General features: G+C 40.2%; 1 protein-coding gene across 1 annotated transcript; it reads left to right on the plus strand.

The window, feature by feature from the left end:
- Nucleotides 1-983: 983 nt before the first annotated feature.
- On the plus strand, nt 984-50,236 carry EPSTI1 (epithelial stromal interaction 1). The gene is made up of 12 exons (XM_041467024.1): nt 984-1,227; nt 11,459-11,517; nt 13,509-13,592; nt 17,426-17,499; nt 18,134-18,217; nt 23,797-23,870; nt 34,999-35,092; nt 38,310-38,393; nt 41,131-41,204; nt 43,127-43,224; nt 48,343-48,375; nt 49,642-50,236. The coding sequence occupies exons 1-10, from the start codon at nt 1,031-1,033 to the stop codon at nt 43,212-43,214; spliced, it is 912 nt and encodes a 303-aa protein (XP_041322958.1). The 5' UTR covers nt 984-1,030; the 3' UTR covers nt 43,215-43,224; nt 48,343-48,375; nt 49,642-50,236.
- Nucleotides 50,237-144,179: the final 93,943 nt, after the last annotated feature.

Genomic DNA, 144,179 nt, shown 5'->3' on the forward strand with positions numbered 1-144,179 from the left:
GACACCTAAATCTTTCAGAGAAAAAGAATTTATTGCTCCCTTATCAGAAGAAACGAACTTCTTCCTTGCTCACTCATTAAGAGGAGGAAGTTGACACTGACCAGACAGAATCCTTTGTTTGAATGGAATTTATGCATCATGTATGAGATGCATGAACATGCAACAGGCTGTTGCTTTTAAGAGTTAGTCCTCTGTTAATGTGTCCTTTTTCAGGCTTATTTTGCCCAGAAAAAGGTACCCAGACCCTTCATTTGTATTGTCTCGTATTGTCCTAATCCTAATTGCCTAATTGTCCAAATTTGTATTACTATAATTTTATTACTATTTTTATAACCATTTTATTACTATTAAACTTTTAAAGTTTTAAAAACAAGTGATTGGTGTTTTTCACTATATATATATATATATATATATGCTAACACTGATCATTTGGTATTTTTTCACTCTAATCTGCCCCAAGAGATTTATTAACAAGAACCTGCATTACCTTCACCTTCAGGAGTGGGTAATAACACCCCCAAGAGTTATTCCCTCTGTCATAGGGAAGTGCTGGGTTAAAAAAATCCAGAAAAAGGTACCCAGACCCTTCATTTGTATTGTCTCGTATTGTCCTAATCCTAATTGCCTAATTGTCCAAATTTGTATTACTATAATTTTATTACTATTTTTATAACCATTTTATTACTATTAAACTTTTATATGTCAGAAATATATCAGAAATATATGTCAGACCTCCCCATACTTCTGCACAAACTGTTGTCACCTGGTTTATTAGTGCAGATCAGCTTTGCTGTCACCCTGTGACCCCTGTCTTCCTGGGCTCTGTGATTGAGAAGATGAAACTTGAGCTTCAGCTGGTGGATGCCTCAGAAACCAGTACATGTATCGGCATGCCTGCCAGCCCAAATTTCAGGAAGGGGAGGAGTTTACCAGGAATCAAAACTGATTTCTGGCAACTCTAAAGTTTTGAGTATTCCCCTAGCTGTAGCAGCAATACTGGTTTCTGTCAAGGCAAGATACTTACAAAACCATGTCTGGGGTTGGAGGATGGAAGGAAGGCAGCAGGTACAGGGCAGCTACTGCCTTCAACACTCCTTCTTCCTCTCAGAGTAACCCTTGGCATGGCAACAATGAAACGGAGAAGGATGAAAACACCCAGGAGCTGACAGCATCTGGAGGGAAACAACGAGGCCAAGCATCAGTGCACCAGCAGCAGCAAAAGCAGTAGTAAGTAACAAGGAGCCTGACTGTGATTTACCTGCATTGGGTGCCTGTTCTCCAGCTTACTCGAGGAGTACACCTTTACAGGTGAAAATACTTTACAGAGAGCCTGAAAGTGGCTGAGCGCACAAGCAGCATGTTGTCATCTCCTTGGAGCTTCCTGCATGGGACCTGAGTTGTTCTGACAGGCTTCTTGACAGCATGTGGCCAGGTCTGTACCTTGGATACTGGCATGCCTGATGTCTGGCATCTTTTTTCAAAGTTTCTTGGCATCTTTTTTCAAAGTGAAATTTCAAATCTGGTTCTAGCTCCCTGTTTTCTGTATCTCCTAATATTTCATCCTGGAAAGTCTAAAAATACTTACTTTGGCTTAAGAGATAGATGTAGGCTGCATTCCAACACTGCTCTGAATGCAGTCAAGGACACAGAACAGCTTCCAGGAACTTCATGCTCACAAAACTAAAACCAAAGCTTCAGCATTTGGTGATTTATTGGAATCTATGCTTAGTCCCTCTCTTGCTTTCCAGTGACAGTCCTGAGATAACCTGTACAAGCTGTGTCTTGCAGATACAATATAGAACAGAAATGGAAAGCTCTGTATGTGTGTGTTTGTGTGTGTGTGTTTTATGCATGTGTGTTTAATACAAATATACTTAGATGACCATAGCTAAGTGTTTATTCCTTTTTACCATATGTGATTTTTCTGAGTTCTTATGCATATAATGCTAAGATTATTATTATTGTTATGTGCTGATTTTGCTTAGCTTCCTTTTTTTTCTTCCGTCTTTCAAAGGGCAGCTGGCAAAACCGCAAACTGTTTCAGTTTCCTTTCCCTTCTTTCTGGGTGAAGAAGGTGGAGCCACCTCTGGAGGAGGTGGCAGGCAGCTGATGGTGAGCAGAGATCAGTAGCTTTCCATTGAAACCCAGGAATGCTTGCCTGTTGGGTAGTAATGATAGAGGGACTATTAAAAGCTGAGTCCCTTTAAAATCCATCAGCGCTTTAATGATTGACTTTCAGGAGAGCAAACAACAATTCCTTAGTTACAGTCTGTTTATTTTCTGCCACTTTCAAATATGAAAAATTCTCTCTCTTGCCTGCTCTCACAGTGCCAGGTATCTACAGCAGAGCAAGGACAGCCCCAGTTTGTTTATGTAGCTGTGATGTGTGCATTTTGTTGAAGTTTGGGGTTTTTTTTTTCAGGGGGAGGAGTGGGCAGCAGTGCTAGTGGGAGTTTTCCCATTGGCATGACTGTGTTTACCCAGTTTGTCTGGCATACAAGTCCCCTGGTAAAGGTTAGGTGAATAATCAATCAATTGGTTTGCCAGAGCTCCCTGCAGAATTTAAGGCCAGAGCACATATAATCACATAAATCCCTGTTCCCTCTTTCATCTGACATGATTCTTGCAGACATAAAGCAGTTGTGCATCCACTGTAGTATTTTCAGCTATGTGAAAATATTCTCTCTATGTCTTCATAAAGTTCTAACAAAGAATTAGTTCCTAAATCTTGGATGTACAAATGAAAGTCTGCATTAGTATTCAGTTAATGAGAAGAGGGATGAGGGAAAGGCAGGCTGAAATAGAAACCATGTAATATGAGAGGGAAACTAATACTGTAATAAAAAATGAAGTGAATGAGAGTGGGGTTTGCATCCTTCCCTTTAGAAGGGAGATGCTACCTGACAGTTTGAATGGGATGAAGCCACTTAAACTTCAATTTCGTTAACTAACAAGGAGAAGGAAGCATCTGAAATACTGAAACAGAACAGTGGAGATCTTTATTCTTTTTAAAAAATTGTTTCACTAATTATTTGTTTGTACTTTCTCAAGCTACATTTCAAGAAAGATTTCAGATTAAAATATTTTACCAGTGATAAAGCAGACTCAACCCACCCATTTTAATATGACCTTTAAAATACTGGACACCCTCAGAATGGTCCAGGTTTTCAGGCTCTGGGATAACAAGAGCAATTGGAGAGATGCAGTTACAGGGTGACGGTATGAGAAAAAAAAAAAGCACAGACTAGCATTACTAAAGGATTTCTGGAATATGCATAGCAGAGGTAACATGAGGGGCCCAAACAGGATACCTCTGCGCCAAGTAGTGTCTCTATTCCAGCTTCTGCTTGCTATTTTTTGGAAACAGACAGGGGTATGATTTTGCTGCCAGCAAAGCAGGAGTTGGAGTCTCTTTTGAAGGCTCTGTGTGAATTGTTTCAGTGCAAACTCTCTGTCTCAGGCTGTGAGAGGAATTGGGAGTGGGAAAACATCTCAGGAGCATCTTATGGTCAGATTAGAGGACCTTCTGTTTAGATTGGACACATGAAATATGTGTGGGGTGTAGCATGTTGCAGTCCTGTTCAGTACTTGATATTCAAACTGGACTATTAAAAATGCAAGGTGGGCAGTTGGTATTAGAGTTTAGATAGTTTTGCTTTGGGAAAGCCCTTATATGATGTGTCAAGGGTGATCAAGGGTGATAAAATGGTCCTAATTAAGAAAAATGTTCAAATGCAAAATTGAAGTCACACCTTGCACATCCCCATCCAGTTATAATGTGGTTTCAGGCCATGGAGAAAAAAGTCACCAGCACGACAAGAGCTTGAAACGGCTTATAATAATAATCTTGCATTTAAGTGGCTTCACTTTGTCTGCTAAGTGCCATGAAATTAACTTGTAGAAAGCGAATTCCCAAATTGCCCCCGTTCATACCTATTCAGAAACAAAAGTCTGTACAGAAGAAAGGTGGAGGAAAGTGGGGAAATTAGAGGGTGAACTATAGCTAGTGCCTGAAAAAGAAACTGCTGCCCCCATTCAGCAGTCTGCCTTTAGCGCCTTTAAAGCTGCCAAGAATAATATTGGTTCTGGTAAAATCCATTAAAAACTGAAATTCAAAATAATAAAGCCTGAAGATATATTGCTACACAGCTGGTAACAGTCCCTCATCATTTTGTTTGAAAGGAGAGCAAACTTCTAGATTTCTTGACTCAAGAAATTGTGTTCTTTGACCACTGGAGCCAAATCTATCAGAGCCAAAATATCTATGGTGTTATAAGACCCCTCATCCTATTGCTGACAGACTATACTTAGCAGTTCTGATTTTTTTTTTCTTTCATGAACTAGTGTTTCTTTAAAATAAAAAAAAAAAAAATGTTAGTCTACAAAACTGTAGGTGGATTTTTAGCAAAATACTTGTTCTGCCCACTGCCCAGCCACTGGTGGGGGTGCAAGACAGGTAATTTGAATTATGGAGAATCTGTTCAGAGTTTAGCTCTCCATTTGCTGCACAGGAGAAGTCTCCCAACCCTGTCTTTCAGATTGGTGTACTAATGTTTACAGCCCAGTGGAGTGCTTCAGAGATGCCCAGCTTCACTGTGGTCAGTAGCCAGCATTTTCTCCAGGCACAGGATTGGTGGCAGGGTATATGTAAGACAATAACTATACTGTCAGTCTGGATGGGGGGAATTGCTGTTCCATATAATGCTTGGGGGAGGGAAGGAAGTCCTTCGAAATTCTGTATTAGAAGATATTTTGGAAGAGCTTGCTTTGCACAAGTCCTGACATGTTCTCTTGATGCATAACTTGATGAGGAGCTGTGGCAAGGTAATGAATAAGGAGTGTATGGGAGGATGCTGCTTTTGGGCAGGGGCAATGAAAGGACAAATTCTCTGATGCAAAGGAGGAAATACATTGTTGAAAAGAGAAGAAGCGGGAAGCAGAGATGAACATGCTACTAGCTCAGATCTCAATGTTGGTGTGATACAGCATCTGACCTGCTGAGCTCTTCAGGCACGCTGGCACGCCTGACGTGCAACACATGCACGCCTCTGCAGGGGAGAGCTCTGCTCAGCACTTGGTGCTGCCAAGCCCAGCGCCTGGCCTGCCCACGTATGATGCTCCATGCTCCTCAGGCTAGTGATTACCAGGTGCTCCTGCTGGCTCTTGCATGCTCCCTACATGCCTACATCCCTCTCCCTGCATCCCGGACTCTGAGCTGCACTGAGGGAGCTGAGCTGCTCTAGCACGTGGGGACAGCACGAGCATGGCCATGCCTGACTTTTCTAGACTTTGCTGGGTCTGATGCTGATCTGCAGCCCTGCCACAGTGAGCTCTGCCCCTTTGGTGTAATCTGACCACGAGCACAGGCTGACTAATGGCACATTAGTGTTTTCAGAGGAGAGAAAGCTGTGCTGTGAGCCAAGTTTGGCTGAGGCCTATGTACCCCTTGGCTCCCTGACTTGATCCCTCAGGGTGGCAATTTCCTTGGATCTTCAGAAGTTGGATGAGATTGTCCAAAACAGAGTACTGGATGAAGCACCTGCCCTTCTTTCTGATGTGCTAAGATCACAACAAGCTGCTGAGTCTGAGCCTCATCTAAACTGTTGGAAATTCAGTTCCAAGTTTCAGTTTTAGTCTTTTGACAAAATTTCCACTTCAGGAATTTCTGTATAAGCATGTGGGTAACAGCAGAACCTCAGGTCTATTTCTTTCCTGCAGATTCCGGACTCTTACTTTCTCCTGGGCTGCTCTCTGCTGCCCTCTCCCTTCTCACTCTTCACCCCTGTAAGTTCACTTCTTCAGGATTTAACTCTTTGCTTTAATCCTCACAATGCCAAAAATGTTGTCTGTTCTTAATGAAAGGGACCAGATACAGAAGTGAGTAACCCTGGTTTAATAATCTTTCAGACATCTTTTGAACTGTGTTAATTAAGTGCATTCCTAGCCTGTGGCAAACACAGGACAAAATCCATGGAGGTAGACTTTTGGTGATAAACATTTCCTGCTAATGTAATCCATTTTCTGCCTCTCGTGTTAAGAGCACATGTGCAGTGAGGATAAATCAGACAGTGTGTAATGCTAAGCCCCAGTAAATCACTTTTGTCTCTGAGCTGCAAACTGGTAAGATGATGCCACTGATAAAGATGGAAAGCCAGAGCCTCAGGCTTGCATGTAAGGTTTGTACACTCTCCCAGAGCTCTGCTTATGGCACTGCCGGGACACAGAGCATATTGCTCAGCTGAGGTCTAGAGTTGTGGCTGTCAATTATCATTAGCATCTGGCTGCGTGTGCATTGCAAAATAGGGATACCTACAGGATAGTTATCTGCTTGCTGGGATTTGGCATCTTGTAGCCCTTTAATTTGGCAGCTTCTGTGCTGCTCAGCAGCATGTGGCTGCTCCATCAGGCATGGGAACTTCCGTGAAAACAATACTTTGTGGTGGTGTGGACTTGACAGCTCTTAAAACAATTCCTGATAAATGAATGCAAAGTTCAGCTTAGTGTATCTTTGAAGGAAATTCAAGAGTTTGCTTTGGCAGTTTGATCTCTTTCCTCTTTTAAATTCAGTCTTAACATACTATCTAATGCAGTATCTCACCCACATCTTTCTCTAGGTCCCTCCTCTGACTGAATCTGCCCATGCCTCCTTCCCAAGCTTTAGTCATTTTGTTGCTCTCCAACTTCATTCTCCTTATTTTCTGTCTGTTATGCAGAGTACTCTGCCCAACAGAGCAAGATATTTGGCTTTCAGCTCTGTGACATTCATGTATCAATGCACCCACAGTACAAAACACAGTGGAACTGGAAATAGTTTATAACACCCATTCCTTTTGTAACTCTTTAAACAATTCTCACTTTATTTGAGTATCTCTCCTGTGGTAGATAGATGGCTGGAGTGGACTTGAGGAAAAACTGAAGAGTACAGCTCTGCAAAAACAATTACCGGTGAACAGTAGTCCTCGTGTGTTTTTTCAATTTTAGAAATAAACTATTTTATACCAACTTGAAAGAAAGTAGAACAAAAGTTGCTATTGCCCATGCCTCTAAAGCACTGAAGAGGTGTCCTTGAGAATTGTGTCCTAATTAAGAGAGTACACTTACACATATGATTCAAAATTTAAGTTTTCAGACATGTTGTTCTTAATGTTACTGATCACTCAAAGTGTAAACTATCATTACAGATTATCTGTGACTGTATTGCATGTTTCTCCTGACTGAAATGTTTTATATCTCTGTATGTGCTAGTTTTGGCTGGAGTAGAGCTTATTTTCTTCACAGTAGCTGCTATGGAGCTATAGTTTGGATTTGTGGCTGAAAGTGTGTTGATAACACAGAGATGTTTTGTTATTGCTGAGCAGGGCTGGCACTGAGTCAGGGGCTTTTCTGTCTCTCACGCCATCCCGCCAGAGAGAGGGCAGGGGGTGCGCAGGAAGTTGTGAGAGCTGACCCCATCTGGCAGAGGTGTATCCCATAATATATGGCATCATGCTCAGCCTACATAGCTGGGGGAAGCAGAAGGAGGGGTGAGATGTAAAAAGTGGTGGAGTTTGTCTTCCCGAGTCACCATGATGTGTGGTGGAGCCCTGCCTTCCTGGGGATGGCTGAACACCTGCCTGACCATGGGAAGTGGTGAATCCATTCCTGCTTTGCTTGTGTGTGCAGCTTTTGCTTTACCTGTTAAACTGTCTTTATCTCAATCCATTAATTTTCTCACTTTAACCCTTCTAATTCTCCATCCCATCCCATGAGGGGCAGAGTGAGCGAGCAGCTATGTGGTGCCTGGTTACTGACTGGGGTTAAACCACAAAAATATATTGAAACATAGGCATTTATAATCCCACAACTGTGGTATATTATGTGTATCTGCTTGAAAAATCATAGGAGGTTCATTTTTTTTTTTTTTAAATTTCAATATAGATACATTCTCTTATTGGGTTATAACTTTCTTACTCTCATTAATATCTGTTCAGTCTGTGTAATGAGTCAATACATTCCCATTTTCTACAGAGAAAATAAAACAAAAACACTCAGCAAGATTAATATGATCCATAAAGGCAGAAGATGATTTTTCCTTTTTGAAGAGCTATAACTGGGGTAAGATGTTCTTTCTCCCCCTTCCAGTGACTTCTCTATTTGTATTTATAAAACAACCCTACCTCAAAGGTAGGCTTAAGTCTTATAACAATTAGAGTCATTATTGGGGAAACTGTAAAGTTAAATTCTTTATCATCTTTTCTGTCTGTGGATTTTGAAGCAGTTCATGTATTGGTATAAAGCACAAAATTCTGCACACCACTGATAGCTTCAAATCTTCACATTTCCTTAATTGCTCCCCAGGTAAGTAGGATAATTTGCTCCAGACTTATGGCTACTGTGGCAACCCAGAAACTGACTGGAATATTAAATTGACAGGCTGTAGCAGGTTTTATAGGCTTAAATGGATCAGAGGTTTTGCCTGAACAAAGAAATGACATAAAATACCCTGCAAACTGGATAAAAACACAAGGTGAAAGCTGGTAGTGGGTTTTTGCATTAGCTTTCTTTCCTTCAAAAAAGAGAAGAAAATAAGGAATATTAGGTGCAGATTTTAGAGCTGGTAGGGCAGGTGGAGTTTCTCAGGCAACAGCTCATTTGGCTTCCTCTCCTGTAGGGTTAAAAGGCAAGGAACCAGCTTGGATGCTGACTTTCACCCCTCACACAAGAAATTTACCAAGGCACTTCCCCCTGATCAGAGAATCATGGAATGATTCTTTAAGAGACCTTAAAGGTCATCTAGTTCCAGCACCCCTGCCATGAGCCAGAATCCTCCCACTAGACCAGGCTATTCAGAGCCCCATCCAACCTGGTCTTAAACACTTCCAAGGATGGGAAATTCACAACATCTCTGGGCAACTTGTGCCAGTGCCACATCACCCTGCTAGTAAAGAATTTCTTTCTAGTATCTGACCTAAACATGCCCTCCTTCAGCTTAAGGCCATTCCTAATCCCAGTACCCAAACCCACACTCTGGCATATCTTTCCAGAGACCAAGGTGAATACTATAAAGTTAGATGAACTCAACAATGCTCCCCCCTGCCTTTTTTTTTTTTTTAATTATTATTTCTAATAATATATAAAACAAAGCATTAGATAAAAGTCAAAGAAAAGATGGTGTCCTGTTCTCCCCTTCCCTCCCCTTCTGAAGACTTGGCATCCTCACTTTCTTTGCCTTTATTTCAATAAAATGGAAATTAATTTTGCTTTTAAATAAACACTGTTTTAAACACAACAACTCTTAATCTGCTCTCTGGGAAACAGATGGTAAATGCACTGTCACCTCTACTCTTTGGTAAACTGATTGATCTTTGCTGTATTTCATGTGCAGTCCTTCTGAGGTACTGATGATGAGGCCACGGTCAGGTACCAGAAGAGTGGCCCCCACCTGGCTTCCTGGGGTCTGAGCCTTCCAGCCAAAAAGCAGCAGCAGATAAAGCAAATGGCAAAAGGGCTAGATTTGATACCGTGATTTCTCATACATGTTCACACAAGCTGAGATCTTTTTTTAAAAAATTGATTATAACTTAAAACAAATCAACCAGACAAATGCTGTTTGAAGTCATCAAAGTACATGGTATAAAAACTCTTCTGCCCTCTAGTGCTGTGAAGCAGCGTGATATCTTAGATACACTGATTGATTTTTGGGAGAGGAAGATATGTAGCATTGAAACCCACAATTTCAGCCACTTTTATCACTGCCAAAGGGAAGGGAGGGGAGTTTAAAATGTACTTAATAATTTTTGTGTATGAACTTGAGAGAAATATGATCTTAATATCTGAAACAAAAACAAAAGCTATAAAAAAGTCTTGAGACAGATACATTGTGTAGCAGCTTCTTAAAGGCACTTTGGGATAAATTGGAAATGCTACCACTCAATCAAATAGAGAAAAATCTGAAACAACATCACTGATGTTGTTATGCCATAAGCGAGATGTGTTGTCAAAGCTTCTTTTAAGTAATGTTTGCAGCTGTGTGGTGAATGCCACTGGGGCATTGCTGCACTCTTCACTCCAGCCTTTGAGGGTCTGGGATCTGGTGGAGACGTGCAGAGCAGCCTCACCGTCTCGGGGGCACCAGAGTATGCCGGCAGAAAGGGAAAAGATCATATTAAATGGCACCATTAAAGCTCACGGCTCTATCTTTACTAGTTTAATCTCATAAATTAATCCACAGCCTCCTAGAATAAGTCTTCAAAGAGAAAGAGGTAATTGGATATAAATACTCTCTTACCAAACCCTGAATTACAGTGATACGGCAGCAGGCAGCTTTGGGCACTTTGATCTCTTTGCATGATTTTCATTCCCCTTTTAAGCCTTAGTCTTGGGTCTTATTGTTTCATTACTCTTCCACTGCCAACTTCTCTCTCTGCTTACTGGTTTGTCCTCTAGCCACTCCCTGTGGCCCTTCCTGAAGAGGCTCAGCCTTCACCCCTAATTACTCTTTGCTAGCTGTTCTTCTCCTTGTGCTTTCCCTGCAATGAAGCCAGATGAAATATTTGTGCCCACACATGCATATAAAACCCTGCCAAGGCTCTGATGTGTGGGGCCAACTGCTGCTTAGTGCATTTCTGGTAAACCTGCACCCCCATAGCACAGCTTCTGCTAAGTGGGAGCCGTGTAAACTCCTACTCACACAATACACCATGGAGATAAAACCCTTTGTCTTCTCCAAGTGGAACTGACATGCTTTCATCACTCTTTTGATCACCTCGAGTCTCTTAATACACTCTGAACCCTGGCTTGCCTCTTTGCTGTCACATTAGATTGATAGCTCCTTGAGACAGCAACTGCATTTTGAATTGTCTGGCAAAACAGGCCCCTTGTCCTGATTCAGTGAGTCACACCTTAGGCGTGACAGCAAGATGAATATGTCCAAGGAATTTCTGGTGCCTGAAAATGAAAGGCTGACAAGGAAACTGAGGCTCAGGCTGAGAGTAAGTCATCTGGGTCCATCACAAACAGTGTGACTTTGCACACTCCTTGGACAACTTTTGGGCAGACTGCTTAAGTCCACAAGGTGCTTGGTGCCCACAAGGTAAGGGGTGGGACTGCCAGCACTGGTGCTCTTCCCAGTAGACAGTGGTCTTCCACATGGAACATTTTGATTCAAGGAAGTGATTTGATTTGAAATGTATGAGATTTGAGGTCAGCAGTCTAGAGTAAGACTGGAATAAGAACAGCAAAGACTATGCTAAAAGTTCCTGAAAATATTATGCTTGGTATCTGCTGCCAATTACAAACATAACAAGTATTCCTAGAGTACTTACCAAAAATTCCTAAAGAGCTGAATCAGAATAAATACTAGTTTTTCAATGAAGTTGTTTGCTACAACAACACAAAACTGACTTTGGTGATGAAGGAACACTTTCTAGTTCTGATTTTTTGTGAACAGGGAAAATAAGAGTGTATTCTTTCATTTTAGTGTTGGCCCATATGTCTTGGTAACTCCAAATGAAACCAGAAGAAAACAGTTGCAGCAAAGTAAGTTGAGTTGTCTAATGTCATAATACACTATTTCTACTTGAATAAATTTGGTATTTTAACATTTTATTGCTCTTGCAATTTTTATTCTCATTTTGACAATGCTTTTATGTGTACAGATATGACAGTAATGCCAATGCTATGAGCATTCTCCATGATCATGTAGCTTTTCTTAGGAGTGACTCATCATCTGGCTTCACTTCATGCAGAATAAATCTTGTTTAGAAGGGTTTTGGTAATTTCAGTGCAGGAGTTGTTCAAGATGGCTTCTGCAAGACTATGCTGGAATTAGCTCTATATAACTTATACAGGATTGAATTCATATTGGGGAACTTTGCACAGTCTCAGGGTTAGGAGGAGAAATAACAAAAATATAAATAAGAAATATTTTTGAAAATACTCCCATGTGGAAACAAAAGCAACTGCAGACACTGTTGGTTCTTGAACATGCATTTGAGTGTAGGTAGTGAGTGAGTGAGTGTGGTTCTTCTACTGAAGCTGGTAAAAGTAATTTTAGGTGGAAAGTATTTGTGGATATATGTTGACTTTTTCTTAGCTTTGAGTGTTGCTGGTGAAAGTAGCTAAGCAGGAACACCCTGAACCTCTACCAGAAAGATCAGGCACATGTTGAAATCTTTTATTGGTAAAGTTACAGCCAGAGTCAGGTGTGAAATAAATTCTGTATGCAGATGTGACTGATTGAACACAACAGTCCTACACATCTGGTCATTGATTCATGCAAGACATGAAAGCTGAAGGAATGTGAGTCGGCACTTCTCATGTCTTGAGTCCTTGAGAAAACAGTACAATGAAATCCTTTCTTCTCAAACATTGTGAGTTTGGCTGAAATGCTTTACCAGCAGGCTGGTATGGGTTAGGTTTCCTTTGGTTGCAAGAAAGAAAATTGGCTCATCATGAACCAAACTATAATCTTTTTGAAGGAAGAATAGCAGCAGATCAGCTTAGACCTGACTGTGATGTTAACAGCAAAGGTGCTGCTGCCCTAATAAAGATCTGTTTTCACTTTATGGTCCCAATATGAAAAGTCTGAAGCATGTCAAGTATTTCTGTCTTGGACGCTGGCAGAAATAGGACCTCGCTGGGTGCAGTCTTTACTTAAATGCTTGTTTTAAAGGTGAAATAAAAAGCTATTCTCTGTCTTTTGGGTCTCTTTAGATGCTTACCCAAATACTGGTTTTATCCTCTTAGAGGCAGGCTGGTGTTAGCCTGCAATAGCCATAGCCATTGGGATACACAGTTAGTAAGAGTGAAATAAGCTCCTAGAGCAACTGAAGTGCTAGAGTAAAACACAGCTCCTATTTCCATAGGCTTTGTTGGCCTTGCTATTCAAAGGAATTGTTGTGTTTTCCTCTCTGTCAGTCGACAAAGAGAGAAGTTAAATCAGCCATCCCAGAGCATATGGCTGCACCCCGGCTGTATTGACTTGCACTGACTACACTGGGAGCTTGCTGCCCATCTCACATGTGGGTGCCTGTGTTGAAGTGTCTTAATTTGAAGCTGATTCATGCATTCCTCCTGTTTTTATTTAGGGGGCATGTGGTTGGGAGGGAAAATTGCTTTTCATTTCCCTGCTGGGGAGCATTACACCACAAGGATTTCCCTTTATGCAGCAGTAACATCTTCATCGTAACAATTTCTATTTTACCTGCAGGAGTAAATACTGTGGCACTTACCTGTAGGTTCCCAGGGGTTAAAAAGCAGTCTATTAGCAGTCTCCTAGCTGGTTTTGGCTTTACTTCTGGGGTTGAGTCCTAGGTTTGCTCACCATTACAGTCTCAAATTAGGGAAAATGTTTGCCCTATTAGCTAATTATTGCAGTGACTGCGTAACCTCTTGTGAGGGTTTCTGCATCTCTTGAGAACCAAGTTGGTTCCTGGATGGTCTTCAGGATTACATGCAATTAGCAGTAATGACTGCTTTTTAGTATTCCTCTAACTTCCATATATTTATTTCTTTTTATACCTGCTCAGTTGCTAAGAAAGAACTCGATGACCTGGAGCAGTGGAAGAAAGAACACAGGCCAGGGCCAATTACGTTGGTGCCACAGAGACTGGGTAAGACATGTAAATCAGCAATTGAGAATTGCAAAATTTAATTTTCCAAGACATGAGACATTTTAAACTTTTTCTCACTACTTATTAAAGAGATTCAGTGTCAATAAGGGCTGACATGAGTATATTGTGTGTGCTCTGTGCTTCTTGATGATCATGGTAAGGAAGATGTTTTTGAAACAAAACAGCACAGATTGTCACTGAAGAAATCTGTCAAGGGCAGAGTAGAAAATCTGTACTAACATTTGGGGAAAACAGGTGGATTAACCCTCCTGGTGTTTACACTGTCTGTAGTTGATGTCTCTGAGGGGGCACACACTTGTCATTAGTGTGCAGATGGACAGCATGTTGGAGACTCTCCAGTTACCCATAAGAAAACTCCTCTGTGTCTATGTATGCTTTCCTGGCTTCTGGCTCTTGAAGAGGCAAAAGTGATCCCTGCAGCTTCATCGTTTGCAGGCTATAAGTGCATGAAGCCCTGTATTACCAATTTTTAAAAGATAACAGACAAGTAAATGATAAACAGGGTAAAAAGCTGCAAGAACTTAAGACACCCTGAACATAATTGATGTGTTTGCTAAGATAAGCAAGATGTTTTCTAGATGGGTGAGGGAAAGTGTAGGAGATATCTTGAATTGCAACCACTATAAAGTACTGAATTTAGTGATATTTCAGACTTAGTTTAAAAAAGTTTTAGAAAAGAAGAGCTGCCCTTCCTTACCTTTGCTGTTGTAGGAGAATTTGGGGTGCACAGTGCAGGATGTGGTCTGCTTTGACCTGCAAATTAAGTTCTTTCTCTGCCAGGCTGCACAAGATAAGTTTGCAGTGGTGTACAGTGTATAAAAATAGACAGCAGGTGGGAGACAGAGGAATTTGAACTGACTCCAACCCAGAGCTGATTTTTGGCTCAAGGCGATCCTGGTCCCACATGCTCTGCCCTGCAGGTGAGTCACAGTTGTTTGCAGTGGTGGCAATGCTCTGTATGCCCACCATCATGTGCATTTGTGGCCAGACACAGTCTTTGTGAGTTCATGTGCTTCTTGCTTGTGGATAGTTTCTAGAAGACACTCTTCTGTCACAAGAAGATCATAGAGCTTTTTGCTGAAGAAAGTGAAATCTGGAAAAAGAAATTTGGCATGTTTGGTGTGTGCAGGCTGGCTGTGTGACTGAGGGTGTCCCTTAAAGCTGCAGGGACTGAGTGTCAGGAGTCTTAACTTCTGGCCCCACTGCATTTAAAATCCTTCTGGGCAAAGAAGAAATTTAAGAGGAAAAAAAAAAAAAAGTAAAGGAAGAAAATATTATGTCATTAGTCACTTTCTAGCTGCCACTTAGACTCCTGGAGTCTGAGACACAGGTACTGTGTTCAGTGCCTCTAAAGAACTGAGGTGCAAAGATTATTAGAACATATCATTCCCACAGGAACAAATTTGGAGCTGAAATGGCATCTCTAATTTCACCCCTGTAGGTACTCATTAGGAGAAAAAAGTATCATGTGTTATTTTCTCAGAGTGATTTTAAGGGACTACACATCTACTCCAAATCACTAAATAAAGCTGAAGTTTCTTAAAGTTTCATAACACCTGCAGCTTCCACAGGGAAATAAGTATTCTGGATTTAAACTCTGTAATATCTGACTGGCAAACTTTCAGGTATCATGGAGAGATGAGAGCAATGAAGGATGCAAGTTCTACTCTCCTCCATAAGCAACAAGTGGAGCAACAAATCATGCCTGATAAATGCAACAGTCTCTTTTCTGGTATTATTATATATTATCACAGCACCCTCTGACTTCAGTGAAGTATTCGACATGTTACAGCCAAGGCAACTTGAATGAATTAAGCCTGGCTGAAAGGCTATAGGCAATTTCTAATAATGATCCGAAAAATGATTGTTCCAAGACTATGTCCACCAGTACCAGCAAAAAAAAATACAGTGCACAAAAGAAATTTTGCTACTAAAAGGCTAAAAAAGGAGAAAGATTAGGCATCCAAGAGGTTTCAAAACCTGTTTAGCAGCAGTTTTATTTTCTAGACCTGGGGAAGAGAGACTCTACAATGCCAGCTGTATGCTTATTGCTACTCTCAGCTTATTGCTTGTATACTGTATGGCCATTCTCTCTGGAGAACTTATCTTAGGGATTTATTTGTGTCCATAGAAGTGTTGCCAAGCTTAGGGTATTGATCTCCCATTCACTGAATGTCACAAAAGCTCCTAAAGATTAGTTACCTTCCATTAGTAAATGGAGAGAGCTACCTTTAGACAAGAGTGATCCCTCCTGAAAGACCTAATATTTCTTACATTTCTGAAAGATCTTGCAATTCATAGAATGGTTTGGGTCTGAAGGAAACTTAAATATAACTTAGTTTTAACCTTCCTGCTGTGGGCAGGGACACCTTCCACTAGACCAGGTTGCTCAAGGTGCAATCCAGCCTGGCCTTGAACACTTCCAGCTTCTCTGGGCAATCTGTGCCAGTGCCTCAGCACCTCACAGTGAAACATTTATATTCAATCTAAATCTCTCCTCTTTCAGTTTAAAGTCATTACTCCTTGTCCTACCACTATATGCTCTTGCAAAAATTCCCTCTCCAGATGTCTTATAGGCCCTTTCAGGTACTGAAAGGCTGCTAGGAGGTCTCCCTGGAGCCTTCTCCTCGCCCAGGGGAGCAATCCTGGCTCTCTCAGTCTTTCTTCACTGGAGAGATTCTCCAGCCCTCTGATCATTTTTGGGGCCCTCCTATGGACTCAATCCAGCAGGTCCATGTCATTCTTGTACTGGGGACTCCAGATCTGGATGCAGCACTGCAGGGGGGCTCTCACCAGAGCAGAGCAGAGGGGCAGAATCACATTCCCTCTACTGGCTGCCCATGCTGCTTTTGATACAGCCCAGGATATCAGGCACCTGAGGTAGCACAGATTGGTCCAGCTGCTTCTACAGAATTAGGAGGCATATTGAGGGGAATTTCTCATGAAAACAATAAATTGGGGCAATACAGCCCCCATCCTCAGAATGGAGTGAGGGTTATTGTTATTTTTGGCAACAACTGAAAGGAATAAATTATTTCCTTTCCTACAGCAAGAAAATACTTTGGAAAATAGAGCAGAGTAATAGAATCAAAGTCACTCCCTCAATCCCTTGAGACCTAGTATCACTTTCTTTGTGTGGTTGGTTTTTTTGTTTGTGGAGATTTTGTTTCTTTTTACTGAAGGCTGAACGTTGTGGCCAGAGCTTTAGATGTTCACAAAAGAGAGTCCATGGCTTTGGAAAAGGATGCTTTCTACTACCTGGGTATGAATATGAGGTCTGTGGGAAAGGCTTTTACTTCCATTTCAGAAAGGGGATTCTTCCTTGAGCCCCAAGGCATTACTTAGAAAATATTAAAATTATAGCATCCCATTGGAGCTGGCAGAGTCCAAGATCCTAAATTTGATAAAAGAGAAACTTTTTAGCAATAGAATTTCTGACTGTATGTGTGTGACAAACTGAGCAAAGGTGGAGATAGCTGGATGTGAAAATGAAAACTCAACTGCAAAGCATGACTGGAAATGGAATAGTTCCTCAGTAAAATGATCGTATATTGTAGGGACATATTTTTTGGTAGAGTGGATGATACGGTGGGTGCTCTGTAAATAATAGGCAAGTGCTTTTGATGGATTAAAAAAATGATCAAAAAGGTCTCCTATCTGTTCTCTTTAATGTCAGAGAGTTACTGTAATTATGAAAAATTTCCTGTATATGCATACATCCAGTCTGTTATATTGCTGTATTCTGAAATGACTGGCATTTGGAGTTAAAAAGCTCATACAAAGTGCCATTTATTTTTTTGGGTTTTTTTAAGGTGGAAACGAATCAGAGGCTCAAGTACGACAAAACCAGCAAATGATTCTCATGCAATCTAAATATCAGAAAAAGGTCAGTAAGAATAAATGTACTTGTTTATTTTTAGAACTCAAAAGAAAGCTTTTCCTGTAGTGTTTTGTATGACTATAAAATGAACTCACAGCAGCTTGACAGGAGAAAGTCATGAAACCTGAAGGAAGCAGCAGAAAATCAGAAACTAATGTTCTGCACCAAAGAAAATGAGAAATCTTTCCATAGATATGTAGCAATCTGTATCACAGATGATATCTCAAATAACAACCAGAGCAGTTGTAAAGCCACTTAAATGCCGTGCTGTATCTTCCGGCATGCTGCTTACGCTCGGACTAATTGATCAATGTACCACCCTGTCCTGTGCTTATGTGGAAATGTTGTTCTTGTTACAAGAGGTATAAATGCTTGCAAGTTATCCATCACCTGTGTGAGTCCTTGCATGGATGCCCATTTATCAGTCCTAGATTTTTCAGCCTTCTTAAAGCCAATATTGCAGTAGCTGTTGCACAGCCTGCATTATTCAGTGTCTTATTTTAAGGGGAAAAAAATTACAGAAACTTTTCCCCTAATACATTTTAGGTTTGAAAGGTGTGCACTGTAGGAGTCAAGTTACCTTATGTGTTCCTTGTGTACATAAATATGTAAAATAATTTCCTGTGTTTATGTCACACAGCACAAGAGAGAAGAGTATGTGAAATCAAAAAAGGCAGCTGAAGAAGCTGAAATCCTGAAAAAGAAAGCAATTCAGAGAGAAAAGGTAAATCTGGTTAGTGCAGACTTGAAGCCATATAACAGTTCATGTCCTGATGCTTGATTTTGCTGAACTACCTGAAGCTGGCTAATTACATTAAGTGGTAGCCCTGGATGGTATCAAGGAATTAGGAAATGTAGTCTTCCTTCTCTTTGTATCTGACTGAAGGATGCCTGCCTGGGGGTTTTGGGGGATTGAGTGTTCCTTTGGCTCATCAGAAACTCCAGCCTTTCAGGTGCATCTATCTGGCAGAGTTAGCGGAAAGGGAGAACAAGGAGGTCAGGAGTAAATTGTGTGCAGGTTATATGGTTCACTTTGGCACGAGCTCCCTCTCTAAGATTGGATTGTAGCAGTTGGCACAAAGACCTTCTAGAAATCCATAATGCCTGTGCACATGGGAAGAATACTAGAAAATCCAACCTGTCAGGATGGAAAAGATACCCAGATCAAGGAAAGGTCAGTGTAGTCTACCTACATTGTGCTGAGAGCACCCTGAAATTCAACTGCACCGCCAGCCCTTCTATGGCCGGCACACACAAGTGTCTTGCTAATAGGAGAGATCACACTTCCTTCTAATATTCTCCATATATTGACACCAATGATAGCTCACTCACAAATTTTCCTGTATTATTTTTATTTTTTTTTGCTTTCTCTAGTTATTCTCACAAAGCATCTCCTTCTTTGTGCTGCACAACCCTTTGTAAAAGTTCGTTTGTGTCTCCTTGGTGGCAACCAAGTAGTACTTGCTTGAGAATGCAGTGTGGAATTTAAAGGAAAAATGAAAGAAGAGGGAGCATGATACTGATGTGCTCGTTAACAAGGAGAGAAGGGGAGATTTCAGGTTTGCAAGTTTTGTCTCCACAACAGTAAAAATGATTTTCAGTGCAGAAACTGAATGTTGAGAGTTAATTAAAAAGTTGTCGATACTGGTTGGTATGCAAGGGCATGCATAAACAAAAATAACTGTAATTGCCTCTAGGTGAGGGTTAGTCTGTTCCTGGTCTCTCAGTGGTAGGTATTATGATTTGGGCATAAGCCTATACGCAATAGCTTACAGGGACAATAAATACTATCACCTGAAAATGTCGTTAGCTGTTACCATCTCATGTATAGCTCCAGACACAGTGATGATAGCAGTGGAAGAGAGTAGATTAATTATTTAATATATGTTGTTTGCCCATGGGCATCGAACAAGAAAAATGTTACAAGACTGCTATAATTTCTAGTTACACCTGGAAAATATATTGATGTATCAAGTTTGTTTTCATGCTCTTTAATTTCCTTACCTTCACTCCCACAGATTATAAAATCTTTATAGATGTTGTAGATAGTAAAACTGTAAGTATCCATTTTTGCTGAAGGAGGTGCAACATTGCAGCAAGCATTTTTGCCAAACAGACTAATTTGACTAAATAAACATATACCCACAAAGCAATCACACAAAACAGAGGTGATGAAAGGGAACTCTTAGTTTGAATTTGTTTATTCACATTGTCTTTCACAATAGTGATTGAGCCGATGGAGATTTCTTCTTGGAAGATGATTAGGTATTAAATATTCAACCTTGTGTTTAAGAAGAACATGCTAAAAAGCCACTGGAAAGTGCCAATTTGCCTATCTCACCCTGTCTACAGATGAAAGGCTCTCAAGACCTGAGAATGACACAGATCCTACTGGTGCTGTACAACCAGTGTTGGGCCCTGTTTACCAAAGGAAAGGAGCTTTTTATTTGAAATGATAGATTTGTATTCAACTGCACCTGTAGGGCATTGGCTGAGAGCATGTCTTTCTGCAAGTTCACAGGCCGTCTTTTCTTGCTGGCCAGCCCTTCTTTTGCTCAAGGTTATTATTCATTCAATAAAAACCAAATTGTGTGACAGTCTGAGAGGAGATAATAGCTAGCCAGCTTTATCAGCAGGAGCCCTGGAACTTTCACAGCTGGAAAGCTTCTTTGCCAACAGACATGAATGGTGAAGCCCTACAGACTAATGTGCAATGACTAGAACGGGTGCTGATACTCAGCTCAATTCTTTCTTGATTGTAAGGATGATGTACTGTAAGCCAGTGCTACGTGTGAACTTAGGATCTGTTTATGTTAGTGTTTTAATGCCGATTTTGCAGAGAAAAGCAGCATCCCCTTTCCCATTATCTTTGTGAATAAGCGAAAACTGTGTCTGCCAAAGCAGTACCCAGATATGGAAGGTTTGCCTTACTATCTGTACAAGTCCACCTGCCTGTCTCTGTCATTTTTTAATTAACCATGGGGTTATTGGCTGCTGGAAGGCCAGCTTGGCATCTACCTTGTCTGTCTAGCTTCCAGAGAGAGGAAAGATTCTTCATTCTGTGCTCCACAGGGCCACCTTGTGTGAACAAATACTCAGGGCTGCCTTGCACTTCATGACAGGCAGCTTGTCCTGGGACTGGTGGGGTTTGTTCATGGGGTAACCGAGGGCTGCTGAGTTTGGGTATGTGAAGCTAATGGTGAGTGCTCAGTGAAATAATTCAAAAAGACTTTGTAACATGAGCAGGGAATTCCCTTTTTCTATATTTTTCCCTGATGCTGAGATGTGTGTCTAATCCACTGAAAGTATTTATGTACATGAGAGGTAGGTTTTTTTTATTATTTTCTCCTTAGTAGTAGATGTCTAGAATTGGTATTTTTTGTGGAGCCCTTCACATCACAGTGTTTGACCAGACTGGATCATAATTTCTTATGTGTCTATTGGGTGAAAGGACTGTCAAAGTTCCCCAAAAAAATAATCAAGCAGCTGATAATTGGCTTCTTGTATTTTAAACTTTTCTCATTTGTGTTGCATGTAAAATTGGATGACTTCAGTACAATGGATATTTCTGTTTGCTGTCACTGAATATCTCTTGCTGTTACCTTGCCTTTAGCATTTCCTTTTATAGTTTAGGTCTTGACTGATTATTAGAAGATTCGAACAATTTGAAATGAAAAGACTCAGTGTAATTACACTGCAGGCAACATTTTTTTCTCTTACATTATATAGGAAACAGTCCTGCCATCTTAAGAAACTGTCTTATTTAGGATAAGCTGTAATTTCATTTTATTCTTTATCAAATCATGTGCTCTTTAATTTGACTGTGTTAATCAGCATGAGCAGCCTTTTTTCAGGAATTTGTTAAAATCGGGCATTTTACAGACCTTCTGCTAACATTTTTCAACGTGTTTACCTTCAATATCACAGCTGTTCCACTCTTGGCTTTCTGAACACGGTGCCAAATGTGGAGTGCTTTGGCAATGTCTATTGATAGATTGTCATTAGTTGGAGAATGTGCCCATCCTGTCGCCTGTCACTTGTATGCATCCTTAAGCAGTTGTCCTAGGGTAAACTTACAGAGTGAAAAAATAGTCATGCCAGCCACAAGTGAGTAATTTCAAGATGCTGGAGTTTTCTTCAGGTACCATTCTGGTGGTAGAATACCACCAGATGTAGGATATTCCTTTATTTTTTCATCTAGTGGGAGACAGAGTTGGTACTGAAGGTTTGTATTTATCAAAATTAATATCACTGTTCTCTAGATGTCACTAGCTAGGAGCTAGACCACAACAAGTCCTGTGAGATTTGGATTTTTTTGGAACATTTTGGATTTCTTTTTTTGAACTTTCAGGAGCCTTGCAGTATGGTGGTGGATCCCACATCCAATGCTTTTTCAGAGAGGAAGGCATCAGCTTGTGGTATTGGGCAGTGTTGGGGAAAAGCCTGGGAGCTATGGCTGGTGTCTCAAGGGTATCAGCATCACCTTTGACAATAACACAAGCCATAAGATTTCTTTTCTGTCTCTTTCTTGTCCTGTAAATTGTGAAGCTGCACAAATGAGCGGGAGTTTTTTTGCCTAACACATCACCTGTGTCTAGGTTAGGAGCAAACAATATATCCCCTGAACACTCTAAAATCATCTATACTGTGTAGTGATGTTCCTTACTACAATTTGGTTAAATTTCTCAATTGCATCAGTATGTCATACATTCTATTGCTGTCTCTGCATGTCAAATGGGTGAACAGGACATCTTATTCAGAGAATCTCCTTCCTCTTTTTGTTTATTTCTCACTGCCTTTTTCCAAATAACAACTTCCAAGTCTTTAGCCTTCCAGCAGTTTTTATCATCACACAACATAGTGGCTCTTTTCCTATCTGCAGACATCTGAAAGGATTTTTTTTCTTAATCCTGTGCATGCAAAGGAGGAATTTGTACTTGTTTTGCAAATCTCTTTCAGACAGGCATTCTTTATCCAATTAAAAAATATGTATTCTGAAATTGCCAAAGGCAAAGTAATTGAGTAACTGCCAGCAGAATTGTAATTTTTCTGAAATGTTTTTCATTGCAGGACAGAAAGAAGATTATGGAACTGGGGATTTCAGCCCTGTTCTTAACACCCCTTACCCACTTGCATGTTCCCTCTTCCTTGTTCTCCCTGTCCTTGCACAGTACCTCTGCTCAGGCAGTGTTCTCTCCCTGATTTGGGGCTCTGGCCATAGGGGCCATTTTCACCTACACCTCCCTTCCCATCTCTGTAAGGTATTGTCTGAAATTTCCAGGGCACTTTGTTCAGAGCAATGTCTGGTTGCTGGGTTACCAAGCAATTACCTTTTTTCATTTTGAGGGTGGGCAGTGAGCAGAGTGACAGTCCGAGACTGTATTTTGCTCCACATGAGAGTTGTTGTGATCATTTCTTGGGAGCTCTTCCTGGAGCATCCCCCACCAACTGCAGTGTGGGAGTTCAAAATACAGCGGGCTGAAATCTCAGGCTGGAACTTCTAATTTGTTCTTTTCATACACTGAACTGCCTTCAAACTGCTCTTCCCAATGGACCTAACTGAATCCTGTGAGCCAAAACAAAAATTTGGCTGGCCTCCTTTTCATTGGAATTTAGTTTGAACTGCGTGTTCCTGCTGTTGCAACAAGTTCTCTAGTTTTTGCTTTATTTTACTGTATTATTCTACTTGAATTTGGGATTTGGACAGCTTAGATGATACTTCCACTGGAAATTACGTGCAATTTTATATTAAAGGATTTAATCATCTGTGTGGTATCCAGATTTACAGAGGAGTTTTATGTGTCAAGGATTTGGTTGGCTTTTGCACCAGATACGGTATCTGAGGCAGAAGAATGCTGGTTAAGTACAAATGCCTCCTACTTTCATTCATCTTAGCATGTATTCAGCTGGCCAGTACCTAACGCTCCTGCAGGTCAGCTCTGTGAGCTACATATGTTCACATCGCTGCGCTGTCAGTGCCACAGGACCATCACCTGCTTTGGTGCTGTGGTTTAGGTCTTCTGCCTTTTTGCAAGGACCAAGGTTGCAATAGCTGCACCCTGAGATGTCACCCAGCAGGGCTGTGCCATGATGGGTAGATGGGTACCAGGAGCACCATGTCATTTTCTAATTTAAACAGGTCTCTTGACTAGGAGATGTTTGTTCATGAGTGAATACCTTTAAATTTGAGATTGGGTCACTTCTTTTAAAAACAAAAATATTGAAATATTGGAATTGAAATAATTGATGTTTGGTTTCGGTTTTTGGAAACCTCAAGTATTTTTCCTGGTTTTAATGCTCTAGGCAGAGAGACTTGAAGTTAAAAAAAGACAAGAAGAAATGCAAAGAAGAGAGATGCTTCTTGAAGATCAAAAGTAGTAAGTAAAATTTGAAACCTATTACCTAAAATTGCTTATCTACTTGTCCTTTTTTTTTGTTTCTTTGGGTCTTTAATTAATATTTAATATTATCTTATTTGTTCACATTTTTTCCCTGGTTTGGGGCTCAGGAAGGATTTGTCTTCTGTTGCTAGTTTTTTCAATTTTTGACTTGAAACTTTTGATTTCAAGAAAATGAGCACAAACTGGACCACAGGAGGGTCCTACTGAACACTTTTTTTACTCTGGGAGTGGCTGAACATGAGCATAAGTTACCCAGGCAGGTTGTGGATTCTCCATCCTTGAGCATATTCAAAAGTTCTCCCCAGCTGTCTCAAGGTGGCCCCACTTGAGCAGAAGGTAGGACAAGATGACATCCAGCAACCTCAATGATTTTATGATTCTGTGAAATATTCAAGCCTCCTCCACACTTTATTCTGTGAGAAAATTTGTCCTGTAGACCGCTCTTAGCTTCCTAAAACATACACTTTGAAATGAAAGTTGCAAATTATAAAATTATTTTGTGCTTGTGTTCTCTAACTGAATCAATATGTAATTATTCAATCCAAGACTAATTTTCAAAACAGAATCCAAATTCCATCTCCACCCATTTATTTTGTTGATTAGTAAAGAAGTCTAACCCACATGTAAGTAATGAGGACTTCCTTGATTTAGCATAGTCCTACTTAAATGTGGAGATATGTTGTAAAGACCTATTTCCCAAGAATACCTCTTTAATGTCAGATTTAGATACAGTCTAAGTCCTGATATAATTAATTGCACTAGCAGTGAAGTTCCTGCCTTGCCCATTCACTCCACCCCATTTATTTGTTTTTAACTGATCCAAACTGATTCTATCACATAATTAACACACAATGCTGTTTAGTCACCTTTACCTTTTTTATCTTTGGCTTCTGAAATTACTCACATCTATTCTGAGCCTGATTGATTGCTTTTTCCTCCTCTGCGACCTTTAAAGAAGTCACTACTGTCCAAAGCTGGTGGCTCCAGTTCCTTCATCATTTGCCCAGACTCTGTTCTCTGAGGTACAGATATTTTAGTGCTTTGTCACTGACTCCAGCTTTTCTTTTATTTTTCCTTTTGTTTCTTCTCATTTACCTTTAGGCAGAGCTCTTTCCCCTAATGTGTTTCCAGTATTTGTCTCTAGATATTGGTGTTTGGCTTGCTGTTTATTCTGGAGTGGATGCCTACATATACACACTTTGATTCCTCAGGAATTCTGACGACTGCACAACTTTCGATCTCTGCCTGTTTCTGACAGACTAAACACTTTGATTCTCTTTGAGCCTAAATCAGCAGCAGACACATCAGATCTTTGCAGTGCAAGGTCCTCAGTTATGGGTCTTGCTTTTCCTCAGGGGATTGTCAGGGTTCTTGTCTTCCCATTTAATCTGATTTCTTATCTTAAGGCATATTCAGTTATGAATGACACATATCTCTTCCCTTCCTTCCCCTTCCCTGCCTGTACCTTTTTTTGCTTAGGGTGAAATGAATTCTGCTGTTGAATGCTTTTTTCCATTACAAGTAAAATTGGTGTTGCAAAAGCAGGCCAAAACCCTCTGAAACATAGGAAAACAGGAAACTGCCACAACTGAAAAATTCCTTCACCAAAAGGGTGGCCAAGCATCGGAACATGCAGCTCGGGGAAGTGGTTGAGTCACCATTCATGGTGGTATTTAAAAACATGTACTTAGGGAATGGTTTCTTCAGGAAATGGTTGAGTTGTGGACTTGGCAGTGCTGTGTTAATGGCTGGACTTGATGATCGTAGAGGTCTTTTCCAGCACGAATGATTCTGTGTGGGCAGCCAGGTAGTCCCCAGGTGGTGCAGGAGCTCTAGCTGCCTTCTTGGCAGCTTCCTAGCAGCCACTCTGCCCACTGATTAAGCATTCAGCCGGTGTCATCTCTGATGCACCTGAAAGTGAAGATGGACTAACCACTACAGTGTCTCAAGCTCCATTGCTTGAGTTTAACTATCAGAACATTATTTGTGTGTACTATGTATTGAACATACACCAGGTGGGCCCTGTAGATCCTTCACCTGGAGGAAGTGAGCTGAAAACCAGCTCCAGTGAATGCAATTTTGGTAAAGCAGAGCCCTCGCATGCTGCAGTGACTTAACACTAAGGAAACTTCCTTAACAGTAAGGAAACTTCCCTGTCAGACCATCCAGGAGCCATTCCATCAGTCACTCCACCTGAGCTGGGACTGAGGCCCCTTTGCAGCCACACTCCCCACACTCACACCATCACACTATGTTCAAACCAGGGTTCCCTCTCAGTTCAATCCCAGGTTTCCCACTGCAGACTCTCAGATGTCCAGATACTTGAAATAATTTAATCACGGTGCAATAACTAAATAATAAAATAGCATCTTGAGCTGGTGCTTCCAAGGAAGCTTCCTGAACAAAGGAACGCCTGGGCTTTTATCCCCATGCAGTCTAAGCACAGGGAAGTCTGGGGGTTGTCAGTTCCTGTCATTTTTCCCACTGTCTATTCCCCTGGCCAAGTGACAGGTCCCCAGGCCCTTTGTTATGCAAAGGCTTGGCAGTTCATGGCCCTTTGCCTGGGACTCAGGCTCCAGCCCCCCAGGGCTCATCCTGCAGCTGGACATTGAGCTAGCTGTGCAGAGTGTATTTCTCAGCAGACAGAGTGACACTAGTGCCTTCCCTGGCCTGAAGGAATTCTCTGGTGAGCACAGGAAGAGGAGGGTGTACCACTGGAAGGTGTTGAGGATGCATTGCTAAGAGACATTGGCATTAAGCAGCACAGCATCCAAGAGTAATGAGAAGTTGTGTGACATTTCAGATTTTGTGAAACAGCTCCATTGAAGTACTGCTGGTTATTAGTGACACATTCACTTAGAAGTGCTTGGTATTTAGAGATGTGCTTTTGCCTGCCATGCAAAAATGAGTGACTCATTACTTCCCTCCTCTAAGGCCCTACATTTAGAGGCAAAGAGAACAAATATGAGGTTGTGCCCCTTTCCTCACTGTCTCTGCTAGGATATTTTGATCTCCTCTTCTTGCTGGGAGTGGAGGGAAGGAAGGTCATGTGTTGCATATAAAGCAGTGACCTCTGCAAAGTCGTGGCCTATAGAGCCATTTCAAAAGATAAGCTCCCTTGTTAGTCTGTCCTCTGTAAGATCTGTAGCTGCAACATCACAATTTTCCTGAGGAGATCAATGCCTACCAGCAGTCTCATTAACTGGGAAACCTTTTAAAATTGATCACCACCTCCAGCTGTATCAGCCTCCAAGGGGTACAACCCAATCAGTACCTCTCCTGCATGAAGTGCCGCTTCTATTTGATAAGGAAAGGCACTTAAGATTCTCATGTCATTAACATGCTCTGACAATAAAATATGATGCTGCCCAGAATTCCGTTTTTCTGATTAAATTCCTGTCACTATTAAAAACAAGAACTTCCCACTGAAATCCCCTTTCAAAGGCTCTAATATGAAGTGAGTGCTAAAAAGAAAGATTGCCTGTAACCTTGTGTGCTGTCTACAGAATATAGTTATTTCCCAGCTCTTGATAGCTTCTTTGTGTGCAACAGGTCCTTGAAAGTCAGCTGTACCTGTTACCACGGTTGCTTGAATATGTATTTGTGTCTTGTGAGAGTATAGTCTAGACAGGCATGCAGACTGCCATGAAAAAGTCTCTGCAAGCCCCACAATTTTGGGATCAACCCCTCCTCTGACCCCAGTGGACTTAGACTTTGTCCAGTCACTAAAACAGAAAAAACAAGGTGTCTCCTGAAATAGCTGTGCATTAAAAGTCTTAGGAGCACACAGGTGCAGAATTTGGGGTGGAGAAATTGCTGCATAGCATGATTACTGTAGGTTGTGCTAACAGAAGAGAAGCACATGAGAGATTTGTTGGTGACACTGTTGCTGTGGTTCTGTCCCCGCAGATTCCAGATTTAGAAAATGGGGAGTATGTGTTGACTTTTTACCAGAAACTACTTACACATGAAATGGACTCCTTCCTTCTGAGTCAGGGTATCCTGGATGCATTTTGCATTATTGGCCTGATTGTGTTTCTGTCAGAGTGCATTAGAAGGTAATGGCACCTCGTACTTTGCAATTGCTAATACATGCAAGGGAGAACTGAGTGCACATCTTTCCAAAAGGACACAAGGAACAGAACTTTTCAGGATATTCCCTCTTTAGTTAGTACATCACATTTTTCATTTAAACAGTAATGAGGATTGATATGTAATGACTGGCTGTTTCAGAGGCTTGCTGTGCAGGCTGTGTGGATCTGTGTCTGAACTGTAGGGTGTCTTATCATGCTGTTTTGGCCCAGATCTCTAGTTAGATGCTTTTATTATATTTTTATTCAAACTTTCCAGAAATTGTAGTGTTGGATGGGGTTCACTGTTTTTCTAATAGCCATCTACCTATTTATGTAATGGAAAAAGCAGTCTAAAAAATAGGGTTACTTTCTAATAGTACATGATGACTGTTGTGTCACTTCATCTTTCCCTTTGCTACATATTCATGCCTCTGTTTTTGTGAAGGTTGTATTCCTGTAAAAATTCCTGGCACAGCTGCACTCGGGTATATGTGCGCACTCAATATATTCTGCTCAGAATTTGGAGCTGGAAACAGAATTTGCCAGAGTGTCTCTGAGTGCATATTCCAAACACAATGCAGGAGGTTCACCAAACCAAGCTGATATACACTTGGCTGCCAAAGTAGCGTTCTCAAAAGTCATAAAATGCAGGAGAATAAAACCTGAATCAAAACAGAATTTTTATTTATTTATCAATTTTTACAGGATAAATGCTAGTGTCCTTGCCAGTTTTCAGTCCCCTATGATGTGTGGTTCAAACAGCAGGCTGGCAACAAATTTTCCCCACAGAAGTGCAAGTGTAAACCTGACCAGACTTTTAATACAGGTTGCTAAAGAGAATGAAAGAGGGCTTGCACAAAAAGCATTTGCAGCCTTGAGAATCCTTTGTTTGCTTCTTTTTGCCACAATTGTCTTCGTTTTGTTCATTTGCTCCTGATTATTTTAAGCGTTGTCAATTATTTAGCTAACAGGCAGAAAACTAGGCTTTTATAGACATCCAAAGGGGCTCTCTTGAGTGTAATAATGAAAGCAGTTTATTGAACGCCTGTGAGGTTGCTTTCTAATTGTGCGCATTAATCTGCCCATGCAAGCTGGCTGAAAATATAGAAGCAGATTGCACATGCAGATGGAGCACACAGAATGGAATGCAATAGACTTATACGAAACTGCATTTTCCTTAAAACTGGATTTATGCTTATTACTTCAGATAATAAATGAAGCTTATATCTAAAATAACATCCAGGAATACTGGATGACTTGGTGGGAGGAACGAATAGCTGAGCTGTGTTATTTCATCCAGTCAGGGAAACAAAAAAAAGCAGGTGGGTTGAGACGATAGATTAGTTTTGAGTGTGGGTAGAAAATGATGGAAATAATTCTGCTGAGAAAGTTGCTTTTTATTTTACTTTAAACAACCTATTTTTATACTTTCTTGAAGCCTTATACCTAAGATGAACTAGTGCCACATTTTTTTGTTCTTATCCTCAAACTCAGGAACAGATGCTCAAGAGCTTGCAGACAAGAAATCCTCTTAGCCAAAGATAGCAGTGTTTGATAACTATCATTAGGTTGGTCCAAGTCATCTGTACTATGATCTTGCATTACCGCCAGTGAAGTCTGTGAATACTGTATTAAGCATGGCTACTGAGAGGATTTCTGTTGGAAAACAGGGGACTAAATATCTAGAGAATTGCCTTTCTTCATAGTAAAGGACACTGCAGAAGAGCCATCAACATCATACATGAATTTGATATGTTAACAATTTCATGTACTTTTTACCATATAGCTTCTGACAAAAGGTGAGTCCCCTACCTACACACACTCCAGAAATTAACATTAGTTCACACTGGCAATTTTGGACATGGCTGATGTTTGTTTATTATTCTTACCCAAAATGTGGACTCTGTCCTCACCTCAGGGTAAGAACTGAGGTACAGGAGAACCATGATCCCTGTGGAGTTGAAGGCGTGTTTGTTGCTGACAATCAGAGATGTTTTTACTACCTTGCCCCTTGTCATGGTCCAGCTGTGGGAAACAGGGCAGTTGCTTGTAACCTTCTAAATTTATTTAGGCTGAGTGGTACATCTCTGCAAAGAGGAGAGGATGTGAGAGGAAGCATGTGTAACTGCATACTAACAAAAATCTTTGGTGGGAGTATTTTCACTAACAGTATTATTAGCCCCCCAGCTTCATTCCCACTTTACCAAATTATTTTCAGTAGCAAAAGTCCCAACTACACCTCCCTTTGGAGTCTCTTTCTCCATCTTCCAACCAAGAAAGTGTTGGAGATCTTCTTCTGTTTTAACATTTGATTTTGTTAGACCAGCAGCCTACCTTGTGGGTCACAGCAAATACCTGACCAAGATGCACATGGCAATGCACAAGGCAGAGCCCTGACTGAGGAAGGAACAAGGGCATCAGTGAAATCATACCCACCATGAACCTTACTGAAATGAAGGGCAGCATTTCTTCTGGGTAGGCCTTTGCAGGGTTATGCAACTGATCTTAATTTCTGCAAAATTTGAGGAAGTTGTTATGCTTAACCAATTAAGTATGTTGGAGTGAGAAAAAGTTGTAGATATAATTGCTGGTGCTGCAAAAAATGTTTTGAATTAAATTTGGGGTTGAGTTTTTGTTGTTGGAATGTTTTGGTTTTTTTTTTCCTGAGAGGGTGAGTCCTCCTGTTTTTAAAACTTATCATGAAACTTCTGGGTAGATGTGTGAAACTAACATTATATATGCAGAATGCATGCCTCTTAGTTTTCTGGATTAATTGGAAGAAAATGGTGAAAAGTCACTTCAGCATTGCTTACAGGCAATTAATTTGGAAGCTGATGAGTCAAAGTCATTCAGCACTAAATGCTTCTTCTGTCGTCTTAGTGGCTACTCAAGTTGTCTACTCTTTGCAATGACTATGATGATTTACCTGCTTTGGGGTTCTTTATTTTGATTTTTTTATTACTATTTTTGAATTACTCTTGGCATACTTGTGGATGTTCATTAGAGCAGAATTTTAATGGTGGAGGTCCTGCAGCTTGAGAAAACAAGAAGTTCATGAGCTGTGTTGTTTTAAGTAGTAGTAAGAATTGGCCATTATATTTTACAAATTGTTAAGAGAAATAACTAGATTTATGATACATACAAAATTATTGTGCTGCATTTTTTTTCCCCAAACGTACTGGCATAAAAGCCAGTATATTTTTTGGTATACTGGCATTTCAATATCCATCAATTAAAGCAAAAAATTAACTGCCACTGATTCCATTGGGGAGAACTAATGAAGATTACAAGAAGACTTTTAATTAATGCATTTTTAATGTTAGTCTGTAAAACAGACTAAAAAGCTGAGAACTTTATGTGTAGGCAGAAAAATTATTTTCTCTCTGTCTTTGTTCTGAGATGAATACAGTCTCAAATGAAAAGCTTAGCAAGTCGTGCTGTGTGACTCCTGCATGGAGGAAAATGCTGGGTCCTGAGTCCATATTCTCATTCATGTCCCTAAGGATGAATCCTTTTCAAGACATTTATTATCCTTGTAGATATGACAGTAGTAAAAACCAATTGACACACAAAACTGAAGACCTCACTCTGCACAGGAATTTAGACCTTGGATCTTGCAACGACATCATTGTGGGTCTTCAGGTCTTCTGCAGTTGCATTCTGGAGTCAACTGTGGAGCTCTCTGCTTCTCAGCTGTCAGGGCTGGCGATCCTGTTGGATCATGTGAACTCCTACACAGGCCAGAGGAACTTTGGCCCACTCTGGCTTTTATAACCATCCCCACATCTCACCCCAGTGGGAATGTGGGCAGCATTTAGTCCCAAACAGCAAGAAATGCTTGTGGGCTCACAAGTAGCTTGTGAGTGCAGGCTGCCTGAATTACACCATTCTCAGTGGAACACCTAGCAAATTCATGGTTCTGCACTTTACGCATACTTGTTGAACTTCAAATAAATGGTTTTGCATAGCAGCTTTTTTTTTTTTTTTTTTACAAAGGCCTCTGCCTGAAGAGTAGCTGTGGAATGTAAAGCCATATATCCAAGGACTCACAGAGAGCATCTGCACCATGGACTGATTTCCACTGTCGTGTACCAGCCCCTTCTAGCACATTACTCAATGACCCGGGCAGCAGAGTTAGTATTTTCCCCTGACAGCTCTTAAGAGTTATTCAGACCCCAAATCCAATATTGTGCTTCACTCCCCCACATCTGCATCTGTACTGATAAATTTAACGCTGTCAGTCACTGTCATTCTGAGGCCAACAGGCCTGAGAGTGCACGCTTCCATTGCTAGAAAACTTCTTTACCTCCCAAAATGGTGTGGTAACATCTAAAATGCCTGTTGGAAGCTGCAGTTGATATTCATTCCTGGACAGAAGCCCGGAGTTATTTGTAAAAGTGCTGTTTGGGACAGGTCAAAACTAGTCCAGGAATAGTTACCTCACTATAGATGCTGAGTTGCCATGCTAAGAGTAGTGCTTGGTGCTATTAAGCACACCAGTATGGGAGGAAGCTGTTTTAGTTAGCACAGCAAAAGGCTTTTTCCCAATGTTGTGATGGGAGATGGGGCTACCAAGACAAAAGTCCCTCATAAGATCACTCCAGCTTAACCAGAGTATCAGTGGTTCTCTTCTTTTCAGACTGATGCTTAGTGGTAGTCAGAACTCAGGCTAGCAGCCTATTAGGAGGGTGTTTTCTTGGTTAGTCCAAATCCTGTATCTCCTTTTGCCTAGCTGTGTTTGAAGGATATCAGGATTCTTCTGTATTCAAGTAAATTTCTTTATCTCATGCTCTTCTTTCCTTAATGTAACTAAGTTTAGAGGAACACATTTCAGCATTTTTGATTAGCCCTTGAAGTTTTAGCAAGTGAATGAGATGTTGCTCCAGCTGTCTGACTGTGTACTGATACACTGGTTTCCTTCTGGAGATACTACTTTCCTTTCCAGAGCATTAATTAAACAGTCATCTCCCCAAATTCTCTCTTTTCATGCAGCCTGGTTTAAGCTATGCTCTGCTTTGTTATGACTGCAGGTTTAGTTTTATGAAAAATACCATTCAGACGTTGTCTGGCAACCCTAGGTGCATTGCTAGGTTTCCACAGAGATTACACACAACACATTAACATTTATAAGACCTGACTCAGAAATCTGAGTCCCTTTCTTGTGATAGGAACACTTCATTAATGTATTACTTAATTTGGTGAAGTCAGGTGTTTCTCTATTCAAAGGCAGTGCACAGTCTTGTTGAGGAACTTTATTTGCTTCCATTCTTGTAATCATCTTTTCTGATACTAAAACTGAGTAAGCTTTTCACCTATCAGTGTGCTGATCTGTGAAATTCAATGGCCTCCACCACATTTTTAGGCAAATAATGAGAAGTTCCACATACTCCATTTAGTTCTCTTGCCATTGATAAGGAATTAGGGCAACTAGGTATAGCACCAAGTTACCACATATTTTTTCACAGAGCTTCGACCTTCTCAAATATACTCCAGATTTTCTGTAGGAGTACTCAGTCTTCCTGGTGTAGAAATAAATTGTTATTTGACCAGTTTTAGCATAGGTAGAGAGACACAAAATCTGCAATTTAAATCTTTGCATTCCCAAAATTATTCTGTACAAACTTACCACTTAATAACTCATCTTTTGTGGAAAAAATTTGAGTGCTTAACACTTGTATAAGAAGACTATTAATTTGTTCAGCCTTTATGTATAAGTACTTTGTAGATCAGGGAAAACAGTGTTTCATCTGGTTCTTTCTTTATTGTGCACTGTCTGAGGTTTGTTAACCACCCAGGTAATGGAGGAAAGGAAGTGAACTGGGAATGGTGACTCTAAAAGCCTGACTTGCCAGAATTTGAGCAAGTGCTTTGTACCTGAAGTGGTAACATGGTTTTGTATTGTGTAGAGTAGCAGAGAAGAGCTTGTGGTTTCTTGTTCCTTTTCCCAACTTCTCAATATATCACTCCGCACTGACCAGCAGGACATTTTACCAATAAAGTGTTTACTCACAGTTTTAGATCATGGAGTGAAATATAAAACACACTTGGTAGTCTGTTTCAGTTGTTAATCAAAATCAGTCTTCAGCAGCAAATGCTTTTTCTTGAAGTTTAAGTCTTTGGTAGTGGCATCTTCCCCTACACAGAGCTAGCTGGCTGCCCTGTGAGAAGAGTAAATCTTTGCGTTCAATATATCTTGAAGCACTTTTTCTGCTCTCACTTCAGTGCTTTCATGTTTTCCAAAGCTGTACACAGAAATAAAATTGCCTCTTTACTCTAACTCTGTTCCTTTGAGTGAGGAAAGACTTCAATATACGTGCCTGGGAGTGCAGGTTAAGAAACTGGTTCCTCACCACAGCACACAAACTCCCATCCTTTGTTTTTGTTTGTGACCTAGTTTAATTGTACTTGGTCGAAACTGTGAGCAAAGTGATGCTACTTTTGAAATTCTGGGTTCGTTAGGCATGCAGCTGGAAAAAGAAAATTGCCCTTGCCAGAATAAGAAATGAAAATGTTGCACATTAACTAAAGACAAGCATTTTTTTCTTGTTACAAAATGCTTGAAAGCCTTTCTGCTTGATAAAGTAATCTGTTGTAAGGCTGCATTGTATTAACTCTGAAGGAAAATTTCTGAAAATAATCTTTTAAAGTACTTAGCTGAGATTTATAGATCTCATAGAAAGATTTGCAAAAATTCTGTGAAGCAGTTGGCATCCTCATGAAGTCCAGTGATATGTGAGTCTGTTATATAGGAGCTTTACAATGAGGAAAGCATAGCCACTGTACACCCCAAATATGCAAATGACCATAATTGTTTGCTTAAAAAATCATCCCAGCAAATGTCTTATCCACAGTGTGGGTTCTGTATCCTCTGTCCCATTTGTCTGTTTCCATAACCTATTTTTTTCTACCTGTGATGTTTTTCAGCAGACACATGATAAAATGTCTAGGCTAGATTCCAAGGGTGGAATAAAAAGCTGTGTTTATTTTTATGGAAGCACTAACAATTCTATTTGGATTGAATTTCTTCATAGCAAAACCAATGAATTGCTGAACAGATTGGATGTGGGGTTGCCAAAGAGTGATTCCTGTCAGATTGCTAATCCTGGCCCAGAATCTACAGCATGGGTAAGCAAAACCATAGTGTGTGCTGTATTTTCTATCAGCTTTCCAGGTGCTGTCAATAGTGTAATGTTAGAATAGCCTAATTGAGCTTAATTGCTGAGACGTAACCCAGTGAGTACCAAGGAGCCTTTCTGGGGGAATGAGACTGCCTACCTTGTCTCTTCCACACTGGTAGGGTATTCTACATAGTAGAGGACTTTCTCTATCAGGAAGAGAAAGATCTCTTTCTAATAAATGAGAACCAGATTTATATTCTAAGGTTAGATGAGAATCTTAAGTATGCCCTGTCCCCACTCACTGGTGGTAAGCTTTTATGAAATCTCAATAAATTAAGGTCAGCAGACGCTTTTCTGCATTAAAAATCCAGTCAGAAGAGAAGCTTGTTTCTCACTGCATCCTAAAAGTGATTCTAAGACACTGCTTGGGGTCTTTGTCCCAGTTTGAAGTAGTCTGGTAAGTATCAGTGTAATTAGGAAATAGATAAAGTATTGCTTCAATTTCATTATTCTTATTGACTCTTAGAGGCTTTTTCACATACTATTAGTCTCTTCATGTCTAACCAAGCTTTCCTACTAATGTAGAAAGTTTCAGTGAGGAGTATTAACCCTGAAAGAGAAGTATTTCTCCCATAGGGAGGTTTGTACTTGGGGAAGGACAGAGAACAGGGAGCCAAGCAGACAGAAATTAACATTGGAAGCAACTGAGCAGAAGTATGGAAGTATCTGGTCTGGGCTGCCCTCTGTTGTATATAGCCTTGAGCACCAGCTGCTGGGTAACAGTAAGGGAAGATTTGCCTCCAAATTTCCTCGGGTTACTTAGAAATGGGAAAAAAATCCTCCCTTCATAGAAATTGCTGCCAACAGGATATATGACACGTCTGTCTTGCCTCTAGTATCTCTTCCTGGTTTTCATTGCATGAAAAAGGAAGTTGATATTGAAAATAGGTCCCATTCCCCTTTAATTTTTCAGGATATCTTGTATCTCTGAAAACCCTGAAGACATTTTAGCAAATGTGGGCAGCTATGTAGCTGGAAAGTGCCAATTTTTGCCCAGCACTGCTGGACAGAAGGTCATTTGTGGAAGAGTGGCTTTCAGATTGTATTTTGTAGTCCTGGGTGAACAACCAAGATGAAGGGATATGGAAAGGGAGAAAAGATGTCTTGAAACCACTTCTACCTCCCTCTTGAAGCACCCAACATGTCAAACAATGGGGAGTTTGCTCTTTGGTAAGGAAGCCCTAGCTCTGCAGCTTTCATACTATGTGAGCATTGAACTGTGAAGACAAGTGAGCTCATGTCCCCATGACTGACTTGGATTTCAGCATTTTGGTGTGCTCTCTTCATATCCATACACATGTGGGTGAATTGCTGAAGGAGCACTGAACTATTTCAGTTGTACAGGTCCTACTTTTAGCCTTGGCCTTCTGCTTTGCCTACCTATGTGTGGCTTTCTCATTCCATGTTTTGACAGGTTTCTCAAAAACTTGTGCCAAATTGCATCCCATAGTTCATCTTTCACTCCGCTCGTGTCCAAGCAGATAAAATACATCATTTATCTGTACTGTTCTTTAGTACTAGCTGACATTATACTTGTCTTTTGTGTGGCTGCATTTCTGTAGCTTTGTGAATCAAATAATCACTTGTTTGTAATGCAGCAATGCATGTAGAAAAGTCTTCCCAACCAGCATGGATGAGGGCCCATCTGTAGGCATAGACACAGCTTCTGAGCCAGGAATCCAAAGGATGTAACCAGTGAGTTCTTATCTAAATAAACTTGGCATGGCACCAAAATGCTAAACCAGTAGGAAAACTAGGACTCTAATTTGGATGTTACCTTGAATGTGTCCTTTGTCTGGAGTAATTAAGAGATTCAGAAACAATATATTTGAAATAGTGAAATGTGATAAGCTTAGGATGTGACTAACATGCATGCTAAAAGGGGGAATATACATACATGTATGTGATTTTTTTTAAATTTCAAAAGCTTGTTCTGAAAACAGTCTGGGACAATGTGATGCAGATCAAAGTTTTTACCCCTCACATCATTTCTTGGATAGTGGTATTAATTTAGCACACCTAGCTCAACTATCCTTGCCAAATGTTATTTCATGTCCATGAACAAATTTGACTTATTTTGAGTGACTCTGTCATTGATGACTTTTTGGGCCTGCTTATTTAATCAAGCTCATAATTAATTTTAATCCTGTCTTTCAAAGTGTGACCAATCCTGTGTAGATTTTTATTGTCTTCCAACTTGATTAACATATTTTCCACACAATTCTCCAAGCCATTACAGAGAGTAATGAATAATATCGGACCCAGAATGAGTCTCCCTGGACACATGTAGCAACTTCTCCTAGCTCAAAATTGAGCTATTAATAATTTCTTTCTCTACTCAGTCTTTTTAGCAAATTATGTGCCTGTTGTTTTAATGGTGTCGTTCTGCATGCATATATCAAATTTTGGAAATAGTCTGTAGACCTGTAACAAATTCCTCACTTAAGTCAAACCTGCACAATTCTTGTATTAAATGATACTGGCTCATTTTTAAGTGTGCCACCCTATGTCCCTGCTCAAAGACCTTACAGTAGAAGTTCCAGTGTATAATATCCTAAGGATCCTCTGAGACCCTAATTGTAGGTTGGCTTTTTGCAAACAATTAAAACTTGTGAAAGATCAGGGCTAGTTATTGTAATGAAAACCTACTGCACAGTTATTACATTATTCATGATGTGTAGTTCACATTTTCAATTTTCTCGATGCCTCACAAATAATAGCAGGTTTGATTTCTCCTGTTGTCCTACCTCCATAAAAAATCCTGTGTTCCCCTCTGATACAAGGCCTCCATTCTGCTTTTTCATCTTGGTAATACTTTCATTACTTTTTTTTCTTCCCAGAATATCCCATCTTGCTATCATATATCCTGACAGCGTTTTCTGACTGCTCAGGATATCTGTATGGTTGTCACTGGGATGCAGAATAGCACGTGCTGTGACTACCTGGGTGTGATGCACAGGTGGACATTCAACCGAATGACTGAGAGACTCTAGGCCACTTCTTGTTTAAATTCTAGTCTTGAGAGTAATCTGTTTCTTAAGTAACTGGAATCATTCAACCATTTAGGTTTGTTAATTACCCATATAAAAATTTGAGAATAAGGTTTGGGATTTTGGCCCTGATCTCACCACACTAATATATTTTTATTTTCTGCTGAACAATAGAAAAGAAGCCATGCTTATAAGCAAGCTCTTCGAGAGGATGAAAACAGAAGATTAGAGGAAATGAGGCAAGAACAACGGAGGAAGGTAATTATACATTAACAGTTTACATATTGTATCATTTTTGCATGCTGTGAAACCAATTAAATACACTGATTACTTGTAGCCTACGCACAGAGCTTCTCTTTAGCAAAAGTGATTCAGTCACTGTTTTCAAATATTGTGAGAGAGATGAGTCAAGCTGTAAAATTTGAACAGGGACAGGACAATTATCTTCTGAGTTCAAGGCTTTTTCATCTGGAAAATGAACTCCTTTTCACCTCTTCATTTGAATAATTGTGCAAAAGGTTTTTTGACCATGGCAACTGATTTCATAGGCTAAGGAAACCAGTTTACTCTCTTGCAGGCAGAAGTCGTCTTACTGAGAAATTAAGGATGATCTCTCTGAATTGTCTCTTTCTAGAAAATTGAGGGCCATGGGCCCTGCTTTTTCAAAGAATGCTCAGATTTCCTGTTAATTATAGCATGCCTCTCTGTGCCCTTGCTGACTACCTAACTAAAGAGTTTTGAATTGTCTAAAAAGCAGGCATACCATAAGTGCAACTTTGAACTCCATATTCTGCGTATGCATCATGCATTGCCTGAAATGTGTAGTCCCTCTGGTATAGATTTGGGTACAATATCCACATAAAGTTAATCTGCCAAAGGTGATGGCACTACGCAAAGTTACCTGTCTTGGCTCCAGGTTTGACTGTGAAAGTACAGGGAAGGCAGCACTTGGAAATCTAGCAAATAATTTGAAAATATGTGAGCAAATGCTGAGCCACTTGCTGTGCCTCTGCTGTTGCTAACATCAAAATTAATGTTAAGCTACGTCCCCAGTGGGAGAATTTTAGCACAACAAATTCCATACACTGAGTTTCTTCTAGAACTGGAGAAGTTACTCATTCGCTGTCACTGATATCTTTCTTTACATGCTGGGGATGTGTCCTCATTGGATAGTATTCTAATAACTATAATTCTGGGAAAAAAAAAGGTGGGGCAAAAGGGAGTCTCTTCATTGCTATCCCATCAGGTATATTCTTATTCCCAGAACCTCTACAAAGGAAAAATATTTGAAAGCCAGCCTGGATGGGTATAAGGCTGGTTCCTGTTGTAGTCTGTACATGCATCCTTCCAAAGAGAAAATAACTACAGATGTAAATTAGCACGTCCCTAATTCATGGGTTTCGTTTAAGGCACTTGTGTAAAGCTGTAGACTCTTTAGCAATTTCCATGGGTTGCTAAGGAGGTGTTGGCTGCTTCTAAGGCTGCCCTTGTTTGCTATGTGGTTCCAAGGTCTCCTTGCCTTCACAGTTGCTGCTACCTATTGTGCAGAGTAATGCACTACTTACAAACCTACTGTAAATAATATGGATTTTAAGGGCTCCAATAATTGTCCCTCAGATATATGTTGGCTCGTTTCTACTTCAAACTAATATTTATTAAAGTAATTGTGAATTCTGTCTTGTGTGTACCTCCTAGCACAGTGTAGCTATAAAATGTGTAGGTATTGTCAGTTCCCTTTTTTTCTTCAGAACAGGTTTTAGTATGTATTGCTTGATTTAGAAATTTTCAGTACACTTTGAACACGGCATCATATACACACAATATATTTCAGAACATTACTCCAAGAGAGGAGTCGGCATATTGGAAAGTCAGATACTGAGTTTTAATTTTCAGGTTGAATGGTTATTTAAAATAGTGAAAATTGAGGTTGGCTTTTTTATTTCTTAATCCTGTTTCTTCTTTTAGAGCTAGACAAATATTGATACACAACACATTCTCAGTTATTGATTTTCTCCATACATTTATTGCATAGTTTTTACTTAATGTTCCACTTAAATTGATTTAAAAAAAACCCCAGTCATGTGGTTCCATTCAGTTATTGAAGCTTTTATCTAAGCACATAATTTTATTTTAGTTTCTATTCCTGCTGCTGTGCAGTTGCTATGGAAAATATGAAAGATGGGTCTGTTCCTATGTCTTCCCTCTTGCCCTGCGAGCCCAACTCTCCTTTGTAGAAAGATCTGCAACTTCTTGGGTGGTTGCAGGCAGAAGGAGCTGGACAAACAAGTGCACATACAGACCAGAGTCATACCAACTGTGTTTCCTTCACAGTTTTGGCTAAAATTGCATGAGCAAACTCTCCTCTGAAAAGAATTCCCTTTGGCACTGTTTATACATCTTAATACTGCGTAAGGCTGGTAGTCTGCTGCAATGCTGGGGGTTGGTATATATTCCCACCACACCATTTTCAACAAGCACTGTTTTCCCTCCTCACCCTGAAGGGAGCCCCAGGGAGCTGGAGGTGACACACCACATCACATAGCCCAGGTCTCATCTTCTGCTTGCACTCTGTAGAGGCGGGAGGTGAAGGACATGTCTCCTTCTTGCTCTGTGGGCATGACAGCTGTGGCTGCTCCTCACTTTGGCTTTCGTCGCCCTTTGACCCACTGGGAAATTCAAATCTGTGTTTTGGGACAAGGGGAAGCAGACTGCTGTCTGGCATACCCCCTTAAATGTAGGACTGTAAATGTCTGAATCCTGTAACTTCCCACTTCTTAAGGCACAAACAAAAAATTATCCACATGCTGAACAGAAAAACCAGCTCAGTTTTTAACATAGTGCTGTCATGTAAGGAAAATGCTGCTGAGAGAAGTAGCTGACTTCAACTGAGGTTAACATCACGTGGAATTAATAGGGTTTGCAGCATAAGTATGTTAATTAAAACTAAGTTAGTTTATTTGTTTATTTGTTTGTTTTTCACTTTTATCATTGCCAGGCTGAATTATTGGAATTTAAACAAAAGCAGGAAGAGGAAACCAGGACAAGAGCACTTAAAAATGAACAGAGGAGGTAAGATGCAAAAAATGCAGAATGCACTCTAATTGAATTTCCACCTGGAAAGGGTTTCAAAATTTCAGGCACTCATGCTTCAGAAGACTATTGCAATGAGGATCCCTGACCTTAGCTCTGGTTTAGCTTTGCTTTCAAATGAGATCCTAATATCCATGATTACAACTGCTCACTGCATGCAGTATGACCCATAGTGCATTTCTCACTTTATTTATCCTATCAGCATAGGATACAGCATAGGGTAGAAACTATTAATAGTTTATGGATGGCTACTAGTACAGTAGCTTCAGCTGGGACACACTTGATCTGTGTATCTGTATATGAACCTAGATATCTATATATTTTTATTTTTATATCTATATTTTTATTTCTTTTAGAATGGTCTACTTTGTCCGTGCCACATCTTGTGGTTGACTGTCTCTGAGGTTAGCAGGCAGAGCTAAACCTGGGACTTGGTGTTGATTCAGATGGAACCTGCAGTGCAGCAAGGCCCTGTGCAGCTGCATTTCCTTGTGCCCCAGGCTGTGCCCCACTCTTGTGACCTCTCTGTGCTCAACACTTCTCATCTTCCATTTCTGTCACTTAACTGACTTTTCATTATCCTGAAGCACAGCTTTATTCTCAGCTTTGTGTTCTGCTGGTAAAAAGAAACAATGCTCAGGCTCAAAAGTAAAAACAACATTTGTTTATTTTTTTTTAATCATTATGTAAATATTAAAAAAATTGCCTACTTCTGTAGGCAACCACTCTTCAGACTGCTTTCATTTCTTTTTTTCTCTAGCAAAGACATTGAAATAATTACCCATTGAAATTAATGAAGGATTTTTGATTCAGTCCATCTCATATGCCTAGACAGAAATAACCCAGTATTTTGCTTTTTATCTCATTCTTACCAACACCATTGTAAAACATTAAAACAGCAGTCATGTCTAAGCATGTGTGTCAGTCCTAAGCAGTAATCAAAGGGAAAACGAAACAGTTTTCCAGAGAATTATAGAATGATTTGGGTTGGAAGGGACCTTAAAGCTCCAACCTCCAACCTCCCTGCAATGGACAGGGACACCTTCAACCAGACCAGGTTGCTCAAAGCCCCATCCAACCTGGCCTGGAACACTGCCAGGGATGGGGCATCCACAGCTTCTCTGGGCAACTTGTGCCAGTGCCTCAGCACCCTCATAGTGAAGAATTTTTTCCTAGTATCCAATCTAAATCTACCCCATTTCAGCCTAAAGCCATTCTCCCTTGCCCTTTATCACATGCTCTTGTAAAAAGTCCCTCTCCATCTCTCTTGTAGCCCACTTTAGATACTGAAAGGGCTGCTGTAAGGTCACCCCACAGGCTTCTCTTCTCCATGCTGAACAATCCCAATGTGAAAATATTTAAAACAGATTGAGGAAAACTGCGTATTTGTCCATACTTTCCAGACTGATAGAGTAGTGCGAGAAAATGCTAGAATTTCACAGCTGGATGGAAGAGAAAATTGTCTCTATTAGTAACAAGCTTAAGTGGGTTCTTCCATTTTTTATTAGGAAACCAGTAGTTCCAGAAAATTTCCTTGTGCACTGAAGGCTGAAAGATACCTAAGGTGACTTGTCAAAATATGTAACCTCCCTAAAAAGGTGGGTGGTGGTACACAGGTCATCTTTCTATGGAGAATTTTGGTGCGTTATTGCACAGTAGCCAAGGTGTGCCTTTTAATCCCAACAGCCTGATCCCAGGATAAGGATGCATCTGGTGAATTGAAAATTAAATCCACCTGATCTCATGCCCATGCACAGTTATGCAGCACAGACTTGAAAAATACAGGAAGATGGGCTCTGAACAGATGGGAAGGGAAAGCCACTCATAGAATGTTAAATTTCAATAGTTTGTGAACTTCTCAGCTGCCTTCCATCATTATTAATTTTTTATTGTACTTTAAGGGTAAATAATGCTTTCCTGGACCGACTCCAGAACAAAGGACAGCCTAATAACATCTACAACCCTGGATATAATGGACTACCTCAATAATGGCACCTTGGTAAGTTTTTTGGTACAGAATGGAGAAGCAATGAGATTGTTTAAACATTGAATTTTTCTCCAGACACTATTGTGTGTCTGTGTGTGTTCAGCCTGCTGGACAGAACTTTCAGCCCTGGCTGGCTGTCCTTAATACCTTTCCAGGAGAAATTCTGTCTAAAATAGAAGCTGTTCAAATGGGAGGAGGGAGAAACAGCTGCTCTTGCAGCAGAACTCAGTGGCCTTGTGTGTGAGGTACTCACTGCAAGGAGCCACATCCAAGGTACTTCCTTAAGTTCAGAACAAGGATAGTGAAATCATTAGGGATTTTTTTTTTAAGTCATTAAACGAAAGATGCTTGGATGTGCTGTAAATATTTTAATATGGTATTGAAGTTGTAGGGAAAAAATCCCATCTCCATCTGTCTGTCTGTCTATCTATCTATCTATCTATCTATCTACCTATCTACCTATATCTTTCCAGGTACAGCTGCTCATTGTTTACCTATATAAAATTATGACAAAGAAGGCTCAACTACATTTCATTTAAAAACAGTATTTGTAGGGATTCTTTGAAGAAAAGATATCTTGACTGTAATCTATTAAATATCCATTCATTTTTTTTCAACTGTTCTAATGAGACCTTAATGTGACTGTTGTTTAGAACTGCACTTTTCAGTGTAAAAAAAAAGTAATTATATGTATTCCCCATCATGGAATTTTTCATTAGGCTGAAATTCTATTGATGAGAGGACCCTAGTACAGGAATGGAAGAGTTAGGAAGACTAAGAAGCAAAATGATGAGAGTCTAAGAGAATTTAGTGTGTGTGACAGTGTAGAGAAAGGTGTTTAGTTGATAAAATACAAAAGCTTTTATTGGATCAGTTGGTGAGGATGTGTACGTTAGCCAGTGAATACCAGGAAGGGTTTGGTTCAAGCAACTCCAAAGACAAGGCATGGTTAAAATGCAGATATTCTTGCTACTGGAATTGTCCATGTACTGGAAGTGGGAAAAAGGGTGTCTTCATCACTACAAGCTTTGGGCAAGCCTTGGGCTCAGGAACTTTAGTGCTGGCTCTTGGTCTTGGTGAGAGGAGACAGGATGTGCCAGCTCAACCTCCCGTCAGGTCTGTGAGCAGACATTAGCAGCCTTACTGATCTGAAACACAAACACGTCAGGCAGTCCAGAGGCTGATGGAAGGCAAGTTACAGATGTCCAGGCTAGTTAAAGAGTGTGAGTAAGAGAGCACAGTGTATGGCAGGCCTGAGCCACCTCCTGAAGGACAGCATGTCTGCAGATAGCAGAATTAGAGACTGCAGGCGGGACACAGCCACCTGATACACAGTGAAAGTGCAAAAGGTAAAGTCTGCTGGAGAGTGCCTGGTTAACAAAGGCAATAAAGGCACTTTGTGTCTTTTACCCCCATTTGTGTACCGTTTCCTGATAAACTCCAAGGAAAATGTGTGACACAGCCAAGATGTCCAACATCTTACTTGAGCATCTCCATCAGAGCACCTGCCTTCACCCCTGGAAACCTTGCCATTGTCTGCAGAGGTGGCAGGGGTTTGCCTTTAGCCAGATGCACACACCCTCTTCCACAGGGCAAGTGTTGGTATCACCAAATGAGTGTGCTCAGGCCAGGCACTGTATTAACAACAGATGACTATGTGAAGGGGTTTTTGAATATATAAATTCAAAGAATGCATCAACATAAATGCAATAAAACCCCATGTATGGAAGTGATAAATGTCCTACTCTGTTGTTTACTTAATGGCTCCCAAAGAGCCTGCCTTCTGTTGGATAATGCTAGATCTATTTTTCCTTTATGTTATAACATGAGATTTGAAGACTAAACAGAGAAGGAAAAGATTAAAATATGAAAGAATATGTCATGGATAATGGATAGGAATTAAAAAATTAGTATTGGTAACAAGTACAAGAAAGAAAAATAATCTCTCAAAAGATAGGCTGGAGGCAGCAATCTTAGTATCTTTGATTATACCAAGATTCTTCTCCTTTCCTTTGGGATTTAAAAAAAAAGAGCTGAACTCCAGGCAGGGCTTGCAAGTCATGTAGTCTGCAGCCTGGCATTTTACATTACAAGGGAGCTGACTGAAACAGGTCAGAATATATACTAAGACTAAAAGAAGGTAAAAAATTTCCCAAAGTAAAGACCTGAAGGTAATTTTTGAGCCTATTCCATCTGTGCAGTGGCACCAAAGAAGAAATATTTGTTCTCTTTCCCTATTGTATTTTTTTTCCTGTTTGAACTCTTTACAGTCACAACAACCTCACACTTAACAGAAACTGAATGTTGTGCTCTATTGTTGATGTACCTACTCTATTTTTCATTGTTAGTTCTATTAGCCTGGTTTCCTAAAGAAATGAAGTTTGTACGATCATGCTGTCTGTCTGCATGTAATAAGATTTCCCAGCTGCTGGCCAATCTTAGCCAAATTTGAAAGGGATTATAAGTCTCAGAGATAATTAAATTTCTGTGTGTTTTGTGAAAAGCAGTGACTAGCATAGGAGACAGCCTAAAACAGTGCCCACTCTGAGGGGTGGTGCATTCTCTGCATTGTTTGACTGCAGCCCTCTGGCGGATCAGCGTGGGCACAGCTCCAGAGCAGCTGCAGCTCTGCCCTGATTTCCCGGGGGCTAGGGGATTCAGAAAGAGACATGGATATCACAACAAACATGGAGAAAAGGCAGGGAGGATGAATATATTGTGTATGTCTGGGAAGAGGGCAGGAGAACAGTTACATTGTCCAATTGTCCCCTAAGCAATAGGGAATGAGTTTTCATTAATTCAAATCCCCTCCAGACATTTTGTGTTTTATTAGGAATATTTATAAGCTGTTATATCAAAAAGGATCTTCATGACTGTAATTTTTCCTGCCTTTTGGATTATAAATGCCAGGGCACTCTCTGGGTGGCTATGTAGTTTCCTTTTTTAATGGGAAAACAACATAATGAAGTTCCACTTCTGTCTGTGAGCTACTGCACCCTTGAGAAAGCCCCAAGTCTTGATAGCTGTATGCTATCAAGAAAGTTTTAATGCTCTTTGCACTGCCTTTGACATAAGGATAAACCTTTCAGGATAGGAGGATAAGAAAATTACCGTTGTCTTTTCAATATACAAGTTCAATAAATAAGATCATATCATGGAATCACAGAATGGTTTGGGGTGGAAGGGACCTTAAAGATCATCTAGTTCCAACCTGCCTGCTACAGGCAGGGACACCTTCCATGAGACCAGGTTGCTCAAAGCTCCAGCCAACTTGGCCTTCAGCACTTCCAGGGATGGGGCATCCACAGCTTCTCTGGGCAACCTGCTCCAGTGCTTCACCACCCTCACAGTAAAGAATTTCTTCCTAATTTAATCATTACTCAGCCAGGACTTAGAACTGAGACAGTATTTGTTCACTGTTTTAGCACAAATTATCAGTAAAACACTTCTGTTGTTACAAAAGAATAACTTTAAAACAGTTGCACGTTTTGTTATTCAATGTCTCATGAGATTTGCCGATATCCAAGTATGTAGGGATTTGCAGAGACTAAAAGCTAATGCATGGCAATCTTGTAACTGAGACCCTGTTAATTTTTTGAATGAAAATGTGGCACTGTCAAGTACCCTTATGTTTAATCTGTAAATGGGGATAGGTCACATTGTGAACATATGAAATTTATAGGCCTCCTCTTCTTTAATGTGATACTCGTTGTCTTGCTGAAACTCTCTGAGCCATAGCAAACCCAGAATCCAGCAGGCAAGGGGACATATTACATCTTCCTGTCTCATGTCTTCATTATATCCAGTGTGATGCATAAGAATGAGAAATGCTCCCTCGAGTGCTGACTCTGCTCTTTCAGTGGATGCATAATTCTAGATATTTGCTGTGCAAAGCAACTATGCCCTGAATACACAGGTGTAGTGGGACAGGAAACCCCATTCTCTTCCTTTCCCATGTGCAGAACAGGAACTCAGTAAGATGCTGGATAAATTTGTTTTGAGGAAATATGATTTACAGATGAAACTATTTTGAATAAATATGGTTTGTGGGTTTGCACTTTGTTTAGTTCTTGCAGCATGACCCATGGGAAAGTTTCTTTGGAGTCTCAACCAGCGCTTGATTTATGCTGTTTGTGACCAGTTGAAGAGGGAACAAGTCATGAAGTTTACTGTTGCACAGTAAAAAGAGCCACAGCTCAAAGGTCCCTGAAGTCACAAGGCCAGCATGCATGTCACAGGTTTTTGTAAACAATCCCTCTTTAATATACTTTCAGAAGGATCAAGTTGCACTAAAAATGCTGCTTTCCCAGAACAAAGAAAAGGCTTTTACTTAACATGGGAATATTGAGAAAAGAATATTTGTATAAGAAGGTTCCAGAATGCAATCCCCAATGGTTACATTTGCTTAAAGGAATAATGTGATTTGCTAACTTAGCTTTAACTTGGTTAGTCTATGTGCAATCTGAGTTGAAAAGTTTATTAATTTGTTTCCTAAAACTGGTTGTTTTCTTGGTCGTTGGGTTTTTTCTTTTTACTGAAAGTAACATGCTTGTCTTTCCTGGCAAAAAAATAGAGAAACTACTTAGCAGAAATATCAGCATCAATAAAGGGACCTCAGATGAGGAGGTCCAGGCAGGCTATAGCTCAGTTTAATGATTTAGCTCTGGCAAGGCTGTCAGACATCATATGCAGATGTGTCTCCCCTGCCTTGATCTCGAGCTCAATCATCCTTTGCTTTGAGAATCTCATCCTGAATGAGAATAGGGGCAGTCTGGCAGGAACAGAAGAAACTTCTCACTCTTTCAAATTGTATGAAGTTACGGATTGAAGAATCTGAAGATATTTGAAATACTTCTAGATTTTTTTGTTTTCTCAGCAGAAGCAAGATATGTTTATCCCTTGAGTCAATACATCCTGTTATTTATTTAGAGTTCAAATCAAAGATGTTTCTTGCTAGGACTGGAATCTTGGAGAAGGGTTTGCTTTTTATTTTAAGTGGAGTTTCAAAACTACTTCAAATAATCAAGAAAGCGCCACACAACTAGATAACCATAATTCCTTGCATGAATGTGTGATTGCATTGCACATTGTACATTCTACTGTACTAATGCATTTTTTATTTTTATCCAGGAGTCACACTACTTGGAATAAAGGAGGAGCAAGGTAAGAATAATGAATTTGTTCTTTTTAGGACCAATGTCAGTATTAATTTAGTTTTGAATTTGACATTTCATGATGACAACTTACGTAGTTTAATTTTGAAACAATATGAGAAGGGATCTTAAAATAAATGCAATCCAACTCTGTGTTTGGGGGCCAAGCAATGGCACACACCTAATCTGAAACATGATTACAGTCGTGGACTGTGTTCTTCCAACTACATTTCATGAACAAAAAGGAAGACTACGCATATCAGTGGAGGCTGTCAGTAAAACACCACTACTGAATCAGAGAAATCAGGCCCTCTGCTTTCAAATGTCCTTCTCTTAAGGCTCACTGCATCAGTGTTCCTTTCTGAAAAGGGTCCCCATCTCTAAATCTCAATTCTGATACAATTATGTCTGCAGAGCCTTTACTTCTAGGGTTGGAAACTTTTGAAGCAAGTTCAGGAGCTGGCAAAGATTATTTGTTCCTCAGGAGATGGGTTTGACATAACTTTTTTTTTTTTTTTTTTTTTTTGAGACCTGGCATTTTATAAAAAGGAATTTAAAATAATCAAACTTTTAAAAGCCCCTTGCTTCCAGCTCTTCTCCCACAAATCTAGATATGAGACTTTCTTCATCATTTGCTACTCCAACAGTTATGTTAATATTTTTACAGCAGGGCTTTATTCTGAAGACAATATCTAAATAATATTGTTGGCTTCCCATGAGTTGTCTTTTCAGTTTTATGAGAAGTAAAATTGTCATTAAAAATTTACTCAAATTCACTAAAGAAATGACAATGTGTATATAAAGGCAATTCCCTGGAGGGACAGAAATGGCTATTTTTGCAGTCCACAGTTCTACCAGGTTTTATAACCTGTCGACAGCTGAAGGAGTACAATGCATTGGATCCTTTGTTTTTTTCACCATATTTACAGTACCAATAATGTATTTACATATGAGCTGTACAAGAAATATGGATGGGTGCATTTTTAAGCCTTGTTTTACTGTTGTTCTGAAAACACATTTCAGCCTACTACATTAATATATTGTTCAAAGGGTTATTAATATGTCTGCAGATAATTAGAACATTTTGTGAATTAAATTTACAAAAAGATAGACATCCCTTCATGAAGGCTTTACATAATTAAAAGCTAAAACCTGTTAGAAGAAAGGGAAGACTTTATTTTCTAGTGGACTTAATCCCTGAGAATTTGACTTTGAATTTTGTTTTTGTTGTAAAAGATAAATTTTAAATCTGTTTTCTCCCTCCCTCTTGTTACAGGATATTGCAGAAATATTCACTTTTATCTGGCCTAGGCTAAATGCCCTCATAAAAGCTCCAAGAAACTGCTCTTTATTGTGATTCTTTTCTTACCCTGACTTCAGCTGCACACCGTCTTCATGAGCAATCTGCAGAGACTGGTTTCTAGCTGTCATTATTCATGCATACATATTTGAAACAGCTGATTATGAAAGTCCTATTTAATTTTTAATAAGAATATGTGTAAATTTTTTCATAAATTGTTTTGCCTCACGGAGAATGTAATTATCCCAGTCTTCATGATCTCTGGAAAAGAAGACATAAGTGACTGCAGAAACTGCAGTAATATCTGTGTTTACTTGCTGTTCTTTACCCAGAAAAAAAACCATTTCAGAGATAATCTAAAAAAGCAGGTAGGGAGGTTTTTTGGGGAAGAGAAGGAAAAATGTTGCTGGGGTTTTGTTTGTTTGTTTGTTTTCTGTTTGTTTTTGTGGAAGTCTTGTGAAATTATTTTACTCTTGTACTCAATAGTCACTCAAGACGAAAAATGTACATTGTAGACAATCTTTTAAATAAGTTCTTAGAAAAATACGTAACATGAAAGAAAGAAATAAAGCTTGAAATAACACTGAAATGTATTTGATCTCTTCACATCTTTTGTGATAAGATGTAGTGTCTTTTCTCTTTCTCTGCTTTACCATGGCAACTTCTGTTACAGGAGTGGGGAGCACTACTCCAACATTAGCTTTAGTTTCCTGCTTTTCTTTGTCGCTCTAGTCCAGTGGAATTTAATTTGTGTCTCCCTGTCTCTGAGGCAGATGACAACCTTTCAATGCTTTCTAAAAATCATCATATATGACCAAGGTACTTCTAATGCAAAAGAAGTGTTCACAGTGCACATTTCATAAACCACGCAGAGAAGAAAAAGTGTCTGTCGCATTTGCAAGTATGTCTTAGGCCAAGTTAAAAGTCTCCAGAGCAATTTTTTTCAGCATGCAGGCATACCATGATATTTTTCCATTACCCTTGCAATATGGAAACTTCATAATGAGTCACCTGAAGGTTTTTTTGAGCCACGGATGTTGCAATGTTTGCTGTCTCTTGTGGGACACTCTGTAGCTGTCTTTGGCTCAAAGAATTACTCAAATCTCTCATTCTGCTAGCTAGCTGATGTTCATAGGGAATGCTGGAGATTTGGCAATATTTTCTGGTTTAGCCTTTTCTTAGATAAAAATTCCTGGGAAAACTTTTCCATACCTATGCAGTGGTACTGTATAGCAAGCGGGATTTGGCTGTGTCATTGGACTTCTTCTTTGGAAATTAAATTTACCTCTCCCTCCAAGAAATCCCTCACCTGGCCTCCTTTGGTAGATGTTAGGACTGCGGCTAAAAGTCTGCAAGTGGGCAATATATACATGCATATACATATATTTTAAAGGAAATATCTTTGCTGTAGTCAGACCCTGGTATTGTACTCAAATGGGACTCACACTTGCAGGTGGTCTTTTTGAAGCAGTGAACCCAAAGGTTGAGTGGGAGGGGAAGTCACCATTGTGACAAGTTGAAATTCAGTCTGTGTGGCTCTGTTTTTTTATCCAATGAAAAAACCTTTTTATTAACCTGCTACTTTCACATTCAGGAACAGTGATGGCAGGTCACCTTGAATAACCTCTTCCATTAAGCTTTCTTGCTTTCTTTTGGCTGTCTTCAAAGTGCTTCCCCTTATCCAGCATTTCAATCTCTTTTTTGAAATGCTGTCTACAACCTATTTCAACATTAACTATTCTAGCCCTTTTAATGGAGAAATATCAGAATTTTTCCTCCGCTGTCTTTCTGAACAGAACAAACAAATCTATATTAACAGTGGCCCAGGAAGTGTCTTTGACAGCCATGCCCTGCAATGGAGATGATAAGAAGTTACATCCATCCACAAATTGATGTTAGCAGGATGTCTGGAAAAAGCAGTTCTTATCCTGTTGGAAAGCTTCCAGTATCTCAAAACTACCACCTCCATACACACATACCCTGCCCACACTTTAAGTTTGAGAGCAAAGGGATGTTATGACATCTCTTTAAGGGCATTATAATGAAATAAACTGGTGAAAACAGCTCCAGGTTTGTCAAGAGTTAGGAACTGATAGCTGGGCATCTTTTCTATCTACTTGTTAGAGTAAACATTTGATAAAGGTTTTCAAACTCAAGTAGTTTCTCTAGTTGCAACTTACACAAACAAAATTATCTTTGTGCTGTTGCATAAAGCCAGATTTTATTAGTGCATAACGGTAAAAGGAGGTTTTGGGGTTTTTGTTTTGTTTTTAAATTGTTGTTACAATATAATTTGCACTGATGAGCTCCTTGTTTATATTAAAAAAAAACCTGCCAGCAGGGACTTGCATGCATCTGGAAGTTGAAAGAGGAAACCCCCTTGCTTTTTCTTTGCTGAGTCAAATTCATTTTAACAAACTGACTGAACCATTATGATCAGCTATTCTGAATTCCAATATAACTTGACAGCAAGAGTCCTCTGTTAAGATTTTATGGTCTGCCTAAATCAGAAACTACCTTCCTATGAAGAAATGTAGCATTTATTTAAGGACTTACAAGCCTGATTATCTGTTATGTACCCAAAAATTGTTCAAATGGTTTATCTATTCCTACTTTTAAAAATGTCTTCCTGACTCCTAGTATAAACTTACCAAGTTTCATAAAACTGTTAATGAATTTTCTTAAGCATTTACTTGGTAAATTAGAGTTTTCTGCTCCTGAGACTCTTCTTTTTTTTAATGTGCAGAATTTGGACTGCTTCATTCAATTTACAGGTTTTGTTCGGCTTTTATTTTAAAAATATTCCATATCTGAAGAAAGCCTTTGATGCCATGGGATTTGGTGTAACTGTATCTTCTTTTTGGTATGTGCCCCACTACTCAGACACTAAGGCAGAATATTATAAGCTACTAGAAAGGGAGTTAATCCATAGCTTACATTTTATGGTATTCATCTGTGTTCAGTTTATGCCTCTGCATCAAGAAATTCAAATCCCTGTCTCCTGTCTTGGAGAACATTTTAACCACCAGGTTCTTTAGAGCAGTTCTCAGCACCCAAGCTATGTTGACTCTTGTGCTTTATGCAAAAGAATAGAAATTCATGTGAAATGAGAAGGTAACATGACATGACTTAATCTGTTCCAAGAGCTGGATGTTACTGCTGTGGCCCATGTCATGACTCTGCTCTCCATCACAGTCTTTGGAGCTCTGAGCAACCTGGTCTAATGGAAGATGTCCCTGCCCATGGCAAGTGTTTGGAACTGATGATCTTTTGGGTCTCTTCCAACTCAAACCCTTCCATGGTTCTATGATTCTAGTGGCTCACTCACATTGACTCCTTCACACTCCCAGATAATTGTTTTCTCTATTTTTGCTCCTGGAATACAAACTGTCTGGCAGAAATCTGTTCCACTTCCTCTCTAAATATTACTCCTCATTGCCTTCAGTCTTTCCCCTTTTCTTGTAATCCATGGGTTCTTCCTTTAGTACTCTTGACTGCTTCAATAGCCTCTTTTTCTACTACATCCTCTGGAATTAAAAATTGAAACAATACTATTGCTATTTGCTGCTTCAGTGTAACATTTATTCTTTTGCAATCATTTCTCTTTCCTTTCTGACAGACCAATATGTTTTCTTGACTCCTGTCTATGTCCCCTATTTATCCCATCCTTTTCCATCTTGGCGTGGGGCTGCATTAGGAAGAGCATTGCCAATGGGTCAAAGGATGTGATAATTCCCTTCTGGTCAGCACAGTGAGACACATCAGGAATGTTAGGACCAGTGCTTGGCTCCCCAGTACAAGAAAGACGTGGACACACTGGAGTGAGTCCAGCAAAGGGCCGTGAAGGTGGTGAGGGGACAGGAGCATCTTTGATATGAGTGCAGACTGAGAGAGCTGTGACTGTTCAGCCTGCAGATTATAAGGCTCACAGGGATCTCATACAGGTGAGTAAATATTGAGGTGGGGGGGGTGAAGGACTTTAATTCAGGTGCCCAACAACAGGACAATGGGCATAAGTTAAAATACAGAAAATTCTATTTAAGCACATAACCCTTTTTTTTGGTTTTTTTTTTTTTTTTTTTTTTTTTTTTTTTTAATAGCTTATCAGGCAGTGTCACAGGTTGCCCAGAGACGCTGCTGAGCTCATATCCCTGGATTGTCCTGAGCAACCTGCCATCAATGACCCTGCTCTGAGCAGTAGCAGCCATGGGCAGGCACTCAGCTGGTGCTGACACTTTTAGTAGAGGTGAGAACTTTCACTGTCACTGGGTAGAAATGGAAGCTTGAAATGAGAAAATTCACCTGAGATTCTTCAGTCTCTCATTAAAGACTTTCCAAATTTCAAACCATTCTAGGGATTTCATCTGAACTCTCTCTGATCTGCTCTCATTAAGAAGAGTGGGTTTATTTCTTGCCAGCATTAATTCTTTTTTTTTTTTCCACTTTGAGCCCCCATTCCCTGTTCCTAGCTGTTTGATCTTTGCACTTAGCTTCTTAATTAAAAGAAGGCAAGCCAGCTTTTCCTGCTGCCTGGACCTCTCTCTAGGAGCTATCTTTATCTCTCATTCAGTCAGTGCCAACCACAGTCTTTACCACCAATTTCTCTTTCCTTCCCTCCCAATCCATGAACTCCCTTGAACTATATTTGGGTAAGAAACCCTAGCAGAAATGTTATTTTTGAAAGACGATTCTCATTTAGTATTTTCTTTTAAAGTCTCTCTAGCAAATTCTCTATTTTCTTATCTAGACTTTGAAGTTTGAGTAGTTCTTTATTTTTGTGTGAGAAAGTCATATGGCCTTTTATAACTTTGCTCTTTTAACAAATGCACATTTTGTCAGACTGGAAATCCCACCATAAATGCAACTCCTACCTATTCAAAGTTTAATCTTTCATTAAGCTGTGTTGTCTGGTATTAATTATGCTGTTCACCCTTAATTCTTTATTGAGCACATCCTCTTCTGCTTTCATAAGATTTTGCCCTGGGTAAGCATTAAATTGACAGACCTAAAGTTAGTTTTTCAGCACATTATCCTTCGGAAACACTGAAAAATTTATTTCCTGTCTTCTCTGTTCAATCTTTTGGACAGTCACCATATCTCAGAGGATTTATCCAGTATCCTGCTTTGAAAACAGTGTTTTTACAATCTCATCAGTTGATTCACCTACAGACAGTGGTCCAAGCTCTCTTCTTTGTTGATATTTAGTAACTCACTGCTTTACTAAAAAAATAAAAAATATATATTTCCCTATTCCCATGTGAAATAGTCATCTGTCTGTTTCCCAGAAATAAATATGTGTGTGTATTGCTATCAGAAGTGAGGATTTTGAATTTTAGTCTCTTTCCCTGGCACAGTGATGGCTGTGGAGCTATTCTGTGGGGGTGGCAGAGTTTCTGTGCTGGTGTTCCTTTGATCTCTGCCTGGAGTGGGGTGTTTTCATAAGTCATGGTGCATGACTGGTGGCCACTGGAGGAGCAGGGTATTTCATTATTGTAAAATTTCATCCTCACAGAAGATAAGCTTTCAGTAGCCACCTTCCATGTTTACTCCCCCAAGGAAAGAGTTAAGTCTTGGGTTACAAAGGCAAAAATAAAGTTATGAAAAGAAGAAAGTAACAAATGCAGTCTTGGCATAGCTCTGATAACAAAGGTGTTATCCAACTAACTTCAAAGGTGTGAGTAACACCACAGCTCAGCAGCCAAGAGCAGAACAGCCAGGTTGAATCTTTACAACCAATTTCTTAGCTGGTTGGTTCAATTGAATATGATCAATGAAAAACCTAGGGAAAAAAAAGCCTTTATCACCTTAAGAAGATACAATTTGCTCCCTAGTGTAAACTATCCTATACTATTTCTTACTCTGCTTTTGTGGAGAGACTCCACTGCTATTGACACTCTCTCCCTTCCTTTTTTTTTTTTTTTTTTTTCCTAAGGTGTAAAAAACTTGATGGCATGCTTGATTTGCATTTGGTTTGTTGATCTATATGGCTGAAATGCTTCGTCCATCTTCATGGAGCCTGGTAAACCGATGTTGTGCTGTTTTAGCACATCTTGAAGGTCAGCAATTGCTAGCACAGCAGAGACCAGAGCCTTCAATCCTAGAAATTGGCCTGCTTGTCGTTATTCATGTACCTGATCCAACCATATGTGAATAAAACAAAGACACAATGAACTAATCTGGACCTTTTACTGGAGGTTAATTTAAGTGCAAACTTTGCAAAGGTAAAACCTGTACTACACAAGGAAGTTTCTCAGGTAAATTTCATCCAGTGTGCCCAACTCCTTTTTAACCTGAATAAAATGGAAAACAAATGAATAAGGAAAAAAAATCAGGGAAAAAAACTCCCAAAACCCCAGACTACAAAACCAAATCAATAAAAAAACCCCAACCAAAGTACTTTTTTTTTTTTTTGTTTTTTTTTTTTTTTTTTTTTGTTTTGTTTTGTTTTGTTTTTGGTTTTGGTTTTGGTTTTTTTGGTTTTTTTTCATTTCTTCCAGAGGCAGAAAATGGTTTAGTTTGGCAAGCTAATTTTTTTTTTTATTAACCTTTATTTTACATGGCTTTTCAGAAGTTCTGCTGTACCTTTTCACTCTGAATCAATTCTGATTAATTTTCTGTTCTCTTGAACTTTTTTTTCCTGTGTGTGAGATCAAAACTCAAAGCACCAATTACTTAACTCTTTAAATCAATGACTCTCATGGCTCTCCTTCAAAAAAAAAAAAAGAAAAGAAAAGACTGAAGCAATGATTCATTCTGCTTTCTCTGTTTAATCTGAAAAAATGCATTGCTTGCTCTTTGCACACTAATAATTGTCTACAGCAGAAGGCAATAAAAATATTTTAACTGGAATAGGTTAAACTGATAATAAAAACCCACAGCCATAAAGATAAAATAATTTAATATACAGATTCAATATGATTACTCTCTTACAAGTTTCAGCTCCTTTTGACTTCAAGTAGCATGGCCAGCACTTGGGTATCCTGCAGGTTACCACAAAATGGACCTGAAGAAAGGACATCTTTTAAGACTTAAGAGTGGGTCTGTGGGCTAATGAAAAAGAACTGAAAACAAATGCTACTCTGTTAGCATTTTTCAAAATCTATGATTCATAGAGGATGTCTCTCTCACTGGTTTTATTTCAATTCTAACACAGGTAGCAGTAATCTTTACAGCAGTCTTCTAATGGTGTGAAACAGAATAAAGTGCAAAGGAATGTGGAACACAGATGCAGAGGTGATACAAGTAGACCTTGTATAGGTTTGTAGGAGAAGAGAGCCCAAGTTGCTCCTGAAAGAGTAGTTTATTTTCTCTTCCAAGGAGTGTTTTTATTGAGCAAAGTATTCAGTTTTCTGAACTGTCTGGAGAGCAGATCTGTTAGGGGACCTTTGACACCTAAGATGAATCAGCCTCTGAGAATGTCTGTCTGGCTTTGCTCTCTATGGAAAGAATACAAGTGATCGCCACAGACTGTGTTCCTAATTGTTTTGATTATGTGAATCCTAACTAGAACAGCTAAGAAAAGTTATTTACTTGCAGCATATTCCCATAGTTGCAGCTATGTGTGTAGTCCTGGAGCCTTTCTAAAAAATTGCTTTTACAAATAAGCACAAGGGTTTTCCAGGAGGTTACAGCACTCCACATTTCAATCTGTTATCACAAATTGGTCTTGCAGGCAAGTAAGGGATTCAGAGTTAAAAACTGAGGCCTTGGCTCTAATTGATATCTATTAGCTGAAATCATGTGTTGATATTTGTGGCAGTTTAAGCTTAAGGGCCATCTGAGATTAGAAATCTATTGTGTGAGCACACAGCGTGGTACATGACTGTTTGCTGGACCCAGCAAGGCTCTGTTTAAACAGGCAAGGCAGTGGGCAGGGGAATGGAAAACAGAATACAGTGACACCTGCTCATGTGTGTATATATATATATATATATATATATATATATATATATGTATATGTATATATACACATTAAGTGAATTCTGTGATCCTACATTTGGCACCACTGAGTAGCCCTGGAGTGTAAGAAAGAAGTTCTGACTATGTGGCTAACTGGCATCTTCCCCTTTGTTGCCTTTCTACAGCCTGCAGAGGCATCTCTGCCGCGGATAGGCTTTCATTCACATCCCAACTTGAAGACACCTAGGCAGGATGAGGCCTTGAGAAGATGATGTGTTACAATTTTATGGTTGCTAAAAAACTTTTTCATCCCTGAGCCACCTTGCTTCACTTGCCAGGCATCCATTTGAGGGAGACAACACCTCACATAAATTCTGTGTACCAGTACTGAGGCTTGTGTCACTTGATACACTATTTCATCCTAAAGGCAATATAGGCCACACAGGCATATAAGATACCTTGACTCTGACAGCATTTTAAATAAATATGTATGGTCAGATCATAAAGAGGGATAAATCGGTATAACCTTGCTGAAATTGGGTCCCTTAAGCTGCACCAGTTACATATCTCAGTGCCAGTAACTCTGAGCAGCTGAGTTTCATGCATGCAAGGAGTTACAATTGTCTCCAGGCATGCTGGGGGGATTTGCATACACCCCCTGTGCCAGATTGGGCTGGCACAGGCTTAATAGTGGGAATCCTTTCAGCAACCTACAGCCTATTGCTACCACACCTGCTCACACCTCCTAAACACATCAACTGTGCACACACAGTGGGTGCCAGAGCAGTGGGATCATGCAGAACAGTAAAGGAGATACTGGTGATGCCCACAAGGTCAGTGGTATGCCAAGCCATGGCCTGATCTCAGTTACAGCTAAAGCCCACAAACAACGGCAGAATCAGCCCATGTGTTTAATTGCAAAAAACATCAACTGCAGAGCTGTGAGGCCAAGGATTTGGCTATTATGTTCAACCCTTCCACATGTCAGAGGAAAAGGCCAGTAGTGTTATGTGCTAATAGCTCCCAGAAGTGAGGAGTTAGTCTGTTCCGTGAACACTTCCTTGCTAATGGATCTATGAAGTGTTTTCCTACTTTAATAAGGTACAGTTAGCCTGCCAGAGATGGTCCTCTGTGCCAAAGCCTACTCATGCAGGTTCTACAAATAATTTGTTCCATTTCCCCAAGCTCCCAGCAAATGGTTAATCATTCATTGAATAAAGGTTGCATTTCTCAAGCGTTAAGAGGCCATTAAAAGTCTGCCATAAACTTTTGCAATGAGCTTTTTCACTCAGCATCCAGCAGTGCCACTTTCTCCATTATCTGGCCTTGTGTATGTATTGATCAGACACGGCTGGTTCTGGAGAGACCATGTCTGTTGCTAGGAATAGATCATACTGGAATTTATTAACCCACTTTGCTGAGCTCTGCCACCCCAGCTAGCGCTGCAGCAGAAGTTGTGTTCACTCAGGACTTCCACTCCTTATTGAATGAGGATTACATCTGAGCACCAGGGACTGGTGAGTCATCAAAGGGTATAAATTCTAGGCTCTGTTTAAATGTTAAAAAGGTGGTAAATGGATGATATATGAACAGTTAAAGTCGGCTACAGTTGGGAAAGCAGTGTGCTATAAACACGATTTATTTTTAATATATTAAAAATTTCTTGAGAATTCTGCTGATAAATATCACAAGGGGCTTCATTCTTATTGTACTGTAATTAAAATGAATGTTTCGAAAATGCCTGCCCCAAGGCTGACAGTAATGACAGTGGAAGCAGGTGAAGAAAATAAAAGTTAATGAAACTGGACCAGAGTTAAGAGATGTCACAAAACTGACTTTGTTCCATATGTGCATGTTCCATTTAGAAATATTTAATAGTAAGCATATAACTATTATTACGCTTATAAATTAATCTTTGGTGACAGAAAATAGTTCATTATTGGTTACTCAGATTCAGAGTTTAACACTGAGCACATAGCTTGCCAAAACCTTTCAGCTTAGGGACAATAATCTAAAAAGATGACAGTGACAAATATGCCACACATTTAATCATTTGGACACTTCTCTGCGGTCTTCTGCGGGGCACCTCGACTGCTTTTTGTTGGAAGTGCTGACCTGGGTACCCCACAGGGCTCCCCCCATAGCAGAGGGGACTCTGTGCATTCAAGTGTGCCTATGGCATTGGCACTAAGTCTGTTCCCAGCCCACTCTGCCACTGGGGTGGCTGGAAGGCATCCATATGTCTGGGGACCAAGCAAGTCAGGGAGCACCATATGTTCCCCCCTGCTCTTTAGAAAAAAAAAACAACCAAAATCACCCTCAACAATAAGAAAAAAATGTTGACTCACTCTTTGGGCAAGGATTAGCCTTTGATATTAATTCCTAGTTTGATCATCAGCAAAAGAAAAGGGATGAGTTGTCTTTGTTGTAGGGCTCTGCAAAAAATGCAAGACTGCAGCAGAATGCAGAATACAGAATGCTTCACCTAAGCTGGCACAAGGAGCAATTCTGTCTTAAAATTGTGAATGGGAGTCACTGGATGCATGGCAAAAGAAACCTGTGTCAAAATCATAGTTTTCTTGAAACAAAATGCCAGCTTGGAACAATACCAGATGGGATATGAAAAACTATTTTTAAAAACTTGTAACCAAACATAAAAACTCAATTGCTTAATTACAGTAATCTGAATGTAAAAGCACCTGAAACAATGAAATAAGATTTTTATGTTCTCTGGTCTAAATAAAATGCTTATAAGAAAAAAATGTACTTTTAACCTGATAACATCATAAGAAGTAGATCAGGAAGAAATATATTGAATTTAGGAAGGAAGTCCTGAAAGGAAGCAAAGGACTGAAAGTCATAAGAAATAAAGGAAAGAGAAAGGAGCCAAGGGGAACAGCTAGATAGAGATGGAAATTAAGTGTCAGTCAAGCCTTTAATAGCAAGATGTATGAGCAGGATTTAGGTGTGATGCATGGCTCAGAGCTATTACAAGCCTTTCTTCCACATGCCCGGGAGATAAAACTTCATTCTGAGGCCCATCTTTGAAAGAAGTCTTGTAAAAACAATTGCATTAAAAAGAGGTTGGTCAAAAAGCCTATATACTTTCTTTCACAAGGCCTTTATCCATCTTGTTTTAGTGATCCATAGCACCAACTAGCAAAAGCACAGTTGTTTGCTAAGCACAGTGGTACGGTTTTAAAGTGCCATAGGCAGCTGTACAAACTCTACTGATTTCTGTATGATGTACAGGAGCACAAAAGTCAAAGAATCAAGGAAGAAGGAAATATGTGGAAGAGAGAGACCTAGAATTTATACTGGTTGCAAAGGACTGATATCTAAGTACAGTATGGAAAGCATATCACTAAGCTGGGACAATAAAGCAGAGGGATGTTCCTCTATGGAGAAAACTTAAATGTTCTCATCTAATTTCAGTAGTGTGTCAATTCACAGACCAACTGTATTGCAGAATTATGGGGAGCAAGTGACAGGACATAGCAATTTTAATGAAATGTGATGACATCCACAAATCCCAGTCCACTGACATGAATTATCCTCATTTCTTTACTTCATAATGGGAATAAATGAATAAAAGGAAGGGGATAGAGGTAGTTTCCTATTGCCAAGTAAGGCAGCAGTGCAGGCAAAAGTAAGATCTATAAGATGTGAAACAGATGATATACCACCATGAAAACTGATGACAAATGCCTTATCTTCACCACGAAAGAGAAAAAGGTAAAAGCATTCACGGATATTACATGACTCCAGCAAGGTGAAACTTAGCTTAAGACGATGCTGAGCAGCAGAGCTAGATAAATTTTTTTTCTACAAAAAGCCTGGAGAGTGGAGCTCTTAACTGATAATTTTTTATTGTATGCATATTATTCTGACTGTGGACAATACTTTTATTTCAGTTAAATTCTTCCATGAAACAGCAAATTTTGTCCCTGTTCTGTCCCTTGAGGAAATTTTCATAATTGTGGGCATTTTTATTTTGTTGTGCTGAGACTTCTAATGGCTTCAGTAGAAAATGTAAATATCAATTTTCTACTTCTTAAAAATCTTCATTTTCCATCTCTTTCTAAGCAGTTCACATTTAGGATTCATCTGCATCTAAAACCAAAATTAATAAATCCAACATAGTTACCTTTGAGTCTTTTTTGTGTAGTAAAAAAGGTATCTCTGTTGGGGGACAAATCCTATCCTAAGATGAGTTTTTAATGTCTCATTCAAAATTATTTTTGGAGGCCCATCTCTCTCCATTGGCTACAGAAGGAGCCTCCTGGGAATAGTTCAGCTTTAGATGTCCACTGCTAGATAAGGAAAGCAGGTTGATTGGTTGATTTGGATCCCTTGAAAATAATGAGATCTTCATACTCCTCTGTGGGTTGTGAATCAATGGACCATGATTAAACTGCATCAGAAATCAGTGAGCAACATCTAGGGGTCCAGATTCCTCAAGTTCTATCAGGTCTCTGCTTTGTTCTTAGAGAGCCCAAGCAGATGACTCTAAATTGATATCTGTAAAGATCAGATCAAAGCGCAGGGAACCTGCCTTTGTGAAAACTAAGAATCCTGCCTGGGGCTGGTAACAGAATTGATGGAAAAAAGTTTCTATAGTAAGTAATTATCATGAAGGCTAGCAAGGATGTTGCTTGAGAAATGCTGTGCATTTAAACATGTGCTTATGTTAGGCTGGCTGGAGTGCACCAGCTATGTAGTATTGTAAAGCCGTTTGCTCAGTCAGATCAGATTTGTAGAGCAAAGCTGTTGTTGCTGATGTACCCAGACCCATACTATCCTTATTTTCAGTGGTTTGACTACAGACTAACTGCAGATTTAAGGCCCATTAGTGACTGGAGCACCACAGGAGTCCTTCCAATACTTTAGCTTTGTTGATGAAGAACATGATCCAAGACTATTTTGAAATAAGAATCCAAGTGGGGTGACTGGCACACCAAGGAAATTTGCTTCAAATGTGTGCAGTTGATCTGAATTGAAATACTGATGTAGTCACACAAAAAAATTCAATTCCACTGAATATCTCAAGACTTTGAGGGAAACATTCATGCAGTGTCCATATGAACCAAACGAGCCAAAGCAGTTCCTTCCTTTTTGCCTTTCTAAAGTATTTTCTTTCAGAAACACTGGGAACAATTTTTTCTTCTTATAATGATGTATGAGTTCCCTGTGTCTATGAGATTATAAAAGCAAGGCTTGTCTTCCTACAATGCGCAGAGCGCTCCTTATGAGAGTATGAGAACTCTTAAGGCAGCTTGCCTGGGAATACAGTCAAGATGTCAGACAAGTCTCAGGTGTAAGTTTCATCGTGTGCAATATGTGTGTCCCCATCATGCCCCTCTGAGTTTATTGAATCAGCACTTTTTTGTGTGTGTGTGTGTGTGTGTGTGTGTGTGTTCTGAAAATTCTCAAATTATTTATTGAAGTCAAATGTAAATAAAAAGAACACGGACCAAATGGACTAGATGATTGTCCTGCAAAACAATGACTTGGAGAAGACCTTGGATATCTTATTAGATAAACAACTAATTTTTATCTCACAGCAGTTACTCCCAACTCCTGTGGGGCTGTCTGCTTGTAGGGACACTGATACATTTCTTACATATATGTGTAGGAAGCTTCCCCTTTCTCTAGCACTGGGAAAAAATGTCATGGCTATCTGGTCCAAACTTGCTGTCACTGTTTTTGAAAAAAGAGATATAAAAAAAAGTCAGAGTTTAGATAAAAACATGATTGATATGAAGCCTGGAAAATGCATTTCAGCATGACAGGCTGAAGGTGTTCCATCTTTGGTGTTTGTTGAGAAACTTGTAGACTTACTCAAACTCAGTGAGCTATATTGCAAGGAGAAAGTATAGAAGAGGTGTAGAAAGGAACCAAGGACTGAATGTTAAGTATATGGCATAAAAGTACACTGGAGGCTAACCTCAGGGCCAAGAAAGGGATATCCATCTGGAAAAATGAGAAAGAGGCACCAAATTTTCCAAGTGAAGAAGTTTTTCCCTATTTCTAAGATAAGACCTCCAAGGGGACATGTGTTCTCAGGGAAGTGGTTTCTCTGTGTACTCTTCCTCCAAGGTTTTAGGCATTACACCTCTAAATCACTGTCTCGGAGTGACACCTATTGCAGTAATGCTGAAGAAGCAAATGACCAGACAAAACAGTTACTTCTCCATCGTTTCAAATCATCAAGCAAATCTAGATGACTTTCTAAAAATATGCATTTCTATTCCTACAAATAAGACAAGTTTGACTTAACAGTCAAAAAAAGATTACAGGGCCAATGTTAACAATTTCCTGTTCTCATTGTGACCATCTAATTGTAATTATAACACCACACATTTGAAAATGTAGCCCCTAGTTCAACAACAAATGTGCAATACTGATGCAAGAGCATGCTATTCAATGTAATTCTGTGGTCTTTCCTGGTATATAGGAACTCACATAATCAGTTCTGGGTCCCTTAAAATTAGCTATTATTCCAGTAAACTGTATGGAGAACTGAGCCATGTTTGCCATGTTTCTGAATGAGTGCTAATGTGGAAAAGAGTCACTTATGAATTGGAAAAGGGCGAGTGAACTTAACTATAGCTATTGTTTGATCTATGCTGCTCAGCTTCCAAATCTGCCTTCCTTTAACATAACCATTGAATGGAGATGCTGAAGTGATCTCAAATTCAGGTTATTTTCATGTGTTCCTGAGTATTGGGTTGAGGACTGGGGATACCTCTCCTTTTCTGCTGAAGTTAGCACAGGCATATGCACCATGAACAGTGCAGTAGGAATAATAAACAAAATTAATAAGCTCTGAAGACAGTCAGATATTCTACTGTTCTCAGTCTTGTTAAAAGATATGACATTCCTGCACTGGTACAGTACAACTAAGTAACATTAATGTATGCAATCTGTATCTAAAAATTAATTTGGTCTCAGGTTTGAACTCCCACACTTTCAAATCCCAATACAAGACTAAAACACTTGGCAATGTAATTTTCTTTCTAAGCTTTTTTCTTTTAAATTGAATTAATTTCTCTTCCTTGCTTTGTGTGTGTATAGATCAATCCCACCTGCTCTCCTCATGTCAGTAAATCTATTGACACAATGAGACCACTTTTGAGAGAGAGCACTGCCTGCCCTGGGATAACTGGTTCACAGCAAAGCAAATTTGACACAGTTTCTAGAATTTTATGGCATTACAGCTGCTTTCCTCCATGCTGCTTTTGTGTGCCCACAAGATCATGTCTCCCTTTCTCAATTATCCTTGCTGGAGAGATGACTGCCATCTAGTGATCCCTGAACCTCCTTGTTCCCTATTGTCACTTTACAATATGCTTGTCTTCCAGCTCCAATCTCTTAGTTTATAGCCTGCCCTCCTTCTCTTTTCCCCTAGTGTTATGAGCAATATCAATTATAAAGCTTTGAAACACAGCCTACCAATCCGAGCAAAGGACAGACTAAATGTGATATGAAGTCATAATTTTAGTCCACATAATTTTTTTTTTCTCCATCTGTATTTTATAGAAGGGATATTGGATTTCTGTGTTTCGCTATAACCTTGCTGTCAAATAAAATCCTTCAGCAAGGAGGTGGGTTGTTTAACCCACCAGCAGTGAACCATTGATTATGGCTGAATGTATTTACCATGCTAATATGCCCATCTACCCTGGTACACACTGTCTGTGCTTTTTGGCTGTTCCTATGAGTGACTGGGTGCAGCTGCCTGTGTGTTGAGGGAGAGACAGAGATCAACTGTTTCCAGCACCATGGCAAGAAAACCCACTCAGAACAAACCCTAACGACTCCAGGGTGCAAAAGGGAGCATCCTCGCTGCACAAGTCCTTAAACCTCAGCCATCCCCCAGCAGGTACTTCCTCCTGCAGTGACAAAATGAGACGCTATATATAGAAACACTTTTTCTTGAGTTGTTTAGTCACCTAATCCAAATTAGATACAAACTGTCCTTAATTCATTAACATCTGAGCAAGGCTCAGAGGACGTAAAGCTGTCTCTAACTGCTGATAATTAATTTCCACGTCTAATCCAATTAAAATGAACTTCAAAGGGATTTTAAGCAGGAAATCCAAAATGTAAGGTATTCGAAATATGAAATATTGCACTCTTTTCCCATACAGTCCTAGGTATTTCTACTTTAGCAAGTGAAGGTCTTCCTGCCTATTTGTCTGTGTGTCCATTTGGAAATGGAGAAAGGAGAAGGAAGATAGCAAATTAAATATTTCACAGTGGCAGGCAAACAGCATGCTCTCCAGACTGACATGTAGCCAGTCTGATTTAAAAGGAAAAAAACAACATCCGTGAGGCTAATGTTGAACTGGCAGATTTTTTCCATGCATCAGAATAGCAATCACATTAAAAAGACAGGTGCTCAAAACACTGGAGAAATCAGTGTGATTTATTCAGTGCGTTCAGGGAATCCCAGACACATGTTGATCCTGGGAGAAGGACTAAAGGCTTTGTTTTTCAGCAAGCAGAGAAGGAAGGGGCAATTTATTCGAAGACCATGAGAACCCTAGAAAATGCAATATATCAAAGCATTACAAATACAGTTGCTACAGGCAGGAGAACCACCTACGTCCTAGGACAAACCAGCCAAAAGTTGAAGTGCAATATACCTTGGGTAGCCACACTGATCACTGAGTTTCATAGGTCTAGAGGTGGTGTCAAAAACATAACTAGCTTTGAAAATTACTCAGCTGACATCTGTCATTTCTTTTATCTTAAATCAAATTACTTTCCAGAAGAAATTAAGAAGAAAGCATGCACAGATACTAGAGCAAAGTGCATGCAGGAGGGATTTTACAAATTACCTGGGTCTGTTGTCAGCCTCTACTACTGCCTTCTTTATGAACAAAAGTAGCTGCTACTGTGTCCCTGCCTCAATCTTCCCACCTGGAAAAGGTGATAATTGTGGCAGTCTTTGTCAAGCATCTCACAACCTATAGAGGTAAACACTATTCAGAAACAGTTTTGTGCAACACAGCATACTGCAGGTATGTATATATAAGAAGGTCAGTGCTGGCACTGCAGGTCAAAGTCATGTCTCCAGCCCAGTTTCAGCCTTCAAAACTCCTTCCTAAAAGCCAGGCAAATGGGGTGACCTGTACACCTCCTACTACTGCTAGCAGCACCTGGGCTGATAGTTTGAGGCCAGTTTATCTACAAAAGCTCAAGTCATGGGATATGTTATGGAGAAGGCACCCTTTTGTGCCGGGCATTTGCACTGCTGGCAGAAAGCCTTCACACCTAGCAATCGGCTGCTAAAGTTAGCGGTGAACAGTGGGGATGTTCCAATCTGGCTGTGGTGGCAGGTGGCTTAGCAATAATTAGTCACATTCTTCTCTCCTCACATGCATCAATTGATGTCCACATTATGTCTCTGTGTCTGTCTTATTGATTAGTGGTACATGGCGCAACCCGGGGAAGCCATTCCTGGTCAAACAAAACTCTCAACTAACATGCCGGAAAATATGCTGTGAAAATCATCTACTCAAGCAAAGTGCTCAATAAAAACAGAAAACAAAATCCCCAGGAGATAACCTGTGTTGTCTGTGACCCTATCCACTCATAACATGCTATAGCCAAACTGCAAACCTAAGTGCTGCAGGCATCTTCCCAAGAAAAGCATTTATAGGGAGGTACAAGCTCCGGAAACCCAAAGGATTATGTCCCCATAAACTGGGATCTTTGGCTTGTGAGGCTCAGGCTTCACTGAAAGAGAGATCCTGTCCCAAGGCAGCCTGAAAGGTTGGTGTGTTTCTGCAAAAAACAAGCTGTCCTTGAGAGATGCACCCTGGCTCAGCAGATGCCATTAACAGCATTGACTTCAGCACGAGCAATGCTTCCCCCGGCAGCAAACAGTGCCACAGAGCAGCATCCGCCTCGCAGGCTGGACTAATTAAAGGGCAGCTACTCTGCCAGCTGGACAATCAGCGTCTTTTGTACTCTGATTACGGAAAGTATTCATTTGCTGGATACCTTTATGTGGTAAAATATCTCTCAAGGCCCCTTGATTAAAAAGAGGACAGACACCACCACCTTTGATGGATGCAGAGCGTATTTTCTGTTTTCCTGGGTTCGTACAGCATCAGAATTTGAGGAGTCTTGAAAATGCTGGTTTCCATACTCTCAAAGGAAGGAATTCCTTCCTTCCAAACAATACCCAATATTCCACTAGACTGCTGAGAAAGCACCAGGAATTGAATCGTAACGTTGGTTATTTCATGTTGTTTCCAGTGATAATGGAGGACTTTTTCTTATTATAAAAGAGCATTTTGTAACTCATTCTGTTATTTGGGCTGTAAGAGGTTTGCTTTGAGATGTTTATTATTTACTCAATACTTAATTGCCATGCTAGAATGCATTCACAGAACAGCACATACTGATTTTTATTATCAGTTGGGTGGTTCTGTTTTTCCTTAAGAAGCAAACAAATATTTCCTGTTGTGTTTCAGTTATCCATTGATCCTTAGGCAAAAAGAGCAAAAATTCAGAATAATATGGTTGTGATATAATGCACATACAGTTTTATCGTGGAATTAGTTTTGTCCATTTATGTTTCTGATTGGCTACTTGGAAAGAAGGAAATTAGACCATAAAGAATAAGTTGTTGTACATAATATTTCAATTTTGGAGGAATGGCAGTAGAAATAAGAATGCTGGGGGCCCACATACATTCATCTCTCTTGGTATCCAGAAGTAAAATGAGATGTCACATAGAGCTGCCCTAGCTCTTCACAGCTTTTTTCACTCTAACATTTCAGTAAAAAACAGCATTAAAAGGAAAACCAAATCCTCAACCAATGTAGCTGTAAACAGCTTGAACGTGACCCTTTTTTACTACACAGCGCTTTTCTTTACCTCTCCAGCCATTCCTTTTAAGTCTGTCTGACTATCATAACATTTCACCCAGCACCAAATGGGCAGCAGTGTGGATGTATTCGTTTTGCTTATAAACAGGTCTGAAAGGTTCTCCTTGGCCAGTGTATTTTTGAATGGTTTTTGCATGTCTTTGGGCAGGTGGATAACTAACCACAGCGTGACCATGCTGTAAGAAATCAAATCTGTTCTCCGATCAACACTTTCTTTTACTTAATTTTCCTTTTTTTTCTTTTGGTACCTGAACAACCAATTAGCAAGAGAGAGTAAAAGGAAAATAAGTCACTTAAAATACCCCATCACATTAAAAGTACAGATTTAAAATGCAGTTTGATAAGTAGATAATTTATTCTTTTGCAGACACCTTTGCTTTTTTTCTGCAGTGAAAGAGAACATTTTCTTTCCATGGCCACTGGCATACCAGCAGGGGGTTGACTTCAATGAAAGGTATACCTAGCCATAAATTTGGATATGGTGTCAAGCTGACATGATTAAGGAATTACGTTACGTTAGGTTGTGAAAATTGAACAGAAATATTATAAAGAAAAAATGGCATCACATTACATAGCAAGGCAAAACATACTCATATGTATTGTAGGCAGATACTTCAATCAGTTTTTCTTAAGTATAAATTTTTCTCATGTAATGGCTTCATTTTATAGTTGGTCCATTGCTGGTTTCCTGCACAGGGCCAGCCCAAAGGCTCCTGTAGTATCCAGGACTCCATTGCTTCTCATCAACAGGTTCTGGACAGGAGCTCTCCCATGGTTCCCAAGCCAAGAAATCATCAGAAATGGTGACTGCTGAAGAGCAAAACCTGCTGATAGAAACCACAAAATACATTTTCCCCTCCTCATGTTCATAAAAACAATTTTAAAGAACATTCTTTCCCCCCAGGAGAACACATGTATGTATATAGAAAAACAAATTTAATAAAAAAAATATTTTTTAAAAAAGGGACAAACAATAATCCTGCTTCAAATTTCAGGAGTCTCTTAACTTTTTGTTAATATAGACTTAAAGTTCAAAATAATCTAAATTTTAATGCAGAAAGTCATTGTCTGTCAGAGATATATACTGGATGGCTGAGCAGCAGTATATTAACCCATAAAGTATATGGCTTAATCTTTTGATTGTTTATGATTTGTTATATTGTATCTAGTATATATGTATAGTACATATGGATTTTATATATATATAGTGCATATAGATTATTTTTATGTTCACTATTTCAAATTTGTATATAAAATTTATGTATAAAAATGCTAATATATAATAAACCATGCTAATGTATAATAGAAATTACTATATATATAAATACTTTCAAAGACACCCATGTGTTCAAGTATACATACATAAATGTATCTATATATATTTGAAATTGTATGAGATAAATATATATATATATATATATATAAGGTTTGTTGAAATTTATGGAAAGTGGGTAGGGCTTATCCTACCATGTGTCCTTCATTCTGTCTTGATTATTCTAAATCCAGAATCTGTTTCAGTGTTGTCATTATCCTTACTATTATAATCTCTATTTTACTTTGGGTACCACTGACAGCCCAGCTGCAGTAAGGGCATTTACCATGGGCAGAAAAGCCTTACTTTAGGGAATCATACTCTAGTAATTTCTTGCCAATCAACAACAAAAAAAAAATCCACTAACTTCTCTGGGTATTAATTAAAAGAAGATAAAAACTAGTCTTTTAAACCGTGTAGAAACATCTCTCCCCTCTTCCCCACCACATTGTCACCTACAGCCACAGTCCCTCTAGATGTTCTTGTCCCGGCATGGGTTGCTCACGGCTGCAGTCCCTTAGGCATGTCCCTGCCTCAGCACTGATCATCCACAGCCACATTCCTCATGGATGTCACTACCCATTTTGGCATCAGTTGTCTTCTCACAGAATCATTAAGATTGGAAATTAACTCCATGATCATCAAGTCCAATCCTTAACCCCAAAAGATGGCCACTGATGGTTTCTTTCTTAAATTTTTCTGAGCAAGGGCACTGTGTTTTTCACTGTGACTGGATAATGGTAGAGATTTGTCATGCTGTAGTTTCTCCATCATTGCTTTCACATGTCCTAGGGGCAGTGTGCTGCTGATTTCAGCAGGCACACAGTGGCCTGTGACCCTCTCCAGCATATACCCTTCGATAGGAGACCCTGCAGCATGTGGTGCAGTCTGTCAGGTATGACCATGAAAAACTCCACCCATTGTCCCTTAAAAACAGATATTTGGAGATAATTTTCTGAGTGTTACAACTTAACCTGAACAGTCAAACTGAGCAACAGGCATTGCTCCAGTGCCTCCAGCCCAGGCCGTGTGCCGCTCATGGAGGCTGAGGAACCCTGAGCTGCACTTGGCTGTGAAGACACCTATGCACAGACTGGTCTGTGTGGAGCACATTGAGGCAGTGGCTGAAGTTTTCCTATGGGTTCAAAGTATTTACCCTAAATCTTCAATTACTCAGTAAACTATCAAGCAATGTCCTTTACAAGTCTGGCAGTGAACTTACTGAGTTGGAAGGAGAGCAGTTCTGGCCCAGTACCCATGAGAAGTGGGAAGGGTGTTGGCTATGTCCATGTATAGTAAATGTAGGAAATGCTGCCCCTGGGTCATGGCATACTAGTAACTATGAAGATTTTAGGACAGAAGGCCTTAGCAGGGCCTATTGCAAGCCAGTTCAACTCCTCACCTAACTACAAAACTGAAGGAAATCTGACAAAGCAGAGCACTGGGGACAGGATGGAGATGACCTTTTCATCCACACTGCACACCACATGGAGATATCTTGAGTGAAAGATGACTCAGTGCTTTCAATAGTATACATTGTGCTCCTTCAGATTTTTGTTTCCACAGGCACTAAACCAGAAATGCATGTAGGCTAAGCTCCTATATTGCTTGCCTTGCTGTGACTGCTGCAGATTCTTATTAAAGGTTCCAGTAACTTTGCTCCCTGGCCATAAGAACATTCTGCTTGTGAAACGAATCAAGTGTCTTTCCTGCAAATGCCAGAATCCTGAACTACTCATTCAGCATGAAGCAGATATCATAGAATCATAGAATGGTTCAGGTTGGAAGAGACCTTAAAGGTCATCTAGATCCAAACTCCTGTCATGTGCAGGGACATCTTTCAATAGACCAGGCTGCTCAATGCCCCATCCAACCTGGCCTTTAACACTTGGTATGTTGGGGCATCCACAACTAGGGATAGGAAATTCACAACTATGCGCAGCTCCTTAAGGAAGGAAAATGGAAAAAATAATGTGCTGAGCTGGTATTTTCTGAGGTTTCTAGGTTTTCTGATGACACAGGGTAGGAACCTATGCTGTGTTCAAGCCAGGGTCTCGCTGCAAGTGCCCACCAGAGTAGAAGGTAATGAACTGGACTCTTCAGGGCTTTAGACATCAGGCTGTTTTTAAAGTTTTCCAACTGAAAATGCTCCTTTCTTTTCATAGGTCCTGTCTAAATATGGTCCCAATTGTCTGTGAAAGTCAAGAAGGTTTTCTCATTTGGTGTATGAGTGGAGACTGTATGTAGAGACTGCACTGTGCTTCCGACACTCCTTTCTGTTGTCTGTATACTCCCTGCACTATTTCCTGCCTACTCACAACCAGTAATTTGTGCCATATACTTCTGTCTTCTTTCAGTACCAGTCTATTTCATGACAGCAGGAATAGCTGCCCTAAACAACACTCTTTCTTGCACATACCCAGCCTATCCTTTACCTGGCAATGTCTCCTGTCATTACACCTTTGAAAACTGTCCAGTCCTGGACAGGAATGGTTTCTCTGCCTTCATTCTGCTTCATGTTTCCTTTGGTTGCATGGAGCCATTTGCAAGCAACATACACTTTGAGGAACTTTTCCCCATTTACGGCAAAAGTCCTGGGAAACCTTCAGCCCGTGGCTCACTAATGACACAGCTCTTAAAAGCACTTGGCAATGGCTTCTTCATCATCTTTTTCTGGTGGCTGGTGATCAGACTGTGTATCTATCTCCTGCCTGGAACTGTCATACTGCCATCATTCTTTCCCAAGGAGCAAAGCCATCAATCTCTTTTTTATTTTTTTTTTTTCTGAGGAAATAATTTGCATGTGCCTCCTGGGAGTCTTTTGGCAAATGTGCTTCTCAGTGTTTTTGCATCACTGATGCTTTGCAGTGGAGTTCCAGACTTCAGCTGTAGCTGATCCACAGAACTGTAACACTGAAGAAATGGTGTTGACTTGGAAGTGCCTTTAATCTTACCCAAGCTGCTCCTTTGGTCTTCCCCACTCATTATGTGGTGACTGTATTAATAGCTCTTGGCCTTCTGACACAATGTGCTCATCCATGGATGGCAAATCTTTTAGATATTGGCAGCAAATTTAGCTTAAAAAGCACCCCAACTCTCTTATTACTGATGGTGCCAAGACTAATCTCTGTCAATGTCAAAACTGGTAACAGGGCCAAGGACTTAGCATTGCTTTCCTAATTTGAATTTCAGATCTATTCTCTTCCTTTCAATCCAATCTTGTCTGTTTAGTCCTTTTCCCTTGGTGTTTAACCATATGCTGAGGAATCCAATTCTTTTAATGGCTCTGAATCAAGATGGGGAGACCTATTGTCTCTCTAAATCCTGACGCTAGGTTGGTTAAATTTTTTCTTTTCAAACTGAACCTGATGATGTGAACTTCTCTGCTCTCTATTCCCTGTGGAGAGTGTGCATTTGCTTATGTGCTGCCAAGGATGTGTGGTTACTGCTGCTGTACAGTGGTCGTCATGCATGTGAAGGGAACTATATAGAATTCCAGGAAAATGAGTCTTTGGGTAATACACACTTCTGAACTCCTTTTATTGTAGATAAGTGATTTTCTTCTTTTTGCTCTTTGCTACAGATTTTTTACTGTTATTTCCTGCCTATCTTGCAATAATTATATGAAAATGAATCAGTAAATGTTTACAAAATACTCTAGACATAAAACTGCTAGATAAGTACTAAGTATTATTTTAATTAGAATTAATAGCAATAATAGAACTAGATTGAGAGCCTTTCCAAGACGGTAATACTGGTTTTCAGAGAGAGACCTTAAACTGACCTGATTATTTAGCAAGTTACAGCTACATAGTGTAGATAATTAAAAATAAATTACTATCAGGGTTCTAAAAGTAATTGAAAATCATGTTAATAAATTTATATGGGAGAGAAAAAAGAGCCCAAGGCAAAAAACAAGCCAGCTCATCTAGCCATCCCAGGGGTTTCTGAACAAGTGCAAAGGATTGAAGCCTACAGGATATAGAACAAACCTATAAATCTCTGGACACCACTGGCAATTATTAGTGCTTGCCTAAAGACCTGACCTCTTAAGAAGTGGAGCAGAATCAACATAGCTGAGTGTGTCTTGCAGGGAGCTAGATGTAACCATCCCTTGAGGCAAAACAGAGCGCAGAATATGATGACAACAGTGTGCAGGTAGATCAGGTCATGCTCTGTTTGGATTAAGTGCTGTTGGATGCTGAAAAGGGCCTTGTCTGTCTTATTTATCACAGAATCAAAAACACTCCAGTGGTTGACTGCATCAACTTCCCCATGCAATATGCACAGCCAGTGGCTCTCCAGCTCCAGATAGGACCTTCCCTCTAGAAATGCATTTTAAATCTGCTTGGGTTTAAAATAGACACAGCTGACAAAGTATATGCAGACAAATGGATAGTGCAGACAGACCCAGAGGGCTGTGACCAGGAACATGCACTCCTGCTGGAGGCCAGACAGCAGCAGTGTCCAAGAGACTGGTGCAGAGACAAGTGCTGCTCAACATCTTCATTAAGGACCAGATGATGGGAGAGAGTGCACCCTCAGCAAGTTCACAGATGTTACAAACTTGGAGAACTGGCTGACACAGCAGAGGTTCATGCTTCCGTCCAGAGGGGCCTTGACAGGCCGGAGAAATGGGCTGACAGGAACCTCAGGGAGTTCAACAAGGGAAAATGTCAAGGCAATTGAACAATAAGAAATAATCCCAGGCACCAGTACACACTGGTGACCAGCTGACTGGCAGGCAGCTCTGCAGAGAAGGACTTTGGGGTCTCGGTGGATGGTATGACAGTATGACAACTATGAGCTGTAATGTGCCCTCACAGCGAAGAAAGCCAACAGCCTCCTTGCATGAGCAAAAGCATTGCCAGGAAGTCAAGGGAGGTGACCTCTGCCCCACTGCACAGCCCTGGTGAGGCCACTTCTGTATCCAGTGCTGGGCTCCTCAGTAGAAGAGAGACATGGACATGCCGGGCAACTCCATGAAGAGGCTATGAAGATGGTTAAGCAGCTGGAGCATTTTGAGACAAGGAGAGACTGAGAGAGCTTGGACTGTTAATCCTCTGGAGAAGAGAAGGTTGAGGAGAATCTTATCCAAGTGGGTAAATGCTTGATGGGGAGAGTAAAAAAGATGGAGCCAAGCTTTTTGGGGTTTTTTTTTGAGCAAGGGGACAGAGGTTGTCACAGGGCAACACCTTTCCCCAGACCTGTTCTACACTCATTGTTAGGTAAAGGAGCAGAAGTGCAGTCCCTGAAGAGCTCAGATTCAGTCCACAATTTGCAAGTAAGAGACCAGGAAATTTTCAGGATGAGCATCATGTAGCATTTTGCAATTCAAAAGCCTAGTGGTGCTACTGAGGGAAATCTCTCATAGTCAGCAGGAACCTTATCATTCAGAAAGAAGAAACACAGAACAATAAGAATTCAATCCTATGCACTGTCTTTGGATATTCAGTGGCTTTGTTGGGTCCAATTTCTGCGTTCACATGGTAGAATAGGAAGTAGAAAAGATGATAACTCTATTATCAGCTTAGGCACTTTACCTTATAGAGCCAAGCAGTCATTACACGGTCCCTGGATTAAGATCCCAAGAAAAGCATCTAGATTTTGTTAAAAGAGAAGCTGGGAAAAAGAAAGAATCTTGTAATGAAAAAAAAAAAAAAAAAAAGAGATTAGAGACAAAACTTAGAGTCCCCCAAAAAACCACCTGTGTCAAAAAAAAAAAAAATAAATAGAAGCTAACATGATAGGAAAGTCTGTTACTTTGGACTAGATGCTGAGGGAGAAAAATAAAATAAAAAAAATCACTTTCTGATAAGGCAGAGCTGCCTGTACCTCTGGAGATGTGCATCAGCCACTACAGGGATGAGAAAGAGAATTGCAGTAAGAAGGAGTAAAAGGAGATGTTGCAGATAGCAGTACTCAAGACATCAGTTACTCACTTACAAAGAGTTTTTGACACTTGTGTACATGTGCTGCCACCAGTGCTGCCATAGATTGTTTTTATTCTCTGATTTTAGTATTTGTGAAAATGGCCTCAGCAGTGCATGAGTTAATATTAACAACAACAGTATGGTTGGACTTTGTCTGCATATACTTTGTTATCCAGCTCTTTTCTAATTCCTGCTAGGTTGCTCGCTCCCTAAGCTTGGCAGCCAAGAGCTGCTGCACTAAACGTGAGTGAAATGAGAGTCTTGACTGTTCATGGTTTAATCAATAATAGATTTAGGAGATGAAGTCGCCCATGCTCTTCATTTTTGAATCTCAAGCCCCATCTGCTGCTCACTCACTGATTTGGTCTCATCCTGCGAATGCCTCTCTGATGATCTTGTTTACTACAAGTAAAATACTTGCCACTCAAGAGTTCAGTCAAGTACACACTTTTGCAGTCTTACCAATTATGGAAAATATTGGTATTGTCAAAATACAGTCTCTTTTGCATCATAAATGCTGCCTGATACCACATGAATGTTTATTTTTGAGCATTTTTTCACCTGAAAAAATCTCTATAGAAACTGCAATATCAGACAGAGAAGCTCTGGATGAGGACATCCTTCCTCCATCTTGAGTTCAACTTCCTGCTGATGAATAAGATATAAACTAATCTGTACTTCCAGAAAGCACATTTGCATAACAGGTCCACATGCATTTTGTTCACTCTCTTTAGCTACTTCAGTGCCACAGTTGCACATACAGAGCAGGTATGAATATGTAAGGCAACTCTCATGGATTTTCTTAGGAACAGTTGGCAGCAGGCTATTAATATGGATGCTCCAGTGCTGACAATTAGGAATTGGGAAGGACACACACTGGTTGCACTAAGCACCCCATCAGCAGAACATCTGCCTCCTGCCTCTCTCCAAGGCCAGCTATAACTGGCCCAGCAGCACCAGTTGCTCTCTGCTGACTGCTCTTCATGTAAACAAGCCTCAAACCTTCCACACGCAGAGTATTTCCACACGCACAATATCCTAGGAACTGGGCAAGCAAAAGTGGGAGCACTCTGTTCCTACATACCACTTCCTGGTGTCCACTGACCTGTGGTTTCTGCTCAAGTGGTGCATCCCAGCAGATCCAAATGACAAAATAAACTGCTATGGGCAAGGCAGGAAGATTTGAGGAATTTGGTCCCAGGAGTTTTACCACAACCTTCCAGTAATGTTTCAGTGTTACTATCTTCAGGACACAGTAGACAGAATCTGCAAAATCTGTTGCTGAATCAATAAACTCTCTCTCCTCCAAAATCAGATCAGTAAACAGAGAAAATTTCCTACCAGACTTGAATTCAGAAAATAACTTTAGCTCAGCTGTAATGTAATTGGGTGCAAATCCCTCAAAGTGTGTGAAATTTCACCCTTTTACACAAAGATTAAGTGCTTCTTAGAACAACCAACTCTTTTCTACAAGGCCACTCCCGCTGAAATACTGAAAATCTCCATGGGAAGTGGGGGTGGGTCACCTGCATTCTATAGACTTAGCATGCGCTGTCACTTCATGTCACTCACGACAGGTATGGGTGCATCATTTGATTTCTAATGGCATTCATGTGAGATGACAGACAAAATAGGTTGATTTGTGGCTCACGAATAACTGTGAAAAAGCACAGTATTTCAATCACCAGAGAAAGACACAAACATTTCCATGTGTAGCTATAGAGAACGTAGGTAATAGAGTAACTAGAGAATGATATTTTTAAAGCAAATTATAGTGGTTCAGCTTCTAATACATAGGACAACCTATTACCTCTAAAGCTGCCCGTTTCAGCTATGTTCATCCTGGAGAAGGTTTGTTTTGCTTAAGCAATATCAGTCCTCTCAAGAGAAAACAACATCTGCCTGTGTACTTGAAAATTTAACTCCGTATCCTAATTGAAATTGATGCACTCACGAGAAGAACTGCTTGTTGCACTTGTGAAGGGAAGTTTTCTGCAGAAGTGTCTGCAGTTTTTCCTCCCTCAATACTGTGTATCACTACTTAGTCATGTCTCTAATTGCAGCATATTGGCATGAATATTGGATGATGATTTGGAGATGCTTAGTACCTCAGGAAAAATAATTGCAGCACGACCTCAGGTTTAACCCATCACCTTATTCTTATGCACAGCAGCTACTTCACTCTGTATTTTTAATAGGGATAAATCCTAATTTTCTGCATCTTATTTATTGGAGACTGCTTTATGAATGAGATTTGGGCATTTTTTTCCCCAAAGCTAAGTAGATTGCTCCTCCATCTCTTTAAAAACTCATGTCCTCCTTTTAAAGCATTTTAGATTCCACCAAACTTGATTATCTGGGGAAAGTGTTAAGGAAGCTTTGCTCCCGTTAACAGGTTTAAGTTTCCTGTGACAAGATAGACAATGAATTGACACTCCCTTCTACTGCATCTGAATTTTACAGTTCCTGCTGGTGTAAGAGAAGAGTGGGAGTCAGGCCCTCAGCTTTGCATTCCCCAGTACGTCTTTTCAGCTTGCAGAATCACAGACACAGCAGCTGCTGGGTGTGTGCAGAATTACACACTATCACTTTTCTTTTGGTCTGTCTTGTCATGTTGTCAGACACTCGACACAGCATGGATGTTCAAAAAGTAACAGAAGTGCAAAACAGCACAGTACAGCAATGGCACAAGAACAGAAAAGTACAGAGCACAAAAACATAAACAGCCATTTGCCATTGGCTGGTATGTGCCCCCACCACACAAAAGGTGAAGTAGAAGCATTTGAACTAAATTTGAGTATAATATAAACTTCTAGTATAATTTTCTGTGAGAGGTCTGCCCTTATTTCTTTTATGTTTTCTTTTACGTATTAGATGCATTGTAAATTGAAAGCAAACACAACTTTATTTATAATGCAAACCTGAAATAGAAGATGTGATTAGAATGAGATGTATTTTTTCATTTGCATCATTTATTTACTAAGGAAAAACATGATTTGCACTGGCGATACTTGGATTTTTTTGGCAAAATGCACAAAGATTTGCAGATGAAAACAGATTTTGTGTGTGTGTGCAATGAAATTCCAATATATTATTTTTTAATACTGGAACAATCAAAATATTTCAACATTTGGAAGCACGGAGTATGCTATATATAATTTACATAGTATTCTTCTAATGGTATTTCAAGACTAACTTTAGCTACATTTTATTTTTTAAAGAATGACGGAAATGCACAGAAATGCATTTTCCTCATTATATTTTTGTTTTAGTTGTAGATTAAATCATACTCAATCCACAGCATTATTGGAACGGGCTGGCACATAGAGACAGGATGCTTTATAAGATATATTGTCAAATACAAGTGAAACACCAGAGAGAGGAAAGCTGCCTTAGCACAGATATGCCACTGGGAAGACGGACTTTGTGTCACTCTTGAAAGCACCTCTTACCTACTAGAAAGCAATGCATACACATTCTGTAACTCACAGAATGGACTTACAGAATGGAGAAAACCATCTGCGCTGCAATCAGCCAAGTTGATGAGAAGAAAAGGAGGTAGACAGAGGATTCTAATAGCAATCCCCATGCTGGCACAAAGGAGAGAGTCAGATTAAATACGTGATGGGTTCCAGGACCACCAAGATACCTGTCAGTAATTTCACACAAAATGAGAAGGGTCCCCAGATCCCTGAGCTCTGTGTCTGGTCCCTATGAGATAAGGTGGAGGCTGAAGGAGGTGGTAGCAGTGACAAAACAGAGAAAACAAGATGCTATAGTAATTTTAGCCTGCCATCCCCTTGGTAGGTATTGGACATGACAGTAGCAGAAGTCTGCAGCAGAATATTGACCTCCTTCTGATTGCAAGTCCTTATTGCAGCATTTCCAGGAAAATACTAGGAAACTCTAATGACTGTTCTACACATGGTTATCATTTTGTGACAGGTTACCAAGCAAGCTGCAATGTCCACTGCTGCTGTTATGGTAAAGGGAGAAAAAATGAAGGAAATTATTTAAGACCTCATTATCAGATTTGGCCTGGGTACAAGGATCCAAAAGATTTATGCTGCAGAAAGATGCAGAGACTAGGGTTTGGGGTTTTTTTCATGATACTTCCACTCTATTTGCACAATATCCTTCTAGTGTTTTCAACGAAATAGTTAACCTACAGAGATTACCTAAAGGATGTTCCTGAAGCACAGCAGAACAGTACCATGGGTGGATATGTGATTTCCAGACTAATCAGTTCACCTTTCTGTATGGTTAGCTTCCTTCTTATTTGTTGATGCTTTGGCCAGTGCAGGCAGGTAATACATAGACTTTACAGTTCACTGAAGATGAGTGATATATCATTTAAAGTATTCCTTTGCTAGGCAAGAACTACATACAGATTCTGTGCTGTCAGCCCTTAAATCTCCAAGACTACAGCAGCAGTCCCCTTGGATCTAGATAATGGCACACATATTTGTTTGAATGCTCTTCTCTAAATTGTGGAGATCACACACTGTAGATTTGCAGGCCCTGGAGAGTTTGGTGCTGCTCCTCTGACATAACAACTGACCAGGCCCAGAGTTTACACCCATACCATACTCCAGTTCTCTATAACCACGGTATGCTTTTTTTCTTGCTTTTTTCCTGTTATTTTTTGCTTGTCTTTTTTTTTTTTTTTTTTTTTTTAAACAGTTGTGGACTCCTTAAAATCCTTTTTCAAATAAATTGGAAAACAAAGCCATACATTTCTTAAAGAAAAAACAGACAGCCATTTCTGAGTACTGCTTCCAATTATCTTCTCCATTTGCTACTGATAATTTCTTGGAAAGCCAATTCTGGCCAGGGTCTGAATGTCACCTGCTATTTCTCTCTCCTTCTTTCAGCTCCATGCCTGACCTTACATGACATCAGTCTGCCCAAAAGGTGGCACTGCATCTTTGAGCATTTTGTGGACTGGTGCAGAAGAGGTCTTCTGTGTAAATAAGTAGAGCTTCTTTGCAGATGTGCTAAATATTTTCCACTAACTTTCCAACCATGGATCCTTCCTAAAGTGTGTCCTTAAAGTTTTTAATATTTTAAATCTTAGATAAAAACAAAAGCTTGTCCTTGAATTTTCTGACTTCTAATTTTAATGCTGTGGCTAAAAGCAAGCTGTCCAGCTGAGCACACCAGGGTAAGAAATAGCTCCTTTTTGTGAGGCTGTTTCAGGAGAGTTGTGATTCTGAGCTTCCAGAAAAGCCCAACATCTTCCACTGGTACAGGGAAATTGTTGTACTTTTTGATCACTTGCTCCCTCCCCCTCAAAATTTTTGTCATGCAAAAAGTATAGTTTTAATATAAACAGTAAGAACTCTTAATTAAGACATCTCTTTCTCCTCAAATCAGCAGGCACAAGTGACAGTCACAGTTTTTCAGGCCCTGGATTATCTTAGGAGTATACAGTTTGGTAAAGGAAACTGTTCTTTCCACAACACTCCCTACAAAACAACTGGATTCACATCATGATGGTATGTCCCAATGTAGCTCCTCTGCTGGGCTGCTGTCTCTTTCTCACCGTTGTCTGGTACCACAGAGACATTAGGACCACCATTAATCCATCTACCTGATTTTTGCCAGGTTTCCCACAAAGACTTTTTTGAGCCCTCCTTCCTTGCCTCTTGTGTTTCTGGGTCTTGCTGAGCCCTGGCTCAAGGCACCTGTTTGCTGATCCTCAAAGCTGCTGCAGAGGTGCCAGACTCCCACTCTTACTGTCTTCTCTTCTCAAGTCTATCTCTACTCACATTTTTATCTTTCCTGTCTTTGGAAATCCAATTACTTGCCCCTTTTCTATCTTCTGGTGAGCTGGACTTCTTTTTTCCTGGATTCCCCCTCCCCTCCTTCATTTCCCTTCTTTAGGAGATCAGACTTCAGTTTTCATTTTGACAGTCAGCCTGTCTCTAGTCTTTCACTCCTTGAATTAAAATTCCTGGATTGCTGGCAGCTTTCAACTTTCCTGTTGCTACAGTTGCTCACTACAGTTTCTATTCAGCCTTTTCATACCATTTCACTTCCTGCTTTTCTTCCCTATAATCTAGTCTTTCCTGTGTTTTACAAGCCCTCTGGTGAGTTTCAGTCTCCTAGCACATCCTTTAACCTGTCTTTTCCTCTCCCAAACAGCATTCAACTCGCTTCCCCTGATTCCTTTCCTGTGATGTTTTCCATCGATTTACGTCAGACTGTAGTCAGCAGGCATCCTTCAAATTTTTTTATTTCTCTTTTCTGGTCTTGCTTCTATAGTTGCATTGCCCTGATTTACACTCAGAGCCCAGTAGAGCAAGGAACCCCATGCAGGGCCAGTTCAGTTGCAGGAAGCTGACTCTGCAATTGGGAAGGAAAAGAAGCACCCAGAAAGCTTGAAGAAGCTCTGTTTTGGTGTCTGAGGCTGATCAATGCCACACAACCTTAATGAGAATTTACCATCAAACTCTTGCCTAACTTTTAAAAACTGCACACCATTATATAGTGCTGGTGTGTAAGATGTACTTCAATAGCAATTATGAGCTATAGGACAGATGTTGTAGCTATCCATGGCTTTATGAATGTTTTGTAATGATCTCATGCTCCTTTCAGAATGGCCAAACGAATAATGCAAAGTGCCACAATGATGAGAACTGACTAACTACTTACATAGATGTGGGAGCTATCCATGGGGTAATTAGCAGGCATTAACAATAGAAGCTTAATTCTTAAGAATCTATTGTAGCCAGAAAGTCTTTTATCAAATTTTTTTTCTCATTAATCCAATCATCTTCATGTTTAATTCACTTGTACTCCAGTGAGAGCTAACAGTACTGCATAAAAATATCTTTTGCAGTAAAATGCATCTTTAACAACTTGGACTGGATACAAAACCAGATTCCCACCAGAAATGATTTTTTATCTCCAAGCATATTGCAGCCAGTTTCCTTCCTAATTAATACCATATCCACCCCCAAATTCCATTTCAGTTCCCAAATGAAAACTGATGAGGCAGTCAACCGCAAATAAGCACAATGTACCATCAATAGTTCAGTCAACACCATTTCCAGCATAGCATGTTGCTAAAGCACAACCAGCTTTTATGGTTTCATGTCCCTTGGACTTTCCCTGCATCTACCATGCCTCTATGATAGCCTCAAGTTATACTTTCAGAGGTTTTTTTAACATGAAGTTTGATCAAATGGTCAGCTGTGTCACAATGAAACAGGATGGGTGAAGCTCCTCTTTTCTGAGGAGCAAAGGCAGGGCCTGAGTGGCAGCTCTCTTCAATGGGAGACAACAGGGTTTGGAGCAAAGCAGGGGTGCATGGACCACATAAGGTCCACTGAACAGTTTGCAGTACCATTCCCATGGCATGGTATGCAACTGCAGGGCAACAAAGCTGCAAACAGCCCTGCAGAAGAGTTAAAATTACTTTTCTCAAGGTGAATGGTGTCCTTTATCAGCTGTGGTATGGATTTATCTCACCCCAGCGCTCCCAGTCAGTGCAATCAATGCTGATGATGGTGCCAGTGTTTCTAATGTGTTCAGCTTCCTTGAGAACAAAATAATGGCTTGTTCTTGCTGGCCTCCTTGTCAGAATGTTCTTGGAAACTGACATCAGGAATGAAATGAAAATCAATGACTAAATGTGATCGCTATGATCTTCCACAATAAATAAAAAGCTTAAATGTCTACAGTGCAATCATTCTCCTTCCTCAGCAAAACCTATGTGAAATTCCCTACTGCCTTCCAGGAAAGCAAGGGTGTTTAGCAAAGGAACTCACACCACCAAAGTCTTTGAGTTTTGAATAAGAGGACACTCCACATTCATACAAATGAAAAAGTTTCTGGTTTAGAGAGCCCCATATTTGCTCACCTTGCCTCTGTACAGAAAATCAGGGAGGAAATCCTGAAGGGTTTGTTTTGCAGTTCAGAGGATATTTACAAAAGAAATAATTTTATTTTGAAGTTCCAAAGCACTGAGAAGAAAGCGGCAAAGCTAGGTATTGGCAATAGCCTTTTAAAATAGTTGCAACAGCTATGGACATTTTCTTCTGCTGGGGCTTATCCATGAAGCACAGCTGTTGGTTGTTAAAAAAAAAAAAAAAAAGTAATCTTTTGATGTGGATAAAAATGCTCTGACTCTAATGTTTCTAAATCTATTTACCTAGGTCTAGTAAAGGTTATTTTAAAGGGCAATTTTTTTCTTTAGGAATTTCTCAGTAAATAGCATATTATGCATACCTCACTGAAGGTATTCTCAAAGCTGCTGCAAAAACTACTTTGAGGTAATGCTCCAGAAATTGGAGGAGTCCCAGCCAGGGGAACTATACAACAGAAAAACTGCCTTAAACATTAACTCTACCTGTAGCCAAACAGATTAATGGAATAACCAAACAGATTAATAATAACAGTAATAGGGGCAATTAGTGTGATAGAGCTAGAAGACCCCATACTCCCCACAGATCTCCTTTTTCTATACCCAAATGATAACAACTCCCTTGAAAAGGGGCAGTCAGTTAATTTGTTATAACAATTTGTTATTATAAATACTACTGCAACTATGGCTGCTTCTGTTACAACTACTGCTGCTACTGTTGCTACACCACAAATAAATGTGGCGCTTGTAATGGACACGACCTAAAACTCTCTGGCCTTACGGGCCATGCACAGCACATGGCAGGTTTTATCCTCCTCAGCAGCCTTAATCCTGACCCAGAGGAAAGAGAGTACCAGTACCCTCTATCCCCTTCCAGCCCTTTGTACACTTCAGGCTCTCCACAGAGCAGGAAGCGAATGCCAATAGTGGTCTTTCTTTCTCATCATTAATATTACTAATGCCATCTGTCAGAGGGCACTGCCCAGGGACACCAGCCAAACCAGGGTAACAATGTGCTGAACAAGCATGTAGTAGCAGATGTATTATCACCCTGAAGGAAATAAAACTCCAGAAATATGAATTAGCTGTCTTTTTTGTAGGGCTGGGAAGTTACACTGAATGCCTTGCTCTAAAGAAAGCTTTGAGCCACATTCTTCCCAGATTCTTCCCTAAAATATAGCTAAAATTGAAATTCAGCTAACCATTTACAGCAGGTGGCTGCTATACATGGAACAAAACCATCACCAACTTCAGCAAGAGCTGGATACAACCCATGGATTGTGAAAGAGCAACCTCATTTCATTGCATTTTCTCTTTATTTTCATTCAAATGGAAAGCAACTTTCATAAAGTTTGCAAGGTTGCTCAGGCCATCTGTCATTCGTGTAATGATGTCTGGTCCTGTAGTGTTTCTACTGATTGACTATTCCTCTTTTAGTGATGAAGTTTCCAAATAATAAGAATTTACCCTACGGACTGTACACATTTGTGAAACTCTAGTTAAAAAACAAAAACAAAAACAAAAAAAAAAAAACAAAAACAAAAACAAAAAAAAACCAACCAAACAACAACAACAACAAAAAAAAAAACAAAACAGTTTAATAGGTAAATCAACCACTACATAAAGATGTACTGCTTCTGTGTGTTATCTAGAAATCAGCATTCATTCTTGTCCCTGCATTTCTATTTTTGTTCATTCTGGTTTACAGAACCAAAACTTTGCCTGATGGAAAACCACTGTTTTCCAGATACTTAGGGGACGTGTCCTATTTTCATGGAATGGAGGAATTTCCAGCCCCTCATACATTGTGAGTAGATGAGTCATGCCACAGCTACAGGCTCTCAATGTATTTTCCCTGGGGAGCAAATAAACTGCTCAGACCATTACAGTTGCTGGAGTTTATCCTCTAGGGGCAAGCCAAATCTTTGCCTTCAGCAGAAGTTAATTTCATTTGGGTTTCAACGTATGGATCACAGAGTTAAACTGGAGAGTCCTGGAGGCCAGGAGTCACAGTTTCTCCATCTCTCCAGTTCTTTGTATTCAGGCTCCACTAACACCTGCAGCTTCACAATTTATTTCACTGTGTATAAAAAATTAACAGCACTGACAATATAAAACTTGTCTGTATGTTCTCCTTGCCTATAGAGCTTTTTGGCTGCTAAAAAAAAATGAACATTTTAGCTTGAGAAAGCTAAATTCTCCATGTTATTGCCACCACACTGTCTAGACTGCCTAAAAAGAAATTGTTTTGGAATGGCCTCATATTGTTTTTAACACTGACTATTTGTTTCAGTGACTACTTTGTTGGTAGATTTTGCCAGTGTTATGTTTGTTTCAGATTTGGGGGATTTCTGGAGGAGTGAAAAAGAATGAGGGCTTCCTTTCTGGAAGAATTGCTTTATAAATATTAGTCTTCTCTGTTCAGTAAAACCCAGAGTATGAAAGAGTTTTGAATAGTTTCTGCCTAAACAAAATATTACAGCAGCTCTAAGCAGCAACATCAGGAATGACAAGTGATTATTTAATATTCAGGGCTTGACCTTGTTAGTCCTCCATATACACAAGTCAGTGTGAATTCCATGCATGGAGGCTTTAAAGAATCAGGTTTGGAGTTTGTAGAGCACAAAAAAGCCAGTGCTCATTTTTGAAATGTCACTGCACATCTAGTCATCAACAGAGTAATACAGCACTGCTTAGGCCGTTGTGTTTCTCTTGACTTAGTGCTAAATGTCATGCTTTTCCTGAAGAGCAACTACTCTCTGATGTGTGTGAAGTCTGGCATTCCTTCTGCAAGGGGCAAAGTCCTCTGCGCTTCTAAGCATCTGCTCAAACCCATGTCCTCCTGCAGCAGGCTTCAGAAAAGGCATCCTTTTATTGCCAATTGTACCATACTAGAGAGGAAGGTGGGACCATGGAGATCCACAGTAACCCACAATTCCCCCTTGGAGTATGCAGGTACACTGGATTTGTACATAAAGGTTATGATATTCAGTACCAGATTAATCCAGATAGTATCCTGTTCTACACAAGGACTGCAGTCAGGGGGCATGTGCTTGTTTTATTTGCCCTGAGGATATGCCACTGTAACTGGTGATTACAGTTACCTCCACTTTTTTTACTCTCTCCTGTCCTTATGTTCTTCTATTGAAGGCACTTGACAGAAGCACAGCAGCTTGAGAACAGCATATGGAAATTCCAGTCTTCACCACAATCTTCTCAACACATCCTCAAAAGGCCCAAATAAACATGCAACACATTTTCCAAGGCACCCAAAATTCTGTTTTTGCATGTGGTCTGCACTTCCATGATCTCTCCTAGCTGAGCACAACCACATTTATTTGACATCATGACCTGAAGAGAAGGAAAACATCTCTTCCATCCCATAGCAGTTGCAAGAGGGTGGGACCTCCACAGAAGTCAGATGTGCAAGATGGATTCCTAGGGACGATTTTACCTTAACAGCTTCAGACTGTAACCTGGGAAAACATCCTAAGCTGTTCTGTGACAAAAAACCATTCTGCCCTTCACTGCTTGAAACAAGGACATTTGGGAAAAATAACATTCCACTAAGTCAGGAGGAGTGAGCACAGACTCATAGAAAAAATTGATTGGGAAGGATATTTAGAAGCTGGCTTAGTCTGTCCATGTAGCCTAAGGAAGGGTCATTTATCCCTCCTCCTTGTCTAATTCCTTCTGGTCCTCCTTGATAGAGACTGCCATATCTCCACAGGCAATCTGTGCAAGTGCCTCCCTATGCATAGATTTAGGAGATTTTCCTGTTATTCTTGTTTGTGCTATCCATTATGGGAAGAAGAAAAAGATTATTTTATGCTCTTTAAAAATGTCTGTGGTCTGGTGTCATGTCCTCAGTCAGTTTTTAAGTTAAACAATCTCAAGTCCTTTAATCTTTCCCATAAGGCCATACTTTCAATAACACTTTCCTCTAGACTGTCTCTGGTTTCTCTTTTTGATACCCAGAACTGAACAGACAGCTTCAGCTGAGTTCTTACAAAAAGTGGAACAAAACAGTATGCCTTGGAAGCTGTTCCTCTGCATGTAAAACCTGATCTGATGGCTCCCATTTTTTAATGGAAACTATGTTTCAGTTTATGATGCCCAGCAGTATACATGTACAGTAGTATTTTGCTTGCTACAGGAATACTTTTGAAGTGGTTGACTATCCCCACATAACATGTTTTATTTTCTATTACAGTCTTGAGGTGCATGACCTGCTTTCCTTTGGGATGAAACCAAACCAGAAGATGCTCCTCAAGAATGCAGTTATTGAGTATTTTCTGCTAATGGATAGTCAAGTGTAGGATGGACAGTCATGTAGATTTTTAATGAGAAAGTTATATGAGACAGTGTTCAGATAAAAATATGTTGAATTAACTGCTTCAACTGTAAGATGTTGGTATAGACAGAAGCTAAATTGGTATGGTGCAGTCTGGTTGTGATGAATCCCAGTGGAACTATTATCTTCTTGTTACCCTTCAGGTCCTTATACATAGTGCAGTCATTTATTTGTTCTGGATTTTTTACAGGAACTGGCGTTGATGGATCTTTTCCCTGTTTAAGAAGAATAACTACAATTGCCTTTTTTTCCTGTCTTCTGATACTTTGCTTGACCTCTATGATTCTCAAAGGCTTCATTTTGCTCTACCAAATAAAACAGGCTGAGGAACACACTCTGGTCCTGAGGCCAAATGGGCAGCACAATTCATCTCCACATGGCAAACCTTTCCCCCCGCTTGTCACAAAGGCATGCACACATTCCAGCTGTCCCTCACCCCATGAGGGTCCAGAAAATATCTGGGAAAATAGTAGAACAAAAAGACAAAAATATGCCAAAGAGATTTTAGCAATAGACAGTTTTTGTGGTCCTAGGACAGCAGGTTAGCCTATAACCTGTTTCTGCTCTATTTGTCATTGCAGGGGTAGTCAGAACATGATCACTAAACCATTTGAGATCTCCTAAACCAGTTTCATTGTCATGACAATGGCAACGATGCTCAGCTCAGTGCTTATGATGCAAGGTCCTTTTATGCCCCTAAGAACTGCAGTAACAGCATGGGAAATGGGAGAAGCCTTTTCAACCCTGCAGAGAGAGGAAATTGCTTGTATGTGACAATTTAGTTTAGGAATCTAACTTATTCCTTGCTCTGCACCCACCCCATAATGAATGTTTCCTTTCTTTTCATTATATCTAATTTTCTTTCCTTTAGTTGCTTACTTATTTGTTCTCATTTTCAAATGACCTTGTTATTGTGATTCTGTAATATTGTCTGCTTCCCATTTCAACCCAGGGCTCCTTTTCAGTTGTCATATAGTTACATTATGCAAGAATCATTATTTGGTCCTGTCTTAAAGAAAGAAGCCCTAGCTGCTACATAATGCATGTACAGATTCAATGCATTTCTAATGCTGAGAATTTCTCTTCTTTCCCATTGTTCATACAACCAGAAATATTCTGTGGAAAAACTAAAAATAAATCTTCACCCAATAGAATATGGTTTGCAATGTCTCTTGATATGGGCATTATCTCAGATTTAGCTCAGCTTATTTTGTATGGGAGATAGAGTGAGATTCAGCTCTAATTTAATATCTCTGAGATTGATCTGAGCTGTTTGCAGTCTCAGTCACACATAATAAGGTGAAGGTACAGTGTCTGGCTGTCTGACTGAACTTTTATGCTGCGCTTATCATAGTAATGTATCTAAGCTGCTTTAGAAAAAAAAGGAACTCTGAAAAGACAGCAAAAATTAATAATGACCTTCCAATATCATTAACCTAACCTGATTCTTTTGTGCTTGACACCATTCATTTTCATTTCTTTAATGGTGTGCCTCCCCATTCTGCAATCTTGAAAATGGCTGAAGTAAGCTCTTTTCCAAGGTTGATTGGGAAGTTGTGTCAGATGCGCTCTGAGTCATGCCTCCTGATGGAGACTGGAGCTTGGAGGGGTTGTAAGGCTCATGTGGCTGCACTATAGGATTTGGGGCTAGAAGGGAAAACACCACAGGAGGCATTGCTGAAAGAAGTAGGAGGGAGAGATGGATGGAACCTACAACTTCAGCACTAAATCTCTCCCTTGGAAGTTCTTATCAAAGATAATTCAAATTGAGTAACTTCTGAAATATCTAGGCTACACAATACAGCCTAATGCTGTGGTCCCTGAATTAGCTCCAGAGGAGCTAATATAATTACATTCCCCTGTCAGTCAGCCCAAGCTCCTTATTCTTCTTCAGAGGCAGATCTAATTACTCTGGGCCCAGCACCAGCAAAATGCAGCCACAGCTCTGCTGGGACTGAGCCAGGACGTGTGCTGACGCCGTGCTGGACTGGTCACTCTGACCAAGCCTGCTCAGTGGTGGCTCAGAATTGTCCGACCAAGCCCTTGTGACACATTTCAGGTGTGTCTTATAGCCAGTCTGTCAAAGTAGACCCCAAACACAGCTGAACTATATGGCTGGGTTAAGGAAGCCATAACCAGGGAATATGTGGTTTCTCCTTCATATCCTTCCTGCAGAGCAAGGAACAGCATCAGGTGTCAGACTACACATGACATACAGCCATAGAGCCATAGAATTGTGTGGGTTGGAAGGGACCCCCTGTGCAATGAGCAGGGACATCCTCAACTAAACCAGGTTACACAGACCCTCATCCAACCTGAGCCTGAGAGAATTTCAGAGGCAAGAAAGCAGCCCTGAGAGACTAAAAACTAATTTCCTACATTATTAATGGACGTATCCTAATCTAGCTTTTACTTAAATACTGCTTTTTCTTGCTGCAAACCAGCATGAGACAAACATTGTAGATGAGGCGAACAGAATGCCAGCCTCATTTTTAGAACGTCTCCCAGAATAATCTTCTGTATTGAGAGAAGGACTGTCCGTTTTTTTCTGTGAGTTATTTTGAAATTCAAGCTTGTTACCTCTGCTTCTTTTCATTGTAACTTAATCAGTACTGTTTGGATCAGTAACTTAATCAAAACTGTTTGGATTCCCAGATTCACATTATGAAACTTTTATTTCTAATGAAGAAGGCCACTGGGCCTGTCAGCACTGTTTGTGATTATAAGCTGATGTGACGCAAGTTTTGCCTCAATTAAGTGAGGTACTGTGGGTGACTTTCAGTATCATCAGACCCTGCAGGCTAACCCAGTGAACAGAGTAGACATTTTTCATGACTTCAAGCAGCCACTGAATCAGGCTGATAAATGATACACAGTACCCTGACTTATAGTGACTTTTTTCCATGAGTGGTATAAGAGGTTGGACCCTGGCAGCTGTGGGCTGGAGGCAGCCGGAATTGCACACCCTGCTTTTGTTGACCCTCACAGTGTGAGACAGAATAAACACTAACTAAACTTTGCACTATACCATGGCTGTACCAACAACACTCTTTTAGAGAGTTGCCTACCCAGCAAGACCAGCCTGGATATCCTGCAATTGCTTGCGTGCTCAGCAGTATCAGCAATATCACCAGGGACACTGGTGCTGACTTTCAGCAGCATGGTTTGGATCTATTACACCTTTATTTCACCAGGAGCCTCAAAGAAATCAAGAGGATCAAGGGTGAAGAAATCATTCCAGCATGAACATCTAAGAATCGAATTTGTCCTGAACAAGTTCTAAATTCTAGATTAAGTATCTCATCCCTTCCTTAGATTCTGTTCAGGCTTACTCTTTAAAGCATGGTAAAAACCTGAAGGTAGCCTCATGATGTCTTCAGGACACGGCCTGTTTGTTCATTTCTATTTGTACAATGTTTGGCACAACAGGACTCTTACTCCAAGACTTTGGGGCACCTGGGAGTGCAGAAGACTTACAGCAGTTAAGAGATGGAATGCTTGAAGCCAGGGGATAGTTAGCCACGGAATCCAATCCACAGTTCTTCACTCTCCATCAAATTTGGTAAGTCCTGCTGAACTCAGTGGAAAGTCCTCTTGGGGAATCTTGACTCATTTGAGTGACTGTGGTGTTCTCCATCAAGCCATGACATGTTTATGGGCTAAACGAACTTCACTGCAGCAGTCATGCTGCATTTTCCATTCCATAAAACACACTGTGCAATTTACTGTTCTCTCTTCTCCTTTCCAATTTTTCTAATCTAGAAGAACAGTAAGCACATATATTGCTTTTATGAGGGAAAGTTCTGAGAACCTGGCGACTTGCCTCACCTCCTCATTTCTTTGTCTTGGACAACAGGCAGGATATTTTGTTGCAGCAAAAGACTGAGTAGAGTTCTGTCCCTCTAAAATCAGCTGCAGAAGAGTACAGGGCAGAGCCAGCATGTTGAGGTCTTTGGGAGAGACAGGGGATAATAAATCACCTCATTACTTCTTGTTTCTCATTACAGCCAGTATCAGGAAGAATGTGTCTAAACTGTGTGGCACGGCTTTGGTGTGGATGAGAGAAGGGTAAATAAGGTTTAGAGCCCATTCTGTCAGCTCTACTCTCAATATCTCCGACCTAGAACAGATTCTGACATTCTTGTGGTGCTGGGGTGAGAGTGTGGATTCTGGATGAATTTCAAAGGAGCAAAGAATAGAAATCATGCCTCACAATTTGGGGGTTGGTCCATGTATGTCTGACAAAAGACACCCTGGGACTGCCTAATTAGGCACAAAATTATTTTGGATATCTGCTAGAGCTCTGCATGTCTTGGTCATTCTTCTAATACCAGCTTATCTAGTCTCCCCCTTGACACAGGAGGCTCTGTGACTGGATTTTAGTGAAAGGAATGATTATTTTTGATTTACGTGTGCGTCTCCATCCTCAGCTCTCCCAGACAAGCCCTTCTAACTCTCAACCACATTCTAGTGCTCCTTTCAGTGTGGTTCCTGCACTCAGTGTAAACAGACAAGAGCATACTAAGGACCTTTCCTCGGTGCATGATGTACCACTGCTATCCATACAGGGAGAAGATCTGAAAGAGTCCAAGTGCTTATGGGCAGAGTGGTCATAATACCTGGGAAGGACTCCTGTTTACGTGCTTGTTTACAGTATGTGGTAGAATTAGGGATTTCCTTCTCACACAGGCGAACTATTCCTTGAGTAGACGCACTGGAAGTGTTTGCATCAACATTTCAATTTCTTTATAAAAAAGGAGTTCTCTGTCTGCTTCTTACTTGAGGACTGGTGGAGCTGCCTGTATTAGACATTCAGGGCTGGACTGGGGCTAGATCTACATGACTGTCACGGAAGGAGAGCCTGTGCAATGCTGCTTTCAAGTCTAATAGCATCAGCCTCTATATCCTCACTGTCTTGTACCCTATTCTCCAAAGCAGGTAGAGGTGGATATGGTTTGAGAAAGGGATGTGACTTCTCTGCCAATTCACAGTTATTACTACAGGAGAATTTTCCTCTTCTTCAGACTAGGAGATGGACCACTTCCATGTTGGATGAAGATTCAGCAGATGGGAAGTGTTGGTGGAACTGTTACAGTTTCCCTGCAGATATACCCACAGTGGCCTGGCCTTCAATGATGTCCAGCATAAAGCCATGAACAATATTCAGATTAAATAATTGAAGTGCCAGTAATATTGTAGCTGTGACACCATGGAGCCAACTCTCTACTTCACCCCTCCTCTGTTAAATAATTCTGATAACTAAAAAAGGAAAGAATATATTTCCTGCTTCACACACTCAAGAAACAGATGTTGCCATTGATGAGCTTAACAAAATTGCAGCCACCAAAGCCTCTGAGTCATCTGGTTCACCCCTTTAGCTCAGAATTAGTTATAAGAGTGCCTTCATTAGCTCTTTTGCAGTATAGCAGACATAGCCTCCTATAAAAGGGAGCAGGTGGAATTTTAATAAGTATCTGTCCATCAGCACAAAAAAGTAGAAGTCTGCAAGGCAAGGTCATGGTTTTCTGTAAGGCTTGAGAGATGACTTTCCTAATGTAAGTGCTAGTGAAACTATCTTGACTGAGTGGGAATCTCTCAATATTTATAGAGGTGTTAATAAATACCGTAAGCTGTTAGAATGCAGACTTTGACCTTCTCAGGTAGATCTGACTTTTCCTCCTCTTTTTCCTACAGGGAATATTACATCAGTCTGTGGGCTGTGTTGCATAACTGATTAGATTTTATGTGTCTGTGTTATCAGGGAACAAGGTCAAACATCATATCTTCAATCATCAAAATGACTCATGAGATGATTTGTCTCAGCCAGCTCTCTCCCAAACAAGGCTGTTCTATAGGGCCCTGTGCAAGGCACTGTGGATATTGTCCACACTATTTGGCTTGTGGTACAGCAGCTGGGCACCTGAACCTTTTCTTTTTTAGCAGCACAGATATGGACCATGTTCAGACCACTTGCCTTTGTACCAAAGCCAGATTGAGGTGATGGCTCATCCTTCATTGTCAGGAGAACAATGAATGACTTACAGAGGTAGCAGACAAGGCTGCCAGACCCTTTGCAACCAGCAGAGGTATGAACTCGGTGGATGTGAGAAAGGATGTCACAATCTGGCCATTATGCCCACAGTTAGCCACAGGCAGTCCCAGTCTGTAGCTTGCTCCATTGACTACAGAGGTAGCCAGAGTCCAACAGCTGGTTGCAAGTTGGACACAGTGACTCCTAACTTGAAGATCTGAATGTCTTTTAGCATGCTTATCCTGCATGTCTGTCATTACAACATGGCCAGCACCAGGCCCTAAGCCTGACAGAGGTGGCTGTGCAGCCTCAAGCCTGTGGTCAAGATGGATGATGTGCAGACATGATTTGCCAGACGTGGTAGGAGACCACTGCTGTAGGACAGGCTGTGCATCCAGCCTGGCACAAAGTCTGCATGTAGCCTTTCATGTAACACTCACTGTTGAAACCATAGATCACCCTGGACCCCTCAGCACTATTTCTGGTCTTAAAGTAATGCCCAGATCAAATATCCAAGTCTCTGATGTATCAATTTGATCTGAATGTTTCAGAATTACCTCCTCTTGTTTTTGCTAAATTCAAAAATCTGCAGGTAAAGTTTGTGATATATTAATGTGTTGCACCTCAGCAAATTGAGTGATAACTGCTTTAATGTAGCTTTTGTCCCTGCTTTTTATTCTACCACATTTTCTTAGTCTTCTAAATTATCCCTTTTATCATCAGACTCCCTGCTTGCTTTGGTAACTTCAAGGAAGCCAAGTTTATAGGTTCTATAACTTTAATCATCCATTTTCTCATTTTCTGAGTTCTGACTAAAGAGTTCCCTTTACATTTACTCAAATTGTTATGAGTTTAAAAAATGTTTTTAATAGAAAGAGTTTTCTAAAATAAAACTGAATTATTTCCTGCTGCTTCTGCTGAATTGAAACAGTTGTTTTGTTGAAACATTGTTCTGTTAAATTCCTTAGTTCCAATGTATGTTATTGGTTTTCATACAAATATGATGTATCTGGTTTATTGCTGAAATAGTGATGTCAGAGAGGTGTAACTGACTATTACACAGCAGGGAGTAAGGTCTTGTGGATCCGATAGATTTGCATTTGCCATGAGCTTTTAGGGGAGATTTTATTCATGAGTTGTTCACTGAATTATCCTGGAAATTAGCAGCAAGAATTTGTGTGAGATCCTGGCCATGCTATGGAAAGTTGAGAGGTTTTTTTCACTTTTTTACTCTGGTTCAGGTGCACTTTTTTTAGTTTCTTCACAAAGCAGCATCTTCCCTCATGATCAGTTTGCACCTCATCCTATGATGTGGGAGCTACACTCAGACTTTACACTTGAGACCAAGAGGCTGGGGAAAGAATTAAAAGGATATTGTTGAGCACCTTGGGAACTCCTGTTTTACTTAGCTGGGAAGACCTTCTCTCACCAGAAACAAGATATTTCCTAATCTGTGGCTGGTATATCAGAAGGGGCAGAGCCGCGTTCCCTCCCTGCAACACCAGGCCCAACATGGTTTTGCTCAGAGAAGTTTTCTTGGACCACACTACTACAGGTGAATATAAACATTAGAATACTGTGAACACTTCACTGAAATCTATAGCATGATGCCACTTAATTACTACATTAATTAGTTCCATATTCTGAATAGCTATAGTTATGACTAACTGGACTCTACCAAGAAACATGATGCAATGAAGTAGCAAAATTAAATTGCAAAACCATTATTCTATGCTTGACAAAATTTCAGCTTGAGATTACAGTAATATTTCTGGTTTATATTCACTTTTATATATGCCTATTATATTTAGAAAGAGGCAATGTTTGTTTAAGTTATTCCTTTCTGTGAAATGCATTATATTTTGGGCAACAGAAAAGAGAATTATTTTTTTTAGTATTATCCCCTTACCAGTGTCTAGCTAATAGCTAAGGCTGTATTTTCCTAAAGAGCAGACCTCTGAAGATATTTGGATGGAAATGGGTTGGGTGGCAGCCTTGTATAAAGTAGACTTCTACGTCACATAATACTTCTTATTCTCACAAATTCCTTGTCCCTAGGCATATGTTTCTCCCTCTCTGTAGTCATCCCCTGAGGGACCAAGACTTACATTTGAAGTATATCCGATATCGGTATTTCATGGGATGGCATGGTGGTGGAAAAACACTTCAGTATTTTCAAAGCAGCTTTGAAGACTGTGTGTACAGATCATGGAATGCTGGTCATTGTATACAGATTAGCAGAATGCTGCTCATTGAAATGAATTTCACTGAGGAACAATTTCAAATACTATTTTGACACCTAAATATATTTACGAGATAGGAAAGGGATTAAACTACCAAATATAATCTGGTCATATCTAGATATTTTCTCTTCTGTGTATATGGTTATACTGTAGCTCTAGGTAAATACAATATTACCTTTTGCCTTCCTTGTATGGAACTTGGTGTAAACATATCCTGTGTTATATAAACTTTCATGCTGTATCACTGATGACAAAATCTGAGCGCTGTTATTTGGTTGCCATGGCTGCCCAGAGATGGCTAGATTGCAATGATAAAGGGATTTTATTTACATCTACCCACACAGCATGTTGTTTGGTATCCTGGCCAAGTACACACTGGCAGAAGATGAATTTACTAAGCTGGGATTTTGTGGGTGTACTTGGCAGTGGGGAATAGAGATTGTACTCACCTCTGCATAAGCATTTGTTCCTGAATTTGAAGTGGCCTGAGACCTTCCAGGATACAACATCCCTCTTTCTCTACCCTTGCAAGTGATTTGAGACCCAAAGGAGACAAAACTGGGCAGGTCAGCAGCAAGCACAACTCAGTGGGGAGCCAGGCATCGAGTGCAACCATACAGTCTGGGGCTGCAAAGAAGGCAGCAAGGCAGACAAGGGAGATGCCTTTTAAGAAGGTCTTGATCCAGGAGCAAGTCCCCTGTGACCTGGAGTGCGCAGTCCTGTCACAAGGGAGCTCTGCCCCAGGAGCTGTTGGTGCAAGTCTGTCTGCACAGTCCCTGCAAGACCGGTCATCCCATCAAGCTCTATGAAAAGGGGCAACTGCATCTTGCAGAGATGCAATTGCTGTAAACTCCTTACTGAATGGAGCTTTTGAGGAAGTTGGAAGGTGTGTTGCCAGGAGACAGGAGCTGAAAGGAGCTCTTCTAGTGCTGTGGTGTCTGGGTTAATGTGCAACATTGTACCTCACTACATGGTCATTGTAAATTTTAATTAATAGTTAGGGCATTTAAATATTTGCAGATGGGTGGTTTTAAAATTCGAATAAATGAATCAATTCAGCTTTGAGGCTTGAGCTTAACACAATATTTCCAAGTGCAATTGAAAGCGGGCAGGATATCTTCCATTCTTGATTAGTGATAAATCTAATTGCAAAAGAATGGCTGACTTTCAGAGACAGGACTCTATTACAAGCCATCTGAGAGTAGGAATCAGGCTAAATGAGCCTGATATAATGATTTATTTACAGCACCTCTAATATTTTTAGCAATTCATTATAATTGTATAGACAGAGACTTCATTATCTCTTCACGTCTCTGTGATCCCTGCAAGGGCTGGGGGCTACAGAGCAAACCCACAGGAAGGGGAGCACACGGAAGGCTTCATCCTGCAAGGCACTGAGCAGGCTGCACCCCTCACCAGGCTGAATAGGGAATTTGGTTCATCGCAAGATTTCCCCCTGTGAGTTATTCAAGTTGATTGAATGAATGATTGAATTTATTTTGTTTAGTGTCTAATAAGGCAAGCTAGTTAATTTCTGCTGGATAATTAGAAAAAATCTCTAATTGAATCAAAGTCAATGCAAGTAAATATTTTTATTATGTTGTTAATACGTTGCTTGAATGTACTCCTGCACATGTTCATAGCTGTCTTAGTTCAGGGCAAGGAAATGGATTTAGAAAATACAAATTAATTAAGCTTCAAAGAATTTCTTTATTCCTTTTGGAAAATATTTATTATTCAATTTAAAAGAGATAGGTCTCTCTTTTGACTCAAGCCTACATATCTTTTGAGAGAAATAGGCCAGGTGGGTTGGGAGGATAATGGAATATTAAGATATCATACCCTATTTTGCCTTCAAAACTAAGATTACTCTTTCCCAGTCAGAGACTTCCCTGGGGAAACTCAATTTTCCTCTGAAAAACAGTGTAGATGGAACCTTTATGACTAACTGTAGTCAGGCCAGTTCAGTTTGCAGAAAAACTGCCATCTAGGGCAACCCTTATATATGTTTCTTTCATAGTTCAACAACAGCGGCAAGGAAAGTCATTAACAGTGCTGGTTTTGTGTTGCTTAAGTGCTGCACTTCTGCAAGGAACATCTGTACCCCATCCTCTGCTTTCAATATTTCTCTGGGAAATAGTCCATTGAAGGCACATCCTAAACCTGAAAGGAGGTTTGAAACCTGTCCAAAGAGTGGGGTTCCTTTGCATTTTTCAAGAGCATTAGTTAGGCTGATGTGTTTTTCAAGAAGCCCATACACAGAGTGAGACCACTGATGCCCTGTCTCAGGCTGGAGAAGTTGAATGAAGAGTCTTATTGTTTCCTTGCTTGTTTTAGGCAGGAACCTGGTTTTTAAGTTGTTGTTAAAGGGATGAAAGTTCTCCAGAGAAGGGAGGAGCAGAATAACCTGTTTCCTCATCTATGTATCTGCCAGGCTTAAGCAAACATACTGATTCTCATGGAAAGACTCTGAAATGGGAGCAAATACACTGAAATATTACTTCTACAGGTGTAGCTGATCAGGAGAGCAGAGAGAACGTAAAAACACAGGTCTTATTCAAGTAATTTTCCTTCAAAAATAAATAAAGACCATCAACAAAACCCCCAGAAAGTTAGCAGTTAAATATTTCAGATGTGGGCCACACAGTGATGCTTTTCATCCCAGACATTGTCGTCTGGGAATGTGACAAAGCATTCTGGCGTGGAACAGCTCACTACATCAGGTGTGTCTTTAAAAATCACTGTCTAAATAATTTCCATAGACAGATGGGAACAGTTTTATGCTGTCTTTCGTAACAGCCCATTTCTGGACTGTTTCTATCACAAATCTTTCTTCTCTCCTATCACTCTTACCAACGCAAAGGTCAAAAGAACAACCTGGATTCTTTTTTGTAGGTGGTGTTTTTTAAAAAAGACCACATTTTAATGATTAACATGGAGAATACCATGTGCATCTGGAAGGACTTAATCTACATTAATTCCTGGATGTTAACAGAACAAAAGGTTTATATCACTTTAATTTTATATCCACCAGAAATAGAGACTCCAGCTGAAAGTGATGGCCAGAGGGGAGCTAACAGTACTCTTTCCTTGGGATCTCCATGGCTGTACAATTAAATTGATTCATACCCAGCTGAACCCTTTGCACTGAGATGCTCTTTCGAACAGACACTGTCCAAAGGGATCTCTCATAGGCATGGTCCAGAAAAGAGAAGTAGAAAATTGACTTACTCTTGGGTAATGTGACCTGGATGACAGGTGGGGGAGATGAAAATAATTCTGCTGTGAGATGAAGAGACATGCAGTCGGTCCATTGCTGCTGTCCCTGTCACAAGGCCACATACCCCTAAAAGTGCTGAAGAGCTTGTCCAGGAGAAGCATCCAGCAGCACGGGAAACCTGGCTCAACCACAGACAAAACAGCTCTGGTTAAAGCAGCAGAAGGTTGTAAATTTGGCTGGCCTTTGCCAAGAGCGAATGGTGGAGTATGAAGGTACTGTTCACAGTTAAAAGCTGGAGCTGCTGAGCCTTCTGTTGGCAGTCAGAGTCCTGGCGCTGTGGCCCTGCTCCTGGGATCAGCGAAAGCAGCAGCATTCCCCACGCGCAGGAAGTGCTATCTGTCCCTGCTGGTGTCGGCATTAGCTCTGCTGAGAAGGGCACAGAGGGCTCATATCTATAGGCTCCCGGAGGTTCTCCTAGCCCCTGGGTCTGTGTGTCTGTGTGTGCGTGTCTGTGTGTGTGTGGTGCTGTGGTGACTGCACAGCCCATACGCCTCCCTTCATCACTGCTCCAACCCCAGCTTTATCCTCCAGGCTCCAATTCCTTTAGGTTACTGGCTCTCATGTTGTTGCCAGCAGGCACTTCCCCAGTGAGCTCTGCCACTGGCAGCTGAGCTTGGATCAGTGGCACTGTGTTTCCCTCACAGGTTTGCTGTCATAAAGCTTCATGGTGCTCTAGAGATAGCCCTTGCCTTAGGACCTGTCGCAGAAAGGCTGCTCATAGCAATTTGTGAACAATAGGAGTGAATTTGCATCTGATTCAGAAGTAATTTCACATGGCTTTGAAAGGGTTTGTTCTTTTTTTTTTTTATATAATTCCTCTGTTCTCTTTCAGTCAGGGGATTTCAGGGAAGCATGGAATAAAAGTAAGGAAGAAAACTATAGACTGAGAGATACATTGGAACATTTTAAGCATTTAAGACCACTAAGAGCATGCTTTTATGATGCAACACTTGTTAGAGACCCCCTTTGTTATCTCCAAAAATGATGGTGCTTTTGAGTGGTAGATGGCAAGAGCCTGAAAAACAGCAGCTCAAAGACTCAAAGTGTTGCGACATGCCAGTGCAGTTCTTCACTTTCTGGGGACTAAGAGCCATGGATGGGGAAGAAAGGAAGCATTAAGTATCTTTTGCCAATTTTTATTGATGTTAGTAAAGCTGAGGATTCCTTAAATTCAGTTGTTGAATCCCCAAGAGTAAGCACAGTAACGACTGAGTCTTTGCTGCCTTACACTAGTTGGGAATAGAAGCTTGAGAAGTGCACACCAGATTTATAAATATTCTGTTAGTCTTGAACACTGAGCACAAATAGCAAAGGTGCAAAAAGGAAGAGGAGGATACTGAAGTACACCAATAAAATCCTCAAGCTGGAAAAGCCCAAATAATATGTAGAGTTCTTTGGAGTCAGAAATAAGTTTATAAAAAGATGTACCAGAAATATTGAGATAAGATAATGAAAGGATGAGCCTTGTCCATTTTTGCCTCCTTAAAAAAAAAAAAAAAAAGAAAAAGACAAGTGGATGAGGGAGGGAAGAAGGTCACAGAGAAAGGGGAAAAGGACACAGGCCAGCCTGCATCTGCTACACTGCAAGAGCAGCAAGAGCAGCCTCACTGGACACTCTGAATCACAATGGCTCCATGAGATCCCCACTGGCACCTTTTCCAGTCACATCCATTGCATGGGCAAGGACCCAGAAACATGGAATCCTCTGTGCCCCCTTCCCTCAAAGCTCCTCTTTCATTGTCTGCCTTTTCTCTCCATCCTGCACTCAGCTTTTCAGCCGTCTTGAGACTGACTGTGCTGCAGCCAAAAGGCTGAGATACCAGGAGCCATCCACAGCTAACTGTCCAGACTGGGAAAAATCTGTAGAAAGGAGACAGGGAGAGAGAGCTGACCAGGCCACACAGTTAACTGGGGAAAGGAGCCAGAAACCAGAGGAATAGCTGTTGTGGCTGACCTGCCAGCCCAAGGCATCCATCTGTGACTGACCATCTGCCTTGGATCCTGCAAGCATCAACAAAACACCACATTTTTCTCCAGCTCTGCTATCCTTTCTCTGCTCCTTCCTCTTATGCCTTCCATGCCTGGCCACAAAAAGGGAATGCAGCATCTCAGAGCAGAACAGAAGTAACCACGGCCTTCCATTTGCCAGGACATCCATACAGCAGTGTCAGAACTGTGCAGGGCTCCTTCAGCAGCTAATCTCCTCTCCCACAGGAAATTAAAGTGCAGGGCAGCACCAGCTACTTATAATAGTGTCTACTAAGGCATGTTATCAGGACATGACAGGACATAGGACACAGCTGATGAGACATAACAGAAAGGGCACTCAAAGGAAAGGTGGAGTTTACTTAAAAAACAGACAAAGATGCTCTTTTTGCTCTTTCTGAGCTTTGTATTACTGAATCCTTGCATTTTAAATTGTGCTATATTACTTTGTTTGGAAATAAGGGCAGCATGAATATAGGAATCACTGCTAATGAGAGTTTCATCTTGAAGAGGAAGATAAATAAAATATGAAATATAAAGAAGGCTGGAAAGACAGAGACAAAGCAGAGCCCATTTAAAGCAAGGTGATACTAAGCATTTTCAACCCAGTGTGTATTTAAAGCTTCTTGTAGAACTTATCAAATACTGCCCACTGAGAAAGACTTTGATGAGCGTTTTACCCCTATTTCTTTGTTAGTGAAACTGTTTCTAATGACTACAGCAATGCACATTGCTGCTTAATGCACAAAGCCTGCTGTGTTTGCCTACCAGCTTCCCAAGCTGGTAGCATTAAATTCACAGCTCTGTGCTCTGAATTACTCTCCAGAATGAAAGTCTTCATATATAAAACAAACTCTACTCAGCTCTGACTCACTCGCTTTTCCACAGGAGATAGCATTAATATTAAATTCAATTTCTCCTTGGGAACAGTATCATTTCCATTCTATTGACAAATATCTCAGCAACACAGGGCTAGAGGAAAAGGAGACAGAAAGTGTGACAGAGAGCTCTGGAAACTGATGTAAGTGTTTTGCACAGCCTCAGCCATGGCACCACGGTTTCTTTCAGATGACCACATCTTCGCTGTTTTGCAGTGCATCCGCCTGCTCTGATTCTCCCTATGAAACCCCTGCCCAGCCTTCAAAGTCTGTCTCTGCATGGATGCATAGGGATGCTGAGAGCTGGAGTGCACATGAGTAGCATCATGCACCCTAACATCAGGTGGAGAACATGTCCATGCTATGCAAACCAGGCAGCAAACATTTATCTTCATGTAGGTAGAAATAACACATCCAGGAAAATCCTCTGAAATTGTTCGGTGATTCAAACAAGCCAGTTTCAACTGTGCTAATAAGGCGGAGGCAGAACATTTAATTTAAGTCCTAATGAAATGGAATTACAGTGTCCCACTGACTTTCATCAGGGGGTTGTGGGTTGTGAAGTCTGTTGAAAATCTTGAAAATCTAAAAATCCTATTTTTCAAAGGGATCTCTGAACCCCTGTAACTATCTGTACCTCTTTAACACAAACATAGTTCCAAGTTAGTAAGTGAAACTGTAACTTTCCAATAAGTACTGTAAGATAATAATAGAACCCAAAATTTAATTCGCAATCTGAAACTCTACTGCTGAAAATTAATTGCACTGAGTCAGGAGAAAGACACATGTAGCATGGCTTATGCATCTCCGTGAATATTTGGAATATGGATATTGATGAAGAGCCCACTAGCCAAAGATTATTTGTCAGAAGTGTGCAGTGAATAGTACCAGATATTGGATGCATTTGGAATGATCACACTTAATTCATAATTATTCTAGGGAAAAAAAACCCAAAACACAAAAAGAGGTGATGAAATGTGTCAGCACTGTAGCTGCAGTGGGGAGGCTGCTGTTCAGCAAATGGCTAGCACTCAGAAATGACGTCTTTTACAAAAATGTTGTGGTGAGACTGAAGAGTGGGTAGAAAACACTGGTCACTTATTTTCCCTCATTCTCCAGAATTAGCACAATAATCCTCATCCACTGATGTTCATACAAAAGACAGAACACATCTTGCACTGTATTACTTGAAAAATAAAGCAGCTTTTTGAAGCCAAGTGCAGTTTTACAGACAGTGAATCAGGTAGCTTTTCTAGGAGTTTACTGGTGTGATTTTAGATCTCATCTCCTGTGCTCCCTGCAAGAGGCATCTACCACACTTGTGGAAATGCCCCAGAATGGACTGCCCCCAAAACTGCTGGACATTTAGATCTCAATGATTGCTGAGCAAGCTCTTGAAAATCACCCACACTGCACTTAGGGAAGATCTGGATTCCCATCTGTGGTGTCTGCAAAAAGTATGCTGTCCCCAAAACATATCCCATCTACAATTAGGAGTCAAGATTAATTTTAAGGAAAAGCTTTCTCTGGGCCTAGTGGTGTATTTGTAGTCTGTATTTGTATAAAGAAAGGATGGAGGCAATTTCAGCCCCTTTACTAAATATTTGGATTTTAAATAAATATATCAGTGCAAATGTGCACTGTACATGACTGCTTTTTATGGGATAGTGGAAGTTATTTGCTGTACACAAGGATGTTTGAACAGGATTAAAAATGGGTAGAGCCTATGTAAATTTAATAGAGCTTGAAAAGCTTCTCAGCTCTGTCCCATAACATTGTTTTACCAGCAGACTTCAATATTGGCATTATGTGAAAATCCTCTCCCAAAGGGACAGTTTATGCAAAATCTTTGCTAGGTGTTGCCCTCCGGCTGACAGAGTGATAAGCAGGCACCTCTCCACACCACAGTACACACACAAAATTACAGAAATTAAATCCCCATGTGCACATCTGCCTAGCTGCACCAAAAGGCTTTACAGTGCTGACTGAAATGCTGGGCTGTGTCCCACACTGCCTCCCATTCTGAGACGAGCATTTGGCCTCCAGACCCCTATGATTTCACAATGAATTGTTCAGCTTAAAGGCCTGATACACAAAATTACTTGAAGCAATGTAAGAAAAGAAGTTGGGAAGACCAGATCCCACCCATTTGAGGAAAAAAACCTTTGTACAACAGATTTCAAGTATAGTATTGGAAGTGAGTTTATTTTCAGGGAAAAAGAATCATGCTAGTAAAAGCTGGCGTAATATAAACACCTCAAGGAGCAAGATTTTTCTCCCTACACAAAAAAGGATGAGGAAATAAAAGGGAAGAAGAGCACACATCCACAAAACTGGCATCTATCTCCTTTTTACCATATCCTTTTTTAGATCCCTCTCAGTTTATTAGTAATATGGTGGGGTTCAACATTCTTTGCATATTTTTAATACCTACACATAGCTGTTACCCACATGTGTATGTGAGTGCATATATGTATACATACATGTCCACAATGTATATGTAAGAACACACGTATACATTACTTCAACTTTCTATCTTATAGAGACACCACTTTTACTCGTGTCTCTTCCTTATGCCTTCTCTATCTCTTTACTCATATGGGTTAAAGTTTTCCACATACAGATGTGATTTTAACATCCTGAACTGAAGTGTCAATCTACAGCAGCATAATGATTGAATTCAGATCAGTCTGTGGGTTTCTCATGGCACAGTGAGGAATAGATATGGGCAAACTGAGTCTGCTTTTGTCTCCACTGCCAGCGCAAACCCATTTCTCAGTTACTAAGGCAGAAGATTTGAGGAGTTTTTTCCAAATGTAAAAGGAATTTAATGTTATCTTGACCTCTTCAGAAAAATACTGAGGGTAGAGCAGACTTCAGAAACACTCTGTGTTTGACCTTGTCCCGGCACAAGATTCCCTCTTGCAAAGCTCTTCAAATTGTCATCAGATCCTATGATTTATCTGTCTAAATGAGATCCTGTGGTTCATCTGAGTCTCCCTGTGAAATCCAAAAGCCAAGCAATTTCCATGGCAGGGACTCCCTGCATGAGCACGAGTTCCCTTGAGGGTCACAGGAGATGCAAAGAGAAGGTGGAGGCTTCTGTGCATTGTTGAAGTTGTGTATGAGAAGAAGCACAGGACAGCCAACCACGGCAGAGCCAATTGTGAAGTCAGCTTAGTTTGACCTTTGGTAGCACGATGCAGCCTTTGGTAGCATGATGCTGCATCAGGTGGAGAAACCATGACCTCTGAGTTGCACCCTGGCCTCTCCTAGAGAAGAAAGACGTTGCAACACGCTAGCAGAGCCATTAGGAGGCCCACCCATGGCCAACCCCACCACTTGGGACGGCCCGAGATCCCAAGGCACTCAGAGACAAATGAAGCTGCAATGTTGCTAATCTCCTTTTAGGAAACAGAAAAGAGGGAATGGGAGCAGGAAAATGTTTATTGTATTTTCCTCCACTTTTTTTTTCTGGTCTTGTGTCAAGTATATCTGGCCAAAGAGAGGGGAAATGTGGTTTCCACAAGACCTAACTTTGAATGGATACAAGCAGTTTCTAAGGAGATCTGCTCTATAATTGTAGAGGAAATTACAAGCTGAGTCATCTGTGGTTTGGGGAGAGAAATCAATGATATTTTGTAAGTTGAACCCAACTGTGATGTCTCTTACCAATAAGGAAACTGTGAAAAAAATCAATTCCAAGAACTTTCAACAAAAATCCATCTTAATTCAGGTCTGACAGAACAGTTTTGTTCTTCTTCCCTAATGCAACAGTGTGCACCAGCCCGAAATCCCCAATACCACTGCAGAGACAAGCCTTTCACAGCAGAGACAGACTAATGCACTACAGTTCAGGCCTGACAACCCACTTGACACCGAGTCTTGGGAATGCACAAAGGACTGCCCACCTTTGAGGGCTGGCCTGCCAAAAGTGCTGTTGTCTCTCTGGAAGGCAAACCCAAAGTAGAATCCACCAATTGTGATGCGTTGCACCGCACATTGAGATGGATTGCTGAAGCAGAACTGCACCCACTGGACCCTGTAATGACAGCAGCAAACTAATTCTGTTTATAACCTAAATGGCATCTGACTCTTAAGTGAGTGCTCTTCATATGCTGATGCTTTGCACAATTTAACTTTTTTCTATAAGATAGGGAAAAAAGTGAGATCCTGAATATGTACTAGAATTTGCCCTTCATTTTATGCTTTTACTTTACTGTATATCTCTGTGAAATGCTGAATCCACTTTAATCATAAGAGATAATAGGGAGACAATATTCTATTTTCTGGTAAGATGAATGAGACTTTGCTTTTGTGTTTATTCTACATTTTTTTCTGGTGTTGAGAATTCCACAGTCAAAAATTGCAATGCTTGGTTCTTAATCTTTGGCAGACTTAATCCTGCACATGGTGTAATTTCTAACCCAACTCATCAGGACTCTTCCACAAAACAGAATGACAAAATATATGTCAGAAAGACTTGATTAGATACAAAGGTCACTGCTGCTCACTCAAAAGAGGTTAACATGAACACAGGTTGTAGCATGGGCTCCTTCAAAACTTAAAAAAAAATTTTTCATAATTTATTCTCTACTTCGCTCAGTTATTTTTCTTGTACCTGTCTCCTTTTCCTTCTTTTCTGCTTCTTATCAATGTTGACCAAAAAACCTTGATATTAAGCTCAATATTGCTGGTGAGATTAGTTGCATTCTATGCAGCCACAGGACACACTCAGGTACTAATGAACAAGTTCCTGTCTGGAACTTCTAACTTCTGGAACTTTTATTCCTTTCTCATATCCTCCTGTCAACCTCATTATGTCAAGGGTGGTGAGCATGGGGTCTGACTTCCTCAAGCAGCAAAATAGGGCACATATAATTCGTCAAGGAAGGTTCCTGGGGATCCTTTACTGTAATGGGACATGAAAAGAATGGGTTATAGTTGAGGGTTTCCCCCTTGACTTCCCACATGACACACAGCATGATGCCTACAAGCTACCCACCTACAGCCTTTATCTGTGATTTATCAGTCCTCTTGTGAACAGTGAAGCCTGTTTCATCCTCACAGGACACAATTGCTAAAGACATTCTGACTTCACCTTGCTCTCTGCTCAGATTACATCAGATGAGCTTTGTAACTTGAAACCCTGTACCAAAGCTACTTGCTCTATCTTTCAGAAGCCAAACACAAATGCTTCCATAAATGTTTGCCTTGAGGTGCCATAGTGCTCTTGAGCCATGTCTACAATAGGATACGACATTTAAATCCCTCAGGATGGTGAAGAGTTCTCCTCTGAGCCTAAACATCAACATGATGCATGCTCTTGCTTCAAGGCGTGGATGAAAGTGTACCAAATACAAAAACAGAGTCCTGAGGACTCAGTTTGTTTGGAGAGAGTCAGAGGGGAGAACTGTCCCTCTCTATTCCATTCCCAAGCTACATGGGGACATAAGGAAGAAGCACTGTAAGTATGTCCTTTGTCCAGAAGGCAAGTTCTTCTATCTCTCCATTTCTGCTCACCTGTCTTTTTATATTTCTTTTCACTGTAACCTTCATTTTGCCCAAATTTACCTGCCAACAAGGTGATGAGACCTAGGCTGTGCTGTTGAGTAGGGCCCTCAAATGACAGCAGTTTCTTCCTATGTCTCCTCAATGCCTTCATTACACTGGGTATATGACACTCTGGATATACCTCCCATTCTCTACTGGCTGTGCAGAAAACCCATGTAATTACTACAGGCCAAATTTACAACCCCTGAATAGCTGGTAGGATCCCATTGTTCAGGATTTTGTTCTTTTTTCTGAACAGCAGAAGAAAATCCAGTTCTGGATGGGGGAACTTTCCAAAAGACAAGCGTTTCATGACTAGAAATGCAAACATCAGCTGAACAAACTCTATGATTCAACTGATAAAGAAAAAATGGTATAAAAATGCGTTTTTTTCCCCTCTGTAAACATTCAGTCTCAGCAAAATTAAGGAGTTATCAAAAAAATTGTGGGTTTTAATCTTTCAGTGCTTTTGTGAGTTGAAAATGGGGGAAGATAGGAGTTTTAGGGGAAAAATAGTTGAAGTGGTAAACTCTGATCAACAACATTTGATTTATATAAGGAAAGGAAGTTGAGGAAAAAAATTCAAATGAGAAGTTGAATGATGGGTAATAAGTTCTCTATTCCATCTCTGGCAAAATGTCAGGTCACTTAGTGTTATAAAAAGCTGTATGAATATTTTCTTCAAGATTCTTTTAATTAATTTGTTCAGCACTTCCTCCTACTTTCAAATATTCCAGCCAATGAACCTGATAGAGATATTGCTGAGGGGGTGAATTCAGAATTAGCATTGCAGAATAGTAAAAGCAAGTGTATTCCAGATTTGTAAGTACATGTTGGAAGTAGAACCTTGGTTCTGTATATTCACCTGTGTAACAGGGCACAAAAATGACCTGTAGGTCCATCCTGAAAGTCTCAAATTTTGAATGTCACCTACCTGAAATGAATGACTTATGAGGTCTACAGTCTATTCTGAATAATAAATATATTCAAGAAAATTACAACTTATTGGAGCACAATTCACAAAGAGAGGATGAGATGAAATTAATCTAATACGGAATTAAAAATGAATTATTCATGCAACGCTACAGGACAATTATATCCTCACAAGTAATAACTGTATTGACATCCATGTGGAAGAGGGCCCCCATCTGGTCCTTCTTCCATCCCATCAAATGTGAGCATACCGAGCTGCTTTCAGAAATTAATAGCAAATTGTGCAAGATTCTGGATTGATTACTTGGCTGTAGAGGTCATTCTTTTAAAAATGGATTGATGAGTCTCTGACAATCTTCATACAAAGGCCTCTGTTATCCCTTTTCACATCTGTTGGATGACTAAACATAAAACTGTCTTGCATGAAAATTTGACTGAGCCTTAATATAGGAGTTAAGAAAAATCTGGGATGATTTATGGTTCACATAATTTACCTTGTTCTTGAACCTTTGCTATACCTGTGGGAAAACTATTTCCAGGATTAGACAGAGAAAACATCATCTTATTAAAATTTGCCCAAAGCTGCAATATACATACCATGGGAAGAGAAATGAAAGGAAATTGGATTTCCAGAGACTAAGCTGAGACTGAATGATTTCATGTCAGGAGTGAAAGAGTTCCCTTTTTGCATCTTCTTGTTTTCCTTTTTGGTCTCTCTTTGTCTTTGTTTCCAGGCAGGGAGGAATGGAACCAGTCTCCCTTGCAGCAAGTGGCTACCATTCATCTGTGTTTACAAACTAAAACTGATGCACCCTCAACCTGTCACTGAACCACTGATGAAACCTGACTGGCTGCTGCAGGTCTTGGAATAGAGTCCAGCTGCAATTCATTAGTGCAGAAAAATTCTTTGCGTGGAAAAATCAGGAGCTTATACTTAAAAAAGCAGAGCTGTTACAGCGTGACACTTTTCTGTTCGTCTGCATTATTGTAGCAATGTTCTTGTAGACTGTGTTTAAAATGATGCTATAAAAATAAATTCTGATTAGATTTGAATGCTTGATGAAATCAGCATACAATTTATTTTTTCCACAGGGTGTTCAAGAATATTCATAAGAGCTCTTTAATTATTAAATAATTACAAATCACTCATTAAAACATTATTCATTTCACCGCATAATCATGCCAAGTCATATATTTCAAACCCTAGAATTTTTCCTTTCTTAGTGCCAGACAGATCCAAGCAAAGTTAATTGAATATTTTTAATATTTATGTAGTTAAATGGCTAGTTCACTCAACTGCAGTAGAGTCATAAGATGAGGCCCAAATCACAGGGACGGCTCATGAGTGTTTCATGGGCTCAGCAGGCAGTGCACCACTTGGTAAAATGCATAGGATAACACTTTGTTACATTGGAAAAATACCCTTACTACCACATTAGGTTTGTCCAAGTTCTCCATAGGACCCATGAGGTAACATTTTTACTTTGCTTTCCTTAGGTCAAAGCACCCCTATTGCTTTTGACTCAATCAATTATTTGCCAGGTCCTATTCCAAGGTACTTTCCCTCACTATCCAACAAGATAAATGGAAAATTAGGTGAGGAAGGCTTGCTTGACTCCTTCAGATGATGACAAAACACCTCATCAGTTAAGAGGGATGAGGACACCAGCAACTAGTTAGCATTTCAGCCATCCCATCATCCAGCCTGACCTCAGAGAATGATTGCGCCAATATCAAGAGGAGCTGCCTTTTTCACCTGAGCATTTTCTGTGAGACAGATGTCACATTTCCCCTTTCATGAGTAAACTGAGGTATGAGCAAGCCAAGAGAAAGAGTGGTTCAAGGGCTGCACGTGGATCAGGCTCACCTAGTGTGGGCAGCACACCTTTTCACATGCCAAAGTCCCCTGGGGTGTGGTCCTGCCAGGGAGACCTGCCAAGGAACAGAGGGCACCAGAGAAATGGCCACTCCAGAGACTCCTTGTCCTGAACACTGGGATAGCTGTGTTCACTCAGGATCAAGGACTTTCCCTGTAATTATCTCAAGGACCACCAATCATAACAAGATAAACTTATGTTTTCTACAAAACATTTTCTTTTCCTGTCTGGCTGTTATTCCAGTATTTTAATAAGGTCCACAAGGGTTTGTTCAGGGTCACAAGGGGGATGGTAGTAGACATGGGGACAAAGATGAGGAAAATCTCATTCTTATTCTTTCTATCCACCAAGGAATGCAGCTTCCCAAATCAAAGTGACAGGATGAGTTTAAAGGCAAAGCGGCAAACTTACCAGTTAATCCAAGCATTATTTCTACAAATGATACTATATCATACTGACAGAGATGAGGCCCACTCCTTGACCTTATTTTTGGCAGAATTGCTTTCTCAGGAGAGTAAAAAACATTCTGTATCCTTGAGGCAGAGTTATGAAGAGCCTTATTAGTAATTGCATATGGTTTCTTTTCTTCCCCAGCAGGCAACTGAAGATTCAATATCTGCAGAAATAGCCATTGAGAAGCCAACAGAATATCTGTTTACAAAGTCAGAACACAGTGTGGCTACCAGCTTCCTACAGTAAGAGAGTAGAGGTTACAACCATGCTGTTCCACAGAAAGACAGGTCAGAAGGATGGATGACATTGTAAATATGCAGGTGTAGCAAAACAGAGGTCTGCAACAACTAGAAATCATAGATGTATTAGCCAGAATATAATTAATATACCTGCCTTCATTTTAAATATGTGCAAGGATGATGTAACTAACAACAGAATGTAAGTATTTTGCCACACTCAAGGCACAGCAAGATGACATCTATAAGCATTTTGCATAAGTATGTGAGCCACATGACTACCAAAGATGGGTGACGTTGCAAGTGTGTGGAATTGAGATAACAAAAATTGCCAGACAGAGAGTAAGATAAGCACATAGGACTGCAAATAGTCAAGACAGCCTGAATACTACATGACAAGGATGACTTGCAAAGCAAAAAGCACAGTAAGTGATACTGGAAGGAGGTGTGTTCTTCCTTACTGAAGGCAAGAAACAGCATAAAACCATCAGGCATAAGCAAATAAAAAAATTAACAGAGAAAAGCAACATGACAAGCCCAGTTCTGGCTTCTCTCATAAATGAGCTTTTGGTCCTGATCACCAAACCTGGGCAAACAGGGACCACTGAAGACCACAACCATCAGTGCCAGCTGTGAGGCAGCACAGAGTGCCCACAGCTGGCTCACAGTGCAGCTGCTAAACACAGTGGTGAGGTTGAAACGATGGGTTTGATGTTGAAACGATCAGCTGTGAGCACAAAGGCTGTCCTTAAGGAATGGATTTAGTAAAAGTAAAAGTTTAAAACTTCCCTGATCTGTCAGCCATCTAAACGTCTCCACGATGGCAGCCCCTCATTACCACACCCTATGTGCTTGTTCAGTTGGCATATCTGCAACCCAAGTTTTCTGCAACAGAAGGAATTTCTTTGCAAGATCTCCTAACTGATCCTGAGGAATGGACACATCCTTAGAAAACCCAGGTGCTATAAGCATTATTTTTCAAAATAAAAAGACTTTCCACAGACAGGAGAGAAGAACTAACAGATTGGGGGGGTTCATAATGTGCATATCTACAATATCAATATGAGCCATACTACAGGATCTGTAGGCTAATCTGCATTCAGTGGATCACTCTTAAGCTGTTTAAACTGAAGCAATTGCTTCAGTTAAGCTCCTAATGAATATTTGTTCACACCAGAGAAGCCTTATCACAGTCAGCAGTAACTCACAATTTAGCATATCTTGAGCAAGGTCAGCAGAAATGGCAAGACTTGGGCAAAGAACCCGAGTCTTGCCCTAGAATGAAAATAGTCTCTTTTTGTCATTCACTGATCCTAAAGGCCTTTCTGCAAGTGCTCAGAACTGTACCTTGTTTACAAATGGGTAGCAATGAGGTGCAGGATGGGGTGTGATTAGCTTATGTCTATTTTAACACTGCAGGACACTATCAGTGGCTGGAAAGAGAAACCACAACTCAGCATCCAGCCCTGCAGCCTTTCAGCCAGTCTGCCTCCTTCCAGAGCACAACAGCACCAATTGTACAGTACCTCTGAGTGTCAAAAACAGAGAAAAAACTTTGAGGTGGAATTTTTCATGCCAGCACCTTTAGCCAGCCAAATACTTTTGGAAATGTGACCCTCAGGCAGCCAAGAAGACTCGATTTGATGACTTTCTCACATCCTTTTAATGACCAAAGGTCTTCCATTTTTAGACAATAAATCAAATATCCTCCATGAGGTTTACATGTTTAGGAATGCTGATTATTAACTCCTTTACAAAAACTAATTACTGCATTCCTAACTTGCATTAATGAATCTGTCTGTATGCTTGTGACCATGAACAAGGATTACTTTACCAATAATTTAAGTTATGGTGATCTCTGTAGGCTATAAGAAGGAAGGAAGCTTCATTATCCTAGGTGCTATCCAGGTTGCCAGGAGGACACATTTTCTTTCTCTTCCAGTTTATAACTTAAGTTATGAAAAAGAGCATTAGGGCTGATGAAAGAGAAAGGTTCTTAAGAAGCTGTGACCTAATTTGCTGTTTGGTTTTCCCATGCTCTCTTGCCACAATGATCACCCTGTTAGGAAATGTCTGGGCTTTTCTTGTGTGGCAAAACCCAACATGGAAGCCTGGGGAGGGAAGTGCCACTCTCTGCAGAAGGCACTTTTGACTGGGTGTTCATTAAATTGTCTGCTCTCAGACAACTGGAGAGAAATGTGAGACAATACAGCTGAGAGGGCCTCGCCAAACCATCCGAGCTTTGTGGTAGCCCCATGTGAGGGTTTTATTGCCATCAGTCAATCAACCAGCATGTATGGCTTGACTTGTGGGTTCTTTTCCCTCAGGCAGTCAATGACATTAGATTGATGTCATGTTAACACAGCTTTCTGAGCTAAGCAAACAAGAGTTTAGGCCTGATTTGTGTAAGCAGCTACCACAACATGCAAGCAAAAGGGGTAAATGCAAGTAATTAGGATTGCATTGGGTTTGCTCTGTGATGGAAAGGGGCAGAATGGCACACCAAAACATATTTTGGGAATAAAAGAAAATTGCAAGTTCTCCTGGAATGTGATTGGTGAAAATGCCCCTGGATTGACATTCTGAATTGTCCTTTCGGGCAAAACTAACCATGTTGGGCCTGTAACTTCACACTTATGCCAAGATTTAATAGTAGAACCAAGAGGCATCAAATAACAGGAAGAAAATTCAAAATAAACAAAAGAAAGTAATTCTTCACAAGCAGAATTCCTTGACAAAGGATGCTGTCGACATAAATTGTATATAGGTTTCAAGGATGACTGAAGAGATTGGAGAAGTCCAGTGAAGATTAATAAAACTTGGTCTGGCCCAGAAAACTTAAGAAAGCATAAGAGGAAAGTACTATTTTTGCTCTTCTTCTCTAACAGTCTGCTCTAAATCTCCAGTTCTAATCAGCATTGGAACCAGCATGCAGGGCTAGAAGAACATTTTATTTGACCTGCCACTTTTGTGTTACATTTCATGTTCTGAAATAACATACCAAGTTTATCTGGCCTTTTTTCTTTTGCAGCTTTTTGCTTTTTGTTTTCTCCCTTTGACAACCCAGGAGGCAAAAGCACAGCTCTTCATGTGAGTACGTAGGTGTCAGAATTTCCACACTGTCTCACACGCAGGCTAGATGTCTTCTTGCAGGTACATGGATGAGATTAAAGATCATCCTTGGACCACAGGGGAAAAAAAAATTGCCAGGTCAGAGTTGTGCCTTCCACTATTAAAAGTGCATATCAGTGTTAAGATAAACACCTTAGAATTTGAATAAAAAGCCCACCAGAATCCACAAATTACATAGATGAAATGCATTTAATCCTGTATCACCACGCCAAGAGGATGAAAAATTACAGCTCTCTTCACTTTGATCTGGTAAGAAATATATAAATTCTTTTTCTACAGTACGAAATCAGTTTCTGTAGCCAGGGCTGGTTGTGCTGCAGGGAAAAAAAAAAAAAAAAAAAAAAAAAAAAAAAGAATGCACGTTAATTCAGCTTCCAAACCACTACAATATACCACAAAGCCCTCAACTACTTTCCACACAGCCTTCACCTCAAGAGACTCTAACAATTTTCTTCTTGCTTCTAGGTGATGATTAATACACAGGCTCCAAATACACAAAGGGGTAATAAAACACCCCATGCCATGAACACATATTGGATTGAATTCATTATTTCTTGAAGGTGTTGAAAGTCCTGCTGGCAGCTCTTCCTTGGGAACAGCCCTTCTCTTTCTGAAATGTTGTGTTCTGATTATGATGCGGGACACCTTATTAAAAAAATAAAAAACTAAAAGGAAACACCATTAGACAATTTCAATAGTTGTTTAAAACTCCAGAAATAAAATACTTACTAAAAGCTGGTGCTCATTTTCTCTGGACAGGGCCTGTGTTATCACAGAGAAATGTCTCTTCAAAGTGGAAAAACAGACATTGAAAAGAGAAGCAATAACCACTGGTAGCTGCACACAAGAGAGGCCTGAGCTCATGCACCTGGAAACTAAACCATCAGGACCTCGCATATCTTTTACTGCAAGGAAGCAGACGAGCTGCCCTAGGGTGAAAGGGTGAAAAGGATGGGTCTCTTTTGAGCCACCTCCCCAGGGTATTGTTACACTAAATTATCACAGAGGCATCTCCCACTCTTGCTAAACCTTCTTTAACTAATCAGCTTTACTAACCATGCTGAGAACCTTAGTGTGCAGAGACCAAGCCCATCTTCACCTGCTAATAAAGAACCATCTACGGTCACAGTCAGTGAGTGCCAGTCCATGCAGGTCACGGACAGCATTACAGCACCTCAGGAGCTGAGCCAGCTTTAACAGCATCTGCAATGTTAGCAGCTCGAGAATTATTACAAGTGAGAGATTAATCACTCAGTGAAACGTATATCTCACAAATTCAGAGTTATAGTAGACCTCCTTTTCCCTGTGTCTGCTTCACCTTGCATTATTGTCAGAGTTGATGAGCTCCAGGATGGCAGTGTCTTGGAGTCCACCTGGCAAAACACAGCTCTGATGTGCCAAATTCAGTACAAATAAAAGGACAAAAGGACAGGCTGTGTGGGTTTCACTTAACTAGATATCTGCCTGTGTAGTCATCTAGGGAGACTCATCCTACTCTCCTTCTTTAAACTCTGGAAAGCAATCAGCATGTTTAGGGAGCAATTTCTCCAACCACAGACATCTATTCTAAGGTAAAGTGAATCACACCCAGAAATTCCCATTTTGCTGCAAAGGCTATGAAGAGAGTAGGGGGCAGACAGCTAAGATATCAACAGATATCTAACAACCTGTATGTAGGAAAATAACATCATCATCTCTGTTTTTGAGAGCTTGTGTTCAAAAGGGAAACAATTTACTGGCACAAATACTGCCCACAAGATATTTTCCAGGGATTCCTGTTTAAAGTGTCCATGCAATCAAATATTATCAAGTAATCCTACTGATCTAAGGCTAAAGAGCCAGGTAAAGAAACAAAGTCAGACACTCTGAGGAAAAATACAGCCTCTTTCACCCCTTTAGGTGATTGGATAATATAAAAACCCCACTGCTCAGAACAACAGGAAGGGAGTTGTAGAGGTTAATCAATCATCCTGCTCTAGCTGCGATGCTGAAGTGCTGGGCAAAGTGCATTTCAGCCCAGTGGGTAGACTGTGAAGAACTCATGGGAACAGCTGAGCCCTGAGTATCACCAGCAAGGCACAAGCCTTTTACATGAGGCAGGAGTCAAATACTTTGTCCTTACAAATCCATGCCTTGGAAAACACCAAACTGACGCCTTTCATAATGCCACAAGGCCCTTGCTGTGAATAAAGGCAGCTTTTTGATCTCTCCTGTGCAGCTTAATGAGCTTGAAGTTTTTGCAGGGACAAAATGTTTTGCATTTTCATTCCAAACAGCACAGGGTATACCTGCCATCCAACACCCCCATCTCAGCCTGAATCACTACTTGTGTTTTCTCTTTGATACCTGTTTTCCTCCAAGCTCATCACTTGCAGGTTCAGCAAGTAATACAAATCACCTTGAGGACACAGCAGTTTTTCTTCCCCTGTGTAAAGTACCCCCATATTGAATGGAAAATTTTGTTCATCTGTGGAGCAAAGGAAGGTGGTCACCAAGATCAGCCTTTGAGTGAAAAGAAGATGTTCTCATTATTCCAGACCTATGTTCCTCTAATCAGCAGCTCATACTCCAGAGGAGGGAAAGCAGCACCAAACAGCAGAAACGCTCAGGTTCACTCTGTCTGCTTATAGATTCAGGCAAAATATTCTTGTTAATGTATAAGTAGTCAGCTCTGTATGCACACTAATGGTGGCTGAAAAGGTGTGTGCTGCTTTGAGCTTCAGGAGCCTTCACTACAGGAAACGATATTTTATTATAATGTAGACTTCTATGTTATTTGCCAAAGTCCTCAGTGCAGGACAGATATTTTCATCACTCACTGCCATATCTAAGAAAAAGAGATGGTAGAAAGAATTTAAGAATAAATATTTTAATAAATGAACCAAGGAGTTATTAATTCCCTGCTTCTCATGAAGAATATAAAGTATATATAATTTCCAGGAGGATGTGATTGATGGTGCAGCTCAGGGAGAAACTTTCTTCATTAGATTGAAGCAGACACTCAAAGTATGTGGAACCATAATGGGCCATTCAGGCAGGGCAACACACTGGGCTCTCTGAAAAAAATATGTGGAGAGAGAAAGGATGAGGGAAGGCTCAGGAATTATTTTCCTTCACTCATGCTGCCCAGAGAAGTTATGGATGCCACATCCCTGGCAGAGTTCAAGGACAGGTTGGACAGAGCTCTGAGCAACCTCGTCTAGTGGGAAATGTTACCCCGTCCATGGCAGGAGGGTTGAAACGCGATGATCTTTAAGGTCCTTTCTAACCCAGTCCATTCCATAATTCTATGATTCTGTGTGGATTTCAGGGCAGACACCTTCAGCAAGCAGAGTGCTCAGCATTCAGGCCTCCCTTATTCTGTACAAAGTAAGCTCTATAAGTTCTTCTGCTCTCAAGGCTTCTTTTCCCCTTCTTCACATGGTAAAATATATCTGAAGCCTACCACTACTTATAAAGCTTTCTCTATTCCATCCATTGCATTCAATGGATTTTAGTGTGTCTACAAAAAAAAAGGTAAGCTAGTGACTAAGAATTATAGAAGTCTGGGAGGCAGTGTGGGAAAGACATACTTTTTCCTGTGTTTAGTTATCTAGAAGGGAGCTGGTCCCACTAGAAAGAGCCAACTTTCTCCTTTTTATTACCAAACCATTCTTTGGTTTATTGAGAGAGGAGATTTTTGTTTGTTTTGCTTTGGGGCATTTTGGAGGTTTTTTCTTTCATGTTACTTTGTAGCATGGTTCCGGGCTGAAAATATCATGCAAGCTATGTTACAAGACTTGAAATTAAACTAACACAAAGTGACAATCAAGAAAGCCTCTTTTCAAGTCTTTTGAATTAAAATGGGATGTTATCAACATAACATGAAATGGGAAGAGATTATTTCAGTGCAGCTTTTCTGCAGATTCTTTGCATCTGAAAGCATAAGTCAGATACAGATTTGACATGAATTAATATAACCCAAAATACATAATGAAAACAAACATTTGGGATTCTGCAGATTCATGCAAAGGATGATTGCTGCTTACAAAAGTCCTCTCACTGACACAGATTTGTTTTCACTGTCTGTTCAAAAGCTGGGGTGTGTTGGTCAAGCCAGCTGTCTCAGGACAAAAAGTGGGAGTCAGATGTGTGGCCTAGAGTCGTACTTGCAGATGAGGTGAGGAGTAATGTGAAGAAAGACTGCTGCATGCACACACTGCATCATCTCATCAAGATCTGTGCTCTGGGCTTTGGAGGAGGATAAAAAAGGGAAACCACAAATGGAAAAATGGATTGCTGGAGTTTTTCTAAAAGGCTGTGTTAGGCCTTTCACTGTGTAATTTTGTTTTATGTTACAGAAAAAATAATGAGTCATCTTTAAAAGCTGCTAATTGATTGGGCTGGGGTCATGTGACCCATCCTTTCAATCTGTTTCATAGTGAGCAAACAGAGAAAGGATGTAGTTGCAATAGAGGTAACAGGACAATCCAGAGAGACACCCTATTTAAACAGTCACCTTAAAATGCTCTTTTCTTTCATGTTCCATTTTTGTACTACATGTTCAGAAGACTTCAGTATTCCTTTAACGAGCTGCTCAGTACAGAAGGAAAGGCTAGTCTAGACAGTTAAATTGAATAAAAACAACAGAAGCACAGAGTAGATAAAGTACAGTTCAGCCCAACCTGCCATAGGATTTAGTTGCCCTTTGCCAATTTTTTCATTTAGACTGGAATTTCCCTTTCTGTGTGTCTGCTTTAGGCCAAGCTTTTTTGTTTGTTTTATCTGTCTATCTATAGATAGATACACATACACTATTTATTTGAAAAAATATCACCAATTTCTGAGAGTGGGGCAAGGCAAAACACTAATTTCTCTGTGTGGCTCTCCAAGACACCTTTTGTGCCACTAGACTCTAGGTGTTCAGATTTGACAGCAAGGCTTCATCTTGCTCAAGGACTTGCCCAGTGCTGTTAAGAAAACAGAAAATCATGTCTACATGGGGCTAGGTTATGAGGGTTTGATAAACTACCATGTGCGCAGGCTTAATAGAGGCTTGCCAGTGCTTTATGTGCCCTGCTGTGCCCCAGTGCAGGGCTCAGAGGGACTTTTCCTACAATTTCAGCCACAGCCAAAAACTGAAGTGAAATTAGGGGGAGGCATTCTCCTGCATCTTTCCTACCTTTGATGCCCATGTACTGGAGGGGAGAATGCCAGCAACAATCTGGGTCCAGCCTGAAGGAAAAGAGCCTGGACTGCTACTTGGAAAAAAAAAAAAAATGGGGAAGAAAAAGAGAGACATCAATTCATCTGAAAATAGGTTACAGAAGGAAAGTTAGCAGTAGATACAAACAAAAAGGCCTCTGGAAAGTAAAAATGAAAATATTTCCACAGGCCCATTCCCATCTTAAAAAGAAAAAAAAAACCAAAAAAACAAAAAATAACCAAAAAAAACACCCCAAAACCAAAAACAAAACGCAAAAAACCCCTCTTTTTTTTAATCTAAACAACGTTGAAAATTAATGTCCTTTTTTTTTCCAAATCATGAATCCTCTTAGATTAGATACAGCTTTCACTATGTTGCAGTCAATTCCTCTAGAACATTTAGTGCTCCCACAGCTCTGCTGTTGTTCTCAAATCCCTCACAATCCCCAGAAGATGAGGAAATCATATTTCCTCTCTATCAAAGACCAAGGCAGGGGGTAGAGAGGGAATTAAGTAAGAAAAAATATCCATTAACCTGGGGATTTCTCATTTGTAACATCCTGTGGCCTGGCGCTTTCCAACCTTCGAAGTGCAGCTGCTGATATTCACTTGCAGCTGTGAATGCTCAGCTCTCTCACAAACCAGAGCTGAGGTTGAAGATGGACTCCTAGAAAACAAGAGCAGCACAACAAAGCATCACTTCAGTGTCCTGCCTAGAGACACGAAGGAGGTGGAACCTTGCCTCATCCTCTGCACGGAAAGCTGGAGACAGACATTCCCTTTTGGGTGGTGTCACCCTTGTTGCTGATGGAAGAGCAGTATTTATGCTCTCACAAGGGGTCTTGGTTGTGGTATTTGGTGGCTGGGAGGCAATAAGCACAGTTGGCCCTGTGATTAATTTCTCTGGCATGCCTGTGTGACAGCTGGATTGGGAGCTGCCTTCCTGCTCCCTGTTTACGTGCCCAGCACTGGAGTGGTTTGAATGCACTGTGACCTAAACGTGCTTCCAGAGTCAAGGCTCAGCTAGTAATATATAAAGATAGATCTCTCTGAGATTCTGGGTGACACCTTTCAGGCAAATAAATTCATTACATTACATTGCCTTGCAAAACCACCTTATCCACTAAACCAAAGAAGAAATTCTAAATTATCAAATTAAGTGTGACAGCTCTGCTAACACAAGAATACGTTGTTATCTCAGATGAATAAACTGAAAATCTAAACTATCAGCTGAGGAAAATACTTGGAAAGGCATCTTGTCTTATGATATAACCCAACTGAAATGGTAACCCACCCTAGCTGTAAAGTTTGGAGGAGCAAAAGACAGAAACATACAGATGGATACAATGAAATAATTTGGTCTCTAAGGATGGACAAATTTAAATGTACAAAGGTATTTCATTGCTGGGTAAAAAGTATTTTACTTGCTTTATGGGAAAAGGTATTGATCCAAACACTGTTAAGCCCAACATCTTCTTTGGAACGTATTAGGAGTTCAGAGCAGAGTCTTAGGCTAAGAGGTAACTGGCGCAGAGTTAGACTCTGAATATTTACTTTTGTTTTGGCCTTTTGCATGTTTTCCTTCAATAGCCCTTCTACCATGCTGAGAGTATTGGATTAGGTCCTCAGATTACTGGGATTTGAATAAACCATATTTTGCTCAGAGTAAAAATACACAAATAGAAATTCACCCTTTGATTTCAAAGCATCTTGAAAAATTGAGGAAGAATAAGAACCCCTTCACTGACCAGCCTGAGAATGTGCAATGCTGAGAAGCAGTAGTCAATATTCCAGGGCTCTCTACCTAATCTGAAGAAGGGCCAGGAGGCACCTAGAAACAAGCTTGAAAGAGTTTGATAGTAAACAAAGAAATATGGAACTTCAGAAAAGAAACCCCAAACCAAGCAGGTAACTCAGCAGAATTTTGAATTTCTTGTAGCCACCATACTTGGTCGACACACTCCAAAACATCCACCCGGGTTCAGAGGCTGTCTCACAGCTTTGGGTTGTGGCTTGAGTAAAACAGGGATGAGTTTCAGCTGAACAGCCCTATTTATAGTTTCTGGCAGACACCAGGCCAAACTCTGTGGTTTTGCATGGTTTCCATCTGAAAGACAGCAGCAATTGGCCATTTCAGCTGATTCTTTGCTTTGGGTTTTGGTGTGGATGAGAGAAAAGAGGGAGGAAGTTTCATTCAAAAATTGAAGCGATGAGAAAAGTAAGTCTACGAACCTCAAGCCAAAACTACAGAAGGTTGACATAGAGCCCTGGGAACAGAAACCACGGTGATTTTCCTGTCTCCCGTGGTAAGCAGAGACCATGTGGTGAGTGATAGTGCTGTAGGAAAATGTCTGAGTGGAGCTCCACAGACAGGAGGTGGATTGAATGGACAAGAAGCCAACTGATTGTTGCTGGATGGATCCTGTCCTCCTACATAAAGAACTTCTGATCTGAAATCAGCTGCTCACACGTTAGCAGCTAAAACCTTTACAGCATGCACCTCTCAGCTGTGAAACCTCAAAGCACGCCAAGAGGAAGCCATGTGGTCTTCTCAATTGTTGGAATAAAAATATGGGAAGCCAGGAGTACTGAGCCACTGACTCAGAGTGTGACTGTAAGGAAGTCACTCCACCTTCTTGTGCTTCAGTCATACTAGTCCAAAATAGCTTTAAAAAGTAGGAATCACTTAAAAAAAACACCCACTCTGACTAACCCATTTGTTGAGTAACTGTACATGTGATGTCTCTGGGAGCTTTCTTGGCATATGAAGGACCTTCCCAAAAAGATAATCACCCAAGATAGTTCAGGGTCACGATACTGTAAAGAGATCTCCCTTTAAGGGAAACAAGAAAATGCCAACAGAAACTATCAGTGGAATCAAAAGTAACCTACAAATGTAGATGCCATCTTCCAAAAAGACATCTGGAATCACTATAATTTTATTGTTACTCATTTGCACAGGATTATTTTCTACCTCATCATCATTTTCAAAGGGATGAAACAAAATAGACCAGAATAAGAAACTACTGAAATGTACTTTCTAAAATGGAAGAAGACATCAAGATATACCTTTTTTCCTTTCTCAAAACTGGATGGAAAACAAGTGAAGCTGAATTATATTATCATGCACTTATCTTACTTTCAGTAGTGAGAGGTACATAACAATTTGGCAAGCATTGAAAAGACCTCAGTAAAACTTAAGTGAAAAAAATTTCAGTAAAGTGGCATTATTCACACAGTATAATGGCATGAAGCACATTAAAAGTGTCAAGCCTGTTCTCTTCTTCTGATCCCAGCAGTATTCCCTCAAAAGTATTCCCCCCAAAGCTTTTACTCCGTCTCCCAAATAATGCACAAAGAAACTGGGGCAGACACAAAAGCTGTATCTATAACAGAAAATTAAATGTAGTCTGACAGCACCATGACCTTTTGCACTGGCTTTAGCTAAGAGCAGCTCAGACACAAACCACACTCTAAGTGAGCTCAGAAACAGCCGAGCTATGGATATCTGCTTTAGCATGACCTTTCTGATCCAGCCAGGTATCACAAACAAAGGCACTTGATCACAACAAGGTGGCAAACCTGCCCAGCACAGCAGTTGCCAAAGAGTGTGAAGAGATGCAGACACATGCCCACTCCTTCTTTTTCCTTTGCCCACAAGGAATTTTGACTTGAGGCAGTGCTGAACAAAAGGCTCTTTAGCTCATTAATACAAAATGTTGATCAGTCTCAAGAAAACTGGTTTTAGCCCTATTCAATGGATATAATTGTACTGTATGGTTATCAGCCAGACAGATTATTCAGGGGAAAGAACAACAGTAAATCTTAATTTATTTCTGTAAGGATGAAGGTTGACAAAATACAGTAGACCACATGCACCACTAGAACTACTCATGGTAGTTGAACACAGTGTTCAACAGTGTTGTGTCACATGCAACCCATCCTATGTAGAAGTAGAGCTCAAGAGCTCATCTGATGAAGGCGGAAATACCAAAAAAATCCCTGATTCAGGTGAATAAGAACATCTGAATGTCATTTAGTATTATCCCTGATCATCTCATTCCCTGAAGAAAGCAGGACTAGCACTGAAGTTCAGCCTTTCCAAATGAGTTTTGAGTATCTCCAAGAATGGAAATTGCACAGCTTCTCGGAACAATCTTTTCCACCTCTTAAAAAACCTTGTGAACTCCTTTTTCTTTATGTTGAGCTGGAATTTCCCTTTCTGCAACCAATGTCTGCTGCACTTTCCTTCTCTCTGTGTGTCTCTGAAAAGGATCCAGCACTTCCTGGTTTTACAGTCCCTACTAGGTTTGTGTTAGGTCCCTGCAAAACCATCTCTTCTCAGGCTGCACATGCCAAGCTCCTTCAGGCTCTCCTTGCACATGCCATGCCTCAGCTCCCAGCCATCCTAGCAGCTCCCTATTAGCTCTCCTTTTTCAACAATCCTTCAGCCCTGCTGTGAGCAGTGGCCCAGCCACAGTCAGCACTGAATCACAGGAAGATTGCAACTGGAAGGGACCTTGAGGTATAGGTGCTGATGTTGGTTCTTGTCTCTCCTCAAATGCTGCTGTTTGGTTGGGTCTTTTTGGTTTTTTTTTGTTTGTTTGTTTTTTTGTTTGTTTTTTTGGGTTTTTTTGACAGTATCAAACTAACGAAGTTTGAGAAACCTTACTCCAGGGTGGAAAATTGGAAAATTCTAAAATACGCCCAAATCCCACAGCTTCCTGTGGCTGCTCAAAAACTCCCTGCCTTCATATGCATGCCTGAAGATGTAGGATTTCATATTTAAAGGTTTTGGTGGCACGTGTATTCCTTTGTAGGGGGCTATTTATAGCTCACTGATGCTCACAGCACTGGCTCTTTGTACTGCCCACAAGTCATGTAACCTGGCTTTTGCCCAGCACGGTGTTAGTGGAAAACAGTGGATACGCTGGTTATGCTTTGAGAAGTGGCCAAAAGGCAGCTGAGCACAATAAGGAACATAACCTGGACTTTTGCCCTTCCCAAATTGTAGGGCTGGCTGGGCAGTGGTCTGGTCCTCAGAGTACTTATACTTCCATTTACCTCAGCTCAGAGACAAAGCACACTAGCAGAACATCTAAACCAGAACTAGATGGGCATGTTTAGGTGCCTGAATCTCAACCTTTGCAGAGACTGAAAGACTTGGAAGGCAGCAGTCTCCCACCCTTCCAGGAGAGTCTGGAAGCAATCCACCCTCCCAGAGCTATGCTGAGGACTTGTACACCATCTCCACAGACTCACTGTCTTGTTTCTCCAACATTTTCATCTTGCCTTTACCTCTTCCCCAGTCTGCAAGAAACCACAAAGCTCTTTTCCCCTCCGCCTTAAACACCTGCCCCTCTGGACTCACCTTCTTCTCCCATTCTGTTCTTAGGGATGGCTGACCAGGCTAATGTTTACATGGTGAGAGACAAATAAGATATATCTCACAGCAGTGCTTGCATAGCATTATGGTCCCAGAAATTCTGAAATAGTTTTGAACGGCCCTTCTGTTTTTCCAGAGCATGGGCTCCCATTGTTTCTTATGCTGGCATTAATGCAGCATTTATTTGCCTGAGAAGCACAAAGTGCATGGACGTAGCAGAGAATAAGGGCTTATGTATTTATTTAGTAGATTAAAGATCTTATTTTAGTTAAAAAGACACAAATATCAAAGAGAAAAAGTACTGCACAGCATAGGTCTCATGAATAGTCAGATTCCAATTACTGTAATTATATCTTTCAAAGGTAAGGTATGAAAATTATCACTTAAACGAGGGAACAAGGAAAGCAGAGAGAACAGTACCTTATTTCTCATCTTATCTTTGTCTCCCTGCCATTGTACTGAATTGCCATGATTACTTTTTGTTAAAGCCTTTTCATTTTTCTCACTGTTCTCGTGAGGATATAAGGCTAGGTGAACAAAGCAGGGTTATCAACCAAAATTCAATTTCACAAACTCCTAAAGGGAAATATTTATGAAAATGCAGACTTCAGAAAGATCAGGTTCCTGTCTAACTTTCCTTTATGAATTTGAGCAGTGGATGAACAAAACAAATGCTTCAGTGTTGAGGTTCTGAAGTGTTGAGGTTTTGGTTGGAGCTTGGGCAAAATTAAGGGCATAAAAACACCTTCCCACAAAAGGAAGTCAGCAAAACCTGCCTTCTTCTCCAGGTTTTTCTTTTTCCTGTCTTCCTGAAACCTCCCCATCTTCATTCTTTTGAGCAGCTAGGGGTGGGTCTAGATCTCATTGAGCTATTGCTACAATTGCCTCTCACAACCAGTGTGTTCCTGCACTGGCTGCTGTTGAGACCCCAGCAGCCCCTGCTTTCCTCCCAACTGGATGGGATCTCGTGAACCATGAGTTATGCTTTGTGCAACCTTGTCCCATTAAATTGTTTGTCTATCAGTGAAAGCAATACTTTTCTCTTTGAAAGAGGAAGGTATCATCTCAACCTGGATGGCACCAAAATAACTCTGCAAATATTCCTGCAAACAGTCCTCAACACAATACAAGGCCTGTATTCTTCTCAAAAGTCTGGTCCAGAAAACTGTCAGGCTTAACCCCATGAAGTGAAGAGCATTGAATCCATTTCATGTCCATTGGGCATGAGACAGTCTCAGAGCACAGAAGTTGAGCACAAGTTGGTGGCACATTCCCTGTGGCAGAGCCATCCAAACACTGTTTTCCTAAAGGGAATCACAGGTAGGCTTTCTGTCATTTTCTCTTTTGGTGTTAGGGCGAGGGCTCAGAAAGAGAGGAAGCTAAGGGAAGAAGAATGTAAGGAGAAATAACGATGAAGAGCAAAGAGAGGAAAGGGTGTGAGGGTTAAGGTCTCAGACGTGAACGGGAAGGTAAAAGGAGGAGGCCACCCAGCAGAGCATTTCTGACAACATCCATTCTGCACAGAGGGCATCTGGGTTGGTGACCAGTGTCTGACAGTGCTCCACTTGGATATGCAAATGGACAAGGGAAGGAAGATAGCCCCACAGGCCCAGTTATATCCTTGCTAGGAAATTTGGCAAAGATCAAGAGGTGACCTCTCAGCAAGAGATGGTGGGGCAGCTGAGACAAGGTCTGTGACATCATGTGCTTGGGGCAAATTTGCCCCCAGTCCCTGCTCGGCTTGGATATGCCTGAGTAAGGAAGGCCTGGACATCTAGTGTGCCTTTCCCCTCTGCACTGCAGAGAATGTTTCCATCTGATGTCTCCTGCAGTAGGACTGAACTCAGAACAAACAGAGAAATAAAGCTATTATGTTTTAAGAAGCCTCTTGTGCTGTATTATTCATATTTCTCTGCCTCTAGCGAAAGCCCTGAAAAGGCTTGGTGAGGTGACACCACTATTTAGATCCAGCTTCCTAATGCAGACAATTCACAGAACTACAAGGAACAAGACAGAAGGAGAGTTATTAACATTGCTTTAAACTTTGATGGAATAATTTGATGACTGCATTTCAGCTCTTTTGAAGCAGAAATTAGCAGTCATGAACACTGTATTTCAAGGTAACCCTGCTTAAATTGAAAAAGACAGTACTGAACTCTCACTGGAACCTGTTAAATTAATGGCAGAAGTCTTTAGCAAAGCAGCAAAGCCTTCCCCCCCCCCCCCCACCCACTTCTATACTGCGATAAGTGAGGAATTAGTGTTTTTAAAATAAAAATGCAATTTAAAAACTCACAGTGTTGAAACTCATACAGAACACTTAGCTTCTCCACTAATGTCAGACAACTCCTACACACACCAGTTCAAGGTAATATGGGTCAGAAATAAAAAAATACTGATAGAAGCTCAGTTATAAACCATAGACATAATGTTTGTAAAAACAACCTGTAAAAAAACCTATGTAATATAATGGAGGTTATGGCTGGAATTCCAAGCAGACAAGAACCAGATGAGAAATGAAGTGTGCATTTTGAACAGCCGTTTGAATACCTTCAGTACAGATACGATGGATTCTTGTATGAAGTCTTGAAATAAGGGATGTCTCTTTTCTGAGAAGCTGTTTTGGCACAGCAAGGAATGATGACCTCAATGTGGAAATCTTTAAGCAAAATGTTCTGCCTTTTTTTGCTGGAGCTCAGACTTAAGGATAATAGAGCTACCTTCCAGCCTTGGAGTCTTTGAATCTCTGCACAGGGATGTATGTACATAGAGTATATCTAAAGCTCTCCATCTAGTGGCAGTTCACAGAATCATAGGACATAGATTCCTTTGGGTTGGAAGGCACCCTTCCAAGGCCTCTTAGTCCACCTACCCTGCAACAATCAGGGATATCTTCCACTATATCAGATTGATCAGAGCCCCATCCAATCTGTCCTTGAATGTCTCCAGATTTGGGGCATCTACCACCTCTCTGGACAACCTGTGCCAATGCCTCACTGCAATCTAAATCAAAACCACACTCACTGCAATCTAAATCAAAACCACCCTCACTGCAATCTAAATCGACCCTCTTTTAGTTTAAAGAAATGTTGTGAAGAGCCATGAGGTGTTGCCCTCTTGGTGGAGGCTCAGTCAGGTTGTTGGTGTGCACAGAGAACATACTGCACGTGCACACAGAGATACAGGCCAGCCTCAGCCCCCTGCCCCACGCTGTCCTCACTGACTGCCTCGCTACTCGCTGTAACACAGGCACCCACAGTCATTTCCTGTCCCCAGTAATAATTATAAGGGGAAAAAACGGTGAAGATTCATCAGCTTCCTTAGGACTTTCTCACCCTATGAGTGTCTTTACTTTGAGATGAGCTATCCTTGTCATTATGTTATTGTGTTATCATTTTGAATCCTTTTTATTGTGGATGTTCAAACCTTGGAATTGGTGCAAGTGAGATAATGGAACACAGAGCAAAGTAAGATTGAGAGGACCACCAAAGATCCTCGCCATCTTTGTGGACCTGTCTCTAAAAAACACCATTATAAGGAGCAGAGAGCATGTGAGGGAAAAGGAAAAAGGGAGGAAAGGTACAGGGAAAAAAAAATCCTTCTCATTCAAAATCTTTTATGCAGTTATCTATAAATCAAACAGGACCTCTCTGCAGTTCCATCATAGTCACTGAGCTGGAAAATACTAGGTCTAGAGACATACAGAGTGTTAACCTTGGTCCTTCATCTGTGCTTCCGGAGCGGATTTTTACATAGCTGAAGGTTAGCTCTGAATCAGTGACCAAATTAAGAAGTGTCTCCTGCTTCCTTTCTGGTTAAAATGAGGTCTTCCCCATGGGTGCCTGACAAGTGTGGGCACAAGTGTTCCCTTCATTCTTCCTCTCCACTGGAGCTCTCACTGGATTTGGTGGGAGACAGCCCCAAACAAGGGGTGAAGGTCACTGAAAAACCATCTGCAGTTTTTCAGGATTTTAGCCAAGTTTTATGTGGTTGATTGTTGGCTGGCTTGCAGATTTTCCAGCTGTTTGATTGGATTTATTATTATTTTTTCCCCTGCTCTTTAGCTTATGGGTTGATATTCTGGCCAGATGGTCCCAAGCTGGGTCTGACTATCTTGCCTCTCTTTACTCCCTCATTGTGTTATTGATCCAGAAGTCAGGTTGCTGTCTGCAGCCTTACTTTTCTAAACTCTGTTGCCTTATGCTTTTTTACATAAAGAAAATTTCATATTACCTTCACATGCCACATCACAATCCTGGTGCATGACTGGCCAAGGAATAGCAGGAGCAAGGAAAACTCTCTCATGTGTCATGAAATGCAGAAGAGGCCCATCTCTGACTCCGTTCGGGACAGAGTGAGTAGCAGCTGACAAGTCCATCTTGGTATTTGTGTTTCTCTATATCAACCCTAAAGGTGGAATGGATTCCTTGATGCCTCTCTTTGGGAAGAGGAATGCCATCCTACACTACAGGGATCTTGATCAACACACTCGAAAAAAGCTCTCTGCATGACAGACAGGCAGATTTCTCAGCACAACTGGTTTTTTTATTAAGCTCTTTATTGTAACATGAAAAAACTTATTCCATATATTGAATCTTTTGGAATTTTTGTTTTGGAACTTTATATAGTAACTGGTTTTTTCCTTTGCCTAAAAACAATAATTTGATTAAAGTGTACCAGATATGCACACCCATACAATTTAAGAACGACAAAGAAGCATTAAAACTTCAGGTGCTGTTTTTAGATGAAAGAAACATAAATGTTCCAGACAATGTCATAAAATCATAGAATCATTAAGGTTGGAAAAGACTTCCAAGATCATGGAGTCCAACCTTGGACCAAACACCATTATGTCAATTAAACCATTGCACTCTGTCCAGTTGTTTCTTGAACAGTTTCAGGGATGGTGACTCCACCACCTCCCTGGATAGTTCATTCTACTCTCTGACACTCCTTTCAGTGAAAAAATTCTTCCTGATGTCCAAACTGAAGCTTTCCTGGTGCTTCAGGCCATTTTCTCATCCTGTTAACAATATCAATCCAATGCTGTTTGGTTTTTTCCTTGCAATAATACAACCAGTAAGCAAGAAACCAGATTATAAAGAGAACAAGAAATAAATCCATTCAGATGATTTCAGCAGTAAACAGCTTGCCTCTTCTGCCCTTCCTCCAGGAAAACAACTGCTCCTGATGTCATAACATTTGGATATCCAGAAAAAGCATTATAAATCACCCTTAACAGAACTCTGCAGAAGTACAAAAACAGGGCATTTGGTAGATGGAGGTGATTTATTTTATTGCCATCAATCTCTCTTATCTTACATGTTTGAGATTTAGATGATTATGTAGCTTGACATTTCCACTCTGATGACGGACTTCTGAGAGCTGTCACTTCTTTGGGGCAGTGCCTCACGCTTCCCTACACACACGATCCTTCCCTGTGAGTGATGAACTCATGTGCAAACAGCAGACAACTGCTGGGACTCTTACAAAAAGCACATCCTGGCTGTCTTTTGACCTGCTTCTGCTCTCTATAATCTCAACAGAAAAAATCCCCGTAATTCTATATGAGCGGGAACTAACTATCTGACCTCCTCCACGGACATCTCTTTGCTCTTTGTTGACTCTGATGAGGGCGTCCTCTGGTCATCTTCAGCCTAAAGACCTATGGCAGCATCCTTCCATTTTGGTCTTCCCGAATGCGAGGGGTCACAACACGGCTTCTTTCACAATACACAAATTAAAATTTGAAAAGTTGGACAGGGAAAAAAGGAACATTAGGGAAAGAGAAGAACATACATGGTTTTTCATTCCCATGAGTGTCTGTTGCTCTGTTTTTCTCCATTTTGTTATTTTGCTTTCTTAGTCAGTCAAGAGAATTTCTATTAGTATACTGTTCATTTCCTAATTTGTTAACCCTCAAAAAGTGAGATTTTCATTTCAACCTATGAAATAGCTGGTTTTGTCTTTAAGCCACATGAAAAGGGAAATGACAAGAGCATTTGTGTTGTTAATGTATCAATTACAAACCACTAAGGAAGGAAAAAAAAGGCTGAAAACCTAAAGGGGAGAGGAAGAGGTATAACCATGTCTAATTAACAAAACACTGGATAAAAAGAAGGAATCAGGTGAAATTTTTAACTGATTGATGACTTACCTCAGTAATAGCTACAAACATAGGGAAAACCAGGAAGATCCTTGGGATCTAAGTGCATTGTAAATTCAACTTGTGAAGCTTATGTGGTTGTACCTTCCCCTAACTGTAAACCATGTGAAAGCTCCCAATCAGTTTTGTACACAGTAAATTATTAATGTGTATTAGCAAGAAAATCTCACTTTGTGACTCTGACTCAACCTGTCAAAAGATAAATAAATTTTATGGAAAGCAAGCAGTTGAAAATTATAATTGTAAATGAAAACGGCTCATGCCTCTAAAAGTATAAGATAAACATTTACCAAGTGGCCTCTTCAAGCAGACAAACAGAACGTTACTGGGTCAGAGTATACTATAGCCAAAAATGGCTTGATGTTTTACTGGCATCAAATAATAGGTCCAAGTGCCCATCCCTGAAATCCTTGTTTGGTGATTCAGATATTGGCTGCATATACAGTGTACACCTGGGGAAATGTAATGTCCCATCAGGGATGTAAAAACTAATCTGAGAGAAAGGATTGAGTATAATAAGACATTCTGGACATTTTTCATACTGGGAATCTCAGTTCTGCAAAATACAAAATGGGCAATTAAAAATATTTATTGAACTACCTCCCTCTGGATATCAAAATATGAAGGGTTCATTATGCAACGCTGTAATTACAGCAAGAGAGGACAATTTAAAGTAGTTTAAAAAATTGATTTTGACACAAATGCAAGATTGTTCCCTGACTGGATAATAGTTATGCACATGGGAGGAAAAAAAAAAGAAGAAAGCCATTTCTAACTGCAATCGAATCTTCATTTGGCACTTGAAGGAAAATAGGATAAAGGGCACTTGAATGCAGAGACACAGAATGCAGTGGGCAGCTCAGCAGAGCTCTTGTTTCAGACCAAAAAAAAATTAAGTGAGAAAGAGAAGAGAATTTACCTTAAGCTTTTCCCATATTAATTTCAGCACACTACAGAAAAGACTGCTGGGAATAAAAAAAATAAGGGTCAGTTACCCTCCCTCACAGGACATTTCTCAAGTCATTGAGAGATGAACCTGCACTTACCTTGTATTGTTTCACCATGACAGCGATGAACCAGCAATTCCACATCTTCCCAGGCACTTCCCTTCCTGGGAACCAAATTCCACTTGAACTTTGTGCTGAAACCAAGAAGACATTGTTTTTTGAATGCAAGCTTCTTCAGGAGATGACAGTCACTCGTTCATTCAAACAATGAGAAGACTACTGGGCTCTGTTGCAGGTGAAATCTGGCTTCTTTAGCCTGTGGGAAAAAATAACAGCAACCAACCTCTGGAAGTTAAAAATACTTTTTCTTGACAAAATTTGAACAGCTGAGTAGGACTGGGGGCAGGCAGGGGGATTGCAGAGGGTGTTTCACCTTCCATATAATAAGTGCACATTTTTTTCTGAATCGGTAAAAGTGCATCTGATTAAATAAAAATTAAAAAGTGCAAATCTTTAAAAGAACAGCTTGTCATGATGATGGCTTCAGCTGTTTAAATACAGAAGTTCAGTGATATTGTAGACTCCCTACAGCGCCTGGCACACCTGCATGTGGCTAGCAGACAGCTAATATCACACTAGTTCTCTTTGTAGGTACCTGTGGATAACTTCAGTCAATTCTTTGCAACAGGATAAAGGAGCTGATGAAACTAGCTGTTGCTAGCATCAGTCTACATCTAGAGGATTATAAAATGAAAGTAAGTTTTGTAATTCAGTGGTGCAGCATCTCAGCTTCTCTCTTTTCTTTCCTTTTCTTTCATAATTTCTTTTCCTTTTCTCTTTTTCCTTTCCTTTCCTTTCCTTTCCTTTCCTTTCCTTTCCTTTCCTTTCCTCTTCCTGGCCAAAGAAGAACTGTACTTACTCACAAAAGATGTTCACTAATTTCAGCATGCTGAGGAGTAAGCCCGCAGTAGGGCTATGTGTATTTTTTGTTTCACATAATTTTGTAGATAGATAGGCAGTAAAGAAACAGGGTATATTTTGCCTAGAGAGGGTGGAAAGGGAATGCAGCAACCCTGCAAGATTTAGTTGTTTGAGGTGAAGATTGAAGCCGGGTTTGAGTTCTCCGCTCCTGGGTACTTACAATGCATGCAAATACTCCATTCACTGATAGCCTGGTGTTTCCGAACTTTGCTCATTCTGCCTGCCTCACCTTTGTGCGTTACCCTTTTGACTCTCCAAAGGGCATTTGAATAGAATGAAACAACTTTGTTCCCATTGTGATCACAGTTCTCCTGATAAACACTCTATTTCATATGGTGGTGAGATTCTGGCATCTTTTAAAAGACACACAAAACTCCCCTCCCTCCCCTTCCCCCACCAAACAATGCAACAACAAAAAGAGAATAACTTAAAACATGGGAATAGGGAATTTTACTGCTTCCCTCTCTGCCATGATTCAGCAAATAACTTGATCATTTTTACTCTAACCTCTCTGTACCTTGGTCAAATTGGGATGAAAATTAGGAGTGGAATACATCCAGTGGTTTATCTAGGAGGATTTGGGTACAATAAACCAAATATTTATAGAAAATTTGCTAAATATTTGAAATCTGGGTTTCTGTATTGTTTAAAGTATTTTCAAAAATAGCTTCCTACTTCACCACAGTTTTTTAACTTGGAAGATTTTGTTTTCTGAAAGTTTCTCTTTCAGTTGTTCTTAGTTTTTCTCTCTTATCTCAGTCTCTTCCAAGGATCTAAATCTTTTCCTGAGCCAACCTTCCTCTGAAAGGTGAAGAAAATCTCAGTGTGGAGTGACAGAGAGAGGAAAGAAAAGGAATATAGTGAACTACCCTTGAAATGCTTACAAGCTTTGCCCCTGCAAGAAATTTCCCAGGTGACTTCTACAAATCATATGCTATAAACAATTGTTTTTATTACAGTAACATACAAAGATACAGAACAAAGTTGAGAGCCTGATGGTGCAAGATACTGGTAAAAATAACAGAGCAAAATCTTTTTCTGACCCCAGGAGCCATGACCCTGCTGGGAAAGGGAGTGAACACTCTAATTCAAGGAAACAGTTGGCTTTTAAACATTCTGCATTAAAAGTGGGTGGGAATTGCTTTCTGGAGAAGAAAATATTTGGGCTATGGTCCAAATCCTGAAGTAAGAAGAAGAGATCAGCATCTTTAGGAAGAAAGACAGAACCAAATCTTGCTATATTATCATAAATTCATTAATGAAACAGATGCCTCATACTTTTACCGAGGCTTAAGTGTCTTCCTCTTAGTCTCATAGTCTCCAAGACACCTGTTTTACCTCATCTCAGCTGCCATTATTCAGAACAGCACTCCCTGTATTTCAGCTTCTAGATAACAGCCTTGTGTTTGATACTGTTGATCATATTATATTGTAAAGTTCTGTGTCTTTGATTCTAAAATCACATCTGTATCTTCTTTCCGTGTTTAGAATGGAGAAAAGCAGCTGTAAAAGTAAGTACAGGAACAGAATTGTGCAGATCAATGAGCAAAAAATTAATGAAAGTACCTTTACAAGAAAAAAAAAACAAACCAAAACAACTCTGCCAGGCCCCATAAATAAGTATCAGGCATTATTAGGAACATAAACACAAAAATGCATAAAACATGAAAAATTTTGTGTAAGTTTGAAATGTATGAAAACTGTGGTTAAAGTAGAACATTTCTGTCCATTGGGACTTAAGCCTTTTCCTCTTCCATTTACTCTAGGTTAAAGAGTTGCATTTAGCATGAAAAACTGGATTTGGATTGCACCTTTTCCCGAAAGGGCCTTGGATCTTTCTAAGTGACTTCCCTGTTCTCTTGTACTCTAGGTTGAGCTATTTCCTACTTTCTCCTGTGAAAATTGCTGAATCTTGGCTTGAGTATTTTGTTCATCAGGTTGTAGGAAAAAAGAAAGGAAAAAGATACATTTTGTGTATCTTTTTGAGTGCATGAATGAACTTATAATAACATGCTGTGCAAAGTGCCAAAGAAATACATTGGGTTTCAAACCAAATTTTCAAGTAAGCATTTTGTTTATTCAAATAGTACCTCCCCCGTGTGTCCATCATAAAACGTAGGCATTGTTCTTAGGCACGGGATACTCAGATTTAAACCTATTAGACAGCAAAAGTATTTCTATTATCATCCTGTAGCGTTATTGAGTGCCCACACCATTGACCGAGGGTGGTGCTTTTGTACATGATGGGATACTCAGATTTAAACCTATTAGGCAGCAAAATTTCTATTATCATCCTGTAGCGTTATTGAGTGCCCACACCATTGACCGAGGGTGGTGCTTTTGTACATGAGCCTTTGAATTGGTTTGCCTTTATTAAAAATATAAAGAAACCATTCTTCTGTACCAAACCAAGCTTTCTTTTTTCCCTTTATCTTTTTTGATTATCATTCTGTGTAATGAAAAAACCAAAAGTTTTTTGTAATAATTTTGTAATCTGTAATAATTTGTAACCTCCCTTGATTTGAGTTCTGAAACAAATCCTCAGACTTTCTTCACACTGAAGCAAATCTCCAGCCTCTAGTGGAGATGGTGCCCAGTGCCACCCCTGTGGAACAGGGATCTGCACTGAGAATTATGGAATACAGGCAGGCTTTTCTCCCACCATCCTACACATCTAGATGTTTGGTCATTTGTTTGCCATTTATAAATGAGCAGCTTTCCATTGCATGATGAAGACTCAAATGAAAAACACTTCAAAATGCTGATAGAAAACTATTTGAAGTAGGAGCCACGTGGGTGCTCAGCAACAGAACAAAGGAGGATCTTAAGTGTTTGCTAATCCCTGTGAACCTTTTATAGAGTCAATTTCTTTCACTGACTAGAAAAAGAAGAAAAATTACAGCAGATGAAGACTATTAATATACGTTAAATTCTCAGACAGCATTTTGCAGTAGAGCTAGGTTAAATCTTGCCATTCTGCCCAATAGACATGAAGTTCTTCAAAAATGGGACAGGAAAAGCTGATCTCACCATAGTAAGCAGAATAAACCAGTTATACTTAGTCTCATTGGTTTTTATAAGAGGTTTTAGCTGGCTTCCTTCCTGACTGGCTATAACTGGCAAAACAATTTCCTTCTTTGAGAGCAGCTGTCACTGGTGTAGTTTCTCTTAGGGCCAGGAATGGAATAAAGCATTTATTCTTCCAAAACATCCTCCTTTGTGTGGAAGCCTACAAACAAATTGTAGTGATAACCAGACATTTATCAAATTGTGGGGAGGTGATTAGTGGGATGCCACAAGAATTAGTGTTCAGCCTAGGTATAATTGACATCTTCAGTCTCTTACACAATCTAATAAAATCTAGCTGCTGGAAAAACTTTTCTCATTTCATTGGCTTACTTGCATAGTGTCAAGGTAAAGATTGTTAGATCACTTTCTGCAATTGTTCTTTTTTACTGTGGATTTTTTCCACTGCTTGTAAAGGACTGACTTCACAGACGTCTGTCCATCCTAGAAAGCAAAGCAGTTTAGAAGTAACATGACAGTGATAGATGTTGCTATTTAGCAAATTCATAACCTCTTAGTCCAGAGGGACCGCAGTGTGTGAGCCTGACTTGTACAAAACTGAACCAAAGGGATTTTTCTGAATTCAGAACAGAGAACACAGAACCAGGTGAAAAATGTTAAGTTGATATCTTGGTTTTGTGGACAATTGAACCAAATTTCCTAACTTGAAACTTATTGTATTCTATTTCTAAGAAAACAACCTTGTCTCTTCTCAGCATTTCTTCTGGAAATTCATTCCAATGCCTTATAGCTCTGTCATTCAGAAAATGAAGAAAGATTCCAAATCAAATTTATTCATTTCATTTCAGTCCCCATACATTTGGAGACTGACTGTAAGTTTCTGAACTAAGAAAGAGTGCTTATTGTGAGAGCTTTTTCAGAGGTCAGGCTATACTTGCAGTTCAGACTCTCAAAAGTTTGGGGCCAAGCCACAAAAACTTACATTGCACTTTTCACAGGTCTGATTTCGCTAACTTTGCTATATTCCCATATTCCCATAGCTGAAACTAGGGAAAGCTATCTCTCTTATTAAAGTATTCCAAAATTTTGTATAAGAAACCTTAAAATACATGTTTGGTCAACAAAAACAACATAGCATTGGTTTGTGTAGTTTCAAACCAAACTAAACCTCCAATTAAAATTTAACACTAGGAGGTAAATGATTTAGACCATCTAAATGAAGTAATGCACAAAATCAAGAGTGTACCTTGTGTTGATGGCAAGTTAAGATTTCATAGTTTAATTATGTATCAAATAGCCCATCAGTTTAATGAAACAGAAAATCAGGTTAATAAGTTAATAAATATAACAATTAAGCAAATACACATATATTTCCATAAAAAAAGAGAGTGATAATTAAATATATACCATTGTAAGAAAAAACATCTTGAAGAATGTTGGGGTCTTGGGAGTTGCTACACCCCATCCCAACAGTATTTGTTGTTGTTTGAGCTAAAAAGCACCATATGCGTCATTCCCGATGTCTTTACCAACATTTGGCCCAAATACAGGTATTTTTATGTAACTACCAACTGCTCATTTAGTGGTCTTGCTAAAAACAGAACGTACATAAAATATGTGCAAGTGCAGTGCCACCCCTGATGTGTTATGAAGATTTAAACATCTTAAGTCCAACGCATGGTTTGCAAGGCTTAACTCGGACCTCAAATATTTGCAGGTATGGACGTAGTGTACAACTGAGGAGCAGCGTTTGCCAATGATGAAGAGCAAGGCAATGACCAGAGAAACAAATGGGAAGAATTTTGGTGAATTATCCAAGATGAATGAGAATTACTGTCAAAAAAGAACATTCCAGTGCAGAGCAAAACCCAAGTCATGATTATTATTGTAAGAAAAAATAAGAAAGTGTCTAGATTGGAAAAACGCTACTGATAACGATAAATTTTCCTTTTTTAATTTTTGGGGGGTTTTTATCACAGAAGATGTCATTTGGTTTTTGTTATTCCTCTAAAGGGTTAAAAAATAACACCTGCAATGCATTATTTTGTTGTACTGGAATGAGTTTAGATACTGAGGAAGATGGTTGATAGTAAGTTTGTATAAAGATATTTACGAGGTTAGAAATAATAGCACAAAGGAGTTTTTAAAGGTATTAGTAGGGTCATTATCCTATAAGCATGCCAAAAACATGAAAATTACATTTGATAGGTAGAGGAGGACACACATAGTATACAGATATATTCTGATATTTATGTAATAAATATGTAATTATTAACAGCTGGGGCATTAAGTGATATAACTAAAGGCACTATGGAGCTTTTCTTGGGATGATGCCTTTGAAATCTGTTGATTTGCTTGCTTTTCCAGGGCAAGAAACATGTGCAAAAATACTAGCAAATTACAAACAAGATTTTTGGTTTTCTTTTTATATTAACACCAAAGAATTTTAACTCTTAATCACTTTTTACCTGACCAGAATTTCTAATGCTTTTTGCATGCCTATGCTGGATTGACACTAACAAAAATATTGATTGGTAATTAAATTTTATATAGTCCCCAAAAAAATGATGGTTAAATCATTTCATGTCGGCACTGTTCCCTTGAAGCTTTGTGTCTTTAATTCCTGAAGTATTTAGAGAGAGAAAGTAGAGTCCTCAGTTTGCTACAATAAACAAGTCTAATAACAACTCAATCCCTTGTGGATAGTAAGATTTTTGTGAAATGACACTGATCATTTCAGTAGTCTTTGTCTCTTCAATCATTAATCTTAAATATGATAAACTGCAATTAAAAGAGAAATGGTAGTAAGACCCATTGGGAAAAAAACATCGTGACTTTAACTCTAGAAACCACATTTTGTGCAACATACTTGAGGGTGCATTTGTCTTTTTCATGGCCATATCATGGTAGTGACTGATGGCATGCACCTCCAGAACTGGACTCCAAAATTTATGTGTCTGTATATGTGTGTCTATATTACAGTCAGCAGTACCTAGCCAGCTATTAATCTCAACCTTAAATGAGCCTCTGCAGACTCCATTTTCTGTAACAACTTGATCTTCATTGGGTACCTTAGGACCCCAGCAATCCAGCTCGCATTGAGGCACATATATCGCAGATGCTGAGATTTAGGAGCCTGAATCCACACCCCTGCTTTACACCACATAACCAGCTCAAATATCAATGTATCTTCTTTCATAGAATCATAGAACTGTACAAATCAGAGAATAATTCAAGCTGGAAGATGGAATTGGGAGACCTTTTATCCAGCCTTCAATTTGAGTTAGAGTCTGCTTTGTACTGTGCGACCTATTAGAGCAGTCCAGGCTGTCCAGTGCTTTATCCAGTTAGAATTTCTTTATTTCTAACTGATGAACATAATTTATACCAGAAATTCTTGCTAATGGTACTGAATTCTTGCTAACAGTAGTGACTTTCACTTTTGTACTGTCAAAACACTTTCTGTCTCTCTTCCTCTATTTCTGTTTTCTTGCATTTGTTCCAGAAGGCATCTCAGTCTTGCCTCTGTCGTGCATGTCCAGCTTCAAATTCTCTTTGAAGTAAAATACAATTTTTAAAACAAACAAAAAAGCCCAAACCAATCTTCATCCCCAAAAAACCACGAGTGATAGACTCACCACAGATCTTGGTAAGTTGCTTGTTAATTTCTTAAACTTGCTGAGTTTTAATTTCCAACCATGTATCTTACCATTTCTTCAACTGATGGATGGAAGAGACTTCAGGAAACAATTTCCCATGCCCTTTTTGAAAACATACATGAAAGTTTAGTGAATATTGCAGTGTATTATGTTTTACAACCAGAAATTCTCCATTAGATCACCACTCACTGGGAAGCAAGTTCTTCAGGTAGGAGTAGAAGGCAAGACACCTCCACCAGGCTGTAGCTGAAGAGTGGTAACTCAGCAAGGCATTTCTGGAGCTTTCGTTCACACTTAATGAACCTGTCTAGTAACAGCAAAGCCCTGGAACACAGTTGTCTATCACTGCCAAAAACGTCAACAACCAGTAAGCATACAGGCAAAAAGTACCAGGATAAGGAATGGTCTGAAGGGAAGGATTCACAGGACAAGTCATCAGGACTAAATGCAGATGGTACAGCTTGGCTCAGTGACATCTAAGAGAGGCTGATCAACAACTTAATCTACTTTTTCCAATTGTATGGGTTGAACAGTCTCCCTGTGACAGGCTCAGACCAAAATAGCCCTAACTATAAGGACATTGCTGCTTCTCAGGCAAATATTTACACACATGAGAATAAAGCATATATGTGGGTGGTGGCAGGGAGTGGTACAAGAAAACTACACTTTCCTGTCTCTGCTGTGATCACAGCCAGCTTTAAATCCCTGACTGGACCTTGGGGACACTGATGATCTCACTGTTCCTGCCTATCCCTTGAGTGCTCCCTTGCCCCAGGGTCCAGGACTCCTTATTATCCCCCAGGCTATCATTCCTTGCCCCAGCACCTCCAAGCAGGGTTGGTCTTGTTATCCATATATACATTTGAATTTTATCTATCACACTAATTGCTTTTCAATATTTGGTTGTTATAATCACCCTGACTCAGCTCTCAGGCTTTCACAAAAATCTGACAGAACAATACTTTGCTTAGTTACTCTTAACTGATGTGCAATTCCCTTCAAAACCTTTCTCATACACTTTCCATCTTTTTTTATTTATTATTATTATTCAATTCTACTGGAATCTGCCCTCTTGTGTTGGGTGAGAGGACATTAAGACATACCCAGGCAAAAAATATTACACAGCACTGTTGCTGTCACAAGTCCCATGTGGCAGATGGACACGATGTCATCTTAAGCAGGAGATTCCCTCCACAGCTGAGTCATTGCAAGGCATGTGCTACAAGGAGGTCCTCTGTAGGTCCTATCAGTTAGAAAGTTTTGTGGCACACAGTCTTTGAAAGAGTTCTCCCATGACAAGGAAAATATTTTCTCTTTAGAACAAACTGTGATCAGCTACACAACAGAGCTTAGGCACTCAGTCACTGATCTATATTTTGACACTTCAGAGAAATAGGACAAGGTGTTTTGCCTTCCATCTGAAGCATCTCATTTCTCATCTAATAAGCAATTTGCTGCCAAGTCTTTAATTAGGGCTCTATCAGAAAACATTCTTTTTTGTCAGCAAATCATGCAACATCTGCCTGGTACTCTATCTTATCCTGTTTCCTCATCCAGACCAACAACTGAAAATAATCTTTTAAAAAATCATCAATTTCCTGCCTATTCAAAAAAAAAAATACAACCCATCTTCAGTCCTGTATTGTCTGACTCTCAGATGCATCAATTCTTCCACTGTCGTCTCCCTCTTGTGTCATGCTCCTTGTGGTGAGCAGAGCCACCCTGAGCAGTGGGTGGCATGGGAGGACACCTTCTCTGCTTAGAAAAGTGAGGAGAATTCCAGCCAGCTCTGGCTGGCAGGCTGGTACCTGGATGGTGAGCCAGCCCCACAGAGCACAGGGAGAGCAAAGAGGGCAGCATTGCTGCCTCAGTGAGGGCACCCACCATCCTTATGGAAGGAGCCCATCCAAACGTACTGCTGTCCCCTGCGTCCCTAAGAGCCAGACACATCCCAGATCTGTGTGATTGATACGGGTCCCATCTAAAGGAAAGAAGATGCCAAAACCGCAGCTGCCCTCTGGTGTGTGCTTGAAGCAGCTGTAGGAGCAGGGGGATTCAGGGATTCTGCAATACTCTTACTTTCTCTTCCTAAAAACAGGCTGTTGGGAACATAACTACGGAAATTCCCATTTACGAGGTTTTGTTGGTATGTATGGAGATTACAGTGTATCCACAGATGGATTTATACACATTAGGAAGACTTGTAGCAGCTTCTGCAACGGTGATTATTTCCCATCTGTGACTGTGAGACCTCAGAGAGGAGCAGGCTGCTGGGGCAGGCCGCCCTGCTGAAGAGGCAGCTCTGCTCTAACACTGTGCTGCGCACAAAGCTGGCCCGCGGCTCCTGTGAGGCAGACGTCTTATGCAGAGGATTTATCAGGAACCTCGCTTCCTAAGCTCTGTTGATTTATTTTGCATGAGAAGTGTGGGTGTTGGGAGGAATTCTTTGGTCCTTCCTTGCCACTGCCTGCAGAAACGGAGGGCTGCTGTGCATCCATCGTAATTACAGTGTTTTCCTTGCAGAGGTTTGCCTTTCCAAATCTGTTTTCCTATGACAAATGTGACAGTCTTCACTGTTTTCTGCTGATCAGGAGCCAAGTCACTCCATTACAAAGCCCATATGCCAGATGTGTTAGTAACGCAGTTTCCCAGGTCCCTACAGGTTCACTGAAACAGTGCAGATCCAGTTCTGCAAAACAGCTCGTTGTTGCGTGCCTCTAATTAAATTAACTAGAAAATCTTAACGATAACATAGAAAGAAGCCAAACAGTTTTTTTTTTTCTACCTTTGCTTTCTTTTTGTTGCTTAAATGTCCAGCATTTTCTTCCTATGAGTTCAGTGGGCTTCAAACGGCCCTAGGAATTAGGCTATTGAAGCCATATTCAGTTTCCTTATATCTGCCTATTTTAGATATTGCTGCTTCTTTTCTCCCCTTAGAATGATCCTTAAAAACAGGTAGACATTGCTTCCTTGTTTCAGGTGGCACAATATTTGTAGTTAACTATTTACATGTGCAAGTAGGTAGGTCTAGTCCAGATTCTCAGAAAAATGCAGGTGATTAGAGTGAATTATGTTCCTAGACACCTTCAGAAAATTTTCATCCCTGAAAAGCAGTATTTGTGAGAGAATTTGACATCACAGATGCGTTACCCTTAAGTCAATGGCATTCAGTAAAACAAAGGCATTAACTTCAGTGAGAATGGGTAGAGACAGAAAATGCCTGTTTGAAAACTGAACCCCAAATATACATACTATATATAGTTAGTGTTCACTTGCCCAGAGAATGTTGTCTTCTAACTTTTCCTGAAAAATAGGCTGAGATAGAAAATAATATCTGAATTTCTCTTCATTGCATCAATAATTTTCATTTGAGTATTTCTTTTCCCTAGCATCAATCCCAAACACTACTTAAAAGCAATATACTTCTTGCTCTAGTTTCAGAAAAAGCTGGTTTACTACTGTTTATATAGCACTGAAATCAAGTTTATATCCCAACGCTATCAGTGTTTCTTTTATATCACACACGTACATAGTAGAAACTTCCTCATGAACTACTATTTCTAAAAATTTCATTACTGAAATTTCAGTCTCAAGCATTACTTCTCCTCCCAATCTTCAAGTCCATTCCACTTGGGTAGCATTAATCTGCTACACAGATGGAGGCAAGACATTCCCATTATTTGCTAAGATAACTAGTTCCTCCTCAATTTCTGCTGACAAGGTTGGTTTTGAGCTATTCTGACCCAAAAAAGCTGACCAGAGTGTATTAGGAACTCAAAGACACAGCCCTCAGGATTAGTCACTGCATCTATGCAAAATGTTAAGCCTTTTTATTTTTGTTCTTGTAGGCCTGGGAATACAGTAGATGGTAAAACTGCAGCTCCTATATTTTATACTTGATATAAAAAAGCAGCAAGGTGTTACATTGCGTAGGATCAGCTTTCTCCTGCAGGTTGAATGTTCAAAACTCACAGAGCCCAGTGAGTTCTTTGCCTGGGGAAAACGTGCCTTTTACCAAATTTTAAGATAGTCTCTATAATTAGTGGTCTAATTTTGTTGCGCACAAATGACCTTCCCCACCCAAGTGGGAACACAAAACTTTTGTTTGTGAGCTCAAATTGGCTGAATGTGTGTCCTCAAACAAGCGTACTCTGAGTCTGCTGCGTACATAATATTAAGTATGACAGGCTCTGAAACAACAGTCAACAAATGAATATGAAACACTGTAGAACTATTTTTGGTGTAACATAGGTGAGGCTTGAAAAAGGCCAGAATGAAAACTTGGAC

The sequence above is a fragment of the Pyrgilauda ruficollis genome, unplaced genomic scaffold (genome assembly GCF_017590135.1).
Source record: "Pyrgilauda ruficollis isolate IOZ18807 unplaced genomic scaffold, ASM1759013v1 scaffold20, whole genome shotgun sequence".
Taxonomy (NCBI): Eukaryota; Metazoa; Chordata; class Aves; order Passeriformes; family Passeridae; genus Pyrgilauda; species Pyrgilauda ruficollis.

What these genes read in the sequence shown, in the direction of transcription:
- EPSTI1 (XM_041467024.1), top strand. Translation starts at nt 1,031, where the DNA reads ATGTCTGGGGTTGGAGGATGGAAGGAAGGCAGCAGGTACAGGGCAGCT. An exon ending in AATCTAAATATCAGAAAAAG is followed by an intron (nt 17,500 to 18,133) that starts GTCAGTAAGAAT and finishes TATGTCACACAG; the next exon opens with CACAAGAGAGAAGAGTATGT. An exon ending in AAGCAATTCAGAGAGAAAAG is followed by an intron (nt 18,218 to 23,796) that starts GTAAATCTGGTT and finishes TTAATGCTCTAG; the next exon opens with GCAGAGAGACTTGAAGTTAA.